Source organism: Pelophylax lessonae (genome assembly GCF_965119305.1).
Source record: "Pelophylax lessonae genome assembly, chromosome: 11".
In the NCBI taxonomy this organism is placed as follows: Eukaryota; Metazoa; Chordata; class Amphibia; order Anura; family Ranidae; genus Pelophylax; species Pelophylax lessonae.
The window spans coordinates 169,023,129-169,155,549 of NC_138778.1; the positions used below are offsets into that span (position 1 = coordinate 169,023,129).

Consider the following 132,421-nt stretch of genomic DNA (forward strand, 5'->3'; position numbering starts at 1 on the left):
TCTTTTGCAGACTCCATCAGGTTTTCTTCCAGAATGGTCCTGTATTTGGCTCCATCCATCTTCCCATCAATTTTAACAATCTTCCCTGTCCCTGCTGAAGAAAAGCAGGCCCAAACCATGATGCTGCCACCACCATGTTTGACAGTGGGGATGGTGTGTTCAGGGTGATGAGCTGTGTTGCTTTTACGGCAAACATAACGTTTTGCATTGTTGCCAAAAAGTTTGATTTTGGTTTTATCTGACCAGAGCACCTTCTTCCACATGTTTGGTGTGTCTCCCAGGTGGCTTGTGGCAAACTTTATACGACACTTTTTATGGATATCTTTAAGAAATGGCTTTCTTCTTGCCACTCTTCCATTAAGGCCAGATTTTTGCAGTATACGACTGATTTTTGTTCTATGGACAGAGTCTCCCACCTCAGCTGTAGATCTCTGCAGTTCATCCAGAGTGATCATGGGCCTCTTGGCTGCATCTCTGATCAGTCTTCTCCTTGTATGAGCTGAAAGTTTAGAGGGACGGCCAGGTCTTCGTAGATTTGCAGTGGTCTGATACTCCTTCCATTTCCATATTATCGCTTGCACAGTGCTCCTTGAGATGTTTAAAGCTTGGGAAATCTTTTTGTATCCAAATCCGGCTTTAAACTTCTCCACAACAGTATCTCGGACCTGCCTGGTGTGTTCCTTGTTCTTCATGATGCTCTCTGCGCTTTAAACTGACCTCTGAGACTATCAGAGTGCAGGTGCATTTATACGGAGACTTGATTACACACAGGTGGATTCTATTTATCATTATTAGTCATTTAGGTCAACATTGGATCATTCAGAGATCCTCACTGAACTTCTGGAGAGAGTTTGCTGCACTGAAAGTAAAGGGGCTGAATAATTTTGCACGCCCAATTTTTCAGTTTTTTATTTGTTAGCAAAGTTTGAAATATCCAATAAATTTCATTTCACTTCATGATTGTGTCCCACTTGTTGTTGATTCTTCACAAAATATTACAGTTTTATATCTTTATGTTTGAAGCCTGAAATGTGGCAAAAGGTCGCAAAGTTCAAGGGGGCCGAATACTTTTGCAAGGCACTGTATCCATACAGTCCTTGTTTTACACATACATATACTCATCGGCCACATTATTAGGTACACCTTGCTAGTACGGGGTTGGACCCTTTTTTGTTTTCCGAACCGCCTTTAAAGGATGAGTCCAGGCAAAACCACTGCTAAAAAAAACTGCTGCTAAACCTGCCATATTCTAAACCTAATCTTTCTAACCCTGTAAAGCAAAAATCACTGTACTTACCTATTCTGCAGCCAATCTGGTCTGGCCCCAGCATCAGCTGTCAGCGGCGGCTTCAGCATGGAAGTGAGTGCAGGAGAGGCATCCGACAACGGAAGCCCCATTGTAACTCTATGAGTGATGTCACTTCCCAGGCATTTCACAGTCGTTGTTAGTCCTCTCCTGCATGGAACTTCTGCCACCGGAGACCGGACAAGATCGGGTGCAGAAAAGGTAAGTAAAGCAATTTTTGCTTTACCGGGTTAGGATAGATTAGGATTAGAATGTGGCGAATCTCCTGTTCCACAACATGCCAAAGGTGCTCTATTGAATTGAGATCTGGTGACTGTGGAGGCCATTGGAGTACAGTGATCTCATTGTCATGTTAAAGAAATCAGTTTAGGCTAATTTGAGCTTTGTGACCTGGTGCATTATCCTGCTGGAAGGAGCCATCAGAAGATGGGTACACTGTAGTCATAAAGGGATTGACATGGTCAGCAACAATACTACTTAAACGATCCTCAGTTGGTTCTAAAAATGTGCCAAGAAAATATCCCCCACACCATTACACCACCACTACCAGCCTGAATCGTTGTTACAAGGCAGGATGGATCCATGCTTTAACATTGTTTGCACCAAATTCTGACCCTACCATCTGAATGTTGCAGCTGAACTCAAGACTCATCAGACCAGGCAACGTTTTTCCAATCTTCTATTGTCCAATTTTGATGAACCTGTGTGACTTGTAGCCTCACTTTCTTGTAAGCTGACAGGAGTGGAACCCGGTGTGGTCTTCTGTTGCTGTAGCCCATCTACTCGTTGTGCATTCAGAGATGGTATTCTGCATACCTTGGATGTAACGAGTAGTTATTTGAGTTACTGTTGTCTTTCTATCATCTAGAACCAGACTGCCCATTCTCCTTTGATCTCTGACATCAACAGGGCATTTTCATATACGCAACTGCCACTCACTGGATATTTTCTCCTTTTTGGACCATTCTCTGTGAACCCGAGAGATGGTTGCGTGTTTTAGAAATACTCAGACCAGTTCATCTGGCACCAACAACCATGCCACGTTCAAAGTCACCTAAATCCCCTTTATTCTCCATTCTGATGCTCATTTTGTTACCAAGCAATTAAACAGGTTTACCTAATAAACTGGCCGGTGAGTGTATGTAACACCTGACATGGAATTTCCAAAATATGGGTTATCCAAGTTTATTTTTTAATAGGTGGCAAAGGAAAGTGTGATTATGTTACTACTTTGCCAAAAGAGTAGTTGGTGCTTGGAATAAATTTCGAGCAGAGGTAGTAAATCAGTCAACAGTAAGTGGATTAAAATATGCTTGGGCCATACATAGATCTAAAATAGATCTATAAAAAAATGTGGCCGACTTAGTGAACTACTTGGTCAATTTTCTATGTTTCTAACATAAATCTAGAGTGCCTCTTGGTGGCTGGAAAAAAGACTAAGTAAGATATATATGTAATATTTTTGTATTTACCGGCTTTAAAAAAAAAAAATGGAATTATATCCTCCATTTGTATTTTTTACTCTTAACTAAAAAGATAAAAATTCCTAAAGTTGTCACCAGATGTCAGTATTGTAGAGTTATGGAAACATGAGAACATGGGAGGGCATTTATGTGTGTGTTATATATTACAACTTTTAAGGTATGCACTATTACTTTAAGCTCAAAGTACTCTCTGACTTCATATACTGATCAGTTTCAGCAGATTTTACGGTAAGTCTTCTTTATTCTTTTGAGATAGATCTTTTCCCACAGAATAATCCAAATGCAGTTCAGTTCTTTGAGATGTTTGTTAGATTAAATTGAACCCAGCTACTTGTGATTTCTTGTGAGTTTTCTGTTGTGATGATAAAAGCTAGGGATGAGCAAAGTGATTGGAGGTGGAATCTTTCAATTTTGCTCAAGCAGCTACTAAGGCAAATTTTGTCTGAAAAAACTACCCTTTTTTTAATTGAGACTTTTTTTCTAGTTAGTTTTGGACCTTTTTAGTGTTCTTTAAAACCACTTTACCACTAGAGCATTTTGCTGTCTTACGTCTGGGCCACTTTTTGCGATTCGGCGCTGTGCGACTTTAACTGACAATTGCGCGGTCGTGCGACGCCATACCCAAACGAAATTCACGTCCTTTTTTTCCCACAAACAGAGCTTTCTTTTGGTGGTATTTGATCACCTGTGCGATTTTTACTTTTTGCGCTATAAACAAAAAAAGAGCGTTTATTTTGAAAAAATAACAATATTTTTAACATTTTTTTATATGAAATTCCCCCCCAAAAAAATGTAAAAACCAATTTTTTTTTTAATTTTTGGCCAATTTGTTTTCTGCTACCCATGTTTGGTAAAAAAAATCACAATAAGCGTATTTTGATTGGTTTGCGCAAAAATTATTGCATTTACTAACAAAGGGAAAGATTTCTGTCATTTTTGGTGTTTTTTTTTTAATGTGTAATGGCGGCGATCTGCGATTTTTTTTGCAGGACTGCGACATTGCGGCGGACAGATCGGACCCTTGACTGACATTTTTGACACTTTTGGGGGTACCAGTGACCACAGTAATCAGTGCTATATATATGCACTGTTACTGTAAAAATTACACTGGCAGGGAAGGGGTTAATTTTATTGGAGAGGGAGGGGTTAATGTATGCCTGGTGCTTACTAACGTGTGGGGGGGGGGGGGAGGTGACTGAGTGACACAGGGACAGATTGAGGGTTCAGCTATGCTGAACCCTGAAATCTGACCCTGCCTGTCACTTAGGAGATCCGCCCGCTCTGTTTACACAGGCGGGCGGATCTCCAAACTAGATTCCCCGACGATCGGGGAAGAGCAGCGGCGATCGCCGCCGCTCCTCCCCTGGCCCGACTCCCGCTGTGACTGAAAATATGAAGTCCATGCATGTCGCGCAGAGGTCGCCCCAGCAAGTCGTGTCGCCCCTGTCTGAATGGGCTCTAAATCAGTTTGTTTCCCCTTTTTTGATCTAGATTTGTAAACTGCCACTTTACATTTTACATTTTTTTTTTTTTGCCGTCTGTTTTGTTTTGTCTGTAAAAAAAAAAAATAATAATAAAAAAATGAGGTTAATGATAAATTATAATAATTTTTTATTATTTTTTTATATAAGAAGTCTAAAATAGTTGAAATTAGCCAATTTAAAGCCCATTGCAGCATTAAGAAAATCCTAATCTCTCCTTCTCCATTGACTCCAATGCATTTTACCAAAATGACAAAATTTTACCAAAATCTCTAATGTCCAATAGTTTGAGGGGAAAAACGGAATTTTTGTAAAATCTTACCTGTAAAATTCCTTTCTCTGAGTCCTCCGACAGTCGCCGCCTCTTCATATTCGTCACATATGGGGTATTAGACTTTGCTCCGAAGGAGTAGCTAGGCAACAGAATATGTTAACATTAAAGCTTTTAACATATCCCACCCTCAAGGGGTGGTCCCCTCAGTCAATACCCTCCTACTTCCTGCAACCATATCTCAGTTTTAGTGGAATAGCAGTAGAGTATACAACCAAACCCCAAAAGAGGGGCGGGGGCGGCGACTGTCGGAGGACTCAGAGAAAGGAATTTTACAGGTAAGATTTTACAAAAATTCCGTTTTCTCTTACGTCCTCCGACAGTCGCCGCCTCTTCATATTCGTCACATATGGGGACGTCCCAAAGCAGTGCAAACATGAGGGGTGGGAAACGCATCCGCGCCGAAAGGCAACGCAGTCTCCGCATCAAAGAAAGGAACCTTACCAAAGGAAGGAAACCAGCTGGGCAACAGAAAAAAACAAGTGCTCAACAGGAGCAACAACCCAGGAAAAGACAAAAAACCAGGGGATACAAAACTTATCCCAACAGCCAGAGGTCCCCAACGAGGGACCCTAGGGAATTGCCGCACTAAGAACCTTGCGGCCAAAGGAAGCATCCGCCGATGCCTGAACATCTACTTTGTAGAATCTTGTGAAAGTGTGCACGGTCGACCAGGTCGCCGCCTTACACACCTGGGCTACAGAAGCCCCATGACGACAGGCCCAAGACGTACTCAAAGATCTAGTAGAGTGCGCCTTCACAGGCACAGGGGGAACCTTCCCCTGCAAAGCATAGGCCTGTTCAATGGTCTGCCTGATCCATTTGGCGATGGTAGAGGCCGAAGCCGCCATGCCCTTCCGAGGACCCTCTGGAAGAACAAACAAAGAGTCCGTCTTTCGAAAAGACTCAGTCGATTTAAGGTAAACCCTTATCGCCCGAACAACATCCAGAGAATGCAAACTCACCTCCTTTGGATGTTTAGGCTTCGCGCACAGCGAAGGTAAGACAATATCCTCATTAAGATGGAATTCCGAAACTCGTTTCGGAAGAAAAGAAGGATTAGGTCGCAAGACCACCTTATCCAAATGAACAACCAGGTACGGAGACTTGCAGGACAAAGCTGCCAGCTCCGACACTCTGCGAGCCGAAGTGATCGCCACCAAAAAGGCGACCTTTTTGGACAACATAGACAATGAGATCTCCCTCAACTGTTCAAAAGGAGCACGTTGCAACACAGACAGAACGAGATTCAAGTCCCAAGGGGGCAAAGGATCCCTCCTAGGAGGAACCAGATGCCGCACACCCTGAACAAAAGTGCCAACCAAGGAGTTGGAAGCCACGGGACGTTGAAACAGAACGGCCAGTGCAGACACCTGACCCTTTATCGTAGCCAGCGCCAAACGCTGATCAACACCCGTTTGAAGGAAAGACAGCACACGGGAAACCGAGTACGTGCGGGGTGAAAACCCCCTGGACTCACACCAGGCAAAATAGGCCTTCCAAGTACGGTAATAAACCTTCCCCGAGGAAGACTTCCTCGCGTTGATCAAAGTATGAACGACCTCAGGAGAGAGACCCTTCTCCTTCAGGACCTCGGTCTCAACAGCCAGGCCGTCAAAGCCAGTGACTGTAAAGCAGGATGGTATATCGGTCCTTGAGACAGTAGATCGTCTCGAAGAGGCAGACGCCACGGGGCGTCGACCGCCAGATTCACGAGGTCTGCGTACCAGGACCGGCGAGGCCAGTCCGGTGCCACAAGAATCACCGTGCTGCGTTCCGAGTGTAACCTGCGAAGGAACCTGGACAGCAACTGAATCGGTGGAAATGCGTACATCAGCCTGTACTGATGCCACGGGGCCACTAACGCGTCCGACGCGTCTGCCCGAGGGTCGCGCGTCCTTGCCACGAACCTTTTCACCTTGTTGTTGAGACGAGACGCGAACAGGTCCACATCTGGAAGACCCCACTTCACGCACAACATCTGGAAGACAGCCGGGTGGAGAGACCATTCCCCCTGATCCAGGGTCTGGCGACTCAGATAGTCCGCCTGCCAGTTCTCCACCCCCGGAATGTGAACCGCCGTTATCGCCGGGACATGAGTCTCGGCCCAAGACAGAATGTCGGCCACTTCTCGAGCCGCTCGGGCACTCCTGGTGCCCCCTTGGTGGTTGATGTAGGCCACCGCCGTGGCATTGTCCGTCTGCACCCGAACCGGGCAGCCCTGCAGCCGGTCCGTCCAGCGATGAAGACAGAGACTTATCGCACGCAATTCCAGAATGTTGATCGGAAGGGAAGACTCCCCCTCCGACCAAGTTCCCTGGGCGGACAGAACGCCCAGAACACCACCCCAGCCCGACAGGCTGGCATCCGTGGTGATCACCGTCCACGAGACAGGACGAAACGACTTGCCCCCGGACACCAACGGGGACTGGAGCCACCACAGAAGGTTTCTTCTGGTGCGATGACTCAACGAGATTTGAAGATCCAGAGATTGAGGTCGCCCGTCCCACCTGGACAGGATCTCCGCTTGGAGACCCCGCGTGTGAAACTGGGCAAAGGGAATCGCCTCGAAGGCCGAGACCATCAATCCCAGACATCTCATGCACGTCCGCAGAGACGAGTGCGGAACGTCCCTGAGGGACCTGACTTCCTCCTGAAGAGTTCTGAGTTTGTCTTCCGGCAGGAAGACCTTCGCCTGCACCGAGTCCAGAATCATTCCCAGGTAGGGAAGACGAACCGACGGACTCAGTGTCGACTTTGGAAAATTTATCGTCCAACCAAACTCCTGCAGAGTATCACGTACCTGGTGCTAGAGGCCAATGGAGAGAGAGGGCTTCCCTTGCGGCTAAGTTCCAGACCCCCCTGAGGATGAGAACAGGAGAGGTAAGGCCCAAAGTAGCACGGGTCGCCTGCTGGATTGTGTGCAGGAGGATCCAGAGTACAGCTGGAGTGCTGGAGTGGAATCAGCAGACAGGTGGTGCCCGTGAGGTGTTTACAGGACTTGGATAATGCTGAGACTGGAACGTGGTCGGGTGGATAGCCAAGATCAGGAGCCAGGTGGATATCTGAGCAAGCGTGGTCAGGTGGATAGCCGAGATCAGGAGCCAGGTGGATATCAGAGCAAGCGTGGTCAGGTGGATAGCCGAGGTCAAACACAGGAAGCAATCAGGAGACAGGTCAAGGACAAGCCGGGTTGGTAACAGGAGACAGGAACTGGAATATCACAGGGATAACACACTGGAGGAGCTGAAGATCAACCAGCAACTAAAATCACTGGCAGGTTTCCTTAAATAGGCCCAGGTAAATTGCTGGTAGTGCTGCTGGGACCTAAAGTCCTTCTCCTGCCAAAGTGCTGATAGCGCTGCTGGGTCCTAGAGCCCTTCTCCTGGTGTTTGTGCCCTGACAGTGCCCCCCCCTGACGGGCAGCCTCCGGATGCCTATTTGAGAAATTTTCTCTGGGTATTTGTCCTTAAACTCTTGGAGGAGTCTGGGGGCATGTACATTGGCTTCGGGTTCCCATGAGCTTTCTTCGGGTGGATACCCTTTCCATTTAATTAAGAATTGGGTTTGTCTCCCTCTCTTCCTGCAGTCCAGGATTGCTTCCACCTCGAATTCTGTGTCCTCACCAATCGTCACTGGCGGTGGAGGTGGCTCCACTCTCCCTGGAAATGGATCTGGAACAGTTGGTTTAAGCAAGGAGGTGTGAAAAACCGGATGGATCCTATATGAGTCAGGCAAAGATAGTTCGTAAGCCACTGGGTTAATTTCCCGTTTGATCTGAAAAGGCCCAATATACCTTGGCCCTAGCTTCCGTGAAGGGCAGGCCAATTTCAGGTTGGCAGTAGACAGCCACACTTTGTCCCCAACCTTGAAGGAAGGATTTCCCCTCCGTTTCCGATCAAAGTGTTTTTTGTAATCCACTTGGGCTTTCTGTATGGACTCCCGGAGGACCTGATAATTGTTTTGAATGAAAACAAGTCTGTCCTGCAAGGTAGGTACAGAAGTTTCAGGCATAATTTCAGGCAGGGCAGCAGGGTGGAATCCATAATTAGCCCAGAATGGGGACTGATTTGTAGCTGAATGGACAGAGTTATTATAGGCAAATTCCGCCAGCGGAAGCAGGGATGCCCAGTCATCTTGGGAAAAAGCTGAAAAGCAGCGGAGGTATTGCTCGAGGGTTTGGTTAGTACGCTCCGTTTGCCCATTACTTTGGGGATGGTAGGCAGATGATAAGCAGAGTTCCACTTCCAAGGCTTTACAAAGGGCTCTCCAAAACCTAGCGGTGAATTGCACCCCCCGATCCGAAACAATGTTCTTTGGTAGTCCATGAAGTCTTATGATCTCCTTGATAAACATGTGAGCGGTTTCCGCTGCAGAGGGAGTACCAATCATTGGTATGAAGTGGGCCATTTTTGATAATCGGTCTACCACAACAAGGATGGTCGTGAATCTTTCAGAGGGAGGAAGATCAACAATAAAATCCATAGAAATCATTTCCCAGGGGCGATTAGGGATAGGCAAGGGTCTTAATAACCCCCAGGCTTTGACTTTGTCACTTTTGCTACGTAGACATATGGTGCATGACTTGACGTAGGATCTACAGTCCCGACTGAGGTTAGGCCACCAAAAGGACCGCTGAATGAGCTCGTTAGTTTTACGGGCCCCAAAGTGCCCTGCAAGTCGGTGGTCGTGGAATGCCCTGAGAACCAGAGACCTAGCTTCTTGAGGTACAAAGATTTTGTCCTGGTGCCAAAGTAATCCACCCTGCCTCCTTAACGAGTCATGTTCGGATTCGGGGCACGATACAGAAGCTTGTTCAATGGATGCCTTTAGGTTAGGTTGAATCAGCAAAAGATTTTGGGCAGATAAGATAGTGCTTGGAGGAGCACATTCAGCAGATTCGGGGAACATCCTGGACAGGGCATCGGCTTTCCCATTTTTGGAACCTGGGCGGTATGTCAAGTGGAAATTAAATCTCGAAAAGAATAAGGCCCACCTGGCTTGTCGAGGTCTTAGGCGTTTTGCAGATCTTAAATATTCCAAATTTTTGTAATCTGTGAAGATCATAATTGGATGGTTAGCGCCCTCCAGGAGGTACCTCCATTCTTCGAGATCGACTTTAATTGCCAGGAGTTCTCTGTCACCCACGTCATAGTTTCTTTCGGCCTGATTCAGCTTCCTGGAGCAATAGGCTACTGGGTGGAGCAGGGCCTTTGGGCCCTGACGCTGCGAGAGCACGGCTCCCGTAGCTACTTCGGATGCGTCCACCTCAAGGACAAAGGGAAGAGCTGGGTCAGGGTGTTGCAACACTGGAGCAGAGGTGAAGAGAGCCTTCAGTTTTTCGAAAGCCGCTTGAGAATCTTGGTTCCAGGAGAAGCGTGAGTGCAGGCGAGTGAGCTGGGTGATCGGGGCAATAATAGTTGAGAAGTTCCGAATAAATTTCCTATAAAAATTAGCGAAGCCCACAAACCTCTGGACCCCTTTCTTGTCAGAAGGTGCAGGCCACTCCAAGATTGCTGATACCTTCTGAGGATCCATGGAAATCCCTTTCGTGGAGATTATGAGTCCTAAGAACTGGATAGATTGTTTCTCGAACTCACACTTTTCTGCTTTAGCATATAAGCCATGGGTTCTTAAGGTCTTTAACACTTTTCTGACGTGCTCTCGATGGAGTTCAAGCGAGGCTGAGAAAATTAGTATGTCGTCCAGATAGACGATTAAGAACAGGTCAAGGTATTCTCTGAAAATATCATTCACAAAATGTTGGAATGTGGCGGGGGCATTACATAGCCCGAAGGGCATCACAAGGTACTCAAAGTGACCAAAGCGTGTTCGGAAGGCGGTCTTCCACTCATCACCTTCCCTAATGCGAACCAGGTTATAGGCCCCCCGCAAGTCCAACTTGGTGAAAACCTGGGCTGTTCGGAATCTTTGGAATAACTCAGGGACGAGAGGGAGTGGGTATCTGTTCTTGATAGTAATTTTATTAAGGTCCCTATAGTCAATGCATGGTCTGAGAGAACGATCCTTCTTCTCGACGAAGAAAATGCCAGCTCCAGCAGGTGACGATGAAGGGCGGATGAATCCTTTGGCAAGGTTTTCATCTATATATTGTCGGAGGGCCTCCAGCTCCACTTCGGATAACGGAAAGATGCGCCCAAAGGGGACTTCAGCTCCAGGTAGCAACTCAATTGGGCAGTCGTAGGACCGATGTGGGGGCAAGGCATCGGCACCTTTTTTGTCAAACACATCAAGGAAGTCAAGGTAGGCTGAAGGAACAGCATGACAGGGATCCGGTGTAGGTTGAACGGAGAGACACACTGAAGAGTTGACAGGCGTGGGGACGCCACAGTGTTGCTGACAATAGGAAGATGAGAAGATGATTTCTCCCTTGGGCCAGTCAATTTGCGGGTTGTGGGCCCGTAGCCAGGGTATCCCTAGGATGGCTGGGAAAATAGGAGACCTGATGACATCAAAGCGGAGGAATTCCCGATGGCCTGCTTCTGTTGTGGCAAGGACAGGGATAGTCTCCTGAGTGACTGGTCCAAAGCTAGGAGCAGTGCCATCTGCTAAATGTACATCAAGTCTTTGTTCCTTCAGTTTCAGGGGTATGCACAAGTTCTTGGCTAGGTTGATATCCAGGAAGCAACTACAGGCTCCAGAGTCAATGATCGCCTGCAGCTTTACTTCCTTTCCATCCACCTGCAGAGAGATGGGGAGAATTAAATGAGTGGATATAGTCCCAGACAACTGAAGGTAAGAGGGGCGTGGAAGGCTGGACTTCCTTGGGCGAACAGGACAACTGCGAAGGAAGTGGCCCGAAGTCCCACAGTAGAGACACAAGTTATCCTGTCGTCTGCGTGCTCTCTCTTCAGGGGTTAAAGCAGGGCGGAGTAGGCCAGTTTGCATGGATTCCCCATCTGACATATTCATGGACTGGGGAATAGAGGCTGGGAGTGTTGGTCCTGGGACCTTTGGCATTATCCATGTGGGTCGAAGGGTCTGAGTGCGTTCGGACCTTCGCTCCCGCAGCCGTCGGTCTAGTTGGATAGAGACTTGGATGAGACTCTCTAGTGAGGCGGGAGCCTCAATCCTAGCCAACTCGTCCTTGAGAGACTCAGATAAGCCTTGCCGGAACTGGTATTTTAGGGCGGCATCATTCCACCCAGTATCAGCTGACCACTTGCGAAATTTCACAATGTAATCCTCCACAGGTCGTCTGCCTTGTACAAGAGCATGAAGGGCCGACTCTGCGGTGGCCGTCCATTGTGGATCATCATATAAGGTAGCCATAGCTTCAAAGAAGGTGAAAACTGAATCCAGGACTGAGTTCTTTTGCTCAATGAGATTATGAGCCCAGGACTGTGGCTCATCAGATAAGAGTGAAATGATGAAACCCACCTTGACAGTCTCAAGAGAAAAAGTCCTTGGTTGCAGGGCAAAGTAAAGGTCACAAGCATTTTTGAAAGCTCTGAATTTCCGTCGGTCACCTGAAAAGCGATCGGGAGTGGGAACTCTGGGCTCCGGAGGGGGTAAACCCATAGCAGGTGCGGCTGTAGCAGAACAACTGAGAGGGTGAAGGCGTCCTTCCAGCTGAAAGTAGCCATCTTGTAAGCTCTGGACTGTTTGTGTAAGAACTGTAATCTGCTGACATAGGGCCTCTAATGCGGAAGCACCTCTCTCGGCCTCAGACATCTTGGCTGGTTGATACTATCACGTACCTGGTGCTAGAGGCCAATGGAGAGAGAGGGCTTCCCTTGCGGCTAAGTTCCAGACCCCCCTGAGGATGAGAACAGGAGAGGTCAGGCCCAAAGTAGCACGGGTCGCCTGCTGGATTGTGTGCAGGAGGATCCAGAGTACAGCTGGAGTGCTGGAGTGGAATCAGCAGACAGGTGGCGCCCGTGAGGTGTTTACAGGACTTGGATAATGCTGAGACTGGAACGTGGTCGGGTGGATAGCCAAGATCAGGAGCCAGGTGGATATCAGAGCAAGCGTGGTCAGGTGGATAGCCGAGATCAGGAGCCAGGTGGATATCAGAGCAAGCGTGGTCAGGTGGATAGCCGAGGTCAAACACAGGAAGCAATCAGGAGACAGGTCAAGGACAAGCCGGGTTGGTAACAGGAGACAGGAACTGGAATATCACAGGGATAACACACTGGAGGAGCTGAAGATCAACCAGCAACTAAAATCACTGGCAGGTTTCCTTAAATAGGCCCAGGTAAATTGCTGGTAGTGCTGCTGGGACCTAAAGTCCTTCTCCTGCCAAAGTGCTGATAGCGCTGCTGGGTCCTAGAGCCCTTCTCCTGGTGTTTGTGCCCTGACAAGAGTTTGCATCGTGACAGACAGGTCCTTCTCCAGACCCTGGCTGGTCGCAGACCGAACCAGAATGTCGTCCAGATACCCCAGGACAGAAATGCCCTGGGCCCTCAATAATGCCAGAACCGGTGCAAGCACCTTGGTGAAGACCCGCGGAGCCGAGGCGAGACCAAAAGGCAACGCCACGAACTGGTAGTGATCCTCCGCAATGGCAAATCGAAGGAACCTCTGGTGACCCTCGAAAATGGGGATGTGAAGATACGCATCCTTCAAATCGATGGAGGCCATGAATTCCCCCGGAACCAGGGCAGCCACCACCGACCGCAGGGATTCCATGCGGAACTTGCGAACCCGCACAGAGCGGTTCAGAGCCTGCAAGTCCAGAATTGGACGAACCTTGCCCTCCTTTCTGGGCACGGTGAACAGATTGGAATAAAACCCCCGAAATCTGTCCCGATGAGGCACCGGAACCACCACTCCCTGAGCCCTCAGGTCCCGCACCGCCAGGCGCAGGTCCCGCAAACGCTCTGGAGACAGTTGAAGATTTGAGGGAAAAAATCTGCTCTCCGGCCGAGAGAGAAACTCGATCTTGTAACCAGATCGAACGATCTCCTGAACCCATCTGTCCCGCACACGGGCCAACCAGGGTTGAAGAAAACCGAGCAAGCGTCCCCCCACCCCAAAACTGGGTGAGGGCGCCCCTTCAGGCCGAACTGTTATGGGCTGCAGATCCGGATTGGCCGGACTTCTGTTTTCCAGACCAGGGCTTCTTCTGAGAGCCTTGACCTTTGAACGGCTTGCCCTTGTAGTGCGGCCGAAAGGCACGAAAGGACCCCTGAGGAGGCCGAAAATTAGCATGCTTCTTCCCAGAAGCCCCCTTAGCCTTGGGGAAATGGGGCAAGAGAGTGCTCTTACCCCCGGTGATCCCCTTAATCAACACATCCAAGGACTCCCCAAAAAGGCAAGACCCATCATAAGGCAGATTGGCTAAGGTCTTACGTGAAGATTGGTCCACCGACCAACATTTTAACCAAACCAGGCGGCGAGACAACACCGCCACGCTGTGCTCACGTGCAGCCAATGGAACCAGGTCCAGGTCCGCATCACACAGATACATGACACCCTGGTGGATTTGATCCACCATATACAGGGTCGCCGGCGAGGCCGAGTCGGCCACCAGGACGCGCCTAAGCATCTGCGTCCAACTTGCGATCGCCTGGGCCGCCATGAGAGAAGCAAACAGAGCTTTAAGCATAGAACCCGTAACAGAATAAGTATGACGGGCAAGAGACTCCAATCTCCTATCCGTGGCATCACGGAACACAGGTGAATCCTCTGCAGGAATCGCAGTGGCCTTGTTTAAAACCGCAATTGCGTGATCCACTGGGGGAGGCACACACCACCTTTCATCAGTGGAAGGCGAGAAAGGATAACGCAGCTTGAACCTACTTGGTACAGCAAAAGGTTTGCGCAGATTGCGCCATTGTTCCTTAACAGCGCGCTGAAAATCATCATTGCAGGGAAAAACCTGCGGCGTCCTGCGTTTTCTCTGCGTCCCATAGGCCGCCAAGGCAGTGGGGGGACACACTTCATCCTGCAAACGCAGTGTTTGCTTTATGGAAGCAATCAAATCATCCATGATTGCAAGCTCTTCAGGCGAGCCAGGGGGAGAATTATCAACTCCCTCAACTTCAGCCTCCACCTCGGACCCCACCAGATCTAGGGAGGAGCGGGACCCCGATAAGGAGGCCCCCGCCATGACAACCCCATCACCTTCACCCTCAGAATCAGAGGAAAGAGCAATTCTGGGTCTTTTAGTAGATTGAGCAGCCACCAGCATCTGCACCTGAGCAGCAAGGCCAGCGACAATAGTGGCTAAATCCCCCCCTGGGGGGGAAACAGCGGTCCCCTGGCTTTCCACCAAGGTGGTAGGAAATTTGCCCTCCTGAGAATCCATTGCCCCTGTAATGCCGGACAATAAAGGGTTAACTGCCCCTTTAAGCAAGCGCGGCAAGCGCAGCCCACCGCACCACACTCAAGCACAATGAGACCCCCACAGGGAATATGCAAACTGAACACAGGCAATGGATAGCAAGAACAGAAGGATAAAACCTGAGGAGACCCTCGCCGCTGCTGCTGCCTCGATCGGTGTTCCTGGAAAGAGGAAGTGATGCTGCCAGGGCGCTCTATGAAAGCCTATGGAGGCTACAAGAAAATGGCCGCCATGCATGTAAAACATGCGGCCGGAGCGAGTGTAGGCAAAATGGGGCCGTTTGGCGCCGAAACCGCCGCTCCACAGTGCAGTAATGCACACATGTCATCCATGCATAAGAACACATGTCAGATCGCCGCAGCGATCGCTGTATATGCCCAAACATGCCAAAAAAACATGCCCCACAGCACACAGCTTTTCACACTGACCAGACTGACACACACAGTGTCACACAGCTTCCCCCCCCCCCCTTGCAGCCCACAGCATGCAGCCGAGAGATAGGGAGACAAGCAGTGTGAATAGAGGCAGGTTACACAGTCCCAGACTGACACCCCCCCAGACAGACAGGTCCCCACATAGATACACTTACCTCTCAATGGCGTGGGGGACCCGCACAGGCGAACAAGCCGCTGCACATGAGGCAGGAAGAGTCGCAATTCAAGACGCACAAAAATGGGGGTTAAGAAACCGCACAGCGTCCAGTGAGGTAGCCACCTCACCAATCATCCCTGCACCGAACAGGGATGGGTCGTTCACTGTGCCAGGAGCGTTACCTGGCTGAACGCTCGATGGCAGGCTGGGAAGCCACTGACCCACGACCTGCGACCAGGGGGATCAGCCCGAGACCCAGCCCGCATGATCCTCTTCATCAGAAGAACTAACTAACGCTGACAAAAATAACAGCTAAGTAAGGCCCCTTTCACACATACAGTCCGTTCAGTTCATCAGTTCAGTCACGTCAAATGTATCAGTTTTTCATCAGTTTTTCATCCATTTTTCGTCAGTTGTCATCAGTTTTTCATCCGTTTTTCGTCAGTTGTTATCCGTTTTTCATCCGTTTTTCATCAGTTGTTATCCGTTTTTCATCCTTTTTTCATCCGTTTTTCATCCGTTGTCATCAGTTGACATCAGTTTTTCATCCGTTGTCATCCGTTGTCATCAGTTGACATCCGTTTTTCATCCGTTGTCATCCGTTTTTCGTCCGATCCGTTTTTTTGACGGATGAAAAATAGGGCATTCATCCGTTCAAAAAAACGGACATTGATGGAAGTGGATGAAAACGGATGTTAACTGATGATCATCAGTTGTCATCCGTTTTTACATAGAGATGCATTGATGTCCGTTTTTCATCCGTCAACGGATGGATGAAAAACGGACAAACGGACAGCATGTGTGAAAGGGGCCTTAAGGTAGAGAGAAAACTCAAACAAAATTTCAAAAAGAAGAAAGAGTCTGGGGCAGAAAGCCCCAGCACAGGAAAAGCCAGCCACTCCTGACAAGCTAGACATAAAAACTGAGATATGGTTGCAGGAAGTAGGAGGGTATTGACTGAGGGGACCACCCCTTGAGGGTGGGATATGTTAAAAGCTTTAATGTTAACATATTCTGTTGCCTAGCTACTCCTTCGGAGCAAAGTCTAATACCCCATATGTGACGAATATGAAGAGGCGGCGACTGTCGGAGGACGTAAGAGGAAAAAAACTGTCCATTTCACTCAAACTTATGCTCGTACACACGCAACGATTGTTGGCCGTGAATTTTCGGCCAACGTCCGATCGGCCGATTGTCGGCTTGTTAGTATGATGCTTCCGACAACCGACTGCGACTTTTCGGCCGAATAAAATCTGGTGTGCAGGCTATAAAATTTTTGTTGGCCGTCAACACAGCGGCCGATTTTCCATCAGTCAGTACAGATTTCGGCAGACAAAAATCTGATGAGCAAGACTGGGCATGCTCAGAGAAGAAAAAACACACGGAAAGTAAACCATCACATGACATCACTTCTGAAGTAGATTATTATTGGCCGAGAAAATTTGTGTGCAGTCTAGGCACATTCCAACCAACAAAACACAACTCTGGACAAAAGTCGGACGATCGGTCGGCCGATAATCGTTGCGTGTGTACGAGGCATTAGTCATGGCAAGCAGAAGCATCTGGGAACCCAGGTGTAGTAATCCCATGTTTGAAATTTCTTAGAAATTTAGAAGGTGATAAGTGATTTAGAGCCAGGTCACACATAAGAGATGACAGACATTGCATGTGATTAGGAGCACACTGCTCTGCAAATCCCATGTGATGTCTCTGTGATGCGAATTCAGCCATACAGATTGTATGGCTGAATTTGCATCGCATTCGGACCAAATTTGCACAGGACCCTTTTTTGGGTCCGCATGTCTGAACTGACAGTTCACACTGCGATATGCAAACTGATCTGGGGGTGTCGTTACCTTTGTATTGACACCCCCCAGCAATTTGCATATGGAAGTGTGAACTGCCTGCGAGTTGAGTGCAATGCAGGAACCCGCAGTTGATTCGCATGTGAACCGTGACTTAGTCCTACCAGAATCTACTCAAATTTAAAGTATCAGTTTTTTTGCAGATTAGTATCTTTTGTTTGCAGAGACACTACCATGTTATGGACATTTGTCCCTGGAGATTTTTGTCCCTGGTGGTGTCCTGGATTTTGAACACTTTTCAGCTTAACAATAACATAATTTTTTACTTTGGGGTGAACACTATATTACCAAAAGTATTGGGGCGCCTGCCTTTACACACACATGGACTTTAATTGCATCCCAATCTTAGTCCGTAGAGTTTAATATTGAGTTGGCCCACCCTTTGCAGCTATAACAGCTCCAACTCTCTTGGAAAGGCTGTCCACAAGGTTTAGGAGTGTGTCTATGGTAATGTCTGACCATTCTTCCAGAAGCGCATCTGTGAGGTCAGGCACCTATGTTGGACGGGAAGGCCTGTGTCGTAGTCTCTGCTCTAAGTCATCCCAAAGGTGTTCTATCGGGTGTGGTCAGGACTCTGTGCAGGTCAGTCAAGTTCCTCCACCCCATACTCGCTCATCCATGTCTTTATGGACCTTGCTTTGTGCACTGGTGCGCAGTCATGTTGGAACAGGAAGGGGCCATCGCCAAACTGTTCCCACAAAGTTGGGAGCATGATGCCATAAGAGTTCCCTTCACTGGAACTAAGGGGCCAAGTCCAACCTCTGAAAAACTACCCCACACCATAATCCCCCCCTCCACCAAATGATTTGGACCAGTGCACAAAGCAAGGTCCATAAAGAGATGGATGAGCAAGTCCACCCCAAACTCACTCATCCATGTGATGATTAGGTGGGGGGAGACTCTGTAATCAAAAGTATCGTGGCACTATCCCCATATAAATAGATACATTAGACAAAAAGTCCCTACATCTCATCAAAAGGGAGAGATAGTAGGAAAAAGGTGATTTTTAGGTGCCTAACAGAAAACTAAACATAACACAATTGCATAATACTACACAGATGCATTAGATTCTAAAAACATAATCCAATTTATTAGTACAAAAAATCCTTAAAAACACATGTATTTTCAATATGTTTAAAAGAGTATATCAAACATGCATCATAACCATCCAGTGCAAAAAATGCGTAGACGAGTACAATTGGATCTGGATCAACGCGTTTCGCCAAAATCTAGGGCTTCTTCAGGATCCACATTTCTGGTTTTGGTAAGCTAGTAAACAGCACACACAATATATTATTAACATATTCCTAACTGTGTATAAAATACATAAAAAAAAATATATATATATATATATATATATATATATATATATATATATATATATATATATATATATATATATATATATATATATATATATATATATATATATATATATACCAAAAATGACATAAATGAAATTAAATATATTATGCGTTGAAAAATCATGTCCAAACAACTTAAAAAAAAAAAGGAGGGGGCGAGGGAAGGGGCGCGGGGCAAATGAGACCATATAAAGGACATTATGGGGACACCAAGTTGGGGAAAATTAAGGCACAAAAAGGGGGAAAGAGGAGGGAAAAATAAGAACACAAACACACAAAACTAAATAAATAAATATATATATATATATATATATATATATATATATGTGTGAAAAGAAAAATAATAGTGAAATTATACTTATTTACAAATGACATAGAATTGGCGGTACATACAAAGCCCTACTGGTATAGAGATAACATATTAATTATTAAACATTCTAATTATAAGACCCGTAATAAAGGGAAGAAACACACCAAAGAAAAACACAAATGTCATGTACAGCTGCAGAAAAAAGTATGTGAACCCTTTGAAATTATATTGATTTCTGCACAAATTGGTCATAAAATGTGATCTGATCATCATCTAAGTCAGTGTTTCTCAACTCCGGTCCGCAGGGCACACTACGGCCCCTTTCACACAGGCGGACCGTTCAGATCCGCCTGTCCGTTTTTTTGGCGGATCTGAACGGTCCCCCCATGCATTCCTATGGGGCATCGGATGTCAGCGGAGACATGTCCGCTGACATCCGACCCGATACGATCCGTCAAATCTGGACGGATGGAAACCCTATTTTCCATCCGTCCAGCGGATCGGATCGGATGGGATCGGGTGAGAACGGACTGACGGTCCGTTGACATCCGATTTCCCCCATAGAGATGCATGGGGAACTGTCAGCTGTGTCTCCGCACACAGCGTGGAGACACAGCTGTCATCCTTCTGCTCAGCAGGGGATCGGCGGCTCGATCCCCCGCTGAGAAAAACGGACTCCGTCCAGCGGAGTGTGTGAAAGAGCCCTTACAGGCCAGATTTTAATTAATACCTTGGGGAGATGCAGACTTGAATACTGCAATCACTGAGCAGCAAATTATATCACCTGTGATGTATTTCAGTTTTCTTGCAAACCTGGCCTGTTAGTGTGCCCCGAGGACTGGAGTTGAGAAACACTGATATAAGTCACAATACACAATCACAGTCTGCTTAAACTAATAACACACAAATAATGAAATGTTGCCATGTTTTTATTGAACACACCATGTAAACATTCACAGTGCAGGTGGAAAAAGTATGTGAACCCCCTAGACTAATGACATCTCCAAGAGCTAATTGGAGTGAGATGTCAGCCAACTGGAGTCCAATCAATGAGATGAGATTGGAGGTGTTGGTTACAGCTGCCCTATAAAAAACACACACCAGTTCTGGGTTTGCTTTTCACAAGAAGCATTGCCTGATGTGAATGATGCCTCGCACAAAAGAGCTCTCAGAAGACCTACGATTAGGAATTGTTGACTTGCATAAAGCTGGAAAGGGTTATAAAAGTATCTCCAAAAGTCTTGCTGTTCATCAGTCCACGGTAAGACAAATTGTCTATAGATGGAGAAAGTTCAGCACTGCTGCTATTCTCCCTAGGAGTGGCCGTCCTGTAAAGATGACTGCAAGAGCACAGCACAGACTGCTCAATGAGGTGAAGAAGAACCCTAGAGTGTCAGCTAAAGACTTACAAAAGTCACTGGCAAATGCTAACATCCCTGTTAGCGAAACTACAACACGTAAAACACTAAACAAGAATGGATTTCATGGGAGGATACCACAGAGGAAGCCACTGCTGTCCAAACAAAACATTGCTGCACGTTTACAGTTTGAACCTGGATGTTCCACAGCAGTACTGGCAAAATATTCTGTGGACAGATGAAACCAAAGTTGAGTTGTTTGGAGGAAACACACAACACTATGTGTGGCGAAAAATAGGCACAGCACACCAACATCAAAACCTCATCCCAATAGTGAAGTATGGTGGTGCGGGCACCATGGTTTGGGGCTGCTTTGCTGCATCAGGGCCTGGACAGATTTCTATCATCGAAGGAAAAATGAATCCCCAAGTTTATCAAGACATTTTGCAGGAGAACTTAAGGCCATCTGTCTACCAGCTGAAGCTCAACAGAAGATGGGTGTTGCAACAGGACAATGACCCAAAGAACAGAAGTAAATCAACAACAGAATGGCTTAAACAGAAGAAAATACGCCTTCTGAAGTGGCCAAGTCAGAATCCTGACCTCAACCCGATTGAGATGCTGTGGCATGACCTCAAGAAAGCGATTCACACCAGACATCCCAAGAATATTGCTGAACTGAAACAGTTCTGCAAAGAGGAATGGTCAAGAATTAATCCTGACCATTGTGCACGTCTGATCTGCAACTACAGGAAACGTTTGGTTGAAGTTATTGCTGCCAAAGGAGGTTCAACCAGTTATTAAATCCAAGGGTTCACATACTTTTTCCACCTGCACTGTGAATGTTTACATGGTGTGTTCAATAAAAACATGGCAACGTTTCATTCTTTGTGTGATATTAGTTTAAGCAGACTGATTGTCTATTGTTGTGACTTAGATGATGATGATTAGATCACATTTTATGACCAATTTGTGCAGAAATCCATATCATTCCAAAGGCTTCAAATACTTTTTCTTGCAGCTGTATTAGCCTGTCTTATTGGATATTCAAAAATGGGGCAAAACTTATTTTATCATTTAGCCCTGGTTTGGAGCATGCATTTAAATTAAAAATCCACCTGCATTCGCGCTGCAGAATTATTCGATCAAACTGTCCACCACGGGGATGCGGGTGGATACGTTCCAGGGCAAAGAACAATAAACCCTCCATCTTGTAACTATGGGATTGAGCAAAATGGTGAGCCACAGGATTCTCCAAATCGCCTCCTCTAGCACATTATACATGATCACGTATACGTTCCCAAAATAAACATTTGGTTTTTCCTACATAAAACGCCTGACAGGGGCATTTCATGATATAAACTATGCTTACTGTCTGGCATGATACAAAATGTTGTGGGGAGAAAGGTTTTCCGCTAGGAAGTGTCTGGGATGGTTTCCTAGCTAAAAATGGGCAGTATTCACAATTGCCACAGGGAAAGGTCCCCAGAGGGAGTTTGGTACAAGGATCTCTTCTACCTCCTCTCAGATAGTGACTATAAGTAACTAGATCCTTAATAGATTGGTTCCGTCTATAAGTAATAGTCGGTTTTGAATCAACAAATTCTTTTAGTAAATCATCCTCTGCAAGGGTATGCCAATGTCTGTCAAGAATGCTCCGGACTTGTTCAGCCAGAGCATTAAACTTAGTACTCAATCTAGTTCAATTTGGGGATCTATTTTTCCAGGGGCTTACTGGGAACTTTCAGCCCAGGGGCCAAGTACAAACTAGAGGCCCATGGTGTAGCGACTCGCCCCCTCCTCCAACTCTCCCTCTTTCTGGCCTCCTCCTGACCCCCATTCCAGGCTGAAGCTCCACTCTAGGTACTCTTTACTCACTGGCCGAATATGGGTTCCCGACTTGGCTAACGGGGGTTGAGGGAGCTGGGACAGCTTGGTCGGGGGGGTCGCCAGGGTAGGAGAGTCTCCAGTGGGGCATAGAACTGGCCTCTGCTCAGACACAATTTACACCATCCATGCTGGGGGGGCCTGCGCTCTGTCCTTGTCTTCATTTCGCACTCAGTAGGTCAGCGGTGAAGACTTTTTACTTCTCTTCACAGGGAATCCTTTAAGCATGTCTGTGCCAGAAGCAGTGCAGCCTTTTTACGGGGCATCAGAGCAGCCTGGGGGGCAATTTCCCTCCTGCCCCCTGGCCCAGTCATCCCCTGCATTTTTCTCCCCCTCAAACAGAAGAAGATCACACGGACTATCCTTAGCTTTTTTTATAGGCAGGTTTTACGCATTTCTGACTATAACCTTTATTCAAAATGTTTGTGCCTTCATTTCCCCCAACTTAGTATCTCCATAATGTCCTTTATATGGTCTAATTTGCCCTGTGCCCCTTAGTTCCAGTGAAGGGAACTCTTAAGGAGTCAGAACACCAAGACATTTTCTACTTTCATGCTCCCAACTTTGTGGGAACAATTTGGGGATGGCCCCTTCCTGTTCCAACATGACTGCGCACCAGTACACAAAGCAAGGTCCATAAAGACATGTATGAGCGAGTTTGGGGTGGAGAAACTTGACTGACCTGTCAATCTGATAGAACACATTTGGGATGAATTAGAGGGCAGACCGTGAGCCAGGTGTTCTCATTGCCTGGCCTCACAAATGCGCTTCTGGAAGGATGGTAAAACATTCCCATAGACACACTCCTAAACCTTGTGGACAGCCTTCTCAGAGAAGTTGAAGCTGTTATAGCTGCAAAGGGTGGGCCAACTCAATATTGAACCCTACAGACCTAGGGTCCTTTCACACGGGCGGTTCGATCAGATCAGGAGACATGTCCGCTGACACCCACTGCCATCCGCATGAAATCCGTACGGATGGAAACCCTATTTTCCGTCCGTCCAGGGGATTGGATCGGATGGGATCGGATAAGAGCGGACAGGCAGTCCGCTCTCATCCGATTCCCCATAGAGAGCCGCGGGGCTCTGACACCTCCCTCTCTGCACACAGTGCGGAGACGGAGCTGTCATCCGTCAGCTCAGCGGGGATCGGCGAATCGATCCCCGCTGAGTAGGGCACGGTCCGCAACGGAATGCGGACCATGTGAAAGACCCTAAGATTGGGATGCCATTAAAGTTCATGTGTGAACAGGCATCCTAATACTTTTGGTAATATCGTGTATATTAAGTTTGCAATATCTGTATTGTGATATTACCCTCCCAGCCTTACCCTGGAGATTTTCCACCTCAAAGGACAACAATCTACGTGTGCGCCAATGTAGAGTGATTGTCACTGGAGCTGTTTAACGTCACACCAAACCCTTTACACGCCACATTGGCTGCCACCACCTAAGTTCACAGCATCTCTTCTAGTAGCCCCCCTAGAGTCAAGAACTGTCTTTAATTCCTGATTTAAAGATTTCAGAGATTCAGTGCTATGATTTAAAATATTCTTTTAATGGGGGAAAAAAAGACAAAAGAAATGTTTTAAAGAGATGCTCAGGGCTTTTTTTTCTCAGAGAATAGGTGCAGGAACTCCCTCTTTTGGACTTACCCCTTGTCTCTGCCCCTACCTACCTCCGTGAACCGTTCTTTTGTTCCACCCACTACCCACCTCCCAGTACCATCCCTTTTAGAAAATACAGAACAAAGTAAAATTTGTGGTACTAAGTAATTTGTACGGAATTTGTTAATGAAAACAAAAAAGCAGTAAAATAGATCCCATGCAGCCAACAACAATAGATCCCCAAGCAACAATAGATCCAGCCAGAAACAATGGGCCATCAGCAGCAACAACAGATCTCCCAGCAGCCAGCATCAATAGACTGCTGCCTAAACAGTAGATGCCTCCCTGCAACAACTGACCCCTCAGCAACATAAGACCCACCCAGCAACAATAGACCCCCATGCAAAACGAGATCTCTTCCAGAGACAATAGATCCCCCAGCAGCCACACCAGATCTCCCCAGCAGCAATAAATCCTCCTGCAGGAATAGATCCCCTCCAGCAACAATAGGTTTCGCAGCAGCCAGCATCAATAGACAGTGTAGCACAACCCAGCACTCCTTGCCATTACATACATTCAGTGCTGGAGGTGCCGGAACTGCGTTCCCCCGCGTTCCCGCTGAAAAAAAGCCCTGGGATGCTATAACAAAACAGAGAATGAGCAACAGTAAAATAAATGAGCTTAAAACTTTCTTGCAGAGGACAGAACATTTTCCTCAAGAATTTTTGTGGAACACTGTACAGCACCTGTAAATAGACCTGTATATAGCACCAATAAACACATCACTGTTTCTCACTACATCACCGGGCTGGTATCTATGACTGAAAGTGTGCTCACTCCAGAGAGTTGTACCCGCTACCTATCCCCAGCCCACAGAGGGAATATGATTACGATGTACAAATATATCAGAGATAATTATAGTAACTGTAATACACTGTGTACTGTAAAGCCTCTGAAGAAGACACGTAGCCATGATTTGAGATTGGATGAAAGGAGGTTTGATCTTAAATGGTGTAAGAGGGTTTTAGACGCAGCAGAAACCTGAATAGGAGGGGGTGGCATATGGAAAAACCAATGCCCTCCATTTTCCTCCTGCAGCCACCTGAATTTCTGCAGGGGGGAGAGGGGGAGAAGCAGGCTTTCAGTGGCTGCAGGACAGAAATAGAGGGCATCGGTTCCTCCTCTATATGCTGCCCATGACACCCCTCCTATATAGGTGTACAAGGGGCCACATAAATCCCCTGGAACATGGGGCTGGGTCGCAATTGCAACCCCTGTAGTTACTCCTCTGACTGTGCCTAAAGGTCTACGAGTCCATCTCTAACAAAGTGGTGGCCCTGTATGTTACCACTGTCCCCACATCAAGGGCCACCATTAGAAATCATAGGGCCCTGTACAGCCTACCTGACAGCTCCCCTCAACCCCGAACTGGTGCAGTGAGTAGTGTACAGGGGGAAGTGAATATTATGTAGGGAGCAGTGATAAGTGTATAGGGTCAGTGGCCATTGTATTGTCTGGAAGGAAGTGAGCAGTTTAAAGAGGGGAGTGAAAAATGTAAGGAAAGCAGTAAAAAGTGTACAGTGTACGGGGGCAGCCGGATCCTGGCCTAGAGTGCTGCAGTTAATCACAGCAGCGTGGGGGGGGGGGGGGGGGGGTGGAACTCTATGGGGAGAGGTACAACCTGGATAAGCCAAAGTCTGAGTATGGATTCTGACTATGCCCTAGGCCCAGTCTGGGTCCTAATGCTAATCTGATGGGGCCCATACAGGAGGGCTGCCTGTACCCCATTTACCAGCGACCCTGCTCATATCACCAGCTCATCATCACAATGTCCCTAGAAATTTCTGTGCCTCTTACAATTTTATTTTATTTCATCTTGAGCTCAACAGCTCTCCCTACTCAGTGATCGGAATAACGGCGTTAAACGTAACGGCGTTACTAACGTGGTTACTTTTGTGGGTAACTAGTAATCTAATTGATTACTTTTCCCTCCGCGGTAACACCGTTACTGTTACTTAAGCGGAGTTACCCCAATTACACCACTAGAGGGTAGAAGTAACTCCTCTACTCTATAACTCTGCCGCTGTCTGCTCCTCGCGGTACTGAGTCCTCTCTGAGGCCTGTGGAAAGAGACTGCCTTGAGATTGGAGTTAAGTTAACAGCGCATCAGCCAGCAGGTACCCCCGCGGTCCGATATACCACCACCATCAGGAGGACAGCCACAGGAGGGACAGGTCACAGCAGCACAGGAGTCAGTCCAGAGAGTACAGTCACAGACAGGAGGACGGAGTTAGACTCCACCAGTGTGCGGCACCATCACCACCAGCCAGCGGGTACCAAAAAAAAAAAAAATGCCACAGTCAGTAGTGGATTCAGGAGTCAGACTCAAGTCAGGTTCCACTGTACCATTGCCAGTAACCCCACCAGTGCCACACCACCACCAGCCACCAGCCCACCACCACCAGTGCACCAGCACCACCAGTCCACCATCAGCAGCAGCAGGTACCACTGAAGTAAAAAAATAAATAAAATACCACTCAGGTGTCACTCAGGAGGACTCAGGTCAGGTACCACTGCCAGTACCAGTGTACCACCACCACGCAGCCAGCCAGTACCACTCAGCAAATATCCACTAAGCTCCCACTCAGCAAATACCACTTGGTACCACTCAGCAAATACCATTTAGGTACCCACTGCCAGTGTACTGTGCAGCCGGAAACAACCAGCAAATACCACTCAGGTACCAGTGCCACTCAGCAAGTATCAGCTGAATGTTGCTTTACATTTGCTGAGCATTTCCTTTATTACTGACTCATTCTGCTATTTGAGGTTAGTTGGATCATACCTAAAATCCCTTCATGGGTCTACAGATGACCTATGTTTGATCTGCAAATATTGTGAAGCATTGCAAAACTTTGGAAGTAACAGTAGTATATAGCAAATAATATAAAAAAAGGCGAATAAATCCCCAATCAAAGGAAAAGTCTAATGTTGAAATTACAGATAATAATTTATTGCACCGTTAGCTGCTGCTATAAAGAATAATGGGATTTTTCCTTCAACTTACCTGTAAAATCCTTTTCTTGGAGTACATCACGGGACACAGAGCCGGTAATAATATCTGGGTTATACGCTACCTTTAGGTGATTGGACACTGGCAACCAATAGACGGAAAGTGCCTCCCATATAACCCCTCCCATACATGAAGAACCTCAGTTTCTGCAGCAAGCAATGAAGATCTCAGAAAGGAGGGGAGGGACCTCTGTGTCCCGCGATGTACTCCAAGAAAAGGATTTTACAGATAAGTTGAATGAAAAAATCCTATTTTCTTTATCGTACATCACAGGACACAGAGCCAGTAATAATGACTATATGGGATGTCCTAAAGCAATGCCCATGAGGGGAGGAGACACAGTAACCGCAAAATTGCCCCCGGGAAAAAAAAGAGCTTATACTGCTGACTGAATCACACTTCTTGCACAATGAGCCCCTTCTCTGGCTCTTACATCCACTTCGTAAAATCTTGTGAATGTATGAACTGAAAACAAGGTAGCAGCTTTGCAAATCTTAACCACAGACACCTGATGATGCACTGCCCATGAAGCACTTACCTTCCCGGTAGAGTGAGCTTTTAACCTAAAGGATGGAACTTTACCCTTTAAGCCATACGCCTGAGCAATGACTTGACAAATTAATTTGGAAATAGTGGAACTAGTTGCCGCTTGGCCTTTCTTAGGCCCTTCTGTCAGGATAAAGAAAGCATCAGTACTATGAATTAGTGCTGACATTTTTAAATAGATTTTGACTGCTTGTACTACATCAAGAGAATGCAACAATTTCTCCTCTGTAGTCTGAGGACACCGAAAAAAGGAAGGTAGAACAATATCTTGGTTTCCATGAAAACCGGAAACTACCTTAGGCAAATAGGCCGGAGGAGGGCGTAAGACCAGGGCCGCTGATAGGGGGGGACCACCAGCCCTCTTGTAGGGGGCCCCGAGCACACAGAGAGGGGGATTAGTGATGGACAACAAATACAGAAATCTTCCTCCAGCACCTGAATCTGATCTCTGTCCCTCTCCCTGCTATCAGCTTTTATCTGTTGAGAAAGAGACAGTTGTCCATCAATAATCCCCCTCCCTTGTGTGGGCCCCCCTCCCAGCACTTATCTCTGCTCAGGAGTTTATTTGTAAATTGTAACTTTGTTTCTCTCTCTCTGCCTCTCTGATCACTGAGCTCCAACTGCCCAGCCTGTATATTTTTCTCATCTCATCTTCTTTTTTATTTAACATAGTTTTTTTTTTTAGATTTAACAGGAATTATGCGAGTTATGTTATATTTGTGTCTGCTAATAGTGATTTTGTTGTAATTTTAGCTAAATATATCTTTAATATTTTCTTTGGGGGGCCCTGCCAGGTAGTCTGTATGGGGCCCCGCGATTTCTAACAGCAGCCCTGCGTAAGACCACCCTGTCCTGATGAAGGATCAAAAATGTCTTTTGCAGGAAAGAGCCGCCAATTTCGACACCCTTCTGGCCGAGGTTATGGCAACCAAAAAGACCAATATCCTTATCAAGAGAACCAAGGGAATATGCCTCATGGGCTCAAAAGTTTGCTTTTGTAGCACAGAGAGCACAAGGTTTAAGTCCCAAAAACATAGGGGTGGCTTAACTGGCATAACCGTGACACTGGCGAAAAAACGGAGGTTCTTCCTCCTATGGGAGGTGTTAAATGGGAGAAACTTCCTGTCTACTGGTTGCCAGTGTACAATCACCTAAAGGTAGCGTATAACCCAGATAGTCATTATTACCAGCTCTGTGTCCCGTGATGTACGATAAAGAAAGAATAATTATACACAATTATGCTTTAAATCCTATATACTCAATAAAGCATTAGCAGCACTCATCCAGTGTATGAAACACTGTGTGCTTCCAAAATCATCCAAGATAAAGTCTCATTTGTGCGTGATGTTAATAAAGAAATTCAGCCAATCTGTTCGTTGTACAGCCAATGTGAGTGTTTGGACACACCAATACCATCACCACACAAATACCGTCATCAAATCCAAACATCAAGCACCGTGTAACAATGTATCCTTGTTCATCTGAGGCCCCAATGGATACAAGATCTCTATTGTGTCTTAAAAAAGAAACAAGCTTTATTAATTAAAAACCCCCTCCTTGAATGTACTTACAAACAATAAAAATGTTTATAGCATATCACAGCATCAAACAGCAAAAAACAGCTACATAGAACCTGCCCAGCCTGCATGATCTCTCTCATCGATCCCTGGTGTGAATACTCCAGAAAAGAAAATTGTGATGCTGAGCACCCTCCTGCGCTCAGAACTAGGTCCTCAGGCTGCCTCTATCCTGGAACTCTCACTTGGCATCCACTATGGCTAAGCTTTGCTGCCCTCTATGACTGGGGTGGACAACAAGACACTGCAAATAAAAACAAAAAAAAGGGCGCACCAGCCTAGCGCATTATCCTCAGTGGGCTTTTTAACGAAACAAGTCTTAAAATCATCTACTCACAAACATGCAAAATATTCCAGCATATCAACTCCACAGAGCAACATCCATATTAAAGGTCCAATGACTCGTGAAGACTAAGGGTTGACGCATTTCGAGGCCATGCCTGAGGCTCTGAGGAAGAGGCACGGCCTCGAAACGCGTCAGCCCTTCGTCTTCACGAGACATTGGACCTTTAATATGGATGTTGCTGTGTGGAGTTGATATGCTGGAATATTTCGCATGTTTGTGAGTAGCTGATTTTAAGACTTGTTTCGTTAAAAAGCCCACTGAGGATAATGCACTAGGCTGGTGCGCCCTTTTTTTTTTTTTATTGCGACCCCTGGTGTGACCCTGAGTACCAGGGCTGCTGTTGGAAATCAGGGGGCCTTGTAAAGCCTACCTGACAGGGCCCCCCTAAAAAATATCAAAACAATATTTACGCTTAAAATACACATAAAATTATAATTAGTGGACACAAACACAATATAGCTTACAAGCTTACAGGGGAACAGGAGGGGGGGGCAGGATGACACAGTACAAGGGGAGCAGGAGGGTAAAGTACAGGAGGAGGCAGGAGGGCACAGTACAGGGGGGGCAGGAGGGTACAGTACGGAGGGGGGCAGGAGGGAACAGTACAGGAAGGGCAGGAGGGTACAGTACAAAGGGGGGGCAGGAGGGAACAGTACGGGGGAGGAGGCAGGATGGCAAAGTATGGAGGGGGCAGGATGGCACAGTACAGGGAGAGGCAGGAGGGCACAGTATGGGGGGCAGGAAGGTACAGTACAGTGATTAGGACTCAGTTTACAATACAGAGGAGAGCAGGAGGGCACAGTATTGGGGGAAGGTAAGTGTACACAGTACAGGGGGCAAGAAGGTACAGTATAGGGGTAGTAATGTATAATACAGATATGGTCTCTTCAAGAAGAGCTGAACAGGAAAGCTGAGGTCACAGATTCTATCTATTCTGGCAGGCTATCACTGGGCTAAATCTACAAATGGAATTACATCTCCCACTCTACCTACCCCTTCAGAGTTTCTGTCTCTCTTCCGTGTTTTGCAGGGGGTTAAGGAAGAACCCAGAGGAGCAGAATCTTACCACTGCTGCTGCTTTTGTGGGCCGGGATGTGTACTGTGCCAATCACATGGGATGAATAAAGGAGTAGGGTCAGCAGGGATTGGCACAGTACACACCCCGCCCACAAAAGGAACATCAGTAATAAGATGCTCCACCTCTGGGTTCTTCCATAGCCCATGAAAAAAAAAAATTGGGGGGGGGGTTGATGGGTACCATGGGGTAGGGGAGAAGGAGGAAAGGGGGAAAAAGTGGAGGTGGGTAGGAGATGGGCAGAAAAGAACCTGAGCGAAACTGGGGGAATCCTGGTCCATATAGGTATAAAAGAAAAAGGCTGACTTTTAATACAAGGACACTTACCTGACAAGGTATCCCACAATGTCGGCACCCCTAGTCGATTCCTCCATCAGCTTCGGGTGCTGGCGTTGTTTAGGAATGCATCTAGACCTTTTTTTCAAGCAATCTACTGAGCTAGCCAGAAGCATTTTATGAAAGAGTCTATTGCATATTTTCACAGCTCTTACTGTGAAGAAGCTTTTCTACACGTGAAGATTACATTTCTTTTCCTCCAGGCGTAAAGAGTGCTCTTTCGTTCTCTGTAATGACCTGAAAGTGAATAACTCTAAACCAAGTTCACTATTTGGACCATTTATGTATTCAAACATGTTCCTCCCATGCTCGCCTCCAGTACTTCTCTGGAGCCTCTCCCATCCTCTGCCCCAGTATGTCCGGTCAGCCCCTACCCTGTCAGCCTTTAGGTAATCCCTGAAAACTCACCTGTTCAGGAGAGCCTACCCCACCTCCACCTAAGAACTGTACCCGAGCCACCTCCATCAGATCACCCTCGCAGCTATCAATTTTTGTACCACCCCCCACCCCCCCCCCCTTTAGATTGAAAGCTCCACGAGCAGGGTCCTCTTGTCCCTTCTGTATTGTACTACATTATAATTGTACTCTTTCCCCTCTACATTGTAAAGCGCTGTGCAAACTGTTGGCGCTTTATAAATCCTGTATAATAATAATAATGTTGATCATATTCCCGAATAATCTCCTCTTCTCAAGAGAAAATAAATTAATTTCCTATAATCTTTCCTCATACCTGAGCTCCTCCATGCCTCTTATCAGTTTGGTTGCCCTTCTCTGCACTTTCTCCAGTTCCCCGATATCTGAACTGCATATTCCAGATGAGGTCTTACTAATGATTTGTACAGGGGTAAAATGATGTCTCTCTTTGGAGTCCATGCCTCTTTTAATACAAGAAAGGATTTTGCTAGCGTTAGAAGCTGCAGCTTGGCATTGCATGCTATTAATAGGTCTATGATCTACCAGAACACCCAGATATTTCTCCACCATTGATTCCCCCCCCCCCCCTGCTGTTCTCCTCCTAGATTGTACAATGCATGCATGTTTTTAGCCCCCAAGTGTATAATATTACATTTATCAACAATAAACTTCATTTGTTGCATAGTCGCCCAATTAAATAGTGCACTAAAGGGGAAAATAGGCTTAACACTATGCAAGGGAACTTTCCCCTAGCTTAGTGAATTGGGTGATCTCCATTGACTTCTATGATTCAATCATGTGCTAGCAAAAATGCTGTTTTTTTTTTGTTTTTTGTTTTTTTTTATTTCCTTGGACAAATTGGGTTTTCATTTGCTATGTGAATTTTCACCCCATTAACTAAGCTAATGGAAAATTCCCTTGCAAAGTGAACAGCTGTTTTACCTTTGGTAAATCCACCCCATGAAATAGCACTGCAAAGCAAGAATCAGTAACGGAGTATGCTATGAGCACGCATGGATGTGCCAATGTAATTATACTGTATATACATATAATTTGTAATTATATAGTTAAAAACAAAATGTTTAATTATTCTAATGGTAGATTTGTCTGGAATTCGGTTACACCCACCTGCTGCAACCTTTATGCAGGAATTCTGATCTACCTGTTGGCTTTTTAAATTTGATTTTATATTATGGTAAATACATCTGAGGGGAGAGTAATATATACGAGATCGACAGTCATGGGGATGGAACATTGAACGTATAAAAGGATTCATCTTTGATAGGTGACCTTGTAGCATTTTTCCAGTCTATTGATTAAAAAAAAAAAAAGAAAGAAACTCTTTGTTTTTCTTTAAGGACCTGTAGCATGTCAAGCTTCCACGAAAAACATTTCAAAATCATTCTATGTACTTCTATCATTTGCATCACCCTGCTTATATACATCAGTCACAGAAACTTATTCAAGGTATGTCCTTAAATTAAATACTTACATTTTTTATTTCTGTACAGTATATGATATTCGCTTAAAAAAAAACATTATTTTAATATTATCTTTATATTTTGCAGATGATTGTAAGATACTGTATATGATATGTGCAAATATGGTATTTCTTGTAGTAAGTCTTCGCTGAGTTTTTTGCTTGCTACATTTTGAATGTTAATGACCTTTTGTGCATACTCCTTCCCTAGTGTCACGCGATCATTTTAGTAAAAATCATTAATAGAATGCACTATTGGAGGCACTGTGCTAAGCTTCTTTAGATACAGAACCACTTATTAACGTCACAGGTCACCAAAAAAAAAAAAGAACACCTCTGAGACTAAATGTACCCTTAAGCCCCGTACACACGTACCGAATGTCTTTTGTCCGGTGCTGTTCTGTCGGCTGAAAACTGCAAAAGACTGCACAGGAATTTTGTCGGCCAACAACAGCCGACTGCAGAAGTGATGTCATGTGAGGGTTAACTTTCCATGTCTTTTTTCTTTTCTGAGCATGCCCAGTCTTGCCAATCGGCTGTTTGTCGGCCGAATTCTGTACTGACTGGCGAACAATCGGCCGTTCTGGTGTTGGCCAACAAAAATTTTAATGCCTGCACACCCGATTCTGTTCGGCTGAAAATGCGCTGTCGGCTGTCGGAAGCATCATACTAACAAGCCTACAATCGGCCGATCGGTCGTCGGCCGAATATTTACATCCGACAATCAGTATGTGTGTACAGGGCTTTACACTAAGATCCCCTTGTACTGCAAGGGTTAACTGCTCATTGGGTTGCAGGAATAAGGAGAAATAACTACCTTAAAGCGGAGTTCTGGCCTATTTTGCAACTTAAGTGATTCCTGGAGTGCTCACTATGCTGATCAACTATTGGGCATTTTCAATTTTTTTTTCGGGGGTCTCTTACCTTATTTTCAGGGCATTTTTGATTGTACTTCCTCCTTCTCCCACCTGTGTGGCCATGGCCACCGACATCACTTCCGCCTTTGCATTGCATCCTGTGAGCTGTTTGTCATCACTCCCAGGAGGCTGGAATCAGGAAGAAGGACACAGCAGATTACACTGAGGCTTCAGATGCCCACGTCTAAGATGGCCGCGCCCAGACAGTGTTTTTAAAAGTAAGATTTTGACTGAAATCCAATACCATACACCTTGTAAGTATGAGAATAGCGGTTCTGTAAAGGGCGATGGATTAGTATTATAGGGGTATTTTTAGTTAAAAAGGTATTTGAGGCTGGAACTCCGCTTTAAGCTGCTCATACACTAGAAGAATTTTGTCAGATTTTTTTGTTGTGCAGCCAAATCAACGAAAATTCTAAGAGCAGGGTGGAATTATTTTCTCGAATGATCAAATTTGTAACAGTTTTTGTTAGCAGAATCCAAAAAAAAGGTTTACATCAAACGTACAAAGGGTACAACAGTACAAGGGTAGATTTTAGGTTCTCTAAACTGTATGTATCCTTCTGACCCATCTCAACTTCTTCTGGACCCCTCTTCTATCCACAGTTCTCTTGCTGAATTTAGCCAGACTAGACAAGGCCAGCAAAGGGAAATAAAGCTAGTAGAAAGTTATCACATTTTGATTTATTTCAAGTTTGGTGACCCTCCTAACCCTGCTGTTCCCCCGGGTACTGCCCCACAAGTGCCAATATGGTAGATGCAACTAAAATGCAGGTAATTTATTTAGTATCCCGCACAATGGAAAATATATCTTGTTGTTTGTAATCAGGATGGTGCTCGAGTGGCTTCCAGGCCCGTCTTCTTCCCTCAATAGGGGAAGTGTGGCAGATAGGAAAGATGTATATGTAGGGCAATGGCGCTACTCTATATAGGGACGTAAGCTACAAGGATTATGTTCACCACAACTGAACAAACCCCAATACTGGTTAAGAAAGTGACTAGTGCTAAAAAATATATGTGTTACCTTGTGTTAAATGCATATACAGTAAACCCCCGCTTCCTCGCAGTTCAGTTTTTGCGGTCCCGGTATATTGCGTTTTTTTTTGTAATGTTATTTTACTATATAAATCATTAAAAAGGAAACATAGAAACATAGAATGTGTCGGCAGATAAGAACCATTTGGCCCATCTAGTCTGCCCAATATATCTGAATCCTATGAATAGTCCCTGGCCCTATCTTATATGAAGGATAGCCTTATGCCTATCCCATGCATGCTTAAACTCCTTCACTGTATTTGCAGCTACCACTTCTGCAGGAAGGTTATTCCATGCATCCACTACTCTCTCAGTAAAGTAATACTTCCTCATATTACTTTTAAACCTTTGCCCCTCTAATTTAAAACTGTGTCCTCTTGTGGTAGATTTTTTTTTTTTAAATATTTTTGTGTTTTCCATAGCTCTTGCTATGTCTCCCAGTATCTTTTATGTGTTTAAATGAGTTTCTATTGTTTTAAAAGTGTGTTTTAAAGACCTTAAAATGCTTTTACACGTACAGTGACAGTAAAAAAAACATGCCTACAATGCATTTTAATAGGATTTTTCTATTTCGCGGATTTTCACTTTTCGCGGCTGGGTCCGGAACGTAACCCCCGCAATGGAGGGGGGTTTACTGTACATGCTATGCCGTATGACAATATTTACAGACAATACCAACAATCATTGGTAAACACAAATAGTAAATAGATAGAAAAAATAGAAAAAATATATATATATTAAGTGGTGATGTGATCAGTGCTCAGTGGTCAACCTTCCACCTAAAAGATGAAGTAATGTGCTGGACAATATAAAAAATTACCTCTAGAAAGTGTGATGTATCTTAGTGCACACTCCTATTACAATTCAGTGATAATAACAAAATCAATAATGTGCAAAAATTATTTAAAAAATGTGCCCGAAAGTATATGAATATATTTAGTAAGGTGCCAAGTGCAAAATAGTCCCCACTGAAAAAATATATATATAGTCCTATGATATATATGTGTCAATTGGCAAACTATAGTATTCAGTGCTTACAGTCCTATGCCAAATTTTATAAGGTGCTCCATGCTTCCTCAATTCTTGTCATGCTCAATAACGGTGTTCTACTCCCCCTATGGTTTTGCACTCACCACAATTCCTTCCCTATGAAGGGGTATTGAGCCTTTATCAGCAGATAGGTTCCTGGGCCCCCGTATATTTTCCACTGGGTGGAACTAAAATGCAGCATAGCAAAGACTAAAGCCAAGGACAATAGTATTTTCTTACATGTAGCTGACTTCGTGTTAGTGTTTGCATTAAAGGGTAATAAAGGCAGTCTCTCCCTGACAAGGATCCACACATTATCACCCTTAACTCTGCTGGAGATGCAGATCAGACTTGGGTTCCCTACTACACATTTGTTGGACCTGCCAGCTATTCCAGGCCTATTGGTTAGAGGTTCATCGCATTGTTCATCCTCATGCTGGATTTCATTCTGGCCAAATTTCTTCTCCACCACACCCCTCTCCCTAGTAAACTGTACTTCAAGTCATTGACTGACTGTGTGCCTGTCTCCTGAGGTTTAGCTCACACCCTGACCGTCTGAGACGGGTTCTCATGACTCCGCAAAAAGGCAGATATGGAGGAACTATTTGCAGCAGCACAAGGCAACCCCTCCCAAACGAAATACACATGTACATTTTAAACCCATTTCAAAACCACAGCAGAATACATCAGGCTTATGAAAGACCCCCCCCCCCCCCCTGTGGGCTGCTTACCCGAGACCGCTCTCAGCTACACAGATACTAGATTACCCACCTGCCGCCATAGCATCTTCACGGAGGGGTGGGAGTCAGGGGCAGAGAGGGGTCGCAGGATACTCCAATGTGAGTGGAGCCTCCAGTACATGGTACCTCTCTCTTAGGTCCCACGGCCCTACTATATTCAGTTCAACCTTCCCCCCTTTTTTTTCTTTCCTATTCTGCTTCTTCCTGATTTCCTTGTTTACCTGCCAAATGAAAGGAGAAAAGAGAGGGGTGAGAGGATCCCACAGCGTACTGGGGTCTCTCAGCCTCTCAAATGGATGTGGGACTTTAAAGGCAGATAGTGAGTGTTAATCCTGATGAAAATAAATACAACGATATTTTTTAAAAAAATATATCATTTATTTTACAAAAACATACAAAATGTATCAATGAACATGTGTTCAATAGGCATATAATACATGTGCAAATGACAGTACAGGTTAGCCACTAGATCCCCAAAAGTCTCTCAAGTCAAAGGCAATTCATATGGAAAATCTACCAGATCATGATATAGTCATGATACCACTTAGTACAAACATGGGGTATACTAATGGAAAATGTGGAATCGCGACGCGTTTCGCTCAACTCGCTTCCTCAGACGATTCCTGTAACCCTGAAAGATACAATGCATCAACTCTACCATTTCATTTTCAGAAGGATTTATGAGCTGTTATTACAATTGTTACAATTTAATCATATTACCAACATTTATTTTATGTGAATGTCAAAAATAGAAACGATAAAATTCATAATGACGGTTAAATTAATCTTGGCAATGAAGTTTTAAAATGTAAAGCAGAGGTCGAGGAATATATCTCATTTTATTTATCATGTGTTCACATTTCAAAAAAAAAAGGGGGGGAATGTAAACATGGGAGAGCCCCAAATGTTTCCACATATAGCCCAGGCCTTGAATCAGGGGGAGGAGGACTACAACTGACAAAAAGCCAAAACCTGAGAAAGGGATAAAACCCCCTATGTGTTTGCCTCCCTATGGTTGAGCTCTCTAAGCACAGTACAACCACTTCCCTCCTTGTCTGCCCCTGAATACTCATACCCTTCTTTGTGGTTGACAAATAGAACTCATTACAGTGTATATCTGTATACTTTCTTTTTTATATAACAGCGGGGGACGCACTGTTTTACCCTTTCTGCAATAGATGGTTATTGGTATACCAATCTGTGCTTGGCGGCCAACAAGGGGTCAAACTGCTTGGAGCTATATGTGGCACATCCTTACACTGATCGGATATATCACTCTGACATAGAGATGAAGCACACTAAGCATGCCTGCTTGATAGACAAGTGAGTGCTTTTATAATTTATAATTATTGGATTGCTCTCTCTCTATGCAAACTTATGAGTAGATATTGAAATATGTTTTTGACCTTTGATTTTTGATATTTGTTTGTTGTTCCCTTTTTGATTTCTGACCTCCCTTGACTTTGGATACACCAACCACACCATCCTCTTCCCACTTGCCTAGAACCTTATGATCATACATGATCGCTCAGAAATACACAGGTGTAGTTTTGCATTATCAGATGTATCTGTATTGCATGATAGACTTTATACCATATACCTACACCTAAGCCATGGAGAAAAATGTTTTTATCCCTTTCTCAGGTTTTGGCTTTTTGTCAGTTGTAGTCCTCCTCCCCCTGATTCAAGGCCTGGGCTATATGTGGAAACATTTGGGGCTCTCCCATGTTTCCCTTCCCCCCCCCCTTTTTTTTTTTTTTTTTTTCTTTTTGGAATGTGAACACATGATAAATAAAATGAGATATATTCCTCGACCTCTGCTTTACATTTTAAAACTTCATTGCCAAGATTAATTTAACCGTCATTATGAATTTTATCGTTTCTATTTTTGACATTCACATAAAATAAATGTTGGTAATATGATTAAATTGTAACAATTGTAATAACAGCTCATAAATCCTTCTGAAAATGAAATGGTAGAGTTGATGCATTGTATCTTTCAGGGTTACAGGAATCGTCTGAGGAAGCGACTTGAGCGAAACGCGTCGCGATTCCACATTTTCCATTAGTATACCCCATGTTTGTACTAAGTGGTATCATGACTATATCATGATCTGGTAGATTTTCCATATGAATTGCCTTTGACGTGAGAGGCTTTTGGGGATCTAGTGGCTAACCTGTACTGTCATTTGCACATGTATTATATGCCTATTGAACACATGTTCATTGATACATTTTGTATGTTTTTGTAAAATAAATGATATATTTTTTTAAAAAATATCGTTTTATTTATTTTCATCAGGATCAACACTCACTATCTGCCTTTAAAGTCCCACATCCATTTGAGAGGCTGAGAGACCCCAGTACGCTGTGGGATCCTCTCACCCCTCTCTTTTCTCCTTTCAAATGTACTTTTAGGGATGTGGCAATAGTGGGACTCATAGTATGTCTCACCTATTCTTTATACCTTGTTTACCTGCCACTCCTTCCTTCCACACATCTTCCCTACTGTTGCCTCCTAAGCCTTTTCCCTCACTCTCTCTTTGCTGGTCAGTCCCCCCCTAGTGGGGTTAGATGGCCAAACCATCTGCCCCTCTCTTCTTAGGCATATTGTACCTAATTACTACCTGCTGCAGTTTGTTTTTTTCCAAAAAAGCTTTGCTTTCCAGACTCTTTGCCCCAAAAAACTGAAAAATTGGTTGTGCAAAATTATTCAGCCCCCTTAAGTTAATACTTTGTAGCGCCACCTTTTGCTGCGATTACAGCTGTAAGTCGCTTGGGGTATGTCTCTATATGTTTTGCACATCGAGAGATTGAAATCTTTGCCCATTCCTCCTGGCAAAACAGCTCAAGAGGTTGGATGGAGAGCGTTTGTAAACAGCAGTTTTCAGTTCTTTCCACAGATTCTCGATTGGATTAAGGTCTGGACTTTGACTTGGCCATTTGAACACCTGGATATGTTTATTTGTGAACCATTCCATTGTAGATTTTGCTTTATGTTTTGGATCATTGTCTTGTTGGAAGACAAATCTCTGTCCCAGTCTCAGGTCTTTTGCAGACTCCATCAGGTTTTCTTCCAGAATGGTCCTGTATTTGGCTCCATCCATCTTCCCATCAATTTTAACCATCTTCCCTGTCCCTGCTGAAGAAAAGCAGGCCCAAACCATGATGCTGCCACCACCATGTTTGACAGTGGGGATGGTGTGTTCAGGGTGATGAGCTGTGTTGCTTTTACGCCAAACATAACGTTTTGCATTGTTGCCAAAAAGTTTGATTTTGGTTTCATCTGACCAGAGCACCTTCTTCCACATGTTTGGTGTGTCTCCCAGGTGGCTTGTGGCAAACTTTAAACGACACTTTTTATGGATATCTTTAAGAAATGGCTTTCTTCTTGCCACTCTTCCATAAAGGTCAGATTTGTGCAGTATACGACTGATTGTTGTCCTATGGACAGAGTCTCCCACCTCAGCTGTAGATCTCTGCAGTTCATCCAGAGTGATCATGGGTCTCTTGGCTGCATCTCTGATCAGTCTTCTCCTTGTATGAGCTGAAAGTTTAGAGGGACGGCCAGGTCTTCGTAGATTTGCAGTGGTCTGATACTCCTTCCATTTCAATATTATCGCTTGCACAGTGCTCCTTGGGATGTTTAAAGCTTGGGAAATTTTTTGTATCCAAATCCGGCTTTAAACTTCTCCACAACAGTATCTCGGACCTGCCTGGTGTGTTCCTTGTTCTTTATGATGCTCTCTGCGAAAAGGGACCTCTGAGACTATCACAGTGCAGGTGCATTTATACAGAGACTTGATTACACACAGGTGGATTCTATTTATCATCATTAGTCATTTAGGTCAACATTGGATCATTCAGAGATCCTCACTGAACTTCTGGAGAGAGTTTGCTGCACTGAAAGTAAAGGGGCTGAATAATTTTGCACGCCCAATTTTTCAGTTTTTTATTTGTTAACAAAGTTTGCAATATCCAATTAATTTTGTTCCACTTCATGATTGTGTCCCACTTGTTGATTCTTCACAAAAAATTACAGTTTTATATCTTTATGTATGAAGCCTGAAATGTGGCAAAAGGTCGCAAAGTTCAAGGGTGCTGAATACTTTCGCAAGGCACTGTACTACAGTAGATAGTCAGAGACTGCAGACATACTACAGGAGATGGTCAGAGACTGCAGACAGTACAGGAGACGGTCAGAGACTGCAGACAAGGTACAAGAGATGGTCAGTGACTGCAGACAAGGTACAGGAGATGGTCAGAGACTGCAGACATACTACAGGAGATGGCCAGAGGCTGCAGAAATACTACATACAATGGTCAGAGTCTGCAGACATACTACAGGAGATTGTCAGAGACTGCAGACATACTGCAGGAAATGGTCAGAGACTGTAGACATGATACAGGAGATGGTCAGAGACTGTAGACATGATACAGAAGATGGTCAGAGACTTCAGACATACTACAGGAGACAATCAGAGACAGCAGTTAGCAGGTAAGTATATGTTTTTAATTAAAGAAAAAATAAAACCCATTTAGTATCACTTGGCTCATTGCCAAAACACTAAAAAAGAGGATAGCATTACAATCAGCAATCAGAAAGGAGTGTGCTGCTTTCAGAAAAGTGAAAAGTCTCCAGAGGGGAAAGATTCATACATAAGAATCCCAGGAAGAAATGAAATAGCATACAAGTGTGCACGCCCCAGTGTGATAGGCACAGACTGGATAGGAAAGTGCAGCATAGGTGGGGTATATGCGGCTTCTTTACACTCACCATGTGATATACTTTAACAGGCTGGTTGGCTATCTGTCTTCATGTAAGGGACCCCTCCCCAAAATGAGCAGCTCAACCCACGTAAAAGAAGACGTCTTCCTGTGCCTCATCCCGAGAGTGTGATGACTGTTACAGCTGTCCTCTTATCAGCAAAGGACAGCAGACTGAAAATTGAACGGTCATGACCGGGAACTAGACTCTGGACAGCAGCCAGTTCCGTTCTGCTGGGGGTCTGCTCTACACATAGCATGTCACAGGTGGGAAGCAGGAGTTGAGACATGAACGACTCCTAAATCTTCAGTATTTTTAGAGACAGTATGACAACAGTGCATGGGGCCCCCTAGTGGCTCTGGCCCTCGGGCAGTGCCTGAGTGGCCGAATGGTCAGTCCGCCCCTGATAGTACCCCTGTGTGAATGGGACCTTATACATACCTTTTTTCCAGGTGTCTTTGGTCCAGCCTTGTGACATCCTGTTTGCCCTTCTCTTCCTCTGGCAGTGATGACATGATGCTGTTATCTGCTGACACCTGTGAGTCCAGGTAGGAAGGTGGAGCCTTGACTCCCTGGGCTCACAGGAAGTGGGTTGAATGATCCTGGGCGACATTCAATCCAAAAGATTATCCGCGCTGCATCAGCAATTCTGTGGAAGGGGGGGGGGGGCGGAGCAGAAATTAAGGTGTGCTGATTTTTTATTTTAACCCCACAAAGATAAAAGTAAAACAAACCTGAACCCAGTTGTGAAACTTTGGCATTGGGCCTTCATTTGGTGTTAAAATGTTAATGATTTGATCACTGCCTATCACAGTGATCTGGAGCTGGTCCTTCCAGCTCCCGATATTTAGTCTGTGGCCAGAAGCTGTTGGTGAGAGCCCTGGCTCTGTGCTAAGGGTGTGCGACTGAGTGTGCTTTCAGCACGAGCAAAGGTACCCATAAATATAGCAGCACAGCATAAGACCCAGTCCATGCTGCCATATACTGTATATACAGTTTGTGTAAAGCCAGGGAAAAGGGGTTAAAGAGTTGTAGGAGATCCACTTGACTGGTTTTCACCCAAACTGGAATTGGGCTTTATGGGTTTAAATGGAGGAAATGACCTGGGGAGGGGGGTTAGGTTTTAGGATTGGTTCTGGTATTCTGAATTTATATATATATATATATATATATATATATATATATATATATATATATATATATATTATTTTCTGAATTTAGTTTATTTTTTATTTTAATTTTTTATTATTATAACTGTTGTTTTTCCAAACTAACGTACTGCTTCCATGTGTCTGCTTTTCAGCTTTGCTGGTGGTTTAGCTAATTTAGCCTAAACACATACACACGTGTACTGTATGTTCAACCAACATTTTATGCTGTTTTGGATATAGTGGGAAAGATTAGAAACCCTGTCTAGAGATATCTTCCTGTACCTGCTATACGGTGACAATGGTTTCACCAGACAGTGAGGAAAAACCTGCAACACAAAGAGAAATTAAAACTGCTATCAGTGGGACAGGAATTGAACAGAAAATTTTCCAATTGACCCCTGGATAACAGTAAATTCCAACTGGGGTTCTGATGCTTCCACAATATATCTAAATCAGAAAAAATAACAATTTTGCTTGCCATTCACTTTAGGAAAGTATTTGAATTTCCTCTTGAAATAACCATCTATATTTTTTTTCTTAAAGCCTTTAAAAGTCCCATTCCCATCAATCCAAAATTCTTGGTTTTCTAAGGAAAATGTAGAGTCTTCAACATCTAAACCCAGCGACACTGACCAACAGGTACAAAAGCTGTTGAGTTCTATCAAGCAAAGACTAGTGAGATCAACATTTGTAAGTTTCAACACAACAAGCAGTGCTAAAAACAGTATTGCCACCATTTTAAGTAATGTGTCCAAGTTATGCGTTGGAGACACATTAATTGTTTCAGTTGAAATGTTCAATTATCTGGGGGAAAGAAAGACCCACGGAGGAGACTTTTTACGAGCCCGAATATTTTCATCAAAACTTGGAGCTGGAGCTTCAGGAAGAATTGAGGACTTTGACAATGGTACCTATAATATCTATTTTACTTTATTTTGGGAAGGACGCTTATCTATATCTATTATTTTACTACATCCAAGTGAAGGCGTGTCTGTTTTATGGAAATTAAGGAATGCAGGACACAACTATATTATGTTCACAGGACAGTTCCTCAACAATAGTAAAGTTGTGTTAACAGAATGTAGCTTTAATTTGGGCTCAGAACAAAAGGAAATTTGTGAATATTCTGATAACAAATATGGAGAGTATTTTGTTTGCATTAAGCCTCCAGGTGTTCCATGTGATGCCTTTATATCCCTGAAGAGTAAAAATACGCCCTATTTCTACCTCAACAAGGAAGAGAAGCAAATGTTTGAAAGGTAATTTGGATTTACGGGTTACAATTAAAAATATAGCACATGCTTTTTTAAAAACAAAATCTACATTACTTTTAATAAAGGAAAGTCCTCTCAAGAATCACAGTAAGTTCCTCCTCCCCTCGGGCTCATCTGAACCCCTACACTGCAATCATAATTTTTAGAACAGAAGCCACTACTCCCCATCAATCCCACCATTAAACATTATTGAACTTTAGGTTGAAAACATAACATGCTCACAAAGAGCTCAATAGTACCATACTCTATAATTAAGTTATACTGTATGTGCATGAAAAATGTCAAAGGGAAGGGAGAAGTCTGTGCAAGTTAGGCTTTGAATTCACAGTTCAATAAAGTTTTATGGTAGGATTGCTTTCAGAGTGCAGCCTCCATTCTTCATATCACTTCAAAAAACTCGTTGCATAAGTTAGCACTCAGTCAAATTGATTTAAATGTGAATTTCCTATAGTTAGTTGTGTCCTTGCACAATTTGCTATTTTGCAATGATTTTACAACGTTTTCTTATAACTTACTTAAGTAACTTCCCTCGCCCTTCTGTTTTTTTTTTTTTTTTTTTTAAACGCTCCCCTTAACCGTTTGTAGGATTGTCCTCGATTGTTATTGATACTTACCTGCCCAGTGGATCCAGAGTTTCTTGCTGTGATTCTTTTATTAGACGCTACAGATCCTCTGTAGCCCAGATCCTCTGATGCCATCTTGAGCCTCCTCTGTCATCAGAATCCAGCTGCCTCTTCCACGTTCAGGTGACTGGTCCCTGATGATGCAGTCCAGCTCCACCTGTTGCCCACTATGTGTCCCTGATCCTGCAGCCTCCTGGGATATGCCATGGGATAATCCCAGAAGGGTATGGGAGCCAGTGCACTCCATTCTTACCTAGGTGAGAATGGTGTTGGGGTCTGAGCCAGACAAGAACATGTCAAAGTAAACAAACCACAGAAAAAGTAACGAGTTACACTCTGGAGTGGGAAGGGAGTTTAACCACTTTACCTCTGCTCACAGTAATATTACTGCGGCAGAGTGGCTCGTTATCGTCTGACGACGTAGTACTACGTCGTCAGACACTCCCCCTTCTGGGCGGCGCTTGCGCGCCGCCGGAGGCTCGCTCCCGCTGTTTTCATTCACAGCGGGAGTCGGGCCAGGGGAGGAGCAGCGGCGATCGCCGCTGCTCTTACCCGATCGTCAGGGATCGAGTCTGGAGATCCGCCCGCTGTGTGTAAACACAGCGGGCGGATCTCCATAGTGACAGGGACTGACAGATCGGACTGTTCAGCATAGCTGGACATCCGATCTGTCCATGACTCACTCAGTCACCTCCCCCCCTACACGTCAGTAAGCACCAGGCATACATTAACCCCTCCCTCTCCAATAAAATTAACCCCTTCCCTGCCAGTGTCATTTTTACAGTAACAGTGCATATATATAGCACTGATTACTGTAGAAATGTCACTGGTACCCCCAAAAGTGTCAAAAATGTCAGTGAAGGGTCCGATCTGTCCGCCGCAATGTCGCAGTCCCGCAAAAAAAATTGCAGATCGCCGCCATTACGCGTTAAAAAAAAAAAACACCAAAAATGACAGAAATCTTTCCCTTTGTTAGTAAACGCAATAACTTTTGCGCAAACCAATCAAAATACGCTTATTGCGATTTTTTGTTACCAAACATAGGTAGCAGAAAACAAATTGGCCAAAAATTTTTTAAAAAAATTGGTTTTTACATCTTTTTTGGGGGGAATTTCATATAAAAAAATGTTAAAAATATTGTTATTTTTTCAAAATAAACGCTCTTTTTTTGTTTATAGCGCAAAAAGTAAAAATCGCACAGGTGATCAAATACCACCAAAAGAAAGCTCTGTTTGTGGGAAAAAAAGGACGTAAATTTCGTTTGGGTACGGCGTCGCACGACCGCGCAATTGTCAGTTGAAGTCGCACAGCGCCGAATCGCAAAAAGTGGCCTGGACGGAAGACAGCAAAATCCTCCGGTGGTAAAGTGGTTAACTGCTTCCCATCCAGACCATGTACATAAACGGCTGGACAGGAATCTTCCTGATTATTGCTATATGCAATACCAGTGCCCTGATCACCGCCATATACCATACCAGTGTCCTGATCACCACCACGTCATACCAGCATCTTGATCACCGCCATACCAGCGTCCTGATCACCGCCATATGCCATACCAGCATCCTGATCACCGCAATACCAGCACCCTGATTACTGGCATATGCCATACCAGCGTTCTGATCACTATCATATGCCATTCCAGCACCCTGATCACCGTCATACCCCATATCACCATCCTGATCATCGCCATACCCCATACCAGTGCCCTGATCACTGACATTACCCACACTAGCATCCTGATCACCACCATACCAGTGTCCTGATCACCGCTATACGCCCTACCAGTATCCTGATCATCACCATACACCATAGTAGTTTCTTGATCATTGCCATACCTCATACCAATGTCCTGAACACCCCCATACCTGTGTCCTGATCACTGCTATACTCCATACCAGTGTCCTGATCACCGTCTTACACCATACCAGCCTCTTGATTACCGCCATTCCTCATACCAGCGTCCTGATCACCGCCGTATGCTATACCAGCGTCCTGATCACAGCCATATGCCATACCAGCGTCCTGATCGCCGCCATATGCTATACCAACGTCCTCATCACCGCCAAATCCATACCAGCATCCTGATCATCACCACCATACCCCATACCAGCATCCTGATCACCATTATAAACTTTACCAGCATCCTGATCACCACCATACTCAATACCAGTGTCCTGATCCCCGTCATATGCCATATCAGTGTCCTGATCACCATCATACGCCATATCAGTGACCTGATCACCGCCATATGCCATACCAGCGCCCTGATCACTGCCATACCCCTTACCATCATCCTGATCACTGCCATACCCCATATGAGCATCCTGATCACTGCCAAATGCCTTACCAGCATTCTGATCACTTCCCTACTTCATACCAGCATCTTGAACACTGCAATACCCAATACCAGCATCCTGATCAGAGGCATACTCCATACCAGCTTCCTGATCCAGTGACTTGATCACCGTTATATCAGTACCAGTGTTAACAGAGCCAGTGTCCCCAATTGTTTCCACTGCCCTGGTTCCTCAGGGCCTTCAAAGAAAATTAGATGCACAATTTCCCCTAGAATACCTTAACCAATATATGACATGACTTTATCAAAACACACATTATGATTTCATAGCTAAATTTGTCTTCATTTTTTCTACATTAACTGACAGATCCAATACAGGTGTGGAAATTCCAAAGAAAATTGGCATTGCTGTTGTTCAGAATTGCAGCAGTAAGTTTTTATTTTTTTCCTCTTAGGTTTTAAAATGCCATAAAGTCACATCCCTCATTAGCAATGACTGTTAGATTTTATTGATATGTAGTCATGAATACAGTACATAACTGTAGTAATGGTTGTAAATGCATTTAATACCTACAGTATATATATACATATACACACAGTGGGTATAGAAAAGAATCACCCCCCTTAAAATAATCACATTTTCTTGATTTGCACCTGGAAATGAAGACAGGCACTATTTTTGTTTTATCCAGCTGTATTTACTCAGTGAAATCAAAAATAATCACTGAGTTGGAAAAGGATCACTGTCCTCCTAAAAACGACTTGTAAATTCAACCAGGTGTAGCTAATCACCTTTTCAATGCCACACAAAGCCATTTGACTTTTAACTGTGATCAGCTGTAATCATTTTGATTAGCTCATCATGAAAAGAGCTTACCTGGAGCATTTCAGTCACTGGTAGTGCAACTAAAGCAAACAATCATTTATACGGGCAAGGCACTGTCATTGAGATCTCTGGGATAAAGATGTTGACAGGCACTAGTTAGGAAATGGATAAAAAAAAAAAAAAAAATGCAATGCCTAGAAGCACAGTGAAGGATAAGTCCATTCTAAAACTAAAATCACTGCATCTATAGATCTCCATGATCTAACATTAACCTATCTAGCCCTGTAAAGAAGAAATCAGTATACTGTACTTACCTTTCTTGAAGCTGTCCTGACCCGTTCTCCAAGGTCAGAAGCTCTGAAGATGGACACTGCCGACAACGGCTGTGAAATGAATGGGAAGTGACGTCACACAAAGACTTACTATGTGGCTTCCATTGTCAGCTGTGTCCCCTGCACCCATCTACTCAGCGGAACTGCTGCTGACAGCTCAGTGCGGGATCGGGTCAGATCGGCTTAAAAAAAGGTGAGTATACTGATTTCTTCTTTAGAGGGCTAGATAGGTTAGTGTTAGATTGTGGAGATCTACAGATGCAGGGATTTTAGTGTTGGGGTGGATTTATCCTTTAAGAAGAGGAAGGTATTTGGTACAACGCAGGCCCTCCCTGGATCAGGACCACAAAGTTGGGAGCATGAAATTATCCAAAATGTCTTGCTATGCTGATGCCTTAAGATATCCCTATACCAGATCTAAGGGGCCAAGCCTAACACCTGAAAAACAACCCCACACCATAATCCCCCCTCCACCAAATTATTTGGACCAGTGCACAAACCATGGTCCATAAAGACATAGATGAGTGAGTTTGGGGTGGAGGAACTTGACTGGTCTGCACAGAGTCCTGACCTCAACATGATAGAACACCTTTGGGATGAATTTGAGTTGAGATTGCGAGCCAGACCTTCTCATCCACATCAGTGCCTGACCTCACAAATGTGCTTCATGAAGAATGGTCAGACATTCCCATAGACACACTCTTAAACCTTATAGACAGCCTTCCTAGAAGAGTTGAAGCTGTTATAGCTGCAAAGGGTGGGACAACTCAATATTGAACCCTACAGACGAAGACTGGGAAGCCATTAAAGTTAATGTGCATGTAAAGGCAGGCATCCCAATACTTTTGACAATATAGTGTAGGTTGTTAAAAACAACTTTTAATTGTTGTGTAGCTCAAGTGACCAACTACATTGCATACAAGTTCCATTCTACACATTCCAAATACATAGCTAAATGCCTTCCATTACAGGCTAATCTTCATTGTTGAATGTGGTTCCAATTTTAGCTTCCTCTTGACTCATAGTTACATAGTGACATAGGTAGTCTGGCTAAAAAATGAAAAAATTAACAGTGGTAACTGAGCAAATTAAAATATATATATATATATATATATATATATATATATATATATATATATATATGTCAAGTATAAACTTGGTACAGTATATAAATTACACGTACAATGAAAGTTATTATTTATCAATTCATCCACCCTTCGCACCTTGTATGGTTGAGCAAGTACCTGCATGAGAATACCCATATACAGTATCTCACAAAAGTGAGTGCACCCCTCACATTTTTGTAAATATTTTATTATATTTTTTCATGTGACAACACTGAAGAAATGACACTTTGCTACAATGTAAAGTAGTGAGTGTACAGCTTGTATAACAGTGTAAATTTGCTGTTTCCTCAAAATAACTCAACTTATAGCCATTAATGTCTAAACCGCTGTCAACAAAAGTGAGTACACCCCTAAGTGACAATGTTCAAATTGGGCCCAATTAGCCATTTTCCCTCCCTGGTGTCATGTGACTCGTTAGTGTTACAAGTTATCAGGTGTGAATGGGGAGCAGGTGTGTTGAATTTGGTGTTATCGCTCTCACTCTCTCATACTGGTCATTGGAAGTTCAACATGGCACATCATGGCAAAGAACTCTCTGAGGATCTGAAAAAAGAATTGTTGCTCTACATAAAGATGGCCAAGGCTGTAAGAAGATTGCCAAGACCCTGAAACAGAGCTGCAGAGCTGCAGCACAATGGCCAAGACCATACAGCGGTTTAACAGGACAGGTTCCACAGGCCTCACTATGGTCGACCAAGGAAGTTGAGTACACATGCTCAGAGTCATATCCAGAGGTTGTCTTTGGGAAATAGACGTATGAGTGCTGCCAGCATTGCTGCAGAGGTTGAAGGGGTGGGGGTGGGGGTCAGCCTGTCAATGCTCAGACCATACGTCGCACACTGCATCAAAGTGGTCTGCATGGCTGTCATCCCAGGAGAAAGCCTCTTCTAAAGATGATGCACAAGAAAGCTGGCAAACAGTTTGCTGAACACAAGCAGACTAAGGACATGGATTACTGGAACCATGTCCGGTGGTCTGATGAGACCAAGATAAACTTAGTTGGTTCAGATGGTGTCAAGCGTGTGTGGCAACTAGGTGAGGAGTACAAAGTCAAGTGTGTCTTGCCTACAGTCAAGCATGATGGTGGGAGTGTCATAGTCTGGGGCTGCATGAGTGCTGCCGGCACTGGGGAGCTACAATTTATTGAGGGAACCATGAATGCCAACATGTGCTGTGACATACTGAAGCAGAGCATGATCCCCTCCCTTCAGAGACTGGGCCGCAGGGCAGTATTCCAACATAACGACCCCAAACACACTTCCATGACAACTACTTCCTTGCTAAATAAGCTGAGGGTAAAGGTGATGGACTGGCCAAGCATGTCTCCAGACCTAAACCCTTTTGAGCATCTGTGGGGTATCCTCAAACATAAGGTGAAGGAGCACAAAGTCTCTAACATCCACCAGCTCCGTGATGTCGTCATGGAGGAGTGGAAGAGGACTCCAGTGGCAACCTGTGAAGCTCTGGTGAACTTAATGCCCAATAGGGTTAAGACAGTGCTGGAAAATAATGGTGGCCACACAAAATATTGACACTTTGGGCCCAATTTGGACGTGTTCACTTAGGGGTGTACTCACTTTTGTTGCCAGTGGTTTAGACATTAATTGCTGTGTATTGAGTTATTTTGAGGGGACAGCAAATTTACACTGTTATACAAGCTGTACACTCACTACTTTACATTGTAGCAAAGTGTAATTTCTTCAGTGTTGTCACATGAAAAGGTATAATAAAATATTTACAAAAATGTGAGGGGTGTACTCACTTTTGTGAGATACTGTATGTAATGGTTGCTGATACTTACACAACGGCTAATGAAAGTTCAAACAATGACAGCCCACTTAATATTTGTGTTTTTTTCATTTTTGCAGAAATTTCTACAAAAACAGAGTCCAAATGTAAAACCGGAGAAGCTCCTTTATTGCCTAATGGTTATTTTTTGGAAAATAAATGGTACCCTGCCAACTGCAAGCGGTATCTGCCTGAAGCCTCTTCTGCCATCAACAAATGCTTGTCTGATAAAATGATCTATTTTATGGGAGATTCAACATTGCGTCAATGGATTGAGTACATGCCAAAAGTCATGAAAAGTAAGAAATGAAACTAAAATATTGATAAAAAGAATAATATGCACTGACTTATAATGTCCAATTGAAAATCAGCTTTCTTACAATTAGTGTAGCCGGACTAAAAAGATGAGTGGTTCCTAAAAGTTCTCACTGTCACTCATGTATTCCTTAACCACTTCAATACTTGGCACTTTCTCCCCTTTAAAGCTCAGGGAAATTTTCAGCTTTCAATGCTGTTGCACTTTGAATGATGCAGTCGTGCAATACTGTACCCATATGACATTTGTATATGTTTTTGAAGACAGATAGAGCTTTCTTTTGGTGGTATTTAATCACCAATAGGTTTTTTTTATTCTTTGCTAAAGAAACGAAAAAAGACTGAAAATTCTGAAAAAAAAAAGTTTTTCTTAGTTTCTGTTATAACATTATGCAAATAAGTAATTTTTCTTCTTCACTGATGTGCATTGATAAAGCTGCACTGATGGGCACTGATGAGGCTGCACTGATGGGCACTGGTGAGACTGCACTGATATACACTGATGAGGTAGCACTGATGAACACTGATGAGGCAGCACTGATGGGCACTAATAAGCTGCACTGATGTACGATGATGAGCACTGATGAGGGGGCACTGACGTGGTGGCACTGATAGTTGGCACTGATGGACACTTAGGTTAGGCTGCAATGATGGGGCTGCACTGATAGTCAGAGAACTGATGATTAGTGCCCTGATTATCAGTGTAAGAGCCAGTCCACACTATTACAACTTGCCAGGTGACTTGGTCAGCCTGGCAAGTCGCACACCGTCGGGTCCATTGAGTAGTACAGGACCGGTTCTAATAGGAGCGACACAAGTCGCTCCGACTTAGAAAAAGGGTCCTGTGATACTTCGGGGCGACCTGGAGGCGACTTGCATAGACATTCATTATATAAAGTCCGTGCAAGTCGCGCCGAAGTCGCAGTGCACGCAACTTCACAGGTCGCCCCCGAAGTCGGAGCGACCTAATGTGAACGGGGACTAAATATGCCCTGTCAGACTTTCTGGTTACCATCTCTCCTTTCCTCATGCTGTGAAAGAGTTTGAGGAAAGGAATGCCAACAAGTGTGTTTACATGTGATTAGCTGTGATTGAACAAGACGGATCACATGGTAAAGGGTTGCTGTGATTGGCTCTTTACCTGGGTCTGTGATCAGCTGTGTCTGAAGGACACATCAATCACAGAGCACTCCTAAAGCATGCCCCAAAGGGGGCACAGGAGGTGTGTTCTGGGAGGATATCCATGTATGCCCTCTCAGAACAACAGAGCCGCGCTGTAGCTATTTTTCAACTATGGCACGGTATTGAAGTGGTTACACCAACCTGTAGCAAAAGGCAACCAATCAGTGAATAGTTATTAGCTTGGATGTGTTCATGTGTGCAGACACACAAATGTGCAAGCCTGCCCAGGAAGCTGTCACCTGTACGGGCCAATCATCTGCGGCTGGGGCATTTCCTGCCCTGCAACCACAAATATACAAGGGGCATGTATGTTTGCTACAGCATAGAGGTACAGGTGACCGCTTCCTGGCAGGCTCACACACGTGGGTTGGGATCTTAGTCAGAAGAAGTCCAAGCTCTCAACGATGCGGAAGTGATGTCATGTGATGGTTTACTTTCCGTGTGTTTTTTCTTCTCTGAGCATGCCCAGTCTTGCTCTTCTGCTTTTTGTCGGCCGAAATCTGTACTGACTGAGGAACAATCTGCCGTTCTTTGTTGGCCTACAAAAATTTTATAGCATGCACACCAGATTTTGTTCGGCCGAAAAGTCGCAGTCGGTTGTCAGAAGCATCATACTAACAAGCCGACAATCGGCCGATCGGACGTTGGCCGAATATTTACGGCCAAAAATCGGTACGTGTGTACGGGCCTTTACTCTACATTGTTCAGCTATAGGAAGAAGAATCTATCCTCCGTAAGGTGTGAGCTGATCAAGTTGTAGCTTACACAGGGCTATAAGCTCTGTCCCCATTTGACAGCTCCCATGCTTGGTGACATGCTCCACTATGCATAGACATAAAGGATATTTTGTTTGCTGTAAGCTGCTGAACAGATCAGTTGGGGAGTGAAGGAAAGGTGCTGTATGTGTAGGGAGTAGTTTAAAAGAGGAGTATGGACCTTTTTTTTTTTTTCACAGAACCATACTTACCTAGCTGGATGCAGCATTGGGCCAATGCTGCATCTGTCCCCTGCTGGCACTAACACTGAGAACCGAGCGACCAAACACCGCTGATCGCTCGGTTTTCAGGACTCCCTGAGCATAGAGTTGGTGACTGTCAGTCACCGGTGTCTTCTCTGCCCCCCCTCGATCACTGGAGTGCTGGACTGTGGAAGGGGTGGGAGCGGCCAGCTCAGGCTCTTAGAGGCTCGCAGAGAGGCCGAGCCGGGTTCAGGTCTAGGCATGTAGGCAGATCCCGACTTCATTGTTGCGATTTTGCCTGAGCCTGGACTGGCTCTGTGACGTCAGCCAAAAGGGAGCTTCAGCCTGTTGTCATCTAAAAACTGGTCAAAGGAGTGCAGAACGATCTGCACTCTTGTGATCCACAGGAGTAGTACAGCCAAGCAATCCTTGGCTGTACTTCTCCTTTAACCTCTTGCCAACCGCCGCACGACTATTTACGTGAGCAGTCAGCCCCTCACAGGCATAGCGACGTAGGTCTACGCCGCTAGCCTGTGAGGCTCTAGGGAGTGAGCACGTGCCGCTGGAGGCGCGCTCCCGCGCGCTCACGGACCCCCCTGCGCGTGTGCCCGGCGGACCCGATGTCCGCCGGGCACTTGCGATCGTCCGTTAGAGCGGGAGAAAGGCAGGCGGCTAATGTAAACACAGCCGCCTGTCATTCTCCCCTGTGTAAGAATGGAGATCATACGGTTCTACTATGTAGGATCATTGAACTCTGTTCTTACACCAGTAGCCACAGCCAATCACAGTTAGAAACACGCCCCTAGGGACACACTTAACCCCTCCTTCTCCAATAAAGTTAACCCCTTCCCTCCCAGTGTTGTAATTTTTACAGTAACAGTGCATATGTATAGCACTGATTACTGTAAAATTGTCACTGGTACCCCCAAAAGTGTCAAAAATGTCAGTCAAGGGTCCGATCTGTCCGCCGCAATGTCGCAGTCCCGCAAAAAAAATCGCAGATCGCCTCCATTACTCGTTAAAAAAAAAAACAACAAAAATTATAAAAATCTTTCCCTTAGTTAGTAAACGCAATAACTTTTGCGCAAACCAATCAAAATACGCTTTTTGCGATTTTTTTTTACCAAACATATGTAGCAGAAAACAAATTGGCCTAAAATGTTAAAAAAAAATTGATTTTTATATTTTTTGGGGGGGAATTTCATATAAAAAAAATGTGAAAAATATTGTTATTTTTGTAAAATTTACGCTTTTTTTTGTTTATAGCGCATGATCAAAAAATCTCACAGGTGATCAAATACCACCAAAAGAAAGCTCTGTTTGTGGGAAAAAAGGACGTCAAATTAGTTTAGGTACAGCATTGCACGACCGCACAATTGTCAGTTAAAGCAACGCAGTGCCGAATCGCAAAATAGGCCCTGATCAGGAAGGGGATAAAATCTTCCGGGGCTTAAGTGGTTAAGCAGCCCTGCTGCTTTGCCCTGCATGGCCACAGCAGAGGTTTGCTTTTGAATTGGACCTCGTAACAGGTGCTCTTTTAACTTAAAGTGTAAACTTTTTTCTAATAGTGCGCACATCGGGTATGTTTTGATCTCTATAGAGCTGGAAAAGTATGTGTTTGCCTTCGTCCCTAAATAGAATCGTATATTTGTTTGGTGCCTCAATAATAATAATTATTATTATTATTATTAATATCTATTTAAAATTTACAAACAATAATTAAACAATTTAAACACCCAGCTATGTACCATTACAGGACGCACCCATAAAGGTTCTAAGTGAAGGGCAAATGAACTATACATGGAACAGAAAAAAAAATGTATGTATATATATTCATTATGTACCAACGGCTAAATCCGTGATATATTTATTGTTACAGAAATGGTGACAATAATCTATAATCCTTGACAAAGGCTTGTAAAAAGCCAAAATGTGTCGGATACGCACCAGGAATTATCTTTGACCAAAACTTCCAAGGCCATAAGCATGGAGGAACAGAGACAAACATTCCAAGAATATGTCACCATATGACACATGTCACTATACTTTCAACCTCTCTCACTCATTCACTGTGGGTCTATAACCCAGCACAATGAATGCATATATTTTTTATGATTTATGTAAATCATTTTCTTTTCCAATAAATACAAATATTTTTACTTCATATACTGTACCTTGTATAAAACTTACTTGCCACTAAAGTCCCACCCATTTTGGTTTGAGGCACCAACAAAATATACAATAGTGCGCACATCAACTTTAATGGCATCCTAGTCGTCCGTTGGGTTCAATATTTAGTTGGCCCACCCTTTGCAGCTATAACAGCTTCAACTCTTCTGGGAAGGCTGTCCACGAGGTTTAGGAGTGTGTCTATGGGAATGTTTGACCATTCTTCCAGAAGCGCATTTGTGAGGTCAAGCACTGATGTTGGAGAGAAGGCCTGGCTCATAGTCTCCGCTCGAATTCATCCCAAAGGTGTTCTATCTGGATGAGGTCAGGACTCTGTGCAGGCCAATCAAGTTCCTCCATCCCAAACTATCTCTTTCATGTCTTTATGGACCTTGCTTTGTGCACCGGTGTGCAGTCATGTTGGAATTGGAAGGGGCCACCCCCAAACTGTTCCCACTAAGTTGGGAGCATGAAATTGTCAAAAATGTCTTGGTATGCTGATGCCCTAAGAGTTCCCCTCACTGGAACTAAGGGGCCAAGCCCAAACCCTGAAGAACATCCCCACACCATAATCCCCCCTCCACCAAATGATTTGGACCAGTGCACAAAGCAAGGTCCAAAAAGACATGGATGAGTGAGTTTGAAGGCTGTACGAAAAAAAACTGAAGAGCTCGGGAGGAGATCCTGTACTAACAATCTGATGTTAGTACAGTGATTTCGCCCACTGAGCTATTGCGTTCTGACAATCGTCACATGACTGATGAAGGGGTCCGGCATGGCTCTGAAACGTTGCAATCTACTGTAATGATGTGATTGCTGATTAAAGCTTAGAACCCATTCCGGAGATCTTTGGTGTGCTGGTAACATTCATTTGCTCTGCCCCCTAACCAGAACAGATTGGTTAGCACTTTCAGCCATTGGCTGAAAGCACTGATCAGATGCTGATTGGCAGACCTTTTTTGGTCATGTCCCTTTCGACGGAAGCCGGCTTCTTTTGGACCGGCTGCAGTACACACGGACCAAATGTCAGTCAGTTTTTATTGAACTAGCTAATACTGCCTGATATTTGGCCCATGTGTACAGCCTTTTAGTCTTAGACAGTGTATTGAGGGTTTATAACTCCTTATCTGGTTAATTTTTCTGCATTTGTCTCACTGTGGGATTTTTCTTCACTTCCTATCCTGGAGATTCAACAAGAGGAAGAGAAAATATCTCCAAAGTGAAGAGAATGCCCATCTTAGAGAAGGGTCACGAGAGTAGGCACCCCAATTGAATAATGCTAACACTTTTCTGGCCTTAAGGATGTATTAGAAGGTCCTATTCCAAATTGACAAAAGGCTTGTCACAGTTTTCTTGCTTTTTCTAATGTGGGCAACAAAGTTAGGTAGTTCTTACATGCCACACTTTGGCTGTGAATAGGATTACATCAGTGATAAAAAAAATAAAATAAAGTGGAGGTAAGAAAAACATCGTCCCTGTTCCTGTGGTGCACCTGCAAGAGTCAATTCTACAATATATTGCAACTGCCCCTTGCAACTGTGTGTTACATAAATCTGTTACAGGATCCGCAGTTTGTTGCATAGATGGGCGACTTAGAGATTTCTAATGAGTGTCTACAATATTCTTTATAAGTTTCAGGGAACATGTATAGCCATTCTCTAGCTTTTCAGGAACCCCTATCAATCTCTCCCTCTGCCAAAGCTTTGTTTTTTTAAGATGGTAGATATTATATAAATATATATGTAGCACTGCCCCCTAGGGAGCTGCTGAGAATTGCACTTTCTGGATTCCTCTGGGTTACCCGTAGCAACTGATAGCAGACAAATTTTAAGTCCTTGGCTCAGTCAATATACAGTCCAGGCGATGTTGGTTTTTGTGTTTTATTTTAGAACTGGGATGGGAGAAGGAATGAGTGGGATACTCCAACTTGAACTATGCACAATCCTGAGGACAACTAGCTGCAGTGTGTGCGGAAAGGCTGCTGCTTCACCTTGACTCTGAAGTGAAGAAAAGAATGTGAACTTTTGTTTAGGTTACTCTTTAGGGTCAAACTTTGCACCCCCTTTCTCCCTTACTGTGTGTTGAACTCCTGTCCGCTGACACTCTACTGGAGTGGTCCCCTTCCTGGGCAGACCCTTGGCAAGCTTCCCGGTACTCACAGACACTGTTTTTCCCTGGGTCGCTCTGCCTCCAACTCCCTTGTCAGCATCCACTGGACCTCCTGGCTCATCGCCACACTTCTGGTCCACAAGGCCGACCGCCTGTGACCACCTTCCTCAGCAACAGGAGGAGAGACAGCCATCACCCTCCTCCTGGAACCTGGCTTCCTGCCCAAAGACACTCTGTCACATGTGCCCGTGGCTTTTATAACATATTCCAGGATGAACCACTGTTGTGCCAACCCATTGGGATAGTCATAAAAGCCTGTGTGTCACTGGCTGGGTTTCCTCCACTGTCCAACAGGCTCCACTATTGGATGCAGCAGGGACACTCCCTCAGACCAGTTGAATCACACATGGACATATGCAACAAGCAAAACTAACAATCAGGCTCACCTGATAAGCAGATGGAGCTGCTAAGCTTTTATCCACCTAACTCCTACCTAGGATGGTGCTACATATATTTTTAGTTTATCTTATTTATACACTGTATATTATTTGACTACTGTATTAATTATATAAATATACCAGACATTCATGTATAATATAATATACACTCTTTTCCTCAGCATTGAAGTTTTTTGACACGCATGAAGTGGGCAATCACAGGACTCACTTAGCTTTGGACCTAGAAAACAATTTGTATGTCAAGTGGAAGAGGCATGGGCATCCATTTGTGACTAATTCCTTTTACAACGTGAGAGATTTGTCATATATTGCCAGGCAAATAGACCAACTTGCCGGAGGCTCCAACACTGCCATTGCCATCACGCTGGGACATCATTTTAGAGCTTTCCCCATTACCCTCTTCATCAAAAGACTTCTGAATATACGTAAGGCAATAGAGAACCTTTTTAAAAGAAGCCCAAACACTAAAGTCGTGCTAAAAACAGAGAATACCCGAGAGCTAAATTTGGATGTGGAACGATTCAGTGACTTTCATGGCTACACTCACTGCCTCTTAATGAAGGACGTGTTCTTGGGTCTTAATGTTGGATTGATCGATGCTTGGGACATGACTGTAGCTTTTGGATCTTATATCGCTCACCCTTCAGAGACCATAATTCAGAATCAGATCAACATGTTCTTGTCTTTTATCTGTTAAAAAAATCATTGTCATTCTTTATTTATCTTTGGAAAAATTATAACATTTATGTGTGATTTTAATTTATATTTATTCATTTCATATAATAGCATCATATCTGAAGTTAAAAACCAAGGCACTCACCAGATAGTAGAATCTTGTATATGTGCAGAGGAGTGCTTGGTACAAATATTCAAATCACCTAAAATAATTTTTGGAATTTTTAATGGTTTTGAGCATCAGACACAGCCAAGGTGTTAATGGGGGAAAAAGCCTCCCCTTTGTTCAGAGCTTGAGCAGTCAATGGTAATAAAATCACAAGAAAATGTTGGCTGTATCTGATGCTGTTAACCATTTTTTATTTCAAAAAGTTCTTTAAATGAGATGAACTTTTGTGCAAGACAGTTCTCAATAAAGGGATATTGTAACAGTAACAGTAAGCTTTGTAACAGTAAGCACCTCATCCCTGAATAATTAATTACAAAGGAAAGGAGAAAGCAAAAGAAACAGGACTATTGCAGTGCAAAGAATTCCACATCAAAATTACCTTTAATTAAAATATTAAATATTTTATTGATATTAGTCTTAAAATATACCATGTTAGAGCAACGGCACAAGGCAACACTTGCCACAAAATTATCAAAATAGGATATTTGAAAGATATATATACAAACATATAAATTGACAATCCAAGAGGAGCAAGTAAACCGGGCACAACTAGGGACTACAGACACTTGCTCAACCGGCGCTATTACAGAGTACCTTAAAATGTAGAATGATATATAAAATGCTAAATGCAAGTAATATATCTAAAAGCTGCTGCTATAAATAAAACAACATAAAATAGAGGTGCATATATAGTAACAGTCAAGCAAGAAGTACTAAAACACACTAGCAGCGCTAAAATTCATAAATAAATAAATAAAGTGCAGTCCACTGGGATAAAGTCCATAAGTTCATATATTCATGCAATGTGCCCAGGAGCCGTGAGTAGATATTATGCACTGGACCCTCCACCGCACCAACGTGCTCCCCCTAATAAGAGACACTCACCAGAAATCTGGTCATACAAGAGCCCGTAACATCAGCCTATCTCAGGCTTAAGGAACGATATCCACAGGAGTTACCCAGGACAACCGGCGCTCGATAAGTCTCAATCGGATCGATTCTTGTGGCAGACCCACAGGAGGTTCCAATTAAACCAGGGGCGGTACATGTGAAAATAATAACTCACATAGGGCAATATTGCATGGCTAGAACATTGCTTTATTAGGGGGAGGGTCTGCATTGGATACAATAACTTAGCGAAGCTGACCATTTTGACGAGATGGCACCTCCCAAGGAGAGAGAGAGGCAGGTTCATCCAAGTGCCCAGTTCCTGTACTATCTTGGAGATCAGCGGGGGATAGTTGAGGGAATATAGAGATGAGGGGGATTTACCAATTTTTATACCTAGGTAGGTGATGGAGGTTTTAGCTATTTGAAAGATGGACTTGGAAAACCATTTACAGGAAGGGGAGTCTGAGAGGGATAGTATTTCACTCTTCTGAAAGTTAATTCGTAGACCTGAACATTTCTTAAAGTTCTCAAAAGTGGATTGTATAAGGGGCATGTCCGAGGAGGGATCAGAAGTGAAGATGAGGACGTCATCGGCGAATAACGCCATGCGAAGTTCATGGGTGCCAATTTTAACTCCGTGTAGAGGTGCGTGGTCGGCCAGGAAGCGGGATAAGGGTTCCGGTGCTAGATTGAAAAGTAAAGGCGATAATGGGCACCCCTGTCGGGTTCCTTTATGCAGACGGAATTCCCCCGAGAGGAGGCCCGCCACCACCAATCTGGCCGAGGGAGCCTTGTACATAGCATCTATGAAATGGGCAAAGGCTCCGGTGAATCCCATTTTGGCCAGGACCATCGACAACCAGGGAAAGCCCACGTTGTCGAAGGCCTTCTCGGTGTTCAATGTGATGATGGCTAGATCCCCCCCCCCCCCCCGGCGGAGACGCGCCTGTTCCAAGACCAAAAGAACTTTGCGAATGTTTAGCATGGCCGTCCTACCTTTAACAAAACCCGACTGTGCTGGGTGAATAAGGGAGGGCATAATATTTGCCAAGCGGTTGGCAACCAATTTGGATAGGATCTTCACATCTAGATTTAGGAGCGAAATCGGGCGGTAGGCCCCTGGGTCTAAAGGATCCTTCCCCTTCTTCGCTAGAAGTTTTATCAGGGCTTGATTACCTGTCGGGAGGTATTCACCCCCTTCCCATATGTGGGTATATACTGTGTGCAACGTGGGCAATAGTTCCACCTGGAAGGACTTATAAAATTCCCCAGTAAACCCATCTGGGCCGGGGGCTTTGTTGGAGGCTAAGTGACTAATGGTGAATTTCAGTTCATTTAAAGTTATTGGAGCATTTAACTCCAAGCGTTGAGATTCAGTTAAATGGGGTAGGGAATTGTTGGAAAGGAAAGAGTGGGCCACTTGGGGGTCCATAGGGTCTTTAGCATACAGGGAGGAATAGAAATCCAGCATCACTTCGCTATTTTTTTCCGGAGATTTTACCGTCTGTCCTTGGGAATTACGGAGAGCAGTAATGTTGGTGGGGCTATGGGGGGTCTACAGAGGCGGGACAGGAGCTTTCCGGCCTTGTTTCCAAATTTGTGGAGGTGAGCTGCATAGCGGTTGTATTTGATTAGTTCTATGGTGGTCGCCCAGGAGTCGAAAGCCTGCTTGGCTTCCTCCCATTCCCGTTTAGAGGATGGGGTGGGCTGAACAAGAAGCTGTCTCTGGGCCTCAGTCAATCGTTTGCTTGCAGACCGATATTTGCTCTGGGACTGTCTCTTATAGGAGCTCGCGTAGGAGAGTATAAATGTGGGTTGTCGGCGGAGGAAGCGTTATTCACGGAATATTCTTCCCAAGCCGTCGTGAGATATGAATGGAAGTCTTTGTTGTCAGCCAAAAATGCGGGGAACCTCCAGATGTTTGGGGGGGTGGGCTAGTCAGGTACGTCTAAGGAAACGCATATGGGGGCATGGTCTGAGATTGCGATCTCATGGATAAGGGGGTCAGTGAGAGTGCGGGCCATGTCGTCAGTGCAAAAGAAGTAATCAATCCTGGTAAATACATTGTGTGGAGGGGAAAAAAAGGTGAAATCCCTGTCCACCGGGTGGTGTAATCTCCATATATCAATAAGATGCATGGATTCAATGGCAGTATTTAGCAGAGAGCGGGCCACATCTTTTTGAGCGGGAGTGTGTGGAGTTGAGGGGGATCGGTCATCAGAGGGGTGCATTAAGGCATTAAAATCCCCACCTACAAGATGAGGAAGATGCGGGAGTTGTAGTATGTGAGACGTGAGGTCGCTGTAGAAGGATTTAGGGGGGGAGTTAGGGGAATAGATATTAGTTACTAAAAATTCTCTGGAGTGAAGGCGGATATGTATGGAGCACATCCTGCCGTGCTGGTCAGTGGATGTAGATAGAATTTGATAAGGAAGATTTTTACGAAGGAGTATTATGACCCCCGCCTTACGGCCTACTGCTGAGGAACCGAGGACCTCTCCCACCCAGAGCTTCCGCAAGCGGTGGAAGTCTGCGGAGGAGATGTGCGTCTCTTGAAGAAGGGCTATGTCAGTTTTTAGCCGACAAAGGTGACGGAGGACTTTCATACGTTTAAGAGGCGACCGAAGTCCCTTCACATTCCAGGAGGTTATTTGTACAGACATAAGTAATGAGGAGAGGGATACGGAGAAGGGATATTATAGCATTGGGGAGTGGAGTGTCCGGTGTGGACGTGTGTGTCACCATAGGATGAGTCATACGAGGAAAACACGTGTCTCATTGCAAAAAGGGGTAGGAAATCAGCATGGATAGATTTGGAACGGTAAACGGGGGACATAGGAGGGAGTGAAAGGGTAACCAAAACAAACCAACAAATATCCAACAACTTCGCTTTTTTCCACAAGGGGTCGCTGTCAGAGGGAGCTCACCGCCCTCAACGGCCCACATAGGCATATACAGGGTCGCCCCTGACAACAACCATGTCAAGAGGGGAGTCTGCGCATCCCGGGGAAAACTACCTAAGCAGCGTATCAAGTGACCCCTGGAGGGAGAAGAAGCAAACCTGTGATGTAGGACCCACACATAGCTCATAGGTAGCCTATGAGGTCAGATGTAAGAGTCTAACAGTGAACTATGCATGATAATACAATAAAAATAAACCATCAGAGAGTACCTCACATGACTGATAGGCAAGGCCCACGGAGGGCTTTCAGTCATCAATTGTAGCCTGGGTGAAGCCACACGGGCTCAGTCAAACATCCTTGAGAGAGAAGAAAAAAAAAAAGGTGTGGAGAGAAAAAGAATCACAATGCAGAGCGGGCAGCAATGCGGAATGGGGGTCAGTTCAGCGGTACTTGTTGCGGTGGGAAGGCCCGAAAAGGCGCCTTTCGTGGGCTCCGTTGATCGAAGGACCTGGGGAAGGTCGATGGTCTGGAGGACGGGGCGGATTGGGGGGCATCAGGTTGTGAGGAGCGTACATAAGCTTCTGCCTCAGAGGGATCCTGAAAAGACAGCTGCTCACCCGTGTTGGATTTCAGGCGGAGTATAGCTGGGTAGGCTAAGGTGAATTTAACCTGTAGCTGGTATAACTGCGTGCAGATCTGCTGGAACGCTTTGCGCTTTCTGGAGACATCTATGGAGTAGTCGGCAAAAAGCAGAATCTTCACCCCATCAATTTGAAGAGATTTGGACTGCCTGTATTTTTGCAGAATAAGGTTTTTGTCAGCATAGTTCAGAAACTTTGCAATGATGGGTCTAGGGGTTGTGCGTTCTGTAGATGGCGCTCCTATGCGGTGAGCCCTCTCAACCACACGTATGCCAGGTATACCAAGGGCCTCCGGGACTCTGCAGGCACAAAAGTCACTGAGCTCCATAGCAGGGAGGGATTCAGGGACCCCCACAAACCTCAGGTTACTGCGCCTGGCGCGGTTCTCCAGGTCCTCCAATTTCTGGGACAGGAAAGCATTGATTTTATCCTGCTGCTGCTCTTGAGCTTGTAGATGGTACATGTCATCCTCCAAGCTTGAGATTCTCTGCTCTGCCTCATTGAGCCTGGCAGCGTGTTCATCCAGATCCCTCCGAATCATCAGCATCCCTGCCTGCACTGCCTTTTCCACTGTGGCTTGGATGGTGGGGGAGAGCAGGGATGCGACCGCCTGAGCGATCCGCTCTGTAAAGCCTGGATCCAGCGGTGGAGGGGAGGGGGAGGAGGGAGCGCCTACCTCCATGACAGACTGTGAGGCCTCTGCTGTGGCCTGTGGAGAAGATTCGGGCGGGTCAGGCGCTGGCTCCGGGATCGGCCGCGGGACGGGTTTTTCCAGGAATCGATCCATGGTGATAGCGGGCGAGTACTGGGTCCCCGGGGAGCCGATGGATTCAAAACAGCGGGCGTATGAGCGGATTTTTCGGCCGGGCGCGGGAGCTAGTGAGGAGAGCGACTAGTCCATGCGGCGCCGGAACCGGAAGTTTTAATCTATCATTTTAAATATATAGAGAAGGTAAGTATCCAAAACAATAAAGGTTATATTAAAATATAAAATATATATATATTAAAAATATGTATATATAATAGTATAAACCAGGTGCTGTGTGGGCGTCGCAGCATTACGGATCCCATGGTGTATTTTAAAAAGGCAGTTTTAAAGAGTTCAGCTGGTGAGTGAGCACTGCGGGGTGTCACTGAGGTGCGGTGAAGGTGCAGGCCATGTAAATTGAGTGGAGTGGATAATCCCATCTGCCTACCCTACCAATTGACTGCATAACCATCTGAAATATTTTAGCAGGATTTTATACAATCCCAGTGGGATCTGAAAGACTGCGTTTTAGCGGTGCTAGTGTAATTCTTTTTTCAGGTTTCACAAGTTTAGTCTAAAAAATTTCACACATACGCTGTATAATTATTGTTTATTTATAGCAGCTGCTACACCTTCATATGGTGATATATTTATGTTTTATTGTATTTTATGATATATCCATAGCGCTGGGTGAGTGGGAATAGGGGTTGTTATACAACTATATCTTACTCTTTCTTTGTGATATATTTATAAGTATTACTAGACCATAAAGAGACTCTGATGGTGAGTAATAAGTAGGGTCAAGACGTTAATGCTATACATTAGATTTCATGGTGTGTATACTGTATATAGAAAAACACACCAAACCAATGCATTAAAAGCTATAAAGGGAGACAACCAAACTTAAAAAATTAAGATGGAATAAGCACATCTAAAATGAAATCCTTCAATGTTTCTCTGTAATGTTAAATTGGCCTCGTTATAATACAAGTGCCAGGTGTCTGGGCAAATTACTTTTTTTCCCTCTCCCCTTCCCCTTCCCTAAAGGAAGTAATAGAGACATGAAGTGACAAGATGTAAAACTATTTTGTATAAATGAAAGAAAGAACCATCAGGGGAAACAAGATTATGAAGCAAAAGTTCACTTGCATTATACAAAGACAAGCGTCAGGTACCGACTCCCTCTCGTCCATGATTTACTGTAGTAACGCCGTTTTTTTTAGCCTGGTGCAAACTTATACTTGTTAGGGACCCGTCTGAGCTACGGCTCCCAGATGGTGCAAACTTATACTTTGTAGGGACCCGTCTGAGGTACGGCTCCCTGATGGTGCAAACTTATACTTGGTAGGGACCCGTCTGAGGTACGGATCCCAGATGGTGCAAACTTATACTTGGTAGGGACCCGTCTGAGGTACGGCTCCCAGCAGTTGGTATGTTGGTACCTGCGACTGGTTGTCTCTGAGCTTGTGCTGTGGCGGCTGGAGGCCTAATTAAGTCGGACGCAGGTACCTCCTTCTTTGATGCCTACCGGGACCTTGAGGCTCCAGTAAAAAACTGGGTTTAACGTGTTATTTACCTGTTATGTATACAGTTTGTTAATAAAAGGCTGCTATGGCCATTTAACTCCAACCTGTGGTCATGTGGTTATTTATAATGGAGGAGGAGAGTGATGTTTAGAGCAGAATGGAGACAAATCATCTTTAATCCCCTAGTCAAGAGGCAATAGAAAAATTGATGATTTGATTGGATACAGGGGTAATCAAACCCCTCTCCATATGAACAAGGGAGTCTAGAAATAGGGGAGGACACATTGAAAGCCAATGTACAAAAAAAATGTAATCAGGTAATGACATACAATATAGAAAAAATAAGCACATAGAAACAGAAAAACAATAATGAATATATATGAATCAAAAAAAGAATTATAAAGTAGGACAATAAATAAAGTACAATTATATTATATATAGAAAAAAAGGTTTAAAGACACAAATTAATCAATCCTAGTTACAATTTAGTAATCCAGAATAGGAAACAGGAATTTATTGTATATATTAGCAACCCAAATACCCACACCTAACAAAGACACCCACCCCACAAAAAAAAAAGAAGAAAAAGGGTAAAGCTCAAAAATGGTTCTCAATAAACATTTTAAGAAGACTAACCAAGCTTCCTGTTAACATTTGGGGCTGCTTTAATGCGTTTACTTATATTTAAAGTAAATATTAGGGATGATCGAACTTTTCAATAGTTCGGTTCGACCCGAACACCCAAACTTCCCGAAAGTTCGGCCCGGATTTCAGAACCCCATTGAAAACAATGGGACCCGAACTTCGGTAATCAAAAAACACAATTTTGAAGCCCTAAAACCCAATAAATGCCCCTAAAAAGTGCCTAGGGTTCTGGGTCATGCCCCAGGGACTATTAATCACACAAAAAAAGTTCCTAAATATTGTCATTTTTGATAGAGAGCCAATTATTGAAAAAATTATTGAAAAAAAAAATGAGATTTCTTTGGATTTAGTGTCTGGGGGGTCTAAAAAGTGTATATGTGAAGTTTCAGCTCTGTAGCATGTCCAGAACCAGAAAAAAAAAGTTTGTTTGTATTAGAATTAATATAGAACAGGTTAGTAGCTTCACTATTTTACACCCGGCTTTTTGTTGCAGGCGTTTTATTGGGATTTTGTGAGGACATGTTTGGAGTCAGGCATGATATCTGAACTTCTGTGTAGGGGTATATACACACACACACACACACATGTATGTATATATATATACACACACATACACATATATAGGTGTGAAAGTAGCAGAAACTTTTGTCCTGCCTAAACAGGCATACTTGTACAACCACAGTGTTCCTGTACAGAGAAAATGCTAGCCAAAAATTAAGTTATTAGACAGTCTGAATGAGCATCAGATGGTTCATGAATACCTACCACTATTATGAGGTCCTATGTGTGCAAAATATATATGTTACTACACTGCATTAGCCAATACCCCACAGCTCATCAATGCTTAATTAAGGGTCTTCTTTCTCCAGAACAGGGTCTCCAGAAGATGCCCCTTCTCTGCAAGGATTTCAATGTCTCTCTGGTTGGTTGCTACAAATAGACATATAGTTATATAGTAGGTAAGGTTGAATAAAGACAACAGTCCATCCAGTTCAACCTGTGCAGGTGTGTGTGTCAGTGTCGATAATCATTTCCCATATCCCTGTATGTTGTGTTCTTTAAGATGCACGTCCAAGAGTCTTTACATGGAACATTAAAAAAGGACAGAGCTTACTGCAAGATTTAACCCCCTCATACATATAGCAATATGCTAAAATCGCTTAAAGCTAATCTAGTGATCATTATACAAATACTGCAAATTATATGTGTATAATCTCTTAATGATATAAAGTGCTGGTGCTTAACAACATTAATATAAACTAAAAAAAGTCCATAACAATATTGGTGTCCATTTGAAGCAGAAATGTGCAAAATATTCCACACTTCAGTGCTGGTGATTCACACTGTTAAAAGTGCATTCCCAGTGGCTCGGGATCACCTACCAAATTTGTTTGACCTCTCATTACCAGATAGTCAAACAGGTCTGTGTAATGATGCTAGATAAGCGGGGAGTTGGATGACTTCCTGGTTCCTTAATTATTCCCTCATAGATCCATTAAAGTGTAAACCCCCCCTAACTCGAAAATCCCTGTATCTATAGACCTCCACAATCTATCACTAACCTATCTAGCACTGTAAAGAAGAAATCACTATACATACCTTTTTTGAAGCCGATCCGATCCTGTCTCCAGCAGCGGAAGCTCTGAAGAGGACACGGCTGACAACGGCTGTGAAATGAATGGGGAGTGACGTCACCCATAGAGTTACTATGGGGCTTCCGTTGTCGGCTGTGTCCTCTGCACCCACCAACACAGCGAAGCCGCAGATGACAGCTCAGCGTGGGATCAGGTCGGCTTAAAAAAAGGTATGTATATGGAATTCTTCTCTTCAGGGCTAGATGGGTTAGTGTTAGATCATGGAGGTCTATAGATGCAGGGATTTTAGAGTTAGGGAGGACTTCTACTTTAAGTAAAGCACAGAGAGAAAAAGGTTTATAGCTCAACAATATAACTTAATTAAAACAAATCATACTCACAAAGCATGTGTTATCCCAGCGCTGAAGTAAATGTCTCTCAATTGCTTCCCTCATGCAAAACCTCCTGTATTTTAAATCCATTATATGTAGACTCCTTCCACATGTGTCTCTTTGTTACAGTGCCCATCCCTGCGGGGAATTGGGGCATACACAGAAAGGGCATGCTTCATTGGATTTGTAAGCCTTTGTAGTAGTGCAACGTTTGAGAGACATTTGTCCCAGGCCTATGTTTGCCTGGTCTTTTGATATAGCAGAGTCACTGGCTCCCATAAATGACTGTTAGCATTCCTTCAGAGTCTAGAGGGTAAGCAAGAGCTGCAGCTGGCAATTGCAACCCTAAAAGGGTATAATATAAAATATCTTGCGCTTTAAACTGAAATAACACAAAAAATGAGTAAATAAATAAATGCTTCCGCTTTCAATTATTCAAAATATATAAAAAAGTGCAAATCACACCACATTAAGTGAAAACCACCAGCAGCGCAATCATAATTAGTGAATACATGATTAATTAAGGCTGGTGTTTCTCGTCTCTCATTGAGGACTGGCGGCGGTTCCGATGATGGGCGGAGGGTGACTGGTGGATGGCCATGAGGAAAAGGGCTATTTGAAACTGTTTAAGGACCGCTTGGTGATTACAGCCTTGACTGAAGATAGGGGACCTACAGCTGATCCAGGAAGGATACTTGTGTGCTTCTGCCTGTGAGCCTTACCTATGAGAGTAGGTGGGCCATACTTTCTGGTGAGTTGCCATTCTCACTATATGTCACAACAGTGGAGGAAATATCTGTCTGATGACTTTGATACACACTGGTGATTCCTACTTGGTGATGTGGGTTCTCAAGAGACTACTTACCCTTTAGAATTGATGTGGACGTTTTTCTGCAAATTTTCTGCATTTTGTCCTTTGGATTTAATTTGAAGGACTATTCACAAACTTGTGTGCTATAATTATGTTATTTTAATGTTATTTTAGTTGTCTGCACTACTATTACTTTTTCTCCTATTCCAATTGGGATTCGAGTGCTGTAATTTTTATATATGATTAATTAATTATAAATTAATTAGATGTGAAGAAGGTACTCTAAAATAGGAGTACTGACATAATCCAAAAATATATATATAAATAAGTCCAACCATAAATCGTTATCAATGCACTGTCCAAAACAAAATAATTAAAAATAGTATTGTAGATTTAGTGCACCCAAAGTAGATGAAATTCCCGTGAATGAAGGATAAAGTTATCGCAAACCACTACCGCTGTGTGACAATCACTTCCACTCCCATTAGATGGACACTCCCCAAATATTTTTGCCCCCCCCCATTCACATGGTTGGGCAAATGTCACGGAACCATGAACCAGACGTACAACAACAGATAAGTGAAAATAAGAAAGCTTTATTGAAAAACAAGCGTAAAGCAAAAGTCCAAACGGATGGCGAAACCGATGCAGAGTCTTTGCGAAGCCAGGGATCAGGAACCAGCAGGGTAGTCAGACGAAGCCAGGAACAGGAACCAACAGGGTAGTCAGACGAAGCCAGGATCAGGAACCAGCAGGGTAGTCAGACGAAGCCAGGAACAGGAACCAGAAGTAGCAGCAGTCTTAGTAGCATGTGAACACAGGAGGACCAAGCAGGGAACTGAAGCCACAGACCTCCTATATATATGAGCTAGGTATCCAGCTCCTCCCAGTGGGAAGGAGGAGCCGCAGGGTGGGAGGCTACAAGAAACCCAGAAACCAAGATGGCCGCCAGCACATGTCAAACGAAGGAGAACAGCAAGAAGGTAAGACCATGACAGTACCTCCCCCTCAAGGGCCCCTCCTCCGCGGAGTAAAGAACGGTTTCTGAGGGAAGCGTGAGTGGAAGGCTCGGAGCAAGGCAGGAGCATGGACATCTGCGGAGGGAACCCAGGAACGCTCCTCTGGACCATAACCACGCCAATGAACCAAAAACTGCACCCGACCGCGGACCAGGCGTGAGTCCAGGATATTGCTCACCTCATACTCCTCACGATTGCCCACTCGGACCGGACGAGGCCGAGGAACCGAGGAAGTGAAACGATTACACACCAGAGGCTTCAACAGGGAGACATGAAACACGTTGGAGATCCGCATGCCAGGAGGAAGCGCAAGGGCATAGGCTACCGGGTTTACCCTGCGAAGCACTCGGAAGGGACCAACAAAGCGAGGCGCCAGCTTGGGAGTGGGCACTCGAAGGTTGAGGTTGCGGGTGGACAACCATACACGGTCTCCGGCCTGGTAGGAAGGAGCAGGCGCTCGTCTGCGATCAGCCTGGAGTCTCTGGCGCTGCGCAGAGACCTCAAGGGACTTCTGGATCTGTACCCAAGAAGCACGTAGGACGGAAAGGTGATCCTCCACAGCCGGAATATCCTGGGGAGAGAATACCTCCGGTAACACGGCAGGTTGGAACCCATAGTTGGCCATGAAGCGAGACGTCCCAGAGGAAGAGTTCACCGCCGTGTTCCTGGCAAACTCAGCCCAAGGCAGGAGGTCAACCCAATTGTCTTGGTGATCGGAGACATAGCAACGAAGGAATTGCTCCAAGGCCTGATTGGAACGTTCTGCGGCCCCATTGGACTGAGGGTGGTAGGCCGAGGAGAAGGAGAGATGAATCCCCAACTGGGAGCAAAAGGCGCGCCAGAACCTGGACACAAACTGACTCCCCCGATCCGACACAATCTCCTTGGGCAAACCGTGCAACCGGAAGACCTCCCTGGCAAAAATCGTGGCCAACTCCTGTGCAGAGGGTAACTTCTTGAGAGGAACACAGTGACACATTTTGGAAAACCGATCCACAATCATGAGAATGACCGTATGGCCTCGGGATGCAGGGAGGTCCACAATGAAATCCATCCCCAGGTGTGACCATGGGCGCTCCCCGGTGGCTAAGGGTTGCAGAAGGCCCAACGGAAGGTGCCGAGGGGACTTACTCTGGGCACAAACGGAGCATGCCGCTACATATGCGGCGATGTCGGAACGTAGGGAAGGCCACCAGAACAGACGTGAAACAGCCCAGGACAGCTGATTCTTTCCAGGATGCCCCGCGGTCTTGGAGTTATGGTAGGTTCGCAACAACCGAGTGCGCAACTCCTCAGGCACAAAACATCTGCCGTTGGGTCTCCCAGAGGGAGCACCAGATTGAGCCGCCAAAATCTGCTCACCCAGGGGAGAGGTCAGGCTGGTGCGAATGGCAGCCAGGATCTGATTCGGAGGTAAGACCGAAGTCGGAATCGACTCCTCCCTGGACAGGTCGGAGTACTGCCGTGATAAGGCATCAGCCCTGATGTTCTTGGAACCGGGTAGGTAGGAGACCACGTAATTAAAACGTGACAAGAACAGAGCCCATCTGGCCTGACGTGGTGTCAATCTCTTGGCCTCAGAGAGGTAGGTCAGATTCTTGTGGTCCGTCAGGATGAGGACCGGAACCACCGAACCCTCGAGCAAGTGCCTCCATTCTTTAAGAGCCTGCACGATGGCCAATAACTCCCTGTCCCCAATCTGGTAGTTGCACTCCGCGGAAGACAGTTTCCGGGAGTAAAACCCACAAGGAAGCAGAGGACCCTCTGGTGTTCTACGCTGAGACAGAAGGGCGCCTACTCCCGTCTCAGACGCGTCCACCTCGAGGACAAAGGGCAACCCAGGGTTGGGATGCGACAGAATCGGAGCCGACACAAAGGCGGACTTTAGAGCCTCAAAAGCTCGGATGGCCTCGGGCGGCCAGACCTGGGAATTACTGCCCTTCCTGGTCAGATCCGTGAGAGGCTTGGCTAGCATGGAAAAGTCCCTGATGAACTTCCGATAATAATTGGCGAAGCCCAAAAAGCGCTGCAGGGAGCGAAGACCACTGGGCTGGGGCCACTGTAAGACAGCCGAAACCTTCTCAGGATCCATGGAGAACCCCTCAGCGGAAATGATGTAACCTAAGAAGGTTACCTGGGATCGGTGAAATTCGCATTTCTCAAGCTTACCGAACAGCTTGTTCTCTCGTAACCGTTGCAACACTCGTTTGACATCCAGAATGTGGGTCTCCATGGACTCAGAATATACCAAGATGTCATCCAGGTAGACCACCACACACTGCTGCAACAGGTCACGGAAAACATCGTTGATGAATTCCTGAAAGACTGCGGGCGCATTGCACAGCCCAAAGGGCATAACCAAGGATTCATAATGACCGGTCCTGGTGTTAAACGCGGTCTTCCACTCATCGCCCGCCTTGATCCTTACGAGGTTATATGCCGCCCTCAGGTCGAGTTTGGTAAAGACCGTGGCCCCTTTAAGGCGATCGAACAGCTCGGAAATCAAGGGTATCGGGTAAGCGTTCTTGATCGTGATGCGATTGAGACCCCTGTAATCGATGCAAGGCCTCAACTCACCGCCCTTCTTTTTCACAAAGAAAAATCCAGCCCCTGCCGGGGACGAGGATTTGCGAATGTGTCCACGTGAAAGCGCCTCCCTCACGTACTCCTCCATGGCCTCATTCTCCGCTACCGACAGTGGATAGACTTTGCCACGAGGAGGAACGGCACCAGATTGTAACTCGATGGCACAATCGTATGGGCGGTGCGGAGGTAGGGCAACCGCGCGCACCTTATCGAATACATCCCGGTACTCCTCGTATTCAGGGGGCAACAGAGAGTCCGAGGAAGTACACAGCAACTTGACAGGCCCATGGATGCAACTAGCCCCACACTGCAGTGACCACGAGAGGATCTCGGCCGATCTCCAATCGAAAATCGGATTATGCTTCTGGAGCCAGGGGTACCCCAAGACCACCGAGTAGTGTGGAGACGAAATAACCTGGAAGCAGACCGACTCTCTGTGGACGGCACCAATGGCTAACCCCACTGGAAGGGTCTCATGAGTCACGTGTGGCGGCAGAAGGGGTCTGCCGTCTATCGCCTCAAGAGCCAGAGGAGAATCTCGAGCCTGCAGAGGAATGGAATTGGCGGCAGCGAACACACTATCAATGAACAAACCACCAGCACCAGAGTCCACCAACGCCTGGGTCGTCACCGAGCCCCCGACCCAGGAAAGGACAACAGTGATCAGTGGTTTGTCAACACGGGAAACCGGGGACGAGGAGACTCCACCCAAGATCTGCCCCCGACAGGATCTCAGGTGCGAGCGTTTCCCTGGACGGTTCGGACATGCCAACCGAAAATGCCCACCGAGACCACAGTACATGCATCGGCCCTCGCGTCTCCGGAGTACCCTCTCCCCCTCGGACAGGCGAGCAAACCCCAGCTGCATGGGTTCACCCCCAGACAAGTCATCCCCAGGAGGCGTGGGAGGAGAGGGAGGCACGGGTGGGACAACAAAGGTAGGCGCCAATCTGTTAGGAGGCCTCCGCAGACTCTCCTTAAAGGAAGGTCTCTCCCTGAGTCTGGTGTCAATCAAAATCAGGAAAGAAATAAGAGACTCGAGCTCCACTGGTAGGTCCTTAGCTGCAACCTCATCCTTCAAGGCATCCGAGAGACCATGAGAGAAAGCAGCGACCAGAGCCTCATTATTCCAGCCCACCTCTGCTGCCAGGGTACGAAACTCAATGGCGTATTCAGCTACGGATCGTGAACCCTGTCTGATGGACATAAGGAGCTTCGCAGCAGAGGCAGCACGAGCCGGCACATCGAATACCTTCCGAAGAGAAGCAACAAAACCGGAAAACTCGGCAACCACCGGATTGTTGTTCTCCCATAAAGGGCTGGCCCAGGCCAAGGCCTTGTCCGAGAGCAGCGAGATTAAGAAGCCCACCTTTGATCTCTCAGTAGGAAAGGCATGTGGCAGCAACTCGAAATAAATGCCCACCTGGTTAAGGAAACCTCGGCACTGAGTTGGCTCTCCCCCAAAGCGCTGTGGAAGGGGGGCAGAACCGGACATACCCCGAAACACCGCAGGCGCAACAACAGGTGTCGGGGTAGACTCTGGCGCAACAACCGGAGCGGCAGTAGGAGCGGACCCAGGAGCGACAACCGACCCATCGGCAACGGGAGCGAAATGAACCGTGCGTTCAAGCAGGGTTTGCAACGCCACGGCGAACTGACCCAACAGGTGATCCTGCTGATCAAGTCTGGCAACCAGCGTGGGTAGTGAGGATGGCCCTGCACCGTCAGAATTCGTGGCCTGGGGTACCGTGCGTTCAAGCAGGGTTTGCAACACCACGGCGAACCGACCCAACAGGTGATCCTGCTGATCAAGTCTGGCAACCAGCGTGGGTAGCGAGGATGGCCCTGTACCGTCAGAATTCATGGCTTGGTCCTAATGTCACGGAACCATGAACCAGACGTACAACAACAGATAAGTGAAAATGAGAAAGCTTTATTGAAAAACAAGCGTAAAGCAAAAGTCCAAACGGATGGCGAAACCGATGCAGAGTCTTTGCGAAGCCAGGGATCAGGAACCAGCAGGGTAGTCAGACGAAGCCAGGAACAGGAACCAACAGGGTAGTCAGACGAAGCCAGGATCAGGAACCAGCAGGGTAGTCAGACGAAGCCAGGAACAGGAACCAGAAGTAGCAGCAGTCTTAGTAGCATGTGAACACAGGAGGACCAAGCAGGGAACTGAAGCCACAGACCTCCTATATATATGAGCTAGGTATCCAGCTCCTCCCAGTGGGAAGGAGGAGCCGCAGGGTGGGAGGCTACAAGAAACCCAGAAACCAAGATGGCCGCCAGCACATGTCAAACGAAGGAGAACAGCAAGAAGGTAAGACCATGACAGCAAAGCGTTGATAAACAGAAGTTTAGTAGAATCCTCTAGATAGGCTTAATCGTCTCCTCCCTTTTCTCTAGCACTCTTCCTATGCTCATTGGCTAGCAGCAGAACAACCGCTGGGGAGCCTCACAGGCTTACTTCTATCCCTCCACCCTACAGGAACCCCAGGAGCGCCTGGTTTGTGAGTATTCCTCTACCTCAAACTCGCTCATCCATGTCTTTATGGACCTTGTTTTGTGCACTGGTGCACAGTCATGTTGGAATAGAACAAATTCTGGATGGACCCTCTGCACACTGCTACATACACCCTTTCCAGCAAACTATGCAATGAAAAACAGGGATATTAGTTCACATATACTGTAGTGCAATACATGTTTAAGATGACCAACTGCGTCAAAATAATCCCTCTTCTGGCTAGTCCTACACTGCCTTGCCACTGCAAATGCTACGGTGAATATGTCCTTGATAAGACATAATTCCCTTCTTTTGGGTGGGCGCATTTACCCCCTAAAGTACCTCCCCATCTATGTGCTCATCGTACCATAAATCTAACTATAGATTCTGGCAAAAAATATTGCTTACTAAAGACGTTGCTTAAGTCTGTACATCTGCAGTTGGCTAGGACATGAAGACTCTTCCTCATTCCTGTGCAAGCCATTTCCTCTACATACTGTTACACAAAATCTTAAGCTTTAACCACTTAAGGACCGGAGGATTTGGCTGCTCAATGACCAGGCCCTATTTTGCGATTCGGCACTGTGTTATTTTAATGGACAATTGCGCAGTCGTGCAACGCTGTACCCAAACAAAATTGACGTCCTTTTTTTCCCACAAATAGAGCTTTCTTTTGAAGGTATTTGATCAGCTGTGCGATTTTTATTGAAAAAAACAGCAACAATTTTGAAAAAATTACAATATTGTTCACATTCTTTTATATGAAATTCTCCCAAAAAATGTAAAAATCAAATTTTTTTAACATGTTAGGCCAATTTGTTTTCTGCTACATATTTTTGGTAAAAAAAAAATCACAATAAGCATATTTTGATTGGTTTGCGCAAAAGCTATTGCGTTTACTAACTACAGGAAAGATTTATGCCATTTTTATTGTTTTTATTTTAACGAATAATGGTGGCGATCTGTGATTTTTTTTGTGGGACTGCGACATTTCAGCGGACAGATCGGACCCCTAACTGACATTTTTGACACTTTGGGGGTACCAGTGACATTACTACAGTAATCAGTGCTAAAAATATGCACTGTTACTGTAAAAATGACACTGGCAGGGAAGGGGTTAACATTACTGGTGATCAGTGGGTTAAATGTGTCCCTAGGGGCGTGATTCTAACTGTCAGGGGGCATGGCTTGTGAAGTAATCACAGAGACATGCGATCCTATATAGCAGGATCACATAGCCTCTGTGATTACTTCAGGAAGAATGACAGACAGCTGTGTTTACATCGCCGTCTGTCCTTCTCTCTCTGCTGCGGGAGATCGCGAGTGGCTGGTAGCCATCGGAGCCGCCGGTCTTACGCGCTGGCTCCCCAGCTAGCGAGCGGGGGAAGGGGCGGGCCACCGGTGTCGTGGGCTCGCCCCCTAGAGTCTTCCGAGCGAGCGACGTTACATAACGTTGCTTTGCCCGGGAGCAGCTGCCTGCCCAAGTAAAACTGCGGCGGGCGTTCATTATGTGGTTAAAGCAGTTATCCAACCTTAATTTCATAAAGCATTGCAAACACATGTAAATGATCAATTTCTGCATAAAATCCATATTCGGAGAGATCAATATCCTATCAATTTCCACTTTGTTCCTGAAAGGAACATTAATCCATGCTCAACTTGTATTCCTCCCCTTTGTCTCTATACAGAAAAAGAAAAGGAAGAAGTGCCATTAAAACAAGCATGCCTGCCTCTTTAAACCAAGAAAAAATGGAACCAAAAAAAAAAATGTCCCACTCCACCCAATCCCTTGAAAGGGTTCCACTCATTTTCTGCAATATTTCTTGCCTCCTCCTGGAGTTTTGAGACCTCACTCCGATGTTTCTCAATAACATCGTAGTAGTCTTGGATATTCATACTAGTATTATATATCCAAGTACAACAACATTCATCATTTTTCATTACCTCACATAAACCACTTATGACAGATCCTACATTTTCTATGACCATTCCCTGCAAAACCAGTGCCTTTCTGACCGCTCTTTCAACATACCAATATCTTTCTGTGTTTCATTCAGAATTGGATCCATAATTTTAGCAAAGGTGTTAAGGTGATCCATTACCTGAATTTCCCATCCAGTCCAAGCTGGGAACCATGACCAAGCTTTATCAACAGTACTGAATAGTTCTCTCTTTCCCCTGTGCTTTATAACATATTTTGGGTGTTTATCAGTCTGAAGGGCATGTCTGGGTGCTAATGTGGCTAAATAACCCTATCCTTTTACTCCCTCTGGGACCCATGGATAGCAAATAGTCCCACAACATATAAATACATTATTTGCCAACATAAATTACCTAGCATTTGCAAACTTCACAAGATAATTTCTACCCAAAATGGGGAGTGTTGTCAATACTCTAAAGGCGGTGTAATAAAGAGGATGGTAACTATTAGCCCTTGAGAAAATGGCTTCACGAATATCGGCAGTTTATTGATAATGGGTGTTGCATCTTTAGCCAATCCAGTAAAGTTAAATATTGACTGCTTACATATGTGTTGATTGGCATCTGAGTCCTCTCCTAATTTAAAACACCAATCAGGGCGATATACCAGGTTAATAATAGAGAAACTGTACAGAAAACAAAGAGACAGAGCGCACACCGCCCTAGTGTAACACTGTTTATTAAAGGATATTAAAGCCATAAAACCAGGTACTCACAAGCAGAACAGATGTCATACATGCATCTGTTCTGCTTGTGAGTACCTGGTTTTATGGCTTTACTATCCTTTAATAAACAGTGTTACATTACATTAGGGCGGTGTGCGCTCTTTTTTTTTTGTTTTCTGTACAGTTTCTCAGCCCCACATCCCAATAGAGGGCTACGAGAGCTGCCACGCTTTATCATGTTTGTTTCACCGTTGGCCACACTACAAGTTTTCCCCAGCTTGAAAACTGATATCCAGGATCTGTACATGGACTGGTTCCAAGCTTGGGAGTCAGCTGTCAGAACTGCTGTTCTTGTCACTTCTGTCACCACCTTCAGCTCCCCGTATGGTGGTTCAGTAGTTTTATGCCTGTGTAGCTGCTTCACCGCTACTTGATCCCCTGGCACAAATGGATGTGTCCTGGGATGGGAGTGGAAAACAGAGAGGTACATCTCCGTAGATGCCATTCAATGTCCTAATAAGATTCATCACATATTTGTCTTGAATCAACTCTAAATCACTAGGCACCATGACAGTGGGACCCGTGGTCCAAGGTGTGGGAAAAGGTCTTCCCATCAAAATCTCAAAAGGTGACAACTTGGATGTTTTTTTAGGGGTCATCCTTATCTCTGCTAAGACAGCAGGTAAGTATGTCTCCCATTTAACAAGTGTTCCTCCTGTGGCTTTTCTCAATTTCTCGTCCTGTTCATTCTCTCTACCATTCCTGAGCTTTGAGGGTGATATAGAATGTGAAATTTCCACTCGATTGCCATTAATCTTGAAACCTCCTGTGTGACTTTTGAGGTAAAAGCTGGACCCTTGTCCGAATCAATGAGGACAACCCCATCTAGGAATTATTTCCTAGCACAAAACGTTAGTTACAGTTCTTGCATCTTCTGACCTCCCTACTACAGCCTCTACCCAGCGTGAAAAATAGTCTATGATTACCAACACAAATTTCCCTGCCCTTCCTCTCGGCATGTGAGTAAAATCTACCTGCAGTTCCTGAAATGGGCCTTGTGGAGGTGTTCAATGTTCATGGTGGCCATGTTTGTTTCCAGTAGTATTGTTCCTGAGACAAACAATACATCTTCCTAGCTGATCTTGAACCCTGGCCTTAAGATTTTGTATGTAAAGTTCCTGTAATGTCAGTTGACACCCTCTATGTATTATACCAGTGATGGCGAACATTGGCACCCCAGATGTTTTGGAACTACATTTCCCATGATGCAGTGTAGTTGAGCATCGTGGGAAATGTAGTTCCAAAACATCTGAGGTGCCAAGGTTCGCCATCACTGTCCTATACCATGAAATTGTGCAATATGTTGAAGTATGCCTATTTTTCCCCCTTTTGTCATTAACCTATGAGGGTCTAATGACAAACCTTTCTTGTTCCAGCATTCAATATCAACTTTTCTAACAGTGATTTGAAGTTCCTGTAATAGTTGATTTTTAAGAATTGTAGAGGGTGCTACCAAAGCCATAGACATATTAGTTCTACGTTCCATTGGCAGTTGAGCTGCCTTCTTAGCTTCTCATTGCTCTTAGTCCCACCCCATACTATACAAGTATTATTTCAATGGCGGCTATTTTTAGTGTGATATTGGCGTGGAGAGCGATAGAACAGGGCTCTGTTCAGTGCTACTAGAGAGTTAGAGTGCTTTAGTGTGCTATTCTGTGTCTATTGGCAGTGTAGAATATCAGTTTAGTGTGAATCTAGTGATAGTTCAGTCAGTGTGAGTGTAGTGACCTGTCCATTCATATTTCTGTGTGTTAATGCACATTTAATGCAGTATATTTCTGTGTGCTAGTGCACATTTAAAGCAGTAGATTTCAGTGCATTACGTGCCATTTATCGCAGTATATTTCTGTGCCTTAGTGTACATTTAAAGCAGTATATTTCTGTGCGTTAGAGCAGTTTTACTGCAGTATATTGCAGTGTGTCAGTAAAGTGTGTCTGAGTACTCAGGTTAAAGTGCACCAAACACCACTTTCCATTGATTAAAGTGAATCCATGCAATCATTTCCACATCTTTATTACATTTTTATACTTTCCCATCATGTCTAGGAGCCAAAAAGGAGAGGCAAACGTTCCAACGGCACTTTGAGGGGGCCAGCAGCGTATGTGTCCACAGGCAAAGGTGGACATGGCCAGTCTTCAGGCAGGGCATTATTTCCTCTGTTTAGTGATGTTGCCTGTGCTATCCAGCCACAGCATGCAGAGGAGGGGGGGGGGACTGGTTTTTTAAACCATCTTCATCCTCCTCATCCTCTGTCACCCAAGCAGAGACTCGTGCACAGTCCACTGCAGCTGCCAGAGTGGCTAAATCTGCATCCTTGTCCACAGCTATTCCTGCCATAGCCCCAGCATTAGGCATAAATGAGTCAGCTGAGTTCTTTGAACACAGCGTCAGCCACTTACTCTTTGATGATGCACAGCCATTACTTGATTCAGATGTTGAAAAAGAAGAAGGAGGCGCAAACACCTAGTGCATTACACGTGGTCACTTTAAAAATGTTTTATTAAAATACAAAAAACATACAAGCAAGAAGAGTTAAATCGCATTATGAGAGTCCACCACACGTAGAATGGATCATGTCCCTGTAGATAGGACCGCTGACGCGTTTCGGGAGAGCTCTGAAGATGGAAGCTTAACTCCCGAAACGTGTCAGGGTCCTATCTACAGGGACATGATCCATTCCACGTGTGGTGGACTCTCGTAATGCGATTTAACTCTTCTTGTTTGTGAGCATTTTCTTTGTATTTTGATAAAACATTTTTAAGGTGACCACGGGTAATGCACTAGGTGTTTACGCCTCCTTCTTTTTCATGTGCTCACGCTGGAGTTCCCTACGAGAGGAGAGCGGCACGCCTGTCATCCCCATTGGAGTGAGCGCTTGGCTGATTTGTTTGGTTGATTCAGATGTTGGTTCTGAGGTTGAGGAAGGTAGAAACATGAGCCTACAGAGAGGGGAGAACACTGGTACACAAAATGGCAGTCATGTTCCCCCAGCCGCAACATATTGCCAAGTTGTCTCCAGTGGTAATGAGGAGGGAGGAGATGATGATGATGAGGTCACTGACACGACTTGGGTGCGGGATAGAGCAGAGGAGGAAAGTGAGGGTGACGTACAACCCCAACGAGGCAGCCACCCTATTCCATTACATTGAAGAGTTGTTATCTCCCAGCACCCTTCCTACAGCTCAGCTGTCTGGGCTTTTTTTTAGCACATATGCAGCTGATTGCACTGTTGCAAATTGCAAACTTTGTCTCAAGCACATCAAGCGTGGCAAAAACACCAGTCATTTGGGTACCACATGCTTGACGAGGAATTTAACCTCCCATCAGTCAGCTCATTGGCAAGAGCCCCTGAAAGCCACACAAAAGGGACACAATTCTGGTCTTCCTCCTTACTCATCTCAGTCTACCCTGCTATACCTCATGACTTCTCAACAGCCTTCACTGACAGGGAGGATGGTATAGCGCAAGGTGTCGCAGATCCTTGCAGCGTATCTGCTAGCAGCACACCACCAGCGGTAGACTAAGCTGGCAAATTTCTCTGCCCCATCTGCTGCAGCGGAAAAGAAAATACAGTCACTGCCACCCACATACCCAGCATCTAAATGCAAATTTATCAAAGCTGCTGGCTTTACAACTTCTGCCTTTCTTTCTGGTGGATTCTGCCCCCTTCCCTGAATTTGCAGAATGTGCTGTACCACAATGGCAGGTTCCCAGTCAGTATTTCTTTTCACATAAGACCATTCCAGCTCTGTACTATCACGTGGAAGGCAATGTTGTGGCATAGTTGGGCACGGCAGTCACCTACAAAGTCCATGTTACTGCTGACACATGGTCCAGCAAGCATGGTGATGGATGCCATATTTCGTTCACAGTAAGGTGGCCCTCATTCTGCGCATTGATAATCTAGCCTCTGAATGCACCCTTATCAGACAGAACTTGGACAAGATCAGGGGACATCTGACGGGACCAGAGGAGCAAATATCAGAGGTGGAGAACACCACAAATACCCATTCCACACAAATCGCTGAGCTACAAGCCCAGGTGAGCAATGTGGCTGATAAAATAGAGGATGCTGAGAATAGACAATGCCGCAACAACATCAGAGTGGTAGGCCTTCCTGAAAAGGCTGAGGGGAATCATCCTGCTTTATTTGCTGAACAGTTTTTCCAAGATCTTCTTAATCTGACAAATGTGTCCCCAAATATGTAGTGGAAAAAGCTCACCATGTGCCAGCAGGTGCGCAGCCCCTGGGACCCCACCTCAATCTTTACTGGTTCGCTTCCTGAATTTTCGGGATCGTAATAGGATCCTGACAGAGGCCCATAAAAAAGAGGATCTGCAATATGCTAATGGAAAGATAATGTTGTTCCCTGATTTCTCTGTAGATACACAGAGGAAACGCCGATCATATGTTGTTGAAGTCCGTATGCGTTTGTGGGCTAAAGGCCTGAAGTATGGTATGCTATATCCTAGCAAGCTATGGGTCGAATATTCAAGGTACTGTGAAGTTCTTTGAATCTGCAGGAGACGCCACAGATTGGCTGGATTCCATTTATTTTACTTGAATACAATTATATCTGTGTCGCAAGTCTTGGATATCTCAAGGCTGGAATGAGGGCCTGCTGGGTCCTTGACGCAACACCTATGCAAGAATGTTTCCTTTATTTTCTATAATAGTTATATGGATTTCTTCTTATGTATACCACTATCCTCATAAGGGGTGACCTAACTGTCTGTTTTGGACTAGAGTTGCTCTCCTTGCTGGAAAGCAGGGGTATATGCTGACTGTCCTGTACCTTTTTGGAGTATTCACATAGGAGCTCCTAGACTGGTATGCAGTTTTTTAAATTCTTTTTTTTTTTCTTCTCTTTTCTGCCATTTATTTTTGTTCTTTTCTGTTGGACATTTTTGCCACAGGACGATTGCAGATGATCAACATCAAGCACCACCATGTGTGGATATTCTACAACTCCATCATACTAATCATTTTTCTTTGCAGCATCTTTGGAATACAGAGGCAGGGCTGTTGGTCTGACTCTGTCTTCCTGGATAAGTTGCTATATATTTTAAAATATTATTATAGCTAAGTCAGTTAAAATACTATCTGGAATGTCTGGGGACTTAATGATAAAGTAAAAAGGGAGACCATGTTTAGCTATCTAGAGGTAGCCAGACCGCAGATTGTCCCCTTACAGGAGACGCATTTGGATGGGAGCAAGGTGTTATCGCTACGTAGACCATGGATACAGCATATGTTCCATGCCTCTTACTCCTCATATGCCAGGGGAGTAACTATTTTGCTCAGTAAGAGTATATCTTGCTCCATCCGGAAGGTGATCTCTGATCCAGGAGGGTGATATGTTATTCTAGTACTGGATATGTATCAAACAACAATGGGGATTGCTAGCCTTTACTTACCACCACCCGTTCAGCCTCAATTATTATCTAATTTATTAGTAACGTTGGCTCCTTATATGCATCTTCCTCTTTTCCTGGCTGGTGACTTTAATGCTATTCTGGGCGGCGGACTAGATACCTCTAACCCGCAGCAACTGGCTTCCACTAATCTCCTCTCCTGGGTATTTGCTGCTCAACTTACTGAGCTGTGGCGGTGGAAGAACCCAGGTGTTCGGAGTTACTCATGTTTGTCTCGAACACATAAACCGGCGTCCAGAATTGATTTCGCCTTTGCTAACACCAGTTGTTTCCATTTTGTTTATGCTCCCTCCTATCTGACGGGTGGTTTGTCAGATCACGACCCTTTATTGATGACTCTTTCGCTAAAAGCCAGGAGTGGGGGAAATGCATGGCGCTTGTCGTCTGGTTGGTTGCAAACGGAGCAGGTGGTGCAAAAGGTACAATCTCCTATGTCAAACTTTTGGGATGAAAATTCTTCCTCTGTGGCAGATACAGTGATTGGGACACATTCAAAGCTGTAATGCGGGGACAATTCATATCGGCCATTAAGGCAGTCCGTAAAGACTATAATGCCGAGAGGGAGGCCTTGCAGATGGAGGAACGTAGGCTGGAGGGGGAATGATGTGACCTATGCAGCCCTACAGGGAGCCCAGCGTCAGCTTGCCTTGTTTAATACTAACTTGGCGCATATTACCTTGCTTCATAGAGCGGAGTCCCTTTTTAAAAAGGGTGACAAAAAATGGAAAATGATTGGCATTGCTTGTGATAGATCAGAGGGCACTGGTTAGTGTTCCCAGTATTCCTTCCCAAGCGGGGGAGTTGGTTAAGGATACTGAGGCCAATATGAATATCTTTGTAGAGTATTACTCAGAGTTATATTCTCCAATACCTGTAGATGATGAGGCAGAGTTGATGGGTCTTCTCTCTGATCTTGCTATGCCTATTTTGGAAGCTGATGCCTGGCTTGATGCTTGATAGGGACATTACTCTTAATAGATTTACTCTTAGTAAAAGAGGCAGGTATTCTTTTGTTTCCCCCACACAAATCTCCGAGCCCCAATGGATTCCTGGTAGAGTGATATCGACAGTACTCTGATACTCTGGCATCCAGATTGCAATCACTATACTCATATTGCTTTGAACATGATGGTCTTGCCATCATCTTTGTTGGAAGCATATGTGGTTCTCCTGCCTAAACTGGGTAAGGATCATACATGCTGCTCCTCCTCTAGGCCGATAGCCCTCCTCAACGCTGATCTAAAAATCGCTACGAAGGTCCTGGCTACTAGGCTGTCAGTGGTGCTTCCAGCCCTAGTAGATACTGATCTAGATACTGATTCATGCCAGGGAAGTCGACTGACACTAATCTCCATCGTCTTTTTACTCACCTGCAAATTTCACATAAGAGGATGAGGACTAGGGTGGTGGTGTCACTGAACATAGCCAAGGCCTTTGATTCTGTGGATTGGGGGTATATGAAGGCAGTGTTGAAGCATATGGGATTTGGTCTGAGTTACTGTGTGGGTGTCTTTATTGTATAATGAGCCCCGGATGACATTAAAAATAGGGTCCTCGATATCTCCTATCTTTAAGGTTGGCAGGGGGACCAGGCAGGATTGCCCGTTGTTGCCCTTCCTGTTTTCTTTGATGATTGAACTATTGGCTGTGGCGTTGCTCCCCTCCCCTGAGGTAGGTGCATTGGGGGTTGGCTCTATCAGAGAATGCCTGGCGTTATATGCGGACGACATGTTATTGTTTTTACAGGATCTTTGTCCGTCTCTGCGAGCAGTTTTTGATATTTTGGATAAATTTGCAACATTTTCTGGCCTTAAAGTGAACTGGGACAAATCAACCATTTTTCCGCTTGACCCAGGCACTAGGGCAGCGGCCAATGCAGCTTTGCCACTGCAATGGGTTACTAGCTTCACATATTTAGGGGTTGGCATTTCTGCAAGGGTGGTGGATTACCCTAATCTGAATCTGCTGCCTCTGCTGGACCTCTTTAAAAGAAGGGCGGAGGAATGGAAGAATCTCCCTTTGTTTTGGGATGAACAAACCTCTTAAAAATGAAGATCCTCCCGGTTTTTCTATATTTTCTCTGCAATTCTCCTATGTGGGTCCCGCATTCCTTTTTCTGTCGGGTGCATGGCTAAATTGGTTAGTTCATATGGGGAAACTCACCTCCCAGGATAGGTCTTTTTTTTTTTGTTTCAATCTTAATTTTATTGAAGTTCAAAAATTCAGAGATTACAAATAAGAGTGTACAATGTTATAATCGACACAGCCATTTTAAACATATAATATCTCAACAGTCAACATAAAGTTCTTAAACATATATTTTCATTTTGCAAAAAGCAATTTATCCGGTGCTTCTAAGATTATGCTCTATACATTTTCTATATATTTCTCCGCTATTGTTTCTCCTCATTTATTTGAGGTAGGAGCGAGATACAGCCAAACACAGATTAAGACCAATTATATATACTTCATTCTGCAACTCTCCGTAATCTTACCGAGGTGGGGTGGGATAGTCCCATCTTTATTACCATATTTAAATCCCTTCTCTGTCCAAAGGGAGAGAGCGGGATGAGAGGCAAAAGAGAAAAAAAAAAAAAGGGGGGGGGGGATTTCCCCCCTAAGAGGGTGAGGGGGGAGGGAAGGGGTTACAGCCCCCTCACCTCCCTCCCCTATCACCTTGTGTTCTTTAGAATCGTGTTAACCATATCTCGCCCACTACTACTTATATTAGAGGATTAGTTCCATATATACATTTCTCGTGAAATCGTATCTTGTGCAGAAGAAGAAAAAAAAAAAAAAAAAACCCCACACTCCCCTCTTATAGCACACAACCAAAATTGAACACCCGTCCCGCATATGCAAAGATATAAACTTCAACATTCCACTCCAATAACCACACCCTGTGAAAAAAAAAAAAAAAGACCCCCTCCCCCCTCCCCTCCTCCCACCCCCTCTTCCCCTTCTTCCCCTCTCCCCTCCTCCCCTCTCTCCACTCCCCTCCCATTTCCCTAGAACAACCAAAATGTTAATCTTACTCATCTATCCATGTTCTGTACCGAATAAATTTCTTTCTTTCTAATATTTCTGTTCTCTTTTTGATAAGCCGGTATGCATTTTGCATTTACACTGTTGACCACACTTCAATATTACCTTGTGTCAGACATATAAAATTTTAAGTTTTTTACAATCTTAGTTTTCCTTAAGAAATAATAAATCTTAATAAGAATAAGGAAAAAAGGAAGAGAAAAGGAGATAGAGAAAAAAAAAAAACAGGGGGGAGGGGGAGGGAGGATCTCTAGGTATCTATCCTGTCATATGCGAGGCACCGGGTCGGATCTTACATCTATAAGCTGGGTAAACCTATCTGAGCATTGGAAGGTGTGCCATGGCCTCCATATTAATTGTAGTTTATTTATTTTATCTGAAGCAATGGCTATAGTCTCTTCCATATTATAGATATCTCTGACTGCAAACGCCCATTCTCTAATTGATGGGGATGTGGTAGATTTCCAATGTTTCGGTATTAATAATTTTGCCGCATTCAGGAGATGGCATACTATTGAATTTTTGTACTTATGATCTGCAACGTTCGTAACATGTAACAGACAACATTCAGGGGTTAATGGAATAACTGCACCTGCAATTTCCTCAATCAACTCTCGTATTGGGTGACCCTTGAAAAAGTTTGTGACGCAACGTGTCAAGACACCGTGGTGACGTCACTTCCTGGTCACTTCCTGGTCGACGGCTGTGACCGGAAGTAGGAAGTCATTTGTGAGAACGAATGCTTTAACCGTTTTTAAAGATTATACAGAAGGCACTGTTTGTTTTAACCTGATGTAAGTGCAACCTTTATTTTACCTAATTAAATTGTGTGAAAATACTACACCATGAGTTCTTCTCCCTGATTGTTTTTGGCATATGAGCATCTGTACCCGGGTAGCAAGTATTCCCTATCTGAATTACATATGGTGACTGGGACTGCGAGACCCCTAGGACCTGGAGGAGATACCTTTAAAAGTCTGCAGGTTGACAAGCAATACCTGAAACGCTCTTAAGAGTGTTAGTGGAGGTGAGCGGCCATTGCACTCATTTTGTTTGGATATCTTAGCTCACCAATAGAATCGCACTGGGAATCACCGGAATTATTTTTTTCACCGATTACTATTCTGCTTGGGATATTTTTTGGACTTTTTATGTATTTTGTAGTGCATGGTTCACTTTTGTTTATTTACACTTCTGGAACTGTATTGAAGAGCTGACAGCGGTTCACTCTTCAGAGGACATTTTATTTGCTTTATTGCATTTTGTTGATTTTGATATATCACCTTTTGATACTTTTTCACCTTTATTATTGTATCACTCCAATTTCTATTTCACATAAGGAAGTACATTGGTTCACCCTTCAGAGGGCACTTTCACTTTTTGAATAATTTGTCTATTCTTCACCTTTTTGGACACCATCCTTAGTGTCTTTTTGAGTGTATTTGTGTACACTTTATATTTTTCACCACTGTTTGCACCTCCCATCCCCAACTTATTATTGGGTGCACTTACACCATCATCCTTTATTAACCGTATACACCTATTATGTTATTTTGATTGTTATTATTGTCTAAGTGAGCTACTTAGAGTGATGGTTCATCTTTCCTAGAGCACCTGCGCTGATATTTATGCTTTATATTCCCTGATTGTATGTGGTGACACTACATTATTGGCTGTAGGTCTCTGGTGCTCCATTCTTTCCTATTCTTTTTCCTCCAAGGGATCTAGCTCCTTTTTTCTTCTTGGTAGCGCATAGATCTATTTCTGTCCTTAATAGGATATACTATACTCCTGCAAAACTATCTAAAATTTACCCGGGGATCTATGCGGAGTGTTGGCGCTGCTCATACGCTACAGCTAACTTTAGTCATATATTTTGTCACTCCCCGGCAGCTCAAGAGTTATGGTCTGCTGTTGTGCGCTGTGTCGTGGAGATCACCTCTGTGCCGGTGCCTATGACCGTGTCCACCTGTCTGCTTGGTCTAGTGGAGCACCAACTAGGGCTCAGCGCACCTTACTTAGTCTGTTTCTGTTCTATGTTTGCAAAGCGCTGATCCTCTATTGAAAAAGCCAATGACATCCTCTATATCTTATTGGAAAGGACTTGTGAATAACGTGACTTCATTCTATAAAGCCACATATTTGAGCTGAGGCTGCCCAAAGAAGTTTGATAAGTTTGGAAGATCTGGTAGTCTGAATAATGGATACTTTGGCCAGAATTGGATTGAAGGTGATGTAGGAGGCACCTGATTTGTGACATGCCCACCAGGTGGAACTCAACTTTGGGAATGCTGCAGAGGCTGCACATGCAGCAGAGGGCCATCAATGAGTACCTGTGTGAGTACAGTACAATGACAGCCTCAGGCCGGCTAAGATTTTTTTCCCCCATGTCAATGGTTGCTGATAAAGGATGCATGCACTGTAACCATTCGAGGAGGCCACAAGGATGGTGAGCCGGCACAATGCATGTGTAGCACCCTCCTAGGTAGGTGCTAAAGAGGAGTATAGTTTTTGGCTCAGTCTGCCTATCAGAGGAGCAACAGGTAAATTCTATATTCTCTCTGCTTAACAGGGAGCAAGGTCTGTGAGTTAGGTCTGCTCAATGTGCTCAGTGTGTGATTTATGTGGTCTGAGGGAGTGTCCCCACTGGTCCAATGAGGAGGCATATTGTACAGTGGAGGAAACCTGACCAATGGGCACACAGGCTTTGATACAACCCCAGGTTGCTGTCTCTGTGCATTGTGGAGTGTAGTATAAAAAGCCAGGGGCACATGTTCTCAAGGTCTTTGGCTGGTGAGCAGAGTCCCAGAAGGAGGGTGGCGGCTGCCTCCTCTTCTGCAGTGGTTGGAGTATGGTCACAGGCTGAACCCAGGGTATCGCGAGTACAGAGGATCGTGCCTAAGGTAGCACTTTTTGGCTATGAGCGAGAGGGTTCGTCCTCGAAATGCGTCAGCATTAGCAGATTCGTGCTGACATCAGCACGCTATCTAGCATCGTGCTGTGCCTTGGCTAACTTGGAGATCCTTTGTTTGATCATGTTTACATGTGCGCTATCTGCAATTGTTTTGTGAGTATAATGTATATTATTTTAGATTTTAATAAACCTTTTTAGTGGTAATGCACTAGGTCGGTGTGCCCCTCTCTTGTTGTTGTTGATCGTGCCTAAGGGCCTAACCAGGAAGGGGGTCACTCCGGAGTAGAGTAGTCAGTGGACAGGTGTCAGCTGGTGGATAGAAAGGGGGTACTAGGCGAGTGCCCTGAAGATAAGTGCTTAAGAACATTATTCAGATTCATCTAGAGGCAGGATGAAGTTGCGGCCTTGCCGTATTCTCAGAAGTCCTCAGCATTGTGAATAGTTCATGTGTTAGTGTATCCCACTCATCCCTTCTCCCATCCCCATCTAAAATAAAACAACAAAAACAATAACCCCTAGACTGTTCATTGACTGATCCAGGAAAGTAAAGTGTTAAGATTCTGCATGCAGTTGCTACCGGTATCCCAGGGGGACCTGAAAGGTGAAAATTTCAGCAGCCCTCAAGGGGGCAATGCTAAACATGCATCAGTTGCACAATCAAGTAGGTACACTGTCGGTGCTCTGCACCTATTCCCTGCGCTCTGAGTGGTGCAATCCTCTATCCAACTCAACTTGTAGATGAGAACAGATCACTCGGTAACCTTCTACTTTCAATCGTTTTTATTGAGAGATAACAACAAGTAACAAGAAAATGCAAAAAAACATTATCCGGTAACAAGTAAGTGCATATCAGAGAACAATAAAGCGTAAATCTTGATACAGGATTCATCAAAACAGTAGGTAACAAAGAGAACCGAATCGGTATAAGGGCCTGATGAACAGTAACCCAGTAAGGCAGTTATAGAAATCTAAGCAATATGAATGAGAAACAGCTGCCTTCAGAAATGGTAAAGAACTCAGCACATAGTGGAAAAAGTGAGACAGAAAGAGAAAGGAAAAGAAACAACAAAGACAGAAACCTTCTCCAGGCCGCCCTACCACCTCGCACAAAATTCCAGAGAAAAAAAGGGGGAAAAAACGGTAGCGGAGGGTGGGGAACTGACCCCCAGCACCCGAGGGGTTGCGACACTTTTGGGGTCCGGGCCACCCACCACTGGAGGGAAAAAGAACAGGCTCCAACCAGAATCTGGGAGCACTGTCAATGTGACATAAGAATCGGGTGACAGAGGCGATAGGTGGTGCGGTGAAGAAAGTCTGATGGAGCGAGCAGAGCAGGACGCACTTGAGGGAAGAAAAAGATCACAGAGAAAATGAAAGAGGTGAAGAGGAGGAGATGAGGGAAGATGAGAGAAAGGAAGAGAGGGTAAGGGGATGAGAAAGGAAGAAAAAAAAAAGAAAAAAAAGGGAGGGGGAGGAGAGGGGTCACCAGGGGATCTCTGAGGAGGATCACGGGGCAGGGTTAAAGCGTAATATTAAGGTAGTGGGCCCAAGGCTCCCATATACTCTCAAAACGTTTCACCCGGTCTTGAAGGACTGCCACTATCTTTTCATGGGTCATTATCCATGAGATTTTACCTTTGGTGACCACGTGGGATACGGAAGGTCGTTTCCAGGCTTTAGCCAGGGTAAGTTTTGTACCCAGTAGCATGAAAAAAAATTAGCGCAGATAGATGTTTAGGACACTTATGAGGGAGTTTGTGCAGAAACGCCACTTGGGGTGTCTGAGGGATCTGGAGGCCCGTGACCGAGCGGATCAGGTGGAAAGCTTTATTCCAAAAGGACCTGATTCTAGGGCAGGACCACCAGGTGTGTAGAAATGATCCCTGGTGGTCGCAACCCCGGAAACAGCGTGGAGAGGCATTAGAGAACATAAGTTAGCAACGCGTAAGTATTTTGACGTTAGTTTCAATCAGGGTAATCTTGGCTATGCCTTTAAACGACCTACTGAATATCCGGTGCCAGACCTCTGGGGAGAGTTCAAGTTGGAGATCTTGTTCCCACCTGAGGACATAGGCGGGCTTGTCCGGGGAGTTCATAAGCGCTGAGTATATCACCGATATGCCCCCCTTTAGATCAGAGGACTCCGAACACCACCTTTCATAAGGGGTCAAGGAAGGGGGTTCACTTTTATTCGTCCACAGTGAGTGCAAAAAATGAGAAATTTGGGAGAAGCGACATTTTTCCGTCAACGGCATCTTAAGTTTACTAACGCAATGGGACAGGGATAGAGGGCCTGAGGGCGATAGAAAGTGTCCTATGTGGAACAGACCTTTGTTCGTCCACCACTGGAAGGCTTTGATGTCCTGGCCTGGTATAAAGAGGGGGTTGTGAAAGATATGAGACAGAGGTTTTAGAGGAGAAACGAATGACCTAAGTCAGTAAAGTTGTCTACAAAGTTTGATAGAGTGTGACAGGGTTGGAGCTAATATTGCCGGCTGGAGTTTAGTGGGGCACCAAGAAATGTAATCGAGCGTGTGGAGTGAGGTGGCTTGTCGCTCTATCAGGATCCAGTCCGGTTTAGGACCCCGAGAGTAGATTGCAGAGATTTGGGCTAATTGGACCGCTTGGTAGTATTTCCACAGGTTGGGTAATGCTAGGCCTCTCTCTATACAGTATGGACTTCTTACAGCGATAGCCTTTCTCGCCCCATACAAACTTGATCAATTTGGATTGCAGTTGAAGTAGGTGGTGTTTAAGAATGGGGATGGGTAATGACCTAAACAAATAGAAAATGCGAGGTAGGAGAGTCATCTTAACAGAATTTATCCTGCTTAACCAAGAAAGTCTATGGAGATTCCATGCCGATAAATCAGCCTTAAGTTTATGGTACAGGGGAGGGTAGTTGGCTTGGTACAGTGTTTCGATCGAGGGGGTGAGTTGAATCCCCAGGTAAGGGATCGAAGTCGTGTACCACCTAAACGGAAAGTTTGTTTTGAGGGCTACTAGGGAATGTGGGGGGATCGAAATGTTAAGTGCTGAGGACTGAGAAAAATTGACAGTGAGACCCGAAGCAACAGAAAAATCCAGAAGAATGGAGAGAATATTGGGGATCGACGTGGTCGGGGATGTAACGAAGAGGAGGACATCGTCCGCGAAAAGAGCACATTTGTGTTCCGCGGGCCCACACTGTATCCCGCGAATGTTCGGACTATGGCATATCGCGATAGCCAGGGACTCTATGGCAATAGCGAATATGAGGGGCGAGAGTGGGCAGCCTTGACGAGTACCCCGTTTAATGAAGAAAGGGTAAGAGTAGTGTCCTAAAATGCGGACTTGTGCTGAGGGGGAGGAATACAGGGCCCTCAAGGTGCTAGTGAATCTAGGGCCAAAGCCCCAACGGTGGAGGGTGTCAAAGAGGAAAGGCCATGTTATGGAATCAAATGCTTTATTCAGGTCAAGAGAGAGGAGCATAGTATCCTGGGGGGGGCATCCATCCCATCTGGAGTTTGTTAGGGGGATGAGATCAATGGCTCTCCTAATCTGGTCGGGACCCTGTCTACCTGGGATAAAGCCCGATTGGTCTTTATGCATATACAGTCCTATGAAACTGGAAAGTCTATTGGAGAGAACCTTTGTTAGGATCTTAAGATCCACGTTAATGAGAGATATAGGTCTATAGTTGCTTACATCACTATGATCTTTTCCTGTTTTGGAATAACGGATATGTACGCTAGGTTCAAGGTCCTCTCAACAGCCCCCCCCCCCTTCTGGAGGGAGTTGAAGAATTTTGACAAGCGGGGAGCAAGGGTGGCAGCAAAGGATTTATAGTAGGCCGAGGAGAATCCATCAGGGCCCGGGGCAGACCCTCCCTTCAAAGCTTTGATCACTCCAGGGATTTCCAACTTCGAGAACGGGTCCTCCAGTTGTTCCCTGTGGTCCCTACTGAGATGGGGTAGGGGCAGGTTGTCGAGAAAGTTGCCAGTCTGTGTGGAGGTGGAAGGAGAGTCACAGTCGTAGAGTCGTGAGTAAAAAGAGTGGAATGCCGACAGGGCCTGTTGTGGGTTCTGGGATAAATTCCCTTGGGATGTCCTGATTTTGGGGATTGTGAGAGCGCGATGTTTGGGGGAAAGTTTGGCCGCGAGCCTGGGCCCAATCCTGTCAGAGAATGCATAAAATTTGGCACCTGACCAGCGTATTTGTTTTTTCGGCCTCTGTCGTTAGTGCGAGGTTCAGTTGGAACCTGGATTCCTCTAAGTGTTTTTTAGAGCTAGAAGTGGGGTTCCGCTTATGAGCTCTACTGAGCTCCAAGAACTCATATTCTAGTTTCAGCAAGTCCGCCTTTCTTTGGCGCTTAAGATTTGAGGTGATTTGAATTATTTTCCCTCTAATGACCACCTTATGGGCGGCCCAAATAGTTTCAGGTGAGACATCCTGAGTGTCGTTAGTGGAGAAGTATGTCTCCAGTTCCTTAGTCAAAATATTGCATTGGATGGGGTCACTCAAGAGGGCTTCATTGAGGCCCCATCTGAACTCTTTGTTATGATCAGGCGTGCTGTTTAGTAGCAAAATTACCATAGCATGATCGAAGATGGGGGGAGTCTCTGATGTAGGATTTGACAGATTGGGGGACAGCTCGAGCCGCAAGGAAAATGTGGTCTATCCGTGAGAGAACGTTATGTGGTGCAGAGAAATGTGTGTAGTCACGTGAGGTTGGATTCAATTCCCTCCAGATATCAACCAAGCCCTCCGAGAAGAGGAGTTTGGCAATACGGGTACTCTGCTTGGGGGGGCGGCAGAAGGCGGGATTGCCCGGACGAGTTTTGTCTAAGCTCTGATCAAGAGCAATATTGCAGTCTCCCCCCATGATCAAAGTGCCTTCAGCATGGGGAAGAACCGGAGAGGCTAAGTGTTTGAAGAATGCTTCCTAATGGCGGTTAGGGGCGTAATAGGAAAGAAGGGAGAGCATAGCACCCCCGATCTCCCCTACTAACAACAGGAATCTACCATCGCTGTCTTCCAATATTTGTGGTGAACGAACAAAGGTCTGTAAGATGCCGGAAAATGAGTCTCTTGCGTCATGGCAACGTCAATGTGATGGGAATGGTATAAAAAAGCTTAGAAGAAGAGGCGCTGCCTCGAAACGCGTAAGCCTGTACAGCTTCAGGGGGGCGATCGAATCCCGATTTTGATGCTGAGGATTTTATATTTTGTTTGATGTGCCTTTTACCAAGAACTCGTTTTAGGGTATTTTTAATTCAGTATTTTAATAAACCTGTTTTAAGGATAATGCACTAGGCTGGTGCGCCCTTGTGTTTGTTTGTCGTTTAGCAGTTGCACAATCCCTGTTGTGTTCCTGCTGGAGCAGACTCTGCGTGGCATTATAGACAGGGCACTCGAGGCAGAGCAGCGGGAGGGAGAGGAGGACTTCCTTTCTCTCAAGGTCCGCTTTATGCAGACACCATTCTTCCTACGCCACAGAACGCACAAGAGGAGAGGGAGGAAGAGGAGGATTCTGGCAGTTTTTGAGGCATTGAAGCAGAGGAAGACATACGTCAACCCTCAACAGATGGTTTTCCATCCCCAGAACTCTTGGGAGTAGTACGTTGCTGGGAGGAAACTGTTAATACTGTAATAATAAATACTGTAATCCTCATTGACCCTCATCGCTATTGATTGGCAGCCCTCCTTGACCACCGTTAAAAGGGGATAGTCTCAGAACTCCTCCCGTCCCCACAGAGGGTGCAGAAGGTGAAATCTCTAGAGGACATTTTAAAGGGGAGTTTATCAAATGCTTTTCCCGACTCTGGTAGGTTACAGTGTCATGGAAAACAATTTTGAAACTTCTGTTGGTCAAGAGAGGAGTGGAGGAGAAGGGGACTGCCTAAGTGATGCATTTCATAATTTTCCAGTCCTCACTGCCCAGAGCTCTCAGCTTCCACATCCCATGGGCAACGTCTGCATCATATGGTGGATGATTATCTAGGGGTGGACGATTATCTAGGGGCAAAAACAGAGATGGAAAGCTTTCCAGTTGACGATCCACTGTATTTCTGGGTCATGAAAAGAGACCACTGGCCAGAAACTTGCCCAGTTTACAATTGAGCTAGTAAAGCAAAAAAGTCCTGGATGACCGCACTCCAGATGCAACACCATTATCGTGTCTAAAAATGTGAAGATCAAGTACAGCAGCAATGATTAAGCTATGATTAAGTACCAGACTATGGTGTGAAACACGTCAGTTGTTATTGCTGCTGTACTTGATCTTCACGTTGCTGTATTAGTTTTTTATACACAATAAAGGTGTTGCATCTGAGGCGCATGCGCGGAAGCTCCCGATATGGCAGTTTGAAGCCGGAGCTCCGTCCGCCTCAGATGATCTAGGATCCCCATGCCTCATCTGAACCCCAGACCGTGACCCGGGAGACGCCAACTCGAGGGGGAACAGCGGCGGAAGCGTTCCATGTCAGCGGGAACGGTCCGCCAGGACCTGTCGGCAGAATTCTCTGCTCCTGCATCAGTCAGGCCTGTCCATGATGGCGGACGCCATACAGGAGAGTCTCCAGCTCCTGCCACAGCCTCCCCAGCAACAGGGATTCAGCTGCTCCATGAGCCCGGCACAGGGCTCACCTGTGAGTATGCCTAATGCAGGATCTGCATCCCCTGCTTCCACGGAATCCCTCATAAGCTTAGTGATGCATAGTTTCACAGGGTCTCCTATAGAGGCAGGAATAGCTCACCCCCACTCTCCTTTTCCTGGGACAGACTTCTCTCCTGGCCCTCACATGCAAATGGAAGCCATGTTTTCCAAATTCGCCGAAATGTTAGACAGAGGTCTCAGCACTACAGCCTCTAAAATTACTGGGGACATTAAAGCTGATCTCTTAAACATTGGAACACGCATAGAGGCACTTGAATGCAAACTGGACCACACTGTAACTAAAACCAATCAAAATTCTGACCGTCTACAAGATCTCCATGACCAATTGGATGCGGCTCTGCTTAAAATAGATGATCTTGAAAACCGCCGTAGGAGGTACAACTTTAGAATTCGGGTAATCCCGGAATCTTTCTCGGATATCTCTGATACAGTTCAAGCTGTTCTCAAGGAGCTCATTCCGGACATTTCACCTCACAAACTGGAGCTGGACAGGGCACATAGGGCCCTGCAACCTATCCGTCAGGACGGATTACCACGAGACATTATAGTGAAACCACACTATTATAGCGTGAAGGAGGAAGTGATGAGAAAATCTCGCTCTCTTAACCAACTCAGCTTTCAAGGAGCTCCTATACAGATTTTTAATGACTTGTCTCCGGCCACTATTCAACGCCGCCGATACTTCAAACCACTCCTGACTGCTCTCACCCAACACAATATTAAATATAGGTGGCTATTTCCCTTTAGCTTCAAATTTGATTACAAACAGAAGTCCTACTCCTTTGCATCCTTCAATGATGGTGAGAAAATCCTGCTAAAGCTACGTCTGATCACTCAAGAATCGTCCTCGCCGCCCGCTTCATCGGCGTACAGGTCTACCAAGCGCCATCTGCCCTCCAGCCCGATCTCTCCTTTGTGGCAGAAGTCCAAGCACAAGAAATCCAAAGACGGTCGTCCACCCTGAAGAGTTCCCGGCCCACCTCAGGCTTCTCCTATTCCACCTTCGTCTGGATCTCTTTCCATCTTGTTAATTTTTTTGAATGTTGAATTGGATGGTCACAGGACCGTTGTTTTTTATTTTTTATTTTTTCTTAGCACTTACCCTCCATGTTGGCCTATGAACATTCGGGGCCTTCTAGCCATGTCTCTCTGACATACCCCTTTTTTTTTGAAAGGCACATACTGTCCGGGGTTAGCAAGCATTGCTTTTATTGAATATATGCATTGTTGGCGAGTATTGTTGGTTTTCTTTTTTTTTTTGCTTACTTTTTCCATGGTTTTTAATTACTTGTTGTTCACTATGCTATTTTGCTATTTAGGGGATCCAGATCTCTGGGGCGGTGATCATGCCCCTCCTCCCGTCTTGGTTACTGGTTTTTCCGGGCACACCAACACGGGACTTCTTCTCCCTGCAGGGGGAGGAGGTGTTTTTTGTCCACCTAGAGGTCTTTACAGACCTTCATTTTTTTTTTTTTTTTTTTTATTCCTCTCTCATTCTCTCTGATATATCTTTTTGTCTATTTTTGCTCAGAATAGGTCATTTTGTGATCATGCAGGTTTTTCCCTCATCCTTATGTCCTTATAGCTTTCTCTTAAATTTCTTCTTTCTTTCCTAGTGACCAGGGAGGTTCCAGTTTCTTTCTACTACCCCGTTGACATCTTCCCAAGCACTGAAGCGGGCGGTATCCTCGTGGTCGGTAAGTCCATTCCTCTACGACTGAGTCGTTCTCCCATCTCTCATGGCTCCTTCTAAAAATTTGAGGCCTCATTTAAAAGTAGCTTCCCAAAACACCCAGGGATTGAACTCACAAGTTAAGTGGAAAAAAGTACTCCAATATTTCCATACCCAGGGGATAGATATTTTATTTCTCCAAGAAACTAATTTCCCTATCTCGTACCACCCTTCCTTCCTGCACGCTAAATATCCTACCTTCTTCCTAGCCAATGCCGAAAACAAGACTAAAGGGGTGGCTATCCTTTTTTCTCGTAACTGTAATTTTTCCCTGATCTCAACGTATTCTGATCCCATGGGTAGATTTCTTCTAGTGAAAGGTCATATTGAAGGTATACTTTACTCTCTTGTTTCCTATTATGCCCCGAACCATAACCAGTACCAATTCTTTCAAAACATGTTCAAAACCCTGAATCCATTATTGGAGGGGGTACTGGTTATCGGGGGAGACTCTAACGTAGCTTTTGACCAGAGCCTCGATAAGAAAAGACCTCATGGTAAGCAGAGTATTGCCCCCTCTAAACAAAGCTTGCACATCACCAATCTGTTAGCACGACAGGGTCTGGTGGACATTTGGAGGGAGATCAACCCCACACAGAGAGATTACACGCATTTCTCTAATCCTCACCTTTCTTTCGCGAGGATTGACCACAACTTTGTCTCCTCAGCTCATGTTCCCATGGCTTATAAAGCGTACATTAGGGACTCGGCGTGGTCTGACCACTCCGGAGTCTTTCTACACTTGTGGGGGAGGGGGGGGGGGTCACACTAGAGAATTCAAGTGGAAACTTAACAAATCTATTCTTAGCAACCCAAGTATTGTGAATGAAATCGAGAAGGACATACAAGCATACTTCATCCAAAATGACACACAGGAGGTTTCTCCTGAAATCCTTTGGGCGGCTCACAAGGCCGTGATTAGAGGCAAGCTGATTCAGATTTCTTCACGTACTCATAAGGCTGACATTATGCGGCTGGAAAATAATTTCCACAACCTCAGCAAAAAGCATAAACTTAACCCAACTCGACAGTCTGCAGCTGAGTTGGGAGCTGCCAGATTGTCCCTCAACCTAGCGCTTACCACTAAGGCGGAGAAGAGCCTTCGCTGGTCCTCAGCTAAATTTTATAGTCAACAGAACAGAATAGGTACGGCCTTAGCCCATAGACTGCACCCTAAACTGCGCTCTTACACCCTACCCAAACTTAAAGTAGCAGGTGGTACCTTAACTCAGAACCCATTATGGATCCTCCAATCCTTTCAGGAATTTTACCAAAAATTATATAATCCCGCCTCCCCCCCTTCTCCTTCGGACGTTGATAGCTTCTTATCGTCGCTCCATATTCCCAAGCTTAAGGATCATCATAGATTGGAATTGGAACAACCAATTTCAGTTGAAGAAATTCTTAGGGCAATCAAAAACTCCAAGAGCTGTTCCACACCAGGTCCTGATGGATTCCCTAATTAATATTATAAGATGTTTCCGAACACTCTTTCACCCTACTTAACCAAATTTTTCAATGCCTTACGGAGGGGATCCCCTCTTGATAAAGCCCTCAACTTGGCTTTTATATCTGTACTGCCCAAGCCGGGGAAGGATCCGAGCCTTGTCAATAACTACCGTCCAATCTCACTCATTAATAATGATCTTAAGCTTCTGACAAAGATTTTGGCAGACCGTGTAGCATCATTCATTGCTTTATACATTCACAAGGACCAAGTAGGCTTTATTCCGGGGGAGACAAGGACCAGATCAAACTCGCAGAGCTATTGACCTCATATCTCTTCTCCAATCCCAATGGGATGGAGGAGGCCCTCAACACGGCTTTTTATTGTCATTGGATCTTCAAAAGGCCTTTGACTCGGTTTCTTGGGATTACTTATTCAAAGTTCTCAAATGTTGGGGCTTTGGAGAATCTTTTTTGAACATTATACACGCACTCTACTCTTCTCCGGAAGCGCAAATTAAACTCCAGGGTTACTACTCCGAACCCTTTAGAATCTCTAGCGGAACCAGACAGGGGTGTCCTCTATCCCCTTTGATCTTTGCTATTGTTATTGAGTCTTTAGCCATAGCAATCAGGAATCACCCGGACATTAGAGGGGTTCAATGCGGCCCCCATATGCACAAATGTGCTTTTTTCGTGGACGATATTCTCCTTTTCCTCACATCCCCAACGATCTCCCTCCTGAATGTGTGCCGGACCCTGGAAGCGTTTTCCAAGGCCTCAGGCCTGCAAGTAAATTATTCCAAATCTCAGGCTTTAAATGTAAATCTACCTCCCTCTGCTGTGTCGAATCTACAAAACCAATTTGAGTTTACCTGGAGTACTTCCTCCATCCCTTACCTGGGTATTAATCTGACTCCGTCAGTGGACCAATTATTTAGGGCCAGTTACCCGGCATTATTCAAAAAATTAGAGACTGAACTGAACAGCTTGTCCCGTCTAAACCTGTCTTGGTTGGGCAAAATAAACTCGGTGAAAATGACCTTGCTTCCCCAAATCTTGTATTATTTTAGATCTCTTCCAATCCCAGTCTCCAGGAATTGTCTGAAACGCCTACAGACTAAAATTATTAATTTTATCTGGGGCTCAAAGGGTCACCGCTTACCAAAACAGGTTCTTCTTCACTCCCGGAAGCAGGGGGGCTTGGGAGTGCCAAATATTCATTGGTATCTTCAAGCAGCCCATTTGGCTCAATTGTCTGAAGTCTATAAGAGGTCGGAGAGTCCAGATTGGATTTCAATTGAAAGACAGGCAGTTCCATTACATACATTGGATTTTCTCCTGTGGTGTCCTCCTAAAACGAGACCTCCAATTCTATCCCCGATGCTTTCTTAATCGTTCCGATTATGGGATACTCTTAGGGATTATCCTTCACTGACGTCACCTATTAAGCCGTTAGCACATATCTTTAGAAATCCTCACTTCCCCCCGGGCTTAAACATCCTAGCCTTTAAATGGTGGTTGGATAAGGGCCTTTACAGAATAGGCCATTTCTTTTCTCACTCCGGCCCTGTAACAGAGAAACACTGCATCAGAAAACTCAACATGCCTGACTCAGAGAAATTTAGATTTATCCAACTCTCTCACTTTTTAAATTCTCTTTGGACTTCCAAACCCAACCCCCCTAGCGTTACACCCTACGAAAGTTGGTGTGGTAATGTAACAGAACGGAAGGGTGGGATATCAATTATTTATAATTCACTTGCTTCCTCTCCAGCCAAAACTCCTTACATGGAAGCTTGGGAGAATGACTTAGGGTATGAATGGCCTTCAGAAATCTGGTACCGTTGCTTCTCTAGGTCGTCTAAGGGCATCCATAATGTGACTCTTATTGAGGCTAATTTGAAAGTTTTCTTGCGTTGGTACCTGGTACCCACCAGATTGTCTCAAATTTATCCATCTACATCTCCGCTCTGCTTCAGAGGTTGTGAAAATAGGAGTGATATGCTCCACATTTGGTGGACATGCCCCAGACTTAGGGGTTTCTGGAGCAAAATATTCATTATGATTCGTAAAGTAACTGGGGTGTCGGTTCAGCAGACTCCACAAATAGCGCTTCTTAATTCACGAGTCCTTTCTGCGAGCAAGTTTACCCAATGCCTCATCCAATTCATTTTAACGGGCACAAAACTAACCATCGCAAGCTCTTGGAAACAACCCAACATTTCCTTTGCGAAAGCGAAACACAAAATTTCATGGATCATGACTCAAGAAAAGATGGTAAGCATGCTGGAAAACTCGACTGAGCGGTTTGAAGCTATTTGGGAGCCATGGGCTAACTATGTCCACATTTCTCTCCTTTGATCCCTATTACTATACGGATAACCCAGTTGCTTTCGTGATACTAGTTCTCCCTGGTCACCTCCCTTTTCTTCCCTCCCAGCCTCTTTCTGACTCACTCCTATCTTCTTCTTGCCTGTCATGATGTCTCCTTTCATCCCTTTCTCCTTATTTCCCGTTTTTTTGTTTTACTTGCCATTCCTGTTCCGAGATGCCAAATTCTTCTGTTTGGGTATTATACATATCCTGTATATCTACTTGTGACTAGGGATGATCGAACGGTTCGGGTCGACCATCGGTTCGGCCCGAACATTGGGTGTTCGAGGTCCGGCCGAATTTAGAACTTTTTGCCCAAAAAGTTCAGAATTCGGCAACCAGAACCGACCAAAATGCAATGCTTCAGGAAATGGGCTTTAAAAGCCCGTGATTGGACCAGAACCATTAGCAAAAGCCAATTGAGGGGGCAGGAGAATGCTAGGAATGTGATTGGAGTGACTAGGGGGTCCCTAGACCAATCATTAGTGAATACGCCCCCCAGTATATAAGATCGCCCCCGCCATATTCCTAGCATTGTTATACTGGACATGGAAGAGAGTGGAAGCAGTTCTGTTAATTTTACTTTAAAAGTGTCATTTAGCATTTATTAGTGATATCTAGTGTAGTTAGAGTGCTCCTTTACACTTAAGTTAGCTTCAAAAATCTAGTTTCTGTAGGGAAAGTGTTAAGTGTAAGGGGACCGTAGTGTAGTGTAGGGTTAACTGGCAGTGACTGTTATGGCAGGGTGACAAAACCCTTCCATAGCAGGGTGACCGCTATAGAGAAATGATCATTTCTCTGAGTTGCTTCGGAACTGGAATATGGCTTCTCACCAGCCAAGCATTTTTTATGCTGCAGGGGCTGCCACTGCCAGTGCTTTTTTGAGGACATGTTTGATGTCAGACATGACATCTGAACATGTGTATAGGGGGTATATATACACATATATGTCTGTATATATACCCCTAGACATATATAGGTGTGATAGTAGCAGAAATAAATGCTTGCGCTAATGAAATCATTTACAGTAATATATTTCTGCTACTATCACACCTATATATGGCTAGGTGTCTATATACATATAATTATGTGTGTATATATACCACTATACACAAGTTCAGATGTTTTGCCTGCCTCAAAAGAACCCAAAAAATTGCCAAAAAAACGCTAGCGTAAAAAAAAAAAAAAAATGCCCAGGTGTGTTTTTGCTGGCATTTTTTTGGGTTCTTTGCAGTCAGGAAAAACATCTGAACTTGTGTATAGTGGTACTGTGCACAAGTTCTGATGTTTTGCCTGCCTCCAAAAACTCCCAAAAAATGCCAGCAAAAACACACCTGGGCATTTTTTTTTGACGCTAGTGTTTTTTTGGCATTTTTTGGGGTTCTTTTGAGGCAGGCAAAATATCTGAACTTGTGTATAGTGGTATATATACACACATAATTATATGTATATAGACACCTATCCATATATAGGTGTGATAGTAGCAGAAATATATTACTGTAAATGATTTCATTAGCGCAAGCATATATATCTGCTACTATCACACCTATATATGTCTAGGTGTGTATATAAATATATGTATGTGTGTATATACACCACTATACACAAGTTCAGATGTTTTGCCTGCCTCAAAAGAACCCCAAAAAATGCCAAAAAAAACGCTAGCGTCAAAAAAAATGCCCAGGTGTGTTTTTGCTGGCATTTTTTGGGGGTTTTTGGAGGCAGGCAAAACATCAGAACTTGTGCACAGTACCACTATACACAAGTTCAGATGTTTTTCCTGACTGCAAAGAACCCAAAAAAAAATGCCTTCTATTAAACCGGCAAGGTGTTACAGCAGCGAAGCCATACTCCTGTGCTGAAAGTTTTCTAATACAAACAATCTTTTTTTTTATGGTTCTGGACATGCTACAGAGCTGAAACTTCACATGTACACTTTTTAGACCCACCAGATACTAAATCCAAAGTAAAAATAAAAAAATCTCTCTTTTTTTTTTTTTTTTTTTAATTTTTCAATAATTGGCTTTTTTTATCAAAAATGACAATTTTTAAGAACTTTTTTTGTGTGATTTTGTGTCTGGGGGGTCTAAAAGGTGTACCTGTGAAGTTTCAGCTCTGTAGCATGTCCAGAACCAGAAAAAAAGATCATATAGGTGTTAAAGGAGGGTCCCACATCCCTGTTCTACTGAAAAATTATATGGTTCTGGACATGCTACAGAGCTGAAACTTCACATGTACACTTTTTAGACCCCCAGATACTAAATCCAAAGTCAAAATAAAAAAATCTCTCTTTTTTTTTTTTCAATAATTGGCTTTTTTATCAAAAATTACAATTTTTAAGAACTTTTTTTGTGTGATTAATAGTTAATGGGGCATGACCCAGAACCCTAGGCACTTTTTAGGGGCATTTATTGGGTTTTATGGCTTAAAAATGGTGTTTTTTGATTACCGAAGTTCGGGTCCCATTGATTTCAATGGGGTTCTGAAATCCGGGCCGAACTTTCGGGAAGTTTGGATGTTCTGGCCGAACCGAACTTTTCAAAAGTTCGATCATCCCTACTTGTGACACCAATTAGGAATTTAGTACACTGAGGTTCTTTTTGCAATTTGAGGTATCTTTATGTTCATGATTGTTCCAGATACTTTTAGTCTTATTTAAGCATTCTCCGGGCACAGCAGGTTCCCATTAGGGGTGCTGGGAGATGCTTTTTTGACTTGCTATAACCTTTTCTTACGGTGCCACAAAGGGCTCCCCTGGAACGTACTTCTCGTTGCTGCCTCTTTAAGTTTTGCACTGTTATGATATGAGTATTGTTCTTCTATTTCTAATTGTCATGTCTCTGTTGATAATCTTGGAAGTTGTTAGCTCAAATCTTGTCAGGAGGCAATCACGATGATATTACAGCCCTTCAGTTGCTAACCCCCCTTTCTAGATAGTGAATTCACCCCCGTCCGGCCGGGAGTTATGACAACACATAGCACTCAAACGTAGTGCAGTCACAACTAATTTTATTGCACGTGAAGCTCATATTTAAGGCATGTTTTGAGCGGGAAAGACTGCTCCAAACCGGTTTATAATTCATCAGTCAATAGCACATATCAGACAGAATAGTACATAAAAGGGCCTTTGCTTTCGCCATGCATTTGTATCAATATGAGGTGTTTTGTTGTAGTATCGATCCGTCTTGTGTTCAGCTTGTCTGTGTTAATGTAAGCAATTGTCAATTGTTTATGGTGGTGTCAGTCTCTATGCAAAATGTCTTGTAATCTAAATGCTAAGCCTTAACTCGTTAAGTGTCTGAATGAATGAATGGAAAAGTGTTGAACATGTCAATGTCTTTTCATCTATATGCAAAATACAGCTGTCTGCTGTCCAAGGTTGTTATGAATGGTTGTCCGTCTAGCTCGTTACGATGTAAATGCAAGGGCCCACATTTCATCACAGGATGAGCATAAACTGAAATATATATCTGAAATATCATAAGGCATGTTAATACAATCTTTCAGAAGTTCTCTTGTTATTTTTTATTTTTTCTCAATAAAAAACGACTGAAAGTAAAAAAAGGTGTTGCATCTGGAGTGCAGCCATCCAGGACTTTTTTACTTTACTTGCTACACAAGGCAGAGCCAGCACCAAGACTTGAAGGGCGGAGGTGTATATTGGAGAGAGGACACCTAGAGCAGTATCTATTCAATTGTTTGCTGTCTGCATTATACAATTGAGCTGCTGGGCTGCCCTGCATCCAGCGTGTTTTCCGAATGGGCATTCAGTGCTGCTGGAGGTTTTGTTACTGATAATAGAATGCGTCTGTCCACAGACTCCATGGACCATCTGACATTTATCAAAATAAATCAGTCTTGGATTACCAGCAGCTAGGAAGCCCCTAATGCCAATGTCACTAATTAAGTGTTTTTGGGATGTGGAATCTCTGCAAGACTTCTAGGCTGCCTAGTGTTGTGGGTGTTTATTTCATCTGCAAGAATTTTTTTGGTAAATGTTTCATGTGCACAAATTAACACAAAAAGACAAATTTTTCAGCATATGATTTGAATTTTTGACAGCAAGGCCAATTCTTTCTTTCATCCAGAGTACCTTTTATAGGTTTACGGTCTGAAGGCGCCACAGACACCCAAAAACAATTTTTCTGCACCTGTTTGACAGGTGCATATAATTTAAATCTTTTACAGCAAGCCCACGCTATCGATGTTCTCAGCGAGGGGGAGGGTGGTGGGGGGGGGGGGGGTCATCGTCAGCACCCAAGCAGCCATATATGCTCAGCAGTGGTTTAGTGGCCTGACCTCACTACAAATATCACTTCCAGGTTGAGCACTTACTTCATGTTTCTTGCAGTCTGTTATACCACACACCTGTTTGGATCATGCTCTCCCACCTAGTATTCAGGTATCACTTCCACTTCTCACCTGGGTCTACTCTTACTGACACCCTACTTTTGGGCTCCAGCCCTCACTATATAATCAGACGTGCACTATTTACATTGATATATATTTCATTACTCTCCACAGAGTGTCACTTGAGACACATTTAGCTCCATTTTTGGACCCCCACACCCATGGTAATCCATCCACCATTGTCTGTGTTGTTTCCATGCCGTTGGCCGCTGCCACAGCTCCCAGAGATGAGCCCCCACCATGTCTTCGGCTTCCAGCAACTCATTTGGAACCTTTAGCTGACCTGTGAGTAACCGGGGGGGGGGGGGGAACGTTCTCTCCCCCTTTTCACTTCTGTCTCCTTTTTTTTTATATTTAACATTAGACTACCTATATATGCACTTTACTGCAGATACAAGCATATTTACACTGCATCGGCTCCTGATGAGTGGAAAGAACCCACGAAATGCGTAGAGCCCTTTTCAATGTTATGCTATCACTACCATCTGATCGATTTTACAATCGTCATCCATCTATGTATCTTGATAGAGAGGTCTAGGTCATCTAATAACACCACCCACATCACAGTGGTGTGGCGATTTGAGTATATATATGTACTATGTGTTATATATGAGCAATAGGATTTATTCATTATATTTTGAAATGACTCAATATGTGTATATGTACAAATAAAAATATTATACATTGATTTTTCAGCACTTTATAGCCGTGTGCTTCATTTAAAGTCCCAAACCTTCCTCCTCCTTTATTCCCCTATTTGACCAGCTGCTATAACCTGTACCAACCTGTGCAAAGGGTTAAATGTATTCTGCTTATAAATACTCAGGAGTGATGACTTAAAGCCTCATTAAATCCTCTGTTCTGTACATTGGCATCATCTAGGAGCTGGCAGGAAGCTGGCACTGGAGCTCGCAGTGGCTGGCGAGACAACCTCTGCCCTGAGCTATCCTGCTCGTCACAGTGAACAAAAAAATCTTTTTTTAAAGGACAGCCAAAATAAGGAACCGAACATTTTATTTATTTGTACTGACTGTTCGGAAAAAATGAATGGTTGGCTTAAACTAGGTCTATATCGTAGAAATTGACTGATGACAGAGATAAGATCATTTACAGGAATGATACCAGGGCTTTTTTTCAGTGGGTATGCGGGGGAACGCAGTTCCGGCATCTCCAGCACAGAATGTATAATATGCCAATGGAAGCTGGAGGGTTGCTGGACGGTGCTGGAGGGTCTATTGGTGCTTGCTGCTGGGGACTCTATTGTCTCTGGGGGATCTATCATTGCTTAGGAGATCTGTTGAAGTTGGTGGGGGAGATCTATTGTTTCTGGGAGGTCAATTGTTGATGAGAGAGATCTACTGTTGAGGGAGTCTATTGTTGCTGGCTGCTGGAGTCTATTGATGATGAAAACAGAGAGATATATTGTTTGTGGGGTGGATCTATTGTTGCTGAGGGTATTTTGATGTGGGGGTCTATTTTGCTGGGATGGATCTATTGTTGTTGGGAGGGGTCTATTGTTGTTAGGGAAAGCTGTTTCTTATTTGCTGGGGAGATAGATTGTTGCTGAGTGGATCTATTGTTGCTGTTGGGATCTATAGTTGTTTTGGGGGTCTTTTGTTGCTGGAGAGCTTCATTGTTGATGGGGAGATATATTGTTGTTGATGGGGTCTATTGTTGTTGTGGGGATCTAATGTTGCTGGGGGTATTTAGTTGTGGGGTAATCTATTGCTTCTGGTGGATCTGTTGTTGCTGGTAGAGCTATTGTTGCTGGGAGGGATCCATTGTTGCTGTGAGGGATCTATTGTTGCTGGGGAGATATATTGTTGCTGAGTGGATCTGTTGTTGCTATGGGGATCTACCAAGGGACGATGCTCAGAAGTGGCTAGGGATGGAGACAAGGGGTGACTTAAAAAGGGGGAGTACTTGCACCTATTGTCTGAAAAAAAAAAAAAAAAGCCCTGAATGGCACCACATATGTTGCAGGTTATATACTTTTAGGCTGAAAGGGCGCAGTTTATCCAGAAATCACTTTCCAATATTAATATTACAGCAATACTACATACATTAATGTATATTACCAAAAGTATGGGGACGCCTGCCTTTACATACACATGAACTTTAATGGCATCCCAGTCTTAGTCTGTAGGGTTCAATATTGAGTTGGGCCACCCTTTGCAGCTATAACAGCTTCAACTCCTCTGGAAAGGCTGTCCACAAGGTTTAGGAGTTTATCTGTGGGAATGTTTGACCATTCTTCCAGAAACCCATTTGTGAGGTCAGACACTGATGTGGATGAGAAGGCCTGGCTCGCAGTCTGTGCTCTAATTCATCCCAAAGGTGTTCTATGGGGTTGAGGTCAGGACTCTGTGTAGGCCAGGTAAGTTCCTCCACCCCAAACTCACTCATTCATGTCTTTATGGGCCTTGTTTTGTGCACTGGTCCAAATCATTTGGTGGAGGAGGGATTATGGTGTGGGGTTGTTTTTCCAGGGGTTGTGGCTTGGCCCCTAAGTTCCAGTGAAGGGAACTCTTAAGGCTTCAGCACACCAAGACATTTTGGACAACTTCATGCTCCCAACTTTGTGGGAACAGTTTGGGGATGGCCTCTTCCTGTTCCAACATGACTGCAAAGCAAGGTCCATAAACTACACCTTCCCCGCACAATGAACACACCACCTAATATCACATAAGATCGTAGCCTATACCTTTTTACCCACACCACGCCCCTAAGCCACCTTCTACTCTCCAGGGGTCCTGCGGTGTGGTGTGCTGCATGATTAACAATGGATCTACATTGAAGACATTGCTCTTTATTTTTGATTTTTTTTTTAAAGGAATTGTCAAAAACATGTGTATTGTCTTTACTTCTTTGGTGAATGGTAAGGGGGGGTCTAGGATCTGGGGGGCAGATTTCAATAAGCCCCCCACACAGACCCCCACGACCACAGTCCAGGGTTGTGGGGAAGAGGCCCTTGTCCCCATCAACAACAAGGCGCTTTATGGTGGGGGCAACCGTTTGTTGTTTTTTTTTTTTTTTTTGGCGTGGGGGGGAGACCCCACACTGTTTTTTTCTGACTTAACTATTGCCAACATTTTATTATTTTTTTTACCTTTCAGCTCTTAGTGGGGAAGTCCACTGTGTCAGTTGATGAGTCATCTGTTGTTAAGGACGCGACGTAACAACCAGCTATTCTTCACACAGAACTCAAATTGGTCAATCATTTTTCAACCGATACGAATTTGAATCTTTCTGAAAAATTGGAATTCGTTAGAAAATAAATACACAAAACGAATTTCAACTAATTTCAACAAAGTTTGTTACTATTTCATTCGGAGATTCAGATGTATTTGATCAAAAATTTGTCCAAATTCACATTCGGCAAGAAAATAATTGCACAAGTCTAAAACCTGGCACACCAAAGAAAGTGTCTGAATATACAGTATATCTGCATCCTGCAATTCTGTGTACAAACCAATATATACCATTGTGCATTAAACACTTTACCACCGGAGGATTTTGCTGTCTTACGTCCAGGCCACTTTTTGCGATTCAGCACTGTGCGACTTTAACTGACAATTGCACGGTCATGCAATGCCGTAGCCAAACGAAATTTACGTCCTTTTTTCCCACAAACAGAGCTTTCTTTTGGTGGTATTTGATAACCTGTGCGATTTTTACTTTTTGCTCTATGAACAAAAAAAGAGCAACAATTTTGAAAAAATAACAATATTTTCCCATTTTTTTTTTATATGAAACTCCCCCCAATAAAAATGTAAAAATCAAAATTTTTTATCATTTTAGGCCAATTTGTTTTCTGCTACATATTTTTGGTAAAAAAAATATTGCAATAAGCGTATTTTGATTGGTTTGCGCAAAAGTTATTGCGTTTACTAACTAAGGGAAAGATTTCTGTCGTTTTTGGTGTTTTTTTTTTTTAGCGAGTAATGGCGGCGATCTGCGATTTTTTTTGCGGGACTGCGACATTGCGGTGGACAGATTGGACCATTGACTGACATTTTTGACACTTTTGGGGGTACCAGTGACATTACTACAGTAATCAGTGCTATAAATATGCACTGTTACTGTAAAAATGACACTGGCAGGGAAGGGGTTAATTTTTATTGGTGATCAAGGGGTTAATGTATGCCTGGTGCTTACTAACGTGTGTGGGGGGAGGTGACTGAGTGACACAAGGACAGATCGCAGGTTCAGCTATGCTGAACCCTGCAATCTGACCCTGTCTGTCACTTAGGAGATCCGCCCGCTTTGTTTACACAAGCAGGCGGATCTCCACACTCGATTCCCCGACGATCGGGGAAGAGCAGCGGCGATCGCCGCCGCTCCTCCCCTGGCCCAACTTCTGCTGTGACTGAATACAGCGGGAGCGAGCCTCCGGCGGCGCGCGCGCGCCGCCGAGAGAGGGGAATGTCTGGCGACGTAGGTCTACGTCGCCAGACGTTATCGAGCCACTGTGCCGCAGTAGAGCTCTAGTGAGCAGTGGTAAAGTGGTTAAAATACAAATATAAAAAAAATGATAAGCAAGGCTGCAAGAACAACACAGTATATCACAGTAAATCAGCCTTCCTCAACCTTTTTACCACAGAGGAAATCTTGTAATAGTTTTCAGATCTTGGGGAACCCCTACTAGAAGTCATTAATTGGGGTTAGCAAAGATAACTGGTTTCATACAGTTGGCTCTGACCAGTGGCACTGGACCACTGAACGGGAGGTCAAACAGTCACAGCTCAAGAAACTCCTAGCAACCTCAGGAGGAACCTCAGGAGGAACCCTAGAGTTCCACGGAGCACTGATTCAGAATGACTGGTGTATGTACTAAACCAAAAAGAAAATATCGGACTGGTGCTGCGCTATGTATACAAAACACATTCAAAGCATGAGACTCTTCAAAACAAAATGTGACAAACTTCAATAAAATATTAAGACCCCGTTCACACTGGGGCGTTCCGACTTGCCGGGGCGACCTCACAGGTCACGGTGCGCAGCTCGCACCGTGACCTCGGAGCGGCCGGCACGGACTTCATAATATTGAAGTCAATCCAGGTCGCTCCGGGTCGCCCCAAAGAAGCTCCAGACCCTTTTTCTAAGTCGGAGCGACTTGTGTCGCTCCTATTAGAACGGGTCCACAGCTTCTGTATGGCAGGCGACTTACGGCGACCTGTCAGGCGACCAGGTCGCCCCAGTGTGAACGGGGTCTAATACAAACAAATGAGTCCTGTGATTATTTTACCACATTTATGTGCAAAAAAGTCATGGGAAAAGATGAAATCCAATCTGGATCGATTGAACTGATTTGTGAAGACCTTCCGCAGGACTCCCAAAGGTTTGCATTCGCCTTGACTCCTGAGCGGAATGAACACTACGAGCAGGGTTGCCAACCGTCAGTATTTTTACTGGCAGCCAGTAAAAAATGGGCACTTTTCTCCTGCCATGAAAAGCTAATGACAGGAAATTTTGGCGGCCGAAAATGGTGTTGTCGGAAAATTGCTGAGAAGAGAAAAGGGTGCCGATAATGAGGCCGAAAACAGCTTATAGTTTTTCATAGGTCATGTGACTCAAAAACCGCATCAAAAACGTAAAATGGTGCCTCACTGATGCGTTCTTGCCACGTTTTCAATGCATTTTAACCAGGAGGTGCATTTTAGGTGCTTTTTTTTTTTTTTTTTTAAATTGACCAAAAATTTTTAACACCTCAACGGAAGCGCAATGGACCAGTGTGAAGACATACATAGAATTTAAAAGGATACATTTTCCTTGAGCTTTTCTTGTGCTAAAGGACTGACAATAAATGCATGGTCATTAAAATTTTTGATATTAAGTAGAATGTAATACAATTATATATAAAAATATTTATATTTTGTAAAAACTGTCATTTTCGGTACCAAAATGTCCATTTGGTGCACCACTACTGCACACTGCTGTCAGTTTCATGTGTGTGTGCCGCCCATTCTAATTTCTTGCCCTCCTAAGTCTCCATTCAAACTACCACGACTTGTCAGTCGACTTTTCAGCCTGACAAGTTGCGGTCCGTCGCGGTCCATGCAGTGCTACAGGACCCGTTCTAATAGGAGCGACACAAGTCGCTCCGACTTAGAAAAAGGGTCCTGTACTACTTCGGGGCGACCTGGGAGCGACTTGCATAGACTTCCATTATATGTAGACCGGAGGCTCGCTCCCACTGCATTCAGTCACAGCGGAAGTCGGGCCAGGGGGGGAGCGGCGGTGATCACCGCCGCTCTTCCCCGATCGTCTGGGATCGAGTGTGGATCTCCTAAGTGACAGGCAGGGTCAGATTGCAGGATTCAGCATAGCTGAACCTGCGATCTGTCCCTGTGTCACATAGTCCCCTCCCCCACACACGTTAGTAAGCACCAGGCATACATTAACCCCTTGATCACCAATAAAAGTTTAACCCCTTCCCTGCCAGTGTCATTTTTACAGTAACAGTGTATATTTAAAGCACTGATTACTGTAGCAATGTCACTGGTACCCCCAAAAGTGTCAAAAATATCAATCAAGGGTCCGATCTGTCCGCCGCAATGTCGCAGTCCCGCAAAAAAAAAATCGCAGATCGCCGCCATTACTAATTAAAAAAAAAACAATAAAAATGACAAATTTCCCGTAGTTACTAGCTGCGATAACTTTTGCGCAAACCAATCAAAATTCGCTTATTGCGATTTTTTTACCAAAAGTATGAAGCAGAAAAAAAATTGGCCTAAAATGTTAAAAAATTTTGATTTTTACATTTTTTTGGGGGGGAATTTCATATAAAAAAATTTGAAAAATATTGTTATTTTTTCAAAATTTTCGCTCTTTTTTTGTTTATAGCGCGAAAAGTAAAAATCGCACAGGTAATCAAATACCACCAAAAGAAAGCCCTATTTGTGGGGGAAAAAAGTCCGTCAATTTAATTTTAGGTAAAGCATCGCACGACGGTGCAATTGTCCGTTAAACTAACGCAGTGCCGAATCGCAAAATATGGCCTGGTCAGGAATGAGGTAAAATCTTCCTTAAAGCGGTTAAAAATACGCTCATTGAGAATTTTTTTGTCAAAGACATGTAGCTAAATACATTTTGGCCCAAATATATGACAAAAATTGAATATGTTGGATATTTTTTTACTGTCAAAGTAGAAAAATATTGTTATTTTTTTCAAAATTGTCGCATTTTTTTATTAATATCGCAAAAAATAAAAATTGCAGAGATGATCAAATACCACCAAAAGAAAGCTCTGTTTGTGGGAAAAAATGGACGTACATTTCGTTTGGGTACGGCATTGCATGACCGCGCAATTGTCAGTTAAAGTCGCACAGTGCCGAATCGCAAAAAGTGGCCCAGACGTAAGACAGCAAAATCCTCTGGTGGTAAAGTGGTTAAAATGATGAAAAAATTCGATTTTTTTTTTATTGGGAATGTTATATAGCAGAAAGTAAAACATATTGTTTTTTTTTTTTTATTCAGAATTGTTGCTATTTTTTATTTATAGTGCATCAAATAATCGTGCATAAAAATTGCAGAGGTGATCAAATACTTCTAAAAGAAAGGAGAAAAAAAGGACAACAACTTTATTTGGGTACAGCGTTTTATGACTGCGCAATTGTCAGTTAAAATAACGCAGTGCCGTATCGAATGGCCTGGTCATTAAGGGGGAAAACCTTCCAGTCCAGAAAGGGTTATATGTAATTCTTACTGTAATTAGGGCCCATCTTCGGGGTTAGCGCACGCCCTGGGGGTCTTCACAATCGAGTTCTATTGATCCTGAGTGGATTTCCCCTTCTCATTCATGGAATTCTGCAGTGTTATTAATGACAGGACTCTTTTATTGTATATAAATTCACATTTTTAATCCGGTTGGTCACATTTGGTTTTGAAGCGTCAAATACTTTGCATGTGTTTTGTATACATACAGTATATATACATTTACATATACATTTTTCACATGTGTATACAAAATTAGAATTGTAAATTTCTAACAGAGCAGACGCCGGAGAGAATGCTCTGTGACACACCTTATGGAAGTCACAGATCTTTTTCCAAGTTGCAGTAAATTAAAATATAATTAGAAATATAATTGGAATAATTAAAAATATAATATCATTAGAAATAAATTAAAATATAATATATTAAGGCTCAGATCAGACAGCTTGAATTAGAGATCCGCGATGAGCTGTAATTATAGCAGCCTAAAAACTTGAATGAGTTAACGCTTTGGGGAAGAGCCGGAATGAGTAAACACAATTCCCTTTTTCCTCTATAGGTGTGTCCTCTATAGCTGAGTTTTGAAACTGATACACATCATTAACTTACAATGTCAAAAAGGGAAAGATAGGACAGATGGTGGCAAAGATTTGAAAGAGGACAGTCAGGTAATCAACTTTGCTTTTAATTGATTGCGTTGATTTATATGATGGATATCCATAGGTAACGTTCCATTATAGGATGCCGTGTATCTTATCTTTGTATGCAGCGTATATGTGTACTTGTAAAATGTCACATTTTTATGTATATTATGCAGTTAAAAATATTAGTTTAACTTTATAATTATAAAATGATAACGATTATAATTATAATAGTTATGCAGTTAAAATATTCCTAAAAAAATAGGTAGGATGTGTACTTTTCTGTTTTATATTAAGCATGTTATGCATTCAATATATTAAATGTTTTATAATATAATGTGATCTTTCTATATAACGTGTATGTTAGTTTGTTATACCAATTTAAAGTTTTGTACTGCATGGAGCATAATATTTTGAAAAACTTCAGACTGCGAAGGAGAGAAGGCACCATATGCTTGTAAAAGTTGTCATCTGCACTCATAAATGCTATTTCAAGGGCTTTTTTTTAGGGGGAATGCGGGGGAATGCAGTTCTGGCACCTCCAACACTGAATGTATGTAAGTGCAACAGGTGCTGGGGTGTGCTGGAGGTTCTATTGATGATGGCTGCTGGGGGGCACTATTGTTGCTAGTGGGGATCTATTTTTGCATGAGGGTCTATTGTTGCTGGTGAAAGATCTATTGTTGCTGGGAGGGATCTTATATTTTTAGGGGAGTCAGTTGTTGCTAGGAGGGATCTACTGTTTGCGAAAGAGGTATATTGTTGCTGGTGGAGGATCTATTGTTTCTAGGAGGAATCTATATTTTTAGGGGAGTCAGTTGTTGCTAGGGGGATCTACTGTTGAGAGAGAGGTCTATTGTTGCTAGTGGAAGATCTATTGTTGCTGGGAGGGATCTTATATTTTTAGGGGAGTCGTTGCTAGGAGGGATCTACTGTTGCGAAAGAGGTCTATTGTTGCTGGTGGAGGATCTATTGTTTATAGGAGGGATCTATATTTTTTGGGGAGTCAGTTGTTGCTAGAAGGGATCTACTGTTGAGAGAGAGGTCTATTGGTGCTGGTAGATGATCTATTGTTGCTGGGAGGGATCTTATATTTTTAGGGGAGTCAGTTGTTGCTAGGAGGGATCTACTGTTGAGAGAGAGGTCTATTGTTGCTGGTGTAGGATCTATTGTTGCTAGGAGGGATCTTATATTTTTGGGGGAGTCAGTTGTTGCTAGGAGGGATCTACTGCTGTGAAAGAGGTCTATTGTTGCTGGTGGAGGATCTATTGTTGCTGGGAGGGATCTTATATTTTTGGGGGAGTCAGTTGTTGCTAGGAGGGATCTACTGTTGCGAAAGAGGTCTATTGTTGCTGGTGGAGGATCTATTGTTTCTAGGAAGGATCTATATTTTTAGGGGAGGCAGTTGTTGCTAGAAGGGATTTACTGTTGAGAGAGAGGTCTATTGGTGCTGATGGAGGATCTATTGTTACTGGGAGGGATCTTATATTTTTAGGGGAGTCAATTGTTGCTAGGAGGGATCTACTGTTGCGAAAGAAGTGTATTGTTGCTGGTGGAGGATCTATTGTATCTTATATTTTTAGGGGAGTCAGTTGTTGCTAGAAGGGATCTACTGTTGAGAGAGAGAGGTCTATTGTTGCTGGTGGAGGATCTATTGTTGCTGGGAGGGATATTATATATTTTTAGGGGAGTCAGTTGTTGCTAGGAGGGATCTACTGTTGAGAGAGAGGTCTATTATTGCTGGTGGATGATCTATTGTTGCTAGAAGGGATATTATATTTTTAGGGGAGTCAGTTGTTGCTAGGAGGGATCTACTGTTGAGAGAGAGAGAGGTCTATTGTTGCTGGTGGAGGATCTATTGTTGCTGGGAGGGATATTATATTTCTAGGGGAGTCAGTTGTTGCTAGGAGGGATCTACTGTTGCGAAAGAGGTCTATTGTTGCTGGTGGAGGATCTATTGTTGCTAGGAGGGATCTTATATTTGTAGGGGAGTCAGTTGTTGCTAGGAGGGATCTACTGTTGAGAGAGAGGTCTATTGTTGCTGGTGGAGGATCTATTGTTGCTGGGAGGGATCTTATATTTTTAGGGGAGTCAGTTGTTGCTAGGAGGGATCTACTGTTGAGAGAGAGGTCTATTGTTGCTGGTGGAGGATCTATTGTTGCTGGGAGGGATCCTAAATTTTTAGGGGAGTCAGTTGTTGCTAGGAGGGATCTACTGTTGTGAAATAGGTCTATTGTTGCTGGTGGAGGATCTATTGTTGCTAGGAGGGATCTTATATTTTTAGGGGAGTCAGTTGTTGCTAGGAGGGGTCTACTGTTGAGAGAGGTCTATTGTTGCTGGTGGAGGATCTATTGTTGCTGGGAGGGATCTTATATTTTTAGGGGAGTCAGTTGTTGTTAGGAGGGATCTACTGCTGCAAAAGAGGATCTATTGTTTCTAGGAGTATCTATATTTTTAGGGGAGTCAGTTGTTGCTAGGGGGGATCTACTGTTGAGAGAGAGGTCTATTGTTGCTGGTGGAGGATCTATTGTTGCTGGGAGGGATCCTAAATTTTTAGGGGAGTCAGTTGTTGCTAGAAGGGATCTACTGTTGCGAAATAGGTCTATTGTTGCTGGTGGAGGATCTATTGTTTCTAGGAGGGATCTTATATTTTTAGGGGAGTCAGTTGTTGCCAGGAGGGATCTACTGTTGAGAGAGGTCTATTGTTGCTGGTGGAGGATCTATTGTTGCTGGGAGAGATCTTATATTTTTAGGGGAGTCAGTTGTTGCTAGGAGGGATCTACTGTTGAGAGAGCGGTCTATTGCTACTGGTGGAGGATCTATTGTTGCTGAGAGAGATCTTATATTTTTAGGGGAGTCAGTTGTTGCTAGGAGGGATCTACTATTGAGAGAGAGGTCTATTGTTGCTGGTGGAGGATCTATTGTTGCTGGGAGGGATATTATATTTTTAGGGGAGTCAGTTGTTGCTAGGAGGGATCTACTGTTGAGAGAGAAGTCTATTGTTGCTGGTAGAGGATCTATTGTTGCTGGGAGGGATCTTATATTTTTAGGGGAGTCAGTTGTTGCTAGGAGGGATCTACTGTTGAGAGAGAGGTCTATTGTTGCTGGCTGGTGGAGAATCTAATGTTGCTGTCTATTGTCGCTGGGATGGATCTATTGTTGCTGGGGTGTTTTTTTGTTGTGGGGGCGGCATTGTTGTGGGGGTGATCTCTTGTTTCTGGGGGTCTGTTGTTGCTGGCTGCAGAGGATCTATTTTGCTGCTTTTCATGTTTCAATTAGCACGTTCCATACAAATTACTACAGAATAATACTTGGTTCTGTGTTCTCTAAAAGGGGCAGTACTGGGAGGTGGGTAGGGGGTGGGACCAAGGGACATGCTTGGGGGTGGATATGGGGCGGAGACAAGGGGCGACTCATAAGGGGGGAGTTCCTGCACCTACTCTCTGAGAAAAAAAGCCCTGGCTATTTCTATGGAGTAAATAAATATGTACTGCCAGTTTTCATGGAATCCAATTAAAGAGTTAATATCTGCTTATGTATTCTGAGTGTAGATGACAAATTTTCATGTGTTACGTCGTATGAAGTGACATAGTGGAGTTTATTTACTGTAGAATTAGAATTAGAAACTGCTTACCTATCAATGTGAACGTTCTCTGCACTACAATGAAGCTGTGTTTAACTATTTACATGCTAGTTAAAATCCAGTTTTTGCGTAATTGCCTTACACATGAATGGGCATTCAAAGTAACCATAGATTTACCTTATTTACTAGCATTTACTTTGCAAAATGAACATTTACATTGCTAGGTGAACAGCCTGGGCTCCTTTAACCACTTCTGGACCGGAAAATTTTACCCCTTAATGACCAGGCCATTTTTTTGCGATTCGGCACTGCGTTGTTTTAACTGAAATTGCGCGTGAGACTCTGTACCCAAATAAAATTGATGTCCTTTTTTTTCCCCACAAATAGAGCTTTCTTTTAGTGGTATTTGATCACCACTGTGATTTTTATTTTTTGCGCTATAAACAAAAAAAGAGCGACAATTCTTAAAAAAAAACATAAAAAATAACAATATTTTTTACTTTCTGCTACATAACATTCCCAATAAAAAAATTTAAAAATCTAATTTTTTCATCATTTTAGGCCAATTTGTTTTCTGCTACATATTTTTATGATAAAAAAAATCCCAATAAGCGTATTTTGAATGGTAATTTTTATTTATTTATTTTTTATTAGTAATAGTGGTGATTTTTATCGGGACTTGCGACATTGCGGCGGACAGATTGGACCCCTAACTGACATTTTTGACACTTTTGGGGGGACCAGTGACATTACTACAGTAATCAGTGCTTAACATATGCACTGTTACTGTAATAATGACACTGGCGGGGAAGGGGTTAACCCAGAGGCGATCAAAGGGTTAAATGTGAGCCTAGGGGGTGTTTTCTAACTGTGGGGGGGGGTGGGCGTATGGAATCAACACAGAGACCTGTGTTCCTAAATAGGAGGAACACAGGTCTCTGTAATGATTCCTGAGAGACCGCTGTTCTCTCTCCACGGGGAGAGATCGCGGGTGTCTGGCTGCAATCGTGGCCGCCGGCCCTGTGAATCAGCTACTCCGCTAGCGAATGGGGGCGTGCACGCGCAGCCCCAGGGTTGCTCTCGCGAACCGCCGTACAGGGAAGGCAATTTGCGGGAAACTGACGACCTTCGCCGTATAACGACAGCGGCTGGTCGGCAAATGGTTAAAGGGATTGTAAAGTCAGAAGGCAAAGGTGAGCGCAGCCTATTGCATTAGGGCAGGGATCCTAAAACTACAGCCCTCCAGCTGTTGCAGAACTACACATCCCATGAGGCATTGTAAAACTCTGACATTCACAGACATGACTAGGCATGATGGGAACTGTAGTTCCTGAACAACTGGAGTGCCATAGTTTGAAGACCCATGCATTAGGGTGTGCAACCCAAAACTCAAACCCACGTGTGTATGTGTATATGTATATATATATATATATATATATATACACACAAACACACACACTCTTATAAATAAATGTGAACAAACATTTTTACAATGTATTAAAACATTTTTTTACCACTTATCAATGTAAAAAAAATATATATATTTTTTTTTTAACTTATTAAACCATTTTAATGTTCACACTAGTGGTTGAGGGGCAATAAAACTATGGTTGAACGTGCTTTTACCACCCCTCAACCGCTACCATGATTTAGCTGTAGAGGCAGTGGCTGGCCATGTTCAAATGCCGCAGCTGCAATTATGCCTCCTGTTGCTTTCAGCAGGTGTAGCACCCACTGACCATGACCCATGTAAGTGAATGACGGCACTCTGCAAGCACCCTGCAACCGTGTGCAGTGTGGAATATAAGGGGTTACAGCAGGTGGTGTGGAGGCAATACAGGTGACCAGAGACCCCTTACATCAGAGTCCCCCTTTATAAACACTGTAAGAGGGGACTCTGACACAAAGGGGATCTCTGCGAACTGTGATGTAGGGGGACCTCTGATGTGAGAGGGTCTTTGGTTACCACAGACCACTGACCATGACCCATGTAAGTGAATGGTGACACTCTGCATGCACCCCGCAAACGTGTGCAGTGTGGAGATCAAGGGGTTACAGCAGGGGGTGTGGAGGCAATACAGGTGACCAGAGACCCCTTACATCAGAGTCCCCCTTTATAAACATTGTAAGTGGGGACTCTGACACAAAGGGGATCTCTGCAAACTGTGATGTAGGGGGCCTCGGATGTGAGGGGGTCTTTGGTTACTACAGAGTCCACAGAGATCCCACTTACATCAGAGTTCCCCTTTACCCCAGAGTCTGCAGAGTTATCCTTTACCCCAGAGTCTGCAGAGTTCCCCTTTACCCCAGAGTCTGCAGAGTTCCCCTTTACCCCCAGAGTCTGCAGAGTTCCCCTTTACCCCAGAGTCTGCAGAGTTGCCCTTTACCCCAGGGTCTGCAGAGTTCCCCTTTACCCCAGCGTCTGCAGAGTTCCCCTTTACCCCAGAGTCTGCAGAGTTCCCCTTTACCCCAGAGTCTGCAGAGTTGCCCTTTACCCCAGGGTCTGCAGAGTTCCCCTTTACCCCAGAGTCTGCAGAGTTCCCCTTTACCCCAGAGTCTGCAGAGTTCCCCTTTACCCCAGAGTCTGCAGAGTTCCCCTTTACCCCAGAGTCTGCAGAGTTGCCCTTTACCCCAGGGTCTGCAGAGTTCCCCTTTACCCCAGAGTCTGCAGAGTTGCCCTTTACCCCAGGGTCTGCAGAGTTCCCCTTTACCCCAGGGTCTGCAGAGTTCCCCTTTACCCCAGAGTCTGCAGAGTTCCCCTTTACCCCAGAGTCTGCAGAGTTGCCCTTTACCCCAGGGTCTGCAGAGTTCCCCTTTACCCCAGAGTCTGCAGAGTTCCCCTTTACCCCAGAGTCTGCAGAGAAGGGGGTCAGGTCAGCCAAAGCAGCCCTCTCACAGCACAGACTTGCTTTACTTTATATGACCAGCACCCCCCCTCCATCCTCCCAGTATGTTTGAGCATTGTTCTCCCCTCCATGGGACTGCAAATCCCAGCATAGCAGGCTGGGCTCCCATTTCTCAGCTGCTACCAGTGCCCTACATACAGTGTAACTGAGAATTACTAAATCACTACATAACAGGACAACCTCTCTCTGCCAGAGTCTGTGCCACCACTCTCTCCAACTCTCTGTTTACCAGTGGCTTGTCCTGAGTCCCAATTTCTGGCGGGTCCCCCCCCTCCCCCCCTCCCCCACCTCAGTTAGATCAGTTTGATTTTCAGCAGGGGGGAAGCAGGAAGGCCGGGCACTCGGAGGCAGAGCAGGGAGGAGGAGGGATGAGTTACATCCTCCTCCTCTGCCGGGGGCCTGTGTTTGCACATGATTGGACACAGGGTAGTGGTGGGCTGTGCCTGCCAGTGGCAGACCGGCGGGGGCAGGACTTGTTTAGAGATAAAAACAAAGGAGTCAATCCGGCCCTGGTGCTACCTTTGTAGCTACCTTAGTTTGGGCTACAGCATCCCTGACAGCAGGGGGCAGAGTGATATTCAGCTGTCAGGGATGCTGAGGCCGGAACTACAGAAGTAGCATCAGAAAATACGTCTGCCTGCCTGCTTACCATTGGCTGCACTCACAGGAGTTATACATCCAACTGAAAAATTGTCCCCCTGGCAGCTCTGCCATTGTCTATTAGCAGAGGTGCCAAAATGGAGTTCCCTCACATTCTGCCAGCAAAAAAGCCCTAGGATGTGCCTGGGCATTAGGGTGTGCCCGGGCCCATCCGGCACACCCCATGCACATGCCTGTGTCAGAAGGTTTTTATCTTAATACATTCCATGCATTAGGATATAAAGCATGTGTGTAGCAGCCCCCCTCAGCCCCCTAATACTTACCTGAGCCCCCTCTCTATCCAGCGATGTCCACGAGTGTCTCAGCCGTCTGGGACTCTCTCTCCTGGTTGGCTGAGACACAGCAGCAGCTTAATTGGCTCCCATTGCTTTCAATCAAACATAGTTAGCCAATCAGAAAATAAAGGAGGCGGGGCCAAACAGCAGCTTCGTGTCTGAATGGATACAAGGAGCTGTGGCTCAGCTCAGGTGCCCCATAGCAAGCTGCTTGCTGTGGGGGCACTCAACAGGAGGGAGGGGCCAGGAGTGCCGGCGAGGGACCTGAGAAAAGCAGGATCTGGGCTGCAATGTCAACCTTTGTATCCTTGAGGAACCCTTGAAATCATTTTCAGGTCTTGGGGAACCCCTGATAAAACTAATTCATTGGGGTCATTGGGAAAAATGTCCTTTACAGTGGTGGTCAAAATGCCACTATTACAGTTAAAAAAAAGATAACTGTTGTCCTGTAGCTGGTTCTGCCAAGTGGTGTTACCGTTAGGTAGCACCATTAGATGAGAGGACAATCAGCCACAGTTCAAGGATCCCAAGTTCTAGAGGAATTCCAGTTGACAATAGCTGATTAAAATGAATATTTATTTGGTTTGTATACATTGTTATAACTAACCAGATATTTTTTTTTCTATATTGTAAAAAATAATAATGTAGCGCTGTAAATAACAAGTGATAATCATATATATATATAATACAGTGTCCATATTAACCACTTAAGCCCCGGAAGATTTTACCCCCTTTCTGACCAGGGGGTATTTTGCGATTCGGCACTGTGTGATTTTAACGGACAATTGCGCGGTCGTGCGACACTGTACAAATTTGACGTCCTTTTTTCCCTAGAAACAGAGCTTTCTTTTGGTGGTATTTGATCACCTGTGCGATTTTTTGATCATGCGCTATTAACAAAAAAAGAGCGACAATTTTGCAAAAATAACAATATTTTTCACATTTTTTTATATGAAATTCCCCAAAAAAATGTAAAAATCTAAATTTTTTAACATTTTCGGCCAATCTGTTTTATGCTACATATGTTTGGTAAAAAAAATCACAAAAAGCGTATTTTAATTGGTTTGTGCAAAAGTTATCGCTTTTACTAACAAAGGGAAAGATTTTTGTCATTTTTGTTGTTTTTTTTTTTAACGCGTAATGGCGGCGATCTGCGATTTTTTTGCGGTACTGCTACATTGCAGCGGACAGATCGGACCCTTGACTGACATTTTTGACACTTTTGGGGTTACCAGTGACATTTCTACAGTAATCAGTGCTATATATACTGTTACTGTAAAATTACACTGGCAGTGAAGGGGTTAACTTTTTTGAGAGGGAGGGGTTATGTGTGTCCCTAGGGGCGTGATTCTAACTGCGATTGGCTGTGGCTTGAGCTGTAGGAACAGTGATCAACGGTCCTACATAGTAGAACCATATGATTACTGTTTCTACACAGGGGAGAATGACAGGCGGCTTGTTTACACTAGCCGCCTGCCTTTCTCCCTCTCCCCTGGCGATCGCCGAATGACCGGCGGACATCGGGTCCGCCGGTCACACGCGCGGTAGGGTCCGTGACCGCGCGGGAGCGCGCCTCCGGCGGCGTGCGCTCGCTCCCCAGAGCCTCACAGGCTAGTGACGTACCGGTACGTCACTTTGCCTGTGATGGGCTGACCACCGCAGTATATGTACGGTCGGCAAATGGTTAATAAATAAAGTGTCCATAGCAATAAACTTGTGTGATAAAGGATAAAGTGCTCAGTAAAATAACTTTGATCAAAAAAGTGTCCATTGAAATCAATCCAAGTGAGAAGCAAGTGCAGGAAAATAATCTTAGGTGTCACCCGTGAGATATTCACCTTCACCAAATAGCTGAAATATAAACTCACCAGAATTAATTGCTGTCTAAATTATAGGACAGCAATTACGCCCTCAGCTGGTGAGATATTTCTTCTCAGATTGTCAAGTGCAGAAAATGAATCTCAGGTGTCACCCGTGCGATATTCGCCTTCACCATATAGCAGTAACATCTCAGGGAGAGCGGGCGGGCGGGCGTTCGGCGGTCCTGGCAGTGAGGAGACTTATTTACCTTGGTTGGTTGGCTGAGACATCCCTGAGGGCCTCATCTTGATATTGTGGGAGATCCATTATTTCGATCTGAAGGTGACAATCCAAGAAGAAATATCTCACCAGCTGAGGGCGTAATTGCTGTCCTACAATTTAGACAGCAATTCATTCTGGTGAGTTCATATTTCAGCTATTTGGTGAAGGCTAATATCGCACGGGTGACACCTAAGATTATTTTCCAGCACTTGCTTCTCACTTGGATTGATTTCAATGGACACATTTGTGATCAAAGTTATTTAATTATATTTGTAAATTTCTTTTTTTGGTCACATATTTAATACATAACAACTAGGCACTTTATCCTTTATCACAGAAGTGTATTGCTATGGACACTTTATTCATGATTATGGACACTGTATTATATATAGGATTATCACTTTTTTTTTTTTTTTACAGCGCTGCATTATTCATTTTTACATTATTCATATTAGTGTTGGTATATTTGCACTATTTGCATGCTACTGACTTGTGTTTATCAAGAGCGCTGACTTCACACAATTTTTTTGTTTTCAATTTGTTTATCCTGGGTAAAGTTTAGAACTTTACCCAGAAGGTAAAATAGAACTTTACCCAGAAGGTCAGAAAATGTTCAGTTTTATGTCAGTTTGTCAGGGCCTGTGGACATTAGACCAGTGGCGGCCCGTCCATTGGGGGCCCCCGCCCTATCCACGCGTCCGGCCCCTAGTCTACATGCAGGGTGCCAGACGCATGGATTCCAATGGGTGATTTTTTATTTTTTTTTGAAGCACGTGATTAGAGCCAGAGGCGCTAAGGCCCCTTTCACACTATCTGTCGGACGGATTTCGTTTTTCTCAGCGGGGGATCGAGCCGCCGATCCCCCGCTGAGCAGGAGGATGACAGCTGTGTCTCCGCGCTGTGTGAGGAGACACAACTGTCAGTTCCCCATGCATCTCTATGGGGAAATCGGATGGGAACGGACCGTCTGTCCGTTCTCATCCGATCCGATCTGCTAGACGGATGGAAAATAGGGTTTCCATCCGTCCAGATTTGACGGATCGGATCGGGTCAGTTGTCAGAGGACATGTCTCCGCTGACATCCGATCCCCCATAGAGACGCATGGGGGGACCGTTCAGATCCGCAAAAAAAGTGGACAGGTGGATCTGAACGGTCCGCCTGTGTGAAAGGGGCCTAATAGGCTTAAAAAAAGGGTGGGCTCAGGGCGTAGAGAGCTGCGCCCTGAGCCCACCCAGTTGTGATCATTCACTATTGCCACACTGATTCTCCTCTCGGCCAATCAGGAAGCGGGTCCTGAGACCTGTTTCCCGATTGGCCGAAAGGAAAAGGCATCCTATTGGCCAAGAAGGAGAGAGGAGACGGCCGCCGAGAGAGAACATGGAGACTGAGGGGGAAGCTGCCTGTCAGTCCCGCGGAGCAAGGTAAGTAAACTGGAACAGAGGGATATGGTGGTGCGGGCTGGAGTGATTGGGGGGGGGGGGTCCGTCTGCCTCCCCACCCCAGACTGATGGAGCACCAGCCGCCACTGCATTAGACCCCTGTTCTTAGATACTTTGGTAAGATCCAAAGACTATTTAGTCTTTGGGGCCTTGGAACATATTAAAGATAGAAAATGGTATTGATTTCCCATTGACCTTCTGAGAAGAGCAACAAGAGATATAGGACCTTATGTATTAGCATGTTCCCTTTGAGATCTCAAGGTATATCCAAACAGCCACCAATCAGATGCAGACTTTCAGGTAGGTCAAGAGCTAATTGGTGGTTGAGAAGAGGTTTTTATTTTAATGCATGACCTACATTATAAGAAACAGTCATATTCAGTGGTGTTAGGTATGTGTTATGGGGCATATCACATATTTTGTTTGGGAAATGGATGAGAATTCTACTCTATGTAAGCCAGAAAAAAATCAGGTCAGACGTCAGATTGGGCAGAGGCTTAAATACAAGGGTGTGGGTTGAGTATCTATTTTGTTTTAAAACTACTGGTTGGAGCTTTAAATAGAATCAGTCATGTTTTTTTTATGCAGGAATCTTAATTTGAAGCAATGCAATAATTCCACCTTACCTGTCCTGATCTGGTGCAGACTCCCATGACAAAAATACAATGTACAAAAAGAGGAAACAATTAATTCTATTAATTGAATACAAAAATAATATATTCCCACCTTATGTTAATTCTTAGGTTCAAACCATTATTTTGGATGATCTGGATGACATTTTTGTTTGCTGCATTAAGAAGGTTAGCAGCAATCACAAACTTGTAAAAATGCTGCTATGCTAATATGAGTCCATGGAAACCCAACTTTATCTCAACATATTGTTAGGCTTACATTTTAGACAATTTCTATTCCCTGTATATGTTGCATTGCAATGATGAAAGGAGCAAAATAAAATATATGTATAGCTAAAACTTTAAAACTTTTGTTGTTTTGGATAAAGTAGAAAAAACATTAGACCCTCTAACTCAGCGGTTCTCAACCTGTGGGTTGCGACCCTTTCAAAGGGGTCACCTAAGACCATCAGAAAACACATATTTCCGATGGTCTTAGGCAGGGAACGCACGGCGGCACCGACACCTGAAAAAAATGCTCGGCTATTCTTGGGCAGACGCCGCATGCGCGGCGATGTGTTGGCGCTGGGTGGCACCATTTTTAAATGCAAGACGCCTCATCAAACGGTAAGTTAGACCCTTCCGCAGCCCCTGCATCTCCTCTGCTGCGGGCATGGTACAGGGAATTCTCCCACAGCCCTGCATCATGTCCGCAGCCCGGCATCTCCTACACCATGCCCGCAGCCCCTGCATCATGCCTGCAGCCTCTGCATCTCCTGCACCATGTCCGCAGCCCCTGCATCTCCTGCACCATGCCCGCAGCCCCTGCATCATGCCCGCAGCCTCTGCATCTCCTGCACCATGCCCGTGGCCCCTGCATCTCCTGCACTATGCCCGCAGCCCCTGCATCTTCTGCACCATGCCCGCAGCCCCTGCATCTCCTGCACCATGCCAGCAGCCCCTGCATCATGCCCGCAGCCTCTGCATCTCCTGCACCATGCCCGCGGCCCCTGCATCTCCTGCACTATGCCCGCGGCCCCTGCATCTCCTGCACCATGCCCGCGGCCCCTTCATCTCCTGCACCATGCCCGCTGCATCTTCTGTACCATGCCTGCAGCCCCTGCATCTCCTGTGCCATGCCGTCAACCCTGCATCTCCTGTACCATGCCCGTAACCCCTGCATCAATTTGTAACAATGAAAATACATCCTGCATATCAGATATTTACATTATGATTCATAACAGTAGCAAAATTACAGTTATAAAGTAGCAACGAAAATAATTTTATGGTTGAGGGTCACCACAAAATGAGGAACTGTATTAAAGGGTCGCCGCATTAAGAAGGTTGAGAACCACTGCTCTAACTGGTTTTATTATTGTGTGTGTGCCTGCTGGGGAGATTCATCCTCTCCATTTGTTCTGGTAACCCTTGTCACTTGGCCAGAAAGTGATGAAAAATGAACATTTCTTCCTGTTTTTTAACAATGGTTTGCTACTGTTATGTGAGGGTAATGGGTGGATGTGCCTCTTTAGTTTCTCATGTATTGTGTATATGGGATGCATCTAGGACTTGAGCACAAACATATTCCCTTTATTACTGCATAGTACAGGTCAGTGATTTGGGTGGGATGCCTGAAGTTGCTTGATTATTCTTTAGTAGGAGCAATTAATTAGGCTCTCGGTGTTGTAATGCCCTTATATGTTGTGTATTTGTTTTGTCGTTTTAGGGGGAAAACCTGGTTACGTGCATGGATAACTATCTTTGCTTGTGGGTGCTGTCCATCCTCTCATTATTATCTATTGATTTATTTATTTTGCTGTCCCATAGGGGTGTGTGCTGTACACATTTTTCCTACATGATATTACCAAAAGTAATGTTTCATGTTTCATGAAGCAAACATTCTATATAAAGTGCAATGTGCAAAGAACAAATGAATCATCCTAAATTATCCAAAATGATGTGTACACAAACAAAATCACAATTGTATGTGACATATACATAAATTCATTAGGGACAATAAATAAATAAATATTGATAAGGATATGGGGGAACTGGAGAAAGTGCAGAGAAGGGCAACTAAACTGATAAGAGGCATGGAGGAGCTCAGCTATGTGGAAAGATTAGAGGAACTGAATTTATTCTCTTTTGAGAAAAGGAGATTAAGGGGGGGGGGGGGGATATGATCAACATGTATAAATACATAAGGGGTCCATATAGTGAACTTGGCGTTGAGTTATTCACTTTAAGGTCATCACAGAGGACAAGGGGGAACTCTTTACGTCTAGAGGAAAAGAGATTTAATCTCCAAATACGGAAAGGTTTCTTCACCGTAAGAGCTGTGAAAATGTGGAATAGACTCCCTCCAGAGGTGGTTCTGGCCAGCTCACTAGATTGCTGTAATAAAAAGGCCTGGATTCTTTCCTGGGTGGACTTATCATAAATGGGTACTAATATTTATAAGTAAAGTTTATCCAGGGAATATCCGATTGCCTCTCAAGGTATCAGGAAGGAATTTTTTCCCCTGCTGTAGCAAATTGGATCATGCTTTGCTGGGGTTTTTCGCCTTACTCTGGATCAATTGCGGGTATAGGATTGTGTATATGGGATTGTATGGTTGTGTTACCTTTACTGTTTTTTATTGGTTGAGCCAGATGGACTTGTGTCTTTTTTTCAACCTGACTAACTATGTAACCACTCCTTCTCAGTGCAATAAAGTGCTCCTATGCTATTCACTAGGGATGATCTCTGTATAACCAGCACTTTTTGCAAGTGTGAACACAATGGGGTTATATTTACTAAAGCTGGTGCACTCAGAATCTGGTGCAGATGTGTATGGAAGCCAATCAGCTTCAAACTTCAGCTTGTTCATGTAGCACCCTCCTAGGTAGGTGCTAGGAAAACTATATGGGTGGCCCTGTCTGCTTATCAGGGGGGGGGGGGGGGGCTTCATTGATAAGCTAGGCTGTCATGTGTTTCCAGGTGTGCCTGTTGAGCTTGGGGAGTCTCCCCACTGTGTCCAATGAGGGCTCTCATTGGCCTAGAGGCCTAGAGGACTGAAGGTTGAGCTGAGCTGCAGAGAGGGATCCAGTGTGCTGAGGACCAAGTGGAGCTGCTGGGGCAGAAGTTTCAAGGAAAGCAGTGTCGTGAGTACTGTAAACTGCCCAGGGGTCTGCCTGGGATAGGGGGACCACTCCAGAAGGTCAGAGGGATCCAGGAGCCAGCTAACCGGGAGAAAGCTTAGAAAGAGGGTGCCTGAGTCTATGCCCTGAAGAGAAGAGTGTGTGTAAAGAGGGCGCCGGTGTGGGCCCTGAAGTGATAGGCATTGCAGCAGATGTACAAGTAGCTATCTCAAAGGAAAGTGTTAAGGGAGCTTCTATAAGGACTTTGTGCCACAGGAAAGTGACAGGAGTCAGTTCAGTGCTAACAGACCGCAAGTCAGCATTCATTAGCGCCAAGCGGCGTTGACTGGCATGCAGCCAGTGTCAAGTCAGCATCAGCAGGCATTTTTTCAGTTGTCCCATAGTTGTGCCAGAAGAGTATCCCACTCATCCCTTCTCCAATCCAAGTTCTCAATAAACCTAAAAACCCAAAGATACTGGACTGATTCTTGTCTCAGTGCTCACACTTGGAGAATATGCCTAATTGTGCTACTGTTGCTAGCGGTAACCCTGGCAGACCCATATCCAGCAAAACGGCTGGGAATCTTGCTACATTCAATTAAGGTTTGACAACAAAACCTGGAAGCTGATTAGTTTCTATGCAGAACTGCACCAGATTTTGCACTGCGCAGTTTTACTAAACAACCCCCAATGTGTCTCAAAGCCCTAAAGTTATTAGTGCATCTAGAATAGACAGCTAGAAGAAGCCCAATTAAAAATTGCAAAAATGTAAGTACCACATCCCTGAGTTAGAACTAACATCCAAATTACACTATGGCACTTTTAAGGCACAGCAAAAGTTTTACTGTTAAAACACATTTTTATTGTTTAAAATGGATTAAAAGAAAACACCAAGATTTTTTTCATATCACACCACAAAGGTACATCATAATAAAATACCAAAATATAAAAAGAGGTCAGCATTAGTACTGCAGTATGTTCGTATATAATAGTCTTTACGTCTCAACACGTTTCTTGGACATTGTCCTATTCATCAGGAGCCACCAATATAGACTTTGAATATTAATGCCCTCTAAATGGCAAATTGTCAGGATGTCGATGACATCCTCATGGTATGGACGGGACCCCTTACAGAATTTATAATCTTTTTGGACAAGCTGGAAGAAAACACCGTTAATCTTCAAATTACACATGCAGTATCTAATCATATTACCTTCTTAGATCCTAATATCTCTATCCAAATAGATGGCAGCCTTCTCACGTCCCTGTTATAAAAAGAAACTGCAGGTAATACTATCCTTAGGACCAACAGTGCCCATCCTACAGCACTGATCAAACGTAACCCATATGGGCAATATCTCTATATTAAATGGAATTGCTACAGTCCTCAGGATTTTGAGAAAAAGGCATTGACTCTTAGGGATATATTATTGACATGTGGATACAGCAAAAAATGTTTAAAGAGGAGCTCCACCCAAAAGAGAAGTTCCACTTTAAGGACTCCTCCCCCGCTCCTCTTGCACAATTGCCACTTTTGAGGGGGGGGGGCAGGTACCTTCCCAGGTACCCTGCCCCTGGGGGGGGCAGATACCCTCCCCCTGCAGTCTTCTGGGACACTGACAGGTCCCAGAAGACTGCATCCACCATTCACAATGCGACGCGCGACTGCAAGCTGCAAACTGCAGCCGGGTGCCCATAGCGAAGATGCGGGCGCTGCCGAGGGACGACGGGGAATAAAGACGACTGGGGTGAGCTTACCGCTGGACTGTGGGAAAGGTATGTGGCTGTTTTTTTTAAAGTCAGCAGCTACACTTTTTGTAGCTGCTGAGTTTTATTTTCTTGACAGGTGGCTGGAACTCCTCTCTAAAAAAGCTTACCATAAGGCATGTGAACATTCACAGTCTGATGCCATAGTGTAATTTTAATGTTATAAAGCTAGAAGAGGTGTCAAACTATTGCTTGAATCTGCTAGCAGATTTATCTTGGCTGAATTGTAACTACACAGTACGTTCTTCCACCAACAAAAGTGCCAAAACTGGACAATTGTGGTTCCCGTTGGAGTTCTACAGACGTAAACTGTGCGCCTGACTTACAGTATCTCACAAAAGTGAGTACACCCCTCGCATTTTTGGAAATATTTTATTATGTCTTTTCATGTGGCAACACTGAAGAAATTAAACTTTGATACAATGTAAAGTAGTGAGTGTACAGCTTGTATAACAGTGTAACTTTGGTGTCCCCTCAAAAGAAACTTAACACACAGCCATTAATGTCTAAACCATTGGCAACAAAAGTGAGTACACCCCTAAGTGACAATGTACAAATTGGGCCCAATTAGCCATTTTCCCTCCCCGGTGTCATGTGACTTGTTAGTGTTACAAGGTCTCAGGCGTGAATGGGGAGCAGGTGTGTTAAATTTGGTGTTATCGCTCTCAGTTTCTCATACTGGTCACTGGAAGTTCAACATGGCACCTCATGGTAAATAACTCTCTGAGGATCTGAAAAAAAGAATCGTTGCTCTACATAAAGATGGCCTAGGCTATAAGATTGCCAAGACCCTGAAACTGAGCCGCAGCAGACAGGTTCCACTCAGAACAGGCCTTGCCATGGTCAACCAAAGAAGTTGAGTGCACATGCTCAGCGTTATATCCAGAGGTTGTCTTTGGGAAATAAGACGTATGAGTGCTGCCAGCATTGCTGCAGAGGTTGAAGGGGTGGGGGGGGGGTCAGCCTGTCAGTGCTCAGACCATATGCTGCACACTGCATCAAGTTGGTCTGCATGTCTGTAATCCCAGAAGGAAGCCTCTTCTAAAGATGATGCACAAGAAAGCCTGCAAACAGTTTGCTGAAGACAAGCAGACTAAGGACATGGATTACTGGAACCATGTCCTGTGGTCTGATGAGACCAAGATAAACTTATTTGGTTCTGATGGTGTCAAGCAGGTGAGGAGTACAAAGACAAGTGTGTCTTGCCTACAGTCAAGCATGATAGTGGGAGTGTCATGGTCTGGGGCTGCATGAGTGCTGCCGGCACTGGGGAGCTACAGTTCATTGAGGGAACCATGAATGCCAACATGTACTGTGACATATTGAAGCAGAGCATTATGATCCCCTCCCTTCAGAGACTGGGCCACAGGGCAGTATTCCAACATGATAACTACCCCAAACACACCTCCAAGACAACCACTGCCTTTCTAAAGAAGCAGAGGGTAAAGGCGATGGACTGGCCAAGCATGTCTCTAGACCTAAACCCTATTGAGCATCTGGGGGGTATCCTCAAACGGAAGGGGGGGGGGGGGCAAGGTCTCTAACATCCACCAGCTCTGTGATGTCATCATGGAGGAGTGGAAGAGGATTCCAGTGGCAACCTGTGAAGCTCTGGTGAACTCCATGCCCAAGAGGGTTAAGGCAATGCTGGAAAAGAATGGTGGCCACACAAAATATTGACACTTTGGGCCCAATTTGGACATTTTCACTTAGGGGTGTACTCAATTTTGTTGCCAGAGGTTTAGACATTAATGGCTGTGTGTTTAGTTATTTTGAGGGGACAGCAAATTTACACTGTTATACAAGCTGTACACTCACTACTTTACATTGTAGCAAAGTGTCATTTCTTCAGTGTTGTCACATGAAAAGATAGAATAAAATATTTACAAAAATGTCAGGGGTGTACTCACTTTTGTGAGATACTGTATTACACTATCTTGGTATGACCCACTTTGTTAATTTTGTGAAATCTAGAAAGTA

General features: G+C 44.5%; 1 protein-coding gene across 1 annotated transcript; it reads left to right on the forward strand.

Moving 5' to 3' along the window:
• The first annotated feature begins 2,963 nt into the window (after positions 1–2,963).
• Positions 2,964–58,608, forward strand: LOC309566426 (NXPE family member 1-like). The gene is made up of 6 exons (XM_082271568.1): positions 2,964–3,018; positions 32,617–32,725; positions 42,922–43,637; positions 46,939–47,000; positions 50,725–50,943; positions 57,997–58,608. Exons 2-6 carry the CDS (start codon positions 32,627–32,629, stop codon positions 58,530–58,532), a joined length of 1,632 nt encoding a protein of 543 aa, XP_082127694.1. The 5' UTR covers positions 2,964–3,018; positions 32,617–32,626; the 3' UTR covers positions 58,533–58,608.
• Positions 58,609–132,421: the final 73,813 nt, after the last annotated feature.

What these genes read in the sequence shown, in the direction of transcription:
- LOC309566426 (XM_082271568.1), top strand. Translation starts at nt 32,627, where the DNA reads ATGTCAAGCTTCCACGAAAAACATTTCAAAATCATTCTATGTACTTCT. An exon ending in GTCACAGAAACTTATTCAAG is followed by an intron (nt 32,726 to 42,921) that starts GTATGTCCTTAA and finishes TTTTTCTTAAAG; the next exon opens with CCTTTAAAAGTCCCATTCCC. An exon ending in GAGAAGCAAATGTTTGAAAG is followed by an intron (nt 43,638 to 46,938) that starts GTAATTTGGATT and finishes ATTAACTGACAG; the next exon opens with ATCCAATACAGGTGTGGAAA.